The 108,662-nt window shown below is 36.5% G+C and overlaps 5 protein-coding genes across 6 annotated transcripts; 2 read left to right on the forward strand and 3 right to left on the reverse strand.

The window, feature by feature from the left end:
• Positions 1-6,831: 6,831 nt before the first annotated feature.
• Positions 6,832-30,905, forward strand: eva1ab (eva-1 homolog A, regulator of programmed cell death b). Of its 2 annotated transcripts, XM_079833149.1 has the most exons (4): positions 6,832-7,229; positions 21,858-21,902; positions 25,691-25,821; positions 28,907-30,905. In XM_079833149.1, exons 3-4 carry the CDS (start codon positions 25,731-25,733, stop codon positions 29,275-29,277), a joined length of 462 nt encoding a protein of 153 aa, XP_079689275.1. In that variant the 5' UTR covers positions 6,832-7,229; positions 21,858-21,902; positions 25,691-25,730; the 3' UTR covers positions 29,278-30,905. The 2 variants fall into 2 exon arrangements, with proteins under 2 accessions (XP_079689275.1, XP_079689276.1); XM_079833150.1 differs by lacking the exon at positions 6,832-7,229 and having other exon boundaries at positions 21,817-21,902; positions 28,907-30,751.
• A 1,314-nt stretch (positions 30,906-32,219) lies between these two features.
• Positions 32,220-40,229, reverse strand: xkr5b (XK related 5b). Its single transcript, XM_079833502.1, has 7 exons — positions 40,001-40,229; positions 39,496-39,679; positions 38,136-38,308; positions 35,866-36,078; positions 35,515-35,684; positions 34,717-34,828; positions 32,220-33,459 (listed from the first exon to the last, which is right to left on the reverse strand). Exons 1-7 carry the CDS (start codon positions 40,089-40,091, stop codon positions 32,711-32,713), a joined length of 1,692 nt encoding a protein of 563 aa, XP_079689628.1. The 5' UTR covers positions 40,092-40,229; the 3' UTR covers positions 32,220-32,710.
• A 1,101-nt stretch (positions 40,230-41,330) lies between these two features.
• Positions 41,331-45,708, forward strand: ctsba (cathepsin Ba). Its single transcript, XM_079833503.1, has 10 exons — positions 41,331-41,470; positions 42,742-42,865; positions 43,015-43,100; positions 43,292-43,406; positions 43,492-43,607; positions 44,102-44,187; positions 44,260-44,406; positions 44,771-44,887; positions 44,983-45,111; positions 45,234-45,708. Exons 2-10 carry the CDS (start codon positions 42,743-42,745, stop codon positions 45,305-45,307), a joined length of 993 nt encoding a protein of 330 aa, XP_079689629.1. The 5' UTR covers positions 41,331-41,470; position 42,742; the 3' UTR covers positions 45,308-45,708.
• On the reverse strand, positions 45,458-52,166 carry cgref1 (cell growth regulator with EF-hand domain 1). Its single transcript, XM_079833504.1, has 6 exons — positions 51,582-52,166; positions 51,163-51,274; positions 50,496-50,555; positions 50,008-50,081; positions 47,487-47,611; positions 45,458-47,406 (listed from the first exon to the last, which is right to left on the reverse strand). Exons 1-6 carry the CDS (start codon positions 51,610-51,612, stop codon positions 47,014-47,016), a joined length of 795 nt encoding a protein of 264 aa, XP_079689630.1. The 5' UTR covers positions 51,613-52,166; the 3' UTR covers positions 45,458-47,013.
• Positions 52,167-63,525: 11,359 nt separating this feature from the next.
• On the reverse strand, positions 63,526-95,865 carry kcnk2a (potassium channel, subfamily K, member 2a). Its single transcript, XM_079833362.1, has 7 exons — positions 95,514-95,865; positions 92,898-93,208; positions 88,820-88,937; positions 75,690-75,850; positions 73,269-73,455; positions 72,982-73,121; positions 63,526-65,714 (listed from the first exon to the last, which is right to left on the reverse strand). Coding segments are annotated over exons 1-7 (1,245 nt in total). The 5' UTR covers positions 95,515-95,865; the 3' UTR covers positions 63,526-65,387.
• Positions 95,866-108,662: the final 12,797 nt, after the last annotated feature.

A 108,662-nucleotide genomic window follows, 5' to 3' on the forward strand; every position in this document is an offset into this window, starting at 1 on the left:
CTGGGGCAAAGGCAAGGATTTGGCATGCATTCTCAAATTGATTTAGGTGTTCGGTTTAAGATCCAAGTACTTATATTCTGCTAGATGGATAAATAAACTCTCATAAAACTACAATATTCTTTTCCTTTTGTCTTCCTTCCTTCAGGCAGAGGCATTTGATCCTTGTTGTGCCTCTCTTGATTCATTCATGTCTTTTTGGTTACACACAATTCCTACAGAGGTTGTCCCAGGGGTAGAGTTTGATTGGGATTCAAATTTTCCGGTCTCGGTCAGGAGGGGGTGGTAATCCTTCCTAATGACTTAAACAGACACAGAGTTCAACTTCTGTGAAAACAAAGGCTGAACATTTGAATGGGAGTAGCTGAAACCTTGTATTTGCTTTCCTATCAGATTCCTCCATCTTCTGAGTCACAAGGTAGAATTATATCATCAGCCCTACTTCTACAGTTTCTACGCACACAGCGAAAGCCTTTTGCGTCAGTTCTCAAGATGACTCATAAGCAAATCACAGCAAACAGGACATTTACGAGTAAAACGAATCAACACAGATATTTAAGTACACACGTTAAGTACACATTTGCATTTTTATTAGGAGTAAAAAGCTGAATTAAAGCATTAACTGTTCCAAAGAGCATCATAACCCTTCTTTGTTTTCAATATTTCAAAACCCTAAAACGTTGTTTAGTTCCAGGTTTAAAATAGATTCTGAATCCCAGCTCTTCAATGTGAACTCCACTGTACTCTGAGGTAATATTTGTCTGCTATATAGCATCACAGAGTCCATATTTTTGTGTCGGGCACAAAAGGACGTGATTAATTGCGCGTCTCCTGGCGAGGCTGTTAGACACGAGAGAGTTAAGGGCACTCAGGTCTAATGTGCACTGACTGTACTGTCAACTCCATGCTAACACACACTATCTGGAGGCAACCACAGCAGGACTCAGAATGTCAAGCACTGTTAAAGTAACTCTAGACATAACCACTTCTAGTGCTGTGCTCTGAATTCTAATCCGTTTGTTTCGAGTAGCTATACAAATATTGTTTTGTTTCAAGTAAATTATGGTAATCCATCTCTTATTTTTATATATTCACAGATTTCAATAAAATATGAAAAGGAATGTTAATGTATGTTTCAATTAAATGTATAAACATTTGAATTCCTAATTAGGAATTTATTCTGTGGTATCAATGCCAATGTTGTTGTTTTTTTTCTTACGTATTTCTAAAAAGGAGAGTTTTTAAAGATGTTCAGCGACGTAATATCAATAAGAAAACCATTACCAAGACATTTCATGTGAAAGCAGACATAGCCAGAAGGGAAAGTAGGAACTAGGGCATATAAATGCTTGGGTGGGCATTGTTCAGACTGCCTGTCATGAGACCAGAATAGCATCATCTGTTGGCAGCATTTTTGTTTTTCGCATTTTGTAATTTATTATTATTATTATTATTTTGTTTATTATTGTTACTATTACTTTTAATCAGTATTGGTTCTGAATACTGACATTTTTTATTATTAATAATACATTTAGTATTATTATTACTTAATTAACATTGATACTGACATTTGTATTATTATTATTAATAAATACATTTTATTGATTAATAATAATAATAATAATAATTATTAATCAGGCTTGTTGCATAAAGCCATTTCAGTTGCTACCCAGGTAAGTTTGATATTAGTTTGCGCACTTTTTTTATTATTAAATTATTTTCTGATAATTATTTATTTATAATATATGAATTATATACATACACTCACCTAAATGATTATTAGGAAAACCTGTTCAATTTCTCATTAATGCAATTATCTAATCAACCAATCACATGGCAGTTGCTTCAATGCATTTAGGGGTGTGGTCCTGGTCAAGACAATCTCCTGAACTCCAAACTGAATGTCAGAATGGGAAAGAAAGGTGATTTAAGCAATTTTGAGCGTGGCATGGTTGTTGGTGCCAGACGGGCCGGTCTGAGTATTTCACAATCTGCTCAGTTACTGGGATTTTCACGCACAACCATTTCTAGGGTTTACAAAGAATGGTGTGAAAAGGGAAAAACATCCAGTATGCGGCAGTCCTGTGGGCGAAAATGCCTTGTTGATGCTAGAGGTCAGAGGAGAATGGGCCGACTGAATCAAGCTGATAGAAGAGCAGCTTTGACTGAAATAACCACTCGTTACAACCGAGGTATGCAGCAAAGCATTTTTGATGCCACAACACGCACAACCTTGAGGCGGATGGGCTACAACAGCAGAAGACCCCACCGGGTACCACTCATCTCCACTACAAATAGGGAAAAGAGTGTTGAATCCTCTGATGACTACTTCCAGCAGGATAATGCACCATGTCACAAAGCTCGAATCATTTCAAATTGGTTTCTTGAACATGACAATGAGTTCACTGTACTAAAATGGCCCCCACAGTCACCAGATCTCAACCCAATAGAGCATCTTTGGGATGTGGTGGAACGGGAGCTTCATGCCCTGGATGTGCATCCCACAAATCTCCATCAACTGCAAGATACTATCCTATCAATATGGGCCAACATTTCTAAAGAATGCTTTCAGCACCTTGTTGAATCAATGCCACGTAGAATTAAGGCAGTTCTGAAGGCGAAAGGGGGTCAAACACAGTATTAGTATGGTGTTACTAATAATCCTTTAGGTGAGTGTATATATATATATATATATACATACACAATTCATATAATATATTAATTTATTATATCAATCGATAATTAATATTAAACTTTGCATTTAAATTAACATAAATAAATACATATACACATTATTATATAAATGACTAAGCGTACGTGTTTTCTTTTGAGCTCTTTGTGAACCTAAATGATTCAATTTAGTTGATTAAAGTCGCTTGCATTGATATAGTCAGATATTTTCTCTCAGCTGCCTTCTCAAACTTTTACTGCAGCAGCAGTGTTTATTCTTGCCTTGTAAATGCATTTAAATTCACAATACTATTCATAACGTTCTGTTAATCTTCAACAGAGAAATGAATCAAACTGACTCTCCCCACGTTTCGTGTGATTGGCTGTTCGCAGTATGTCACACTTTCAGGTGCACTTTGTTTTTGTTTGTTTCTTTAAGAAATCTACAAAAAAAGCATACATATCATGGATACATAATTCTATATAATACATAAAATGTTTGTAAATACTGTCATCCTAACATTTTATTACTCTGCATTTTATTACAAAAATGGCTAAACACTTAGTTTTTAATTGTCTTAACTCTTAACCACAAATTATTGGTCAGGAAATTAGCACAATTTAAGCAAATGCACTACTTAAAAAAAAAAACATTACTGGCCTAGAAAAACATCAAAGATGGAATTAAGTTTTTGTCAGAATATGAGAAGTTTGTGTGAACCAAAATAAAGCATGATTTGCATGGCGATGCTCCAGAGCAGTGTCTTCGAAAATCTGGTAAGAAATATAAACGGATTTCTACCACAGTGAAGCATGGAGGAAAGGTGTCATTAGGGAGCCTTTTTAGCTGCTGGTATTGGTGAGATACTTCACTGTGAAAAGTCATTTAATGCTTTAAGAGAATACTGCAGAATGCCTTGCTTCCCACAAATGAAAAGTTGTTATCTAAAGAGAAATGATCAGATGTTATTTTTCAACAAGACGATGCTCCTGCCCAAATTGCCAAGACAACCAAGAAGTGGCTTAAGAACGAGTCCATCAGGTTCATGTTTTGGTGAGAGTCCAGATTTGAACCCAACAGTGAATATTTGTATGAACTGGGAGACATTTTTCAACTACTCATGAACTGTTTGAAGCCAATAACATTTGAGTAAAATGCTGTCTGCAAGTTTACCCACACGAGTTTACCTCCACTACTTTATCTACAGTATGTGTGCAATTCTTGCTAATATCCTGACCATTGATTTGTGATTAATGGTTGCATGGTTAAAGACGAGAAGAAATTGTTGAATAGAGTCATTATTTTTGCACGCTTCATAAAATTAAGGTTGAACCACTGGAGTCACATGTACTATTTTAATGACATCGTCTTTACTACCTTTCTGGGCCTTGAAAGTGTTAATTACATTGCTGTCTATGAAGGGGCCTGAGAGCTCTAGGATTTCAACAAAAATATCTTAATTTGTGTTTCGAAGATGAACGAAGGTCTTACAGCTTTGGGACGACATGAGGGTGAGTAATTAATGACAGAACTGTCATTTTTGGGTGAACTATCCCTTTAAGGCCATTAAAAGACCACAAAATATTTAGCCATTTTTGGCTTGGCCAAAATGTGTTTGGTTTGTGTCACATAGACAAAATCTTGGAAGAATTAAAGTACCACTCACTTGAAATGAATACTGTTGAATGTCTTAAAATGCAATGTATCATGTTTTTAATATAGCTTCATACTGTCATTTTTCCAGTACTGACCCATCAGGGGCTGTGTGTTAAATTTGTTGACTCTGGGCAGCAGGGCGGTAAAGGCCAGCACATGGGGCAGCTGAATGGCTGATGCTGAATTGTGCTTCTTCAGCAGACCCTTATGCCTGGTGTTTCAACCAACAGGAGCACGAATGAGGGACGGGGTGTTGTTAAGGATGTGGTTTATGTGGTTCCGGATCCAGATTATCAAAATTAAAGCAGTAACATTTTGAATCGCAAAGATGGTAAATCATACCTTTCGGTTTCACAAACAAGGCTAAGGCCTAGTCCCAGACTAAAATGCATGTTTGAGCTGTTTTAACTGGGACGCAACTTGCACTGACATATCTTCAAATATTTTGTCTCAATATGAACACCAGGCTTAATCCTGGCTTTAATGTTGTAATTACCTCAGTTTATACAAAGTCTAGTTAAATGCATTGATGTTTTTCACTCTGTGTGTATCATCAATATGGTTTTAGCTGTCGATATAATCTTTGGCCAGGAAAAAATTTACTCATTATTTTTTTTTCCCAGAGATGCTCTGATGTTACGTAAAGCTTTTGAACAATCACGCTAATCTAATCATCTCCATGAGTGAATTTGGACTTCAGTAGCCCTGCAATCTGCTACATAATGTGCCTTCAGAATCTGTGGATCTCATCTGGCAGAGCACGGCTCTGTCTCTCTGCTTTTATGCGTCCATGTGGTCCCGTGTGCTGTTGGTGAACTATTAACATGTCCATTAAATGCTTAATTGCCTTCCCTGGGAAAAGAGGTTTCTCAATCACGACGGCCCCATTGTGTTTATCTGGTTAGTGACAATAGAAGACAGGCAAGACAACAATGTGCAGAGCTCTTTGTTTTCCACTGTTTGTTTATAGCTGGCTGTCTCTGCGCGAACAGCTTTATTACCAGGCATTATCTAGTAAGTTTATCAATGGACAAGTCACATGGGATATGTCAACGCTCGCCTACTCTTTGATCATGCACTCACATGCAATATGGAAAAGGACTATTTGTGCAACTACTAATAAAAACAATGGAAGCTGCAGCAAATCTAACACTTTTTAGTCAGTTTCCTTATATTTACATTGATTTAGATCAGATTTCAGACATGAAGACACTGTTCATTAGTGATTTTCAAAGCATTTGCTTGATTTTAACCACTATTCCTTCCGGTCACATTTACAATTGTACAAACTAGCTTTGATCATTTCATGCATGGTGATGATGGAGTTAGAAGATCAGGCTGAGCGATCAAAAGCTCAGGGCTCAATGGTTCCTATCAGATTAGAGTAAGATGGCCACATTGGGTGGGCAGGTTGAAGACTATCTAAGGCTTTTATGGTCTATAAAAGCCACAGAAACTCAGCTTAATGAGTGTGCACAAAGGTCATGGGAATGCTCTTTGTTTATATGGACAAACTCAGGTTTAAATGCATTAAACCTGTTCTTTTTTGTGTATCTTTTGTCAAATAAAAAAAGCATTTAGAAACTCAAGCCACACTTAAAATCTGTGTAATTTCATTGCATTCCATAACAATATTTCAAGTGGAAGCCGCAAACAAATGATGCTAGAACTAACTTCACTCTTTGGTGCTATTTGTCTCTTATCCTCACCAATGCTGCATTTATTTGATCAACAAAATACAGTAAAAACAATAATATTGGGAAATATTATTACAATTTAAAATAACTGTTTTCTATTTTGATATATTATAAAATGTAATTTATTCCTCTGATGGCAAAGCTGAATTTTCAGCATCATTACTCCAGTCTCAGTGTCACAAGATCCTGCAGAAAACATTCTAATATACTGATTTCCTTCTCAAGAAACATTTATGATTATTATAAATGTTGAAAACGGTTCCTTTTCACACAGATGTCCTACAGGTAACCATATTATCAGCTAACATTTGACAACTAGAAAGTGTCTGAATACTTTTTGAACAGTATATCTCTGTTTTGTGAAATATTTTGCTTTAAAAGTGTGTGTCTGTGCTGTCCAACTTTAAAATAAATGCCACTTTGTATGAATTTTTTGTCATATATTGCAAAGAAACTCATTCATTATTAAGTGTGGCTTGTTTCCAAATATATTATCTGACCATGGTATATTTTTCATGGTTGTTTGATGATCATACATTTTAATGAACATGGATTTTGCATGCACACACATGTGCAATTTAATTTTTTTTTCCCCAGAGAGCCTCACAGCAGAATTCCCAGCAAAAGTTAACAGGCAAATTCCAAGTCCAGGCTGAATGAAATTCCCATGTCATGTCGTGTTCTCTACTAGTCGTCCAACCATCCCCCTCCTTCTCCTTCTTTTCCAGACCCCCCCCCCCTCTCTCTCTCTCTCTCTCACTCCACACACTCAGTCTTCCAGACCTCCCTCTTTCCCTTTCTTTCGTACTCACTGCTCTCCAGAGTTTCATTCTGACTCGTCTGTGTCCGTCAGTGTGGTGAATATTTCTGCCTCCTGCCTTCTCCGTGTCACATTCCAGCTTCTAGGGCTCAGCGTCCTCCTGACATGGGTTATAAAGAGAAACACAGCCCTAGTATGCATCTGCACTCGGCGCTATGAACACCTTTTGCCTCCAGTGAATTTTTCGAATTGTTTTGAATAGGCAAACAGACTTCTCTAGGAGAGTTTACCTTCCCACTTTTTGTTACCTTCTTTGAGATCTTTTGGACTTGTATGGATTCTCATTTATACATTTATACAGAAAGCTCACTCATGCACAGTGGAATACTCAAATGAAACAGTCTTTTAGGGCTTCAGCTCAGATGTGTGCATGGACGGAATACAATGGGTGAGTTTGAGTGAAACTGTATGATGATTAAAATTGTATTCAATATATTAACATTTAATATAAGTGTATTAAAACGACATTATATATATATATATATATATATATATATATATATATATATACACACACACACACACACAATTTAATTATACTAAATCAATGTTTTTTTATTGTGAGATAATATAATATGGGCTTCTTTATAGGTCACTTTAATGTTTTTATTTAATGTTTTACAAGTGAAATTTCAACTAGGTATTGACTATAACTTACAAGAATATATAAATAGATGACTGCATTTCTCCTGTCTACGGCCATATATACAGATATGATTATATATCCTTTTTTCTGCTGAATGAAGGCTTCCATAATGTGGTTCAGCGCTCACTATAGCATCATTTAAGGAAGATAACACGACACGCCAATGCAATTGAAATGACTGACTATCCAACTAGTTTATTCACACACAAAAAAAGGGAACACCTTTGCTCTCTGGGTTAAATAAAAGCTGTTGAATGACTCTCAGGGGTTCTGGACTGTGTTTGAACAACAGCACGCTCACAGGATTTCCTTTAACACTTCACATTAGATTGATGTCTTTCCCTGCTTAGGAGGGCCAAACAGGGTCAAAACATCATCCCTCAAACACAACCAGACACCCACTGAGCCCTGAAACTAAACCTAAATATTGATTATGGCTGGTTGACAATTTGTAGAATTACTTATGTAATTAAAGCAAGTTAACAATAAGGTTCAGTTTGTTACCATTAGTTAATGCATTAGGTATCATGCATTAACAATAAACGAAAAATGTTACATCACTTATTAATCTAGGTTAATGTACAAATAAAATATTGATCACTGTAATTCATGATTGTTCATAATATATTTACGAATGTTCATTTACACAACTTAAAATGTTAAAAATGTATTAGTATATTAAACACTGTAAAGGTATTGTAATTTCATGTAAGCTAATGCAGTAACTAAACTTAACATACTGAACCTAACTGTAAAATATTGACGCTTTTTGTTACTACGTTTGCTCAATGCTCAATATGCCTCAATCAGGTTGCTTGGCATTATATTCTTATCTAATGGCATCACTAACAGGCGTTTCACTGTGCTGGCTATCGGAGTCAGTGAGGAGGAAGTGTCCTCTAGTCATTCCTCTTATTTTATGCGTCAACCCTCAAATACACAAAGACCTCAATGTCTAGACCATAATTGAACTATCAGCTAATAGCTACCTAGCCAATTGTCAGAGTGTGATATCCTTGTGGCCATAGACCTCATGACTAGAAACAATACTTTCACTTACCTTTAGAGTCTGTCTCACTTTTAGAGTCTGTTGTCGCCTGCTCTGGTTCTTTAATAGAGGGACCAGATGTTGGCAGGACTTCCTGCATCTCTAGTGGTCTCAGACAGCTGCTTTGTGTCAGCTCCTGTCCCGGTTCCCGCTCCTAGAGCAGTAACGGTGGGGCCAGTGGCCCTGAACACACACTGGGCGGCATTGTTTAGTGAGACAGGCTGAACACACAGGATTCAAGCAGGTCTGAGTTGAAGTAAGTGTAGTGGCCAGAGACTTCAAACTGAATGGCCATGTTGTTTCAAACCTGTATGACTGTCTTTCTTCTGTAGAAACACAAAATAAGATATTTAGAAGAATGTTCTCGTTGCTCTTTTCCATTCATTGAAAGCATACACCAACTTGCGGTTGTCAAGATCCACGAAGGACAAAAATGACCATAAAATGACTATAAAATATATCATTCCCACACTTGAAAAGTAGTACGTCACAATGAATAACATTTTATCATCAGCACATGTATTTACATATTTCCTGAAATCTTTTAATGAGTCTGCTGTTGTTCATTATGCTCCCCTTTTCATGTTTTTTTCAACAGTTGTTCTCCGAACTTCTAATCTTTTCCCTGTTGGGTTGGCTGGTTGAAGTCACCATGCACCATTATAATGTAATTCCACAAAGTGGAAAAAAGCCTTCTGTCAGTATGAATCAGGCTCAAAAATACACAGGACCCTGGCAGGGAGCATGTGGTATTTTATGAGCCCCTGTGCCATTATACTCCGGGATCTGCCTACGTTTTGTATGAGATATGTGTTTTGTACAGCACTTTGGCCAGCCTATCATGATTCAGCATATATCAGTACTGCCAATGGGGTGCAGTTAAACAATTAAAAAGAGAACAAGTGGCTATGGTTAAATAGAAAAATGCAAGGAAACAGAATAAAAACAATGGGCCGTTGTGTTGTCTGTTTTGGGGTTTATGTCATTTTAAAACAAGCCTGCCACAAAACTGCAAAATTTACCATTTTCAAATTTAAAGTCGTACTCTATGTCTATGGCAATAAGGAGCCATATAAACAGAACACATTTTCCATTCTTTTTTGCATGGTGCAAAAGTCCACAGTCCTGCATCTTGTCTTTGCATTTTTAAATGTTACCGCCACAACCACCTCGCTTTTTTTCTTATCAGTGCGAAAGATTGAGTTGATTTTGGTCATAGAGATAAGTGTTATACATCATTCAAAACATTCATTCGACACGAAAGGACTAGAGTAACTAACTGGTACACCACAAAACAACAACACTGGACGCATTACAGCAAACATTCCAAATCCATTTGTCCTGTTGTCGGAATTGGTACAAGCACAGGGAGTACCTCACAAATAGAACAGAGCATCCGTTTACTGTTAGCTACTCGATGCATGACAAAGTGATGCATACAGATTGTGGACATCTTTTGACAATGCGATACCACGTGAGACTTGAGTTTGGAGTAAACATACGAGTCAGTGCACGTACCCTACACGTGTTCTGAAGCCATTTGACAGTTACATTGTTCAAAATGTCTCTGTATTCCATGGAAAAAAAGACATTTATACAAGTTTGGAATGACATAAGTGTAAATAATGAAAGAGTTTTCATTTTCGGATTAACTATGCCTTGAAACCTTAATATGCCTTTCATGAGCTTGTGTGGTAAACAAGTTCAGCATAATAAGACCCAAAATACTTTTAACAGTTCTGTGGCAGCCAGAAAGTCTAATCTGCATTAGAAGCAAAAATATGGTAATACTTAGCATCTGTCTACACAGACAGTTTCTGTCTTTCTCAAATAATCTATTATACTGCAGACCAGTTAATGTCTGATGTTAATAGAGCTGACTCTTTGGCCTATAATTATGGAGTAGCTAACCGTTTAATTCTGAGCCAGGTGTACGTCCCCTTTAGCGGATCAACTGAGCAGGCAGTGTTTCAGCTGTTGTAAGCATGTAACCATTGCCATTCCACAATGGCTTCCTTTTTTTCCTGAGTCCTGAGATTATTTTACGCCAGGTGTAGCAAGTGACTTCGGTCAGCTGTTTTGATTAGTTGGGATTCTCTTAAAGGTTTATCAATATTTTCTGGACGCAACTAACACAGCCCAACAATGTGTAGTGTATGATGGTTTGTGAGACAGAAATGAAAATGAAATAAATTATCAAGTGTTCTTCAAAATAGTCAAATGGGCCTCTCAGATACCTGATCAAAGAAGATACTGTGTACCATGTTAGTTACGAATGGCAAGATGCCTGGCTGAATGTTTGTTTGTTTATCCTGTGGGGTCTGCTCTGAATGTGTGTGCATGAGCTTCCATGCGCGTCAGTGTGATCTGTCAGTAAGAGCATAATCTGGCCTCTGGCTTGCTTACGTGGTAAAGCTAGGTCTTTGTTCTTAGAGACAGGACCTTTGTGAAGGACAGTGGGATAGCACAAACTTTACAAGGTATCCAATAATACTTCAGTGTGAGGATTCATCTTTTTTTAAGGCAATCATCACTGTTTTAAAATTGAGTACAGTATGGCTCAAGGATATGTGTTTCTGCCTGAACTACGGCTGTACAAATTTTATGCCCATATGGAGGTTGAGCATTCCAAGAATAATTACCCATGACCCCAAATTTAAAGAAATGTTCAGGATTCAACTGGGAATGCTGTGCCAATTACTTATTGGTTTTGATGGTTCCATCAAGAGCCTTTAACATCAATGGAACATTTCCATTGCACAAAAGGCTCTTAGTGTGAAGAACATTTTAATAATCCAAAGAACCTTTTCCCACTATTAACCCTCTGGGGTTCTTCGGTCATTTCTGACCTGAATTTTTTAAATGTTAAAAATCGTAGTTTCATCGGAATGGTCCGCAACTTGGTGACTTTATTGGTACTTGGTATATGAACACCCAAACAAATTGGGGACATGATTTGCAAAGTCTAAGTGGTGGTAAAAAAAATAGTCACACTCAGGACCAGTGTTAATTTAATAACCTTTTTTCACTGACGAAAACGAGACGATAACTAAATAAAAACTAGAGTTCGATGACTAAAACTATGACGAAAACTTTTCGTCAACAAATAAAAACGAGACGAAAATATTAGGGAGGGACGATTAGGGAAGAGATCCAGTCAGAACTGATGTCCTGTGTAACAGATGCGCAAATTTGATTTGAACTGAACACGGCGCTGTTGCGCGCACTACAGGCTCACCAGCGCTCCAGAGCGGCTCACAAACAATGAATAGCGCACATTTATGCCAGGCAATTGTTTATGAACTAATGCTGATGAAAAATGACAGTGTTTACTTTACGATGTTTATTTAGTCATATGTTTAAGACGGTTGTAACAACGCATATTTGATCTCCTCATCTGAACTTGAATGAGCTCCAGCAACTGCAACAGAGGTGTAGACATTTCAAAATAAGAGTACCGGTGTATTTCGAGCTTGTTTATCATTACAAGTCACGCATTATATATTCGTTTTTGGCTACACAATAAACTGTATTTAATTTAATTCCCATTTCATTCATATTCAGGAGGAAAGAACAGTATTTGACACATATTCAATAAAGTATCTGAGTTATAATAGTTAACTAAAACCATTAAAAAAATCTTCATTACTTGAAATTAAATAAATTAAATAAAAATAAATAAATAAACAAACCTGATATGGCCTACTAACTAAAACAGAAATACAAAGTTCTAAAAACTATATAGCTGTAAAAAACAAACAAAAAAGTGAATTGAGCTCTTTCGTGTATTTTTAATGTCAAAAACAAAATGATGTCAAAATGTCAGTTCAAGTGACAGTCGGTTATGTAAGGCTTAAATGCTTAATTTATTACTAAAACTAGACTAAAACTAAAAATAATTCAGGTGACTAAAATATGACTAAAACTAAATGGCATTTTAGTCAAAAGACTATTACTAAAACTAAATCAAAATTTTCTGTCAAAATTAACACTGCTCAGGACCTCCGGGTCAAAAATGACCCCCATAGGAAATTAATGGGAAATTGGCAAAAATAGTTTTTTTGTGCATACAATCTACAAATCAGCCAGGATGCAGAAAAAAAGGACTCAACAGTGAAGGGGTGATTCTCTAAAACATCAAGAGTGCAAAACAGACAATAAAACTCACATACACACACACACACAAAAACACAATTCGCTTTTGGAATGGCACGCGTTAATTTGTGTGTGCGTGTGTTTTGTGTGTATAAGTGTGTGTGTGTGTGTGTGTGTGTATTTGAGTTTTTTTTGTCTGTTTTGCACTCAGGATGTTTTAGAGATTCCCCCCTTCACTGTTGAGTACTTTTTTTCTGCATCCTGGCTGATTTGTAGACTTGTGTAGATTTGTGTACAAAAAAACTCTGTATTTTCATATTTTTGCCAATTTCCCATTAATTTCCTATGGGGGTCATTTTTGACCCGAAGGTCCTGAGAGTGTGACTATTTGAAGGTCCTGAGTGTGACTTTTTTTACGACCACTTAGAATATTTATTATATTCAATGGGAAAAAATGGGTCATAATTATTGCATAACTATTAATTATAAATCATAAAATTATCTCAAAACACCCAAAAAGAAAAAAAATATTATTGAACAAAAATATATTTCATTGATTTTACTCAAATCTTTTTTGTCTTAATCCCGCCCTCCGGGTCATTTTTGACCCGAAGGTCTTGAGTGTGACCCATAAATGAAGAACACCAGAGGGTTAAGATAAAAACTGATCTTTTAAGAACCGTTAGCAGGAAGGCTCTTTGGAGAACCCAAAATGGTTGTTCTTGGCATCGCTATGAAAACCCTATTTTGGCATCTTTATTTTTAATGTCCACAGAGCTGTACAAACACAGAGCACAAACACTGACATCCCTTGGGGCTGGTTTGAACGTAGTTCTCCACTAAAGTACTTAAAAAAAGGTAATTCTACTAAAAAAGTCTCTTTAGGCGAAAGCTTCATTCTGTTTCCAAGAAGCCAGCCCTAAATAATGTCATCACGTTTTCTTGCTGTTACAGCAAAAACCAGCAGCATGTTAAACATGGTTCTCCAAAGCATCCAAGACTGTCTCTTTTCTCTCATGGTGGTTAAGGGTCAAAGAAACTGGTGCTAAATCAGTACAAAAGGGCAACATCTTTCAACAGCCCTCTGTTTCTCATCTAAGTAAATCTCTCATCATGACAATAAACAGTAAAATGTGGCATTATAAAAATATTTCTGGAAAGAAAACGGCTATAGTGACGTTAAATAATAGTAGTCTCTCGTCTTGTTGAGGCAGCTGAGGTATGGAAAGCTTTAGTTTCCCATCTGTGTGGGGTTAAGTACATTTAGGTCCTCCAGCTCCACTGTTCTGCTTCACTGAGCTAACTCTCACTGAGTTGGAGAGAGCCGAGACTGGCTCTGCATTCTGAAACCTAATATTAGAGAAGAAAAAAGCAAGGGAGAAAGAAAAAAAGGCAGAGAGGAAGTGTAGCATTAAGGTTGGCAAATGAATCTGCCCAAAGTCATGTTTTGTGATTATAATTAGGGTGAAGCGGTGTGGTGCAGGCAAATGAGAGTGAAATAAATCACGGCTGTATTTAGGATCTCAGGCTCTAACATGAAATACTCAGTGATGCAGATTTAATTCTGTTTTGGGTTCTGGTATTTTTCAGTTCAGTTTTTCAAGATAATATCTGTAAGACCCTGTGAAATTTAAATTGAGTTACTTGTAGTCTGTGGGTTTTTACTTTGGATAAGCCGGTGTAGCCGACTCCTAAATGTTAACAAATGTATACACATTTAAAATGTAAAAGTCTTTAACGTAAATAAATATGTAAATAAGCCTCATTCCAAAAGGGACTAAAATACTGATGACTCACAGGCGTATCCACTTTTTCCTTCTAATTTATGCTCAAATGACCAGAGGCGGACAGTAGTGAAGTATTTTTAGTTTCTACTCAAGTGCATATTTCAAGTATCACAGTTTTTATTTGGAAAACTTTTACTTCACTACATTCCAAAGCATAATGTTGTACTTTTTACTGCGCTACATTTCATAAATTATTTTATTTTATCATATTAATTTTTTTACCTTTAATACTTAATTACATAAAAAAAATTATACTTTCTTATTTGTATAGTAAAACTTTGAAATAATTTTACTTGAATAAACGTAAGAAAGTACTAAATTTTTAATGAAATTAAGTATTAAATTATATTCAATATGAAACGTAGTGCAGCAAAAATTACAATATTATGTTTCGGAATGTTGTGAAATAAAAGTTTTTCAAAGAAGAACACTGATAAAGTATATATACTGGAAAAATAAAATTACTTGGAAAGTAAAAATACTTCAATACTGTCCGCATCTGCAGATGACAATGTCCCTCCCATAAGCCATAAAATATCACAGGGAATTCAATGATAAATGTACATTTAAAATTTGTATGCCAAAAATATGAAGTTTCTATTAATTAACTAGTTACTCCCTTGTAATATATTTATATATAATATATATATATATAAATATGCAATAATATATAAATATGCAATATATATTCATATATATATTCTCTCTCTCTCTAAAAGTTTGTGTTTACATAATATATGTGTGTTGTACTGTGTATAATTATTATATATATACCCTCACCTAAAGGATTATTAGGAACACCTGTTCAATTTCTCATTAATGCAATTATCTAATCAACCAAATACATGGCAGTTGCTTCACTGCATTTAGGGGTGTGGTCCTGGTCAAGACAATCTCCTGAACTCCAAACTGAATGTCAGAATGGGAAAGAAAGGTGATTTAAGCAATTTTGAGCGTGGCATGGTTGTTGGTGCCAGACGGGCCGGTCTGAGTATTTCACAATCTGCTCAGTTACTGGGATTTTCACGCACAACCATTTCTAGGGTTTACAAAGAATGGTGTGAAAAGGGAAAAACATCCAGTATGCGGCAGTCCTGTGGGCAAAAATGCCTTGTTGATGCTAGAGGTCAGAGGAGAATGGGCTGACTGATTCAAACTGATAGAAGAGCAACTTTGACTGAAATAACCACTCGTTACAACCGAGGTATGCAGCAAAGCATTTGTGAAGCCACAACACGCACAACCTTGAGGCGGATGGGCTACAACAGCAGAAGACCCCACCGGGTACCACTCATCTCCACTACAAATAGGAAAAAGAGGCTACAATTTGCACGAGCTCACCAAAATTGGACAGTTGAAGACTTGAAAAATGTTGCCTGGTCTGATGAGTCTCGATTTCTGTTGAGACATTCAGATGGTAGAGTCAGAATTTGGCGTAAACAGAATGAGAACATGGATCCATCATGCCTTGATACCACTGTGCAGGCTGGTGGTGGTGGTGTAATGGTGTGGGGGATGTTTTCTTGGCACACTTTAGGCCCCTTAGTGCCAATTGGGCCTCGTTTAAATGCCACGGCCTACCTGAGCATTGTTTCTGACCATGTCCATCCCTTTATGACCACCATGTGTACCCATCCTCTGATGGCTACTTCCAGCAGGATAATGCACCATGTCACAAAGCTCGAATCTTTTCAAATTGGTTTCTTGAACATGACAATGAGTTTCACTGTACTAAAATGGCCCCCACAGTCACCAGATCTCAACCCAATAGAGCATCTTTGGGATGTGGTGGAACGGGAGCTTCATGCCCTGGATGTGCATCCCACAAATCTCCATCAACTGCAAGATGTTATCCTATCAATATGGGCCAACATTTCTAAAGAATGCTTTCAGCACCACATAGAATTAAGGCAGTTCTGAAGGCGAAAGGGGGTCAAACAGAGTATTAGTATGGTGTTCCTAATAATCCTTTAGGTGAGTGTATATTATATATATATATATATATATATATATATATATATATAAAAATATAAATACACACACATATGTATATATTTAAGAAATATATGCATATATATACTGTATAAATAATTTCTTATATATACATATTTTTTTAAATAAAAATATAAACATTTTCTTGAATATATGCATGCATGTGTGTGTATTTATAGATACATTATAATTATACACAGTACACACACATATATTGTGTAAACACAAACTTTTACTTTGGATGCGATTAATCATGATTAATTCCCCCCCAGCACTAATAATATACATACATCATTAAAAACTATTTCAAATTTTACAGTTCAAAAATCTAGTATCTCCCATGTGATAGCGATAAATACTTTCTATGTATAATTAAGGTTATACCATTCATAATTTGCAATGTAGCTGAAAGTCAAAGTTTTCCTGTTAAACATTTACTACAAGTCAATACAACTCATAATAGAACATGAAGTTCTTTGTGTAGAAGATAGACTATAGCTCAGTTACTAATTTTTTTTAAAAACTTCTCATTCTGTTCTTTGTTAATGACAGTGTTTCTGTAAATGTGCACTCAGTTAAGTCTATAAACCATGCAGGCTCATGTTGGATTAAGTGAAATGAATTATTAGAAGTCGTCAAATATGCGTGTGGGATTATGTGATCAGACATAGACATCTTGAGCACTCATATATGCCATCTCTCCTAATCTTCCTTTATGAGGTGTAAGGAGATTGAGTGGTTTGTGGTTACAACCAACTCTGGATGGGATAAAGATTGCCTGATACAAAAAAAAAAAAAACAGTCATTAGTGGTGGGAATTCAGTTTGCTATGTCTGGTCAAATGCGCACACTCATTTAAATCTTTTTATATTTGAGGGGTTTGATTATATAACAAAGACACGACTAGTTGAGGGATTCCTTTGTTTTACACTCTCTCCATCTTATACTCTGTATTGTCATGCATCTTTCTTTATCTTTCTCTGAATATTATTATTTGACCAGTTCCATTTTGCCATTCCTTCTGATCAGAAACAGCTGCTGGAAAACTGTGTGTAGTCCTCTATTTTTAAACAAATCCTCTAAAAATAGAAATCTGAAACTCCCCAATGAATCTTTTTCTGTGATGACTAGTTTAATCTCTCTCCTATGAAAACAATGATGAAGTCTGAATAATTCCCTCTGCTCTTTTGTTTCTCCGCCCAAATCTCATGAGTTCACGATTAACAGACCCCTGTGAGAAGACATATTTTTATAAAGCCACTTACAGTATCAGGCTCCCTTTGAGATTTAGCGACTTAAATGGCTTTGCGTTTGTATCCCAATCTTCTGATGAAAAAGTTTATGTAAGGTTTTTTTTTTTTTTTTCACAAGATGTGGCCCGTTTAAGTTTATTTTGACGCTTACAAGAAATGTTTGTAGGAAAGGGAGGCAGCTCATTCCTTTTAGCAGTCAACATTTATCACAGGGCTAAGCAGGTTTTGTAAACAATGAATAATCTTATAGCAAAATTTATTTGTATTTTTTTTTCCAGACGTTTATTTTTTGAACATTTTGATGGGATCCAATGTCTTTTGGACCTATTGACTTGCATTGCATGGACAAAAACATAGTACACATTCTACAAAATATCTTCCGAGGAAGAAAAAGTTTTGCAATGACATGAAGGTGAATAAATGAGGGTGAACTGTCCCTTTAAGTGGAAATTATGGTCTTAACAAAAAAAAAAAACCTTGCAAAATGCACCTGTTTAACGTTCCACCTGTTTGTTTGTTCTCGAGGAACTTACATGGATGGCGCAGTAAAATGCCTGACCACTGACCAGCTACAAGTGACCTTCTTGGTCAACAATGCCAGGCAGCAGGCCGGTTGGGATGCTTGTGGGAGGTCTAGCTGACATTGACTCATTTTAACCCTGGCTGTGAATACTAATGACAGCTGATGTCCACCCATTATTGTTTCAACTTAAATATCATATTATAGTTGAGAAACAGGTGCTTGAATTCCTGTTAAAAAACATTAGATCCTGGAAACATTTGGTATTTGTGACTATGCACTTGAAACAGGAGAACAGCCATGCTGCTTAACTTATTCAATGAGGAACAACATAATTTTAGAGTTACTCGTTTGCTTTACTTCTATTTGTGAAGTCAAATGAAAGGGTATTGGTTCATGCCAGCTTTGAAGCTCAGATTTGGGCTTAGTTTGGCTCGGTGTCTGATTAAAGCCAGGCTCCGTTGGTCCGGGCCTTCAAATACTACAGGCTGCTGGCTTCAATAAAGTCCAGCCAAAAATGAGCTGCCGCTTTCCTCTCTTGATTGCGGTGCATAATGGTGGTTCTATTTGTAGGACAACGCTGAAAAGTCTCTCATAGTATTTGTAATAGACAATTCCAGGGAACATAGTAAGCATAATTCATTCAAGAATATGATGAGCCCAATGACAAAATGATGAATGTATTTAGGCATTACAACAACACATTTGACAATGTGTAGCCCCTGCATTTTGTCTTTGTAGGACAGACTAAATGCATGTCATTGTTATTATAGAATGATGGAATGACATCTGTCATTATTTAGTCTAATATTTTCATAAAATGAAATGCTGTTTAAACTTTTTGAAGGACTTCATGTAAATGTTTACACTTTGTTTTCTTTGAATTTGTCACAGGATAGACTAAGATAACAGATTTGAGTCATAACTTATTTATTTAAAGGATTAGTTCACCCAAAAATTCTGAAAATCATTTACTCACCCTCACGTTTTTCAGAACCCAAATGAAGATATTTTTATTCAAATCTGATCCACTTTTGTACTCTCCATTGACAGCTATGCAACTACCACTTTGACGAGACAAGAGATCGTAAAACGAATACATATGAATTGAGCAATTTAGTCCACATTTTCTGAAGAGACTAGATCACTTAACATGATGAACAGATTTCATTTAGTCTTTTATTCACATATAAACATTGATCAGCGAACATTAACAGAAGCTCAACCGAACCTGTTTGACACACGAGAACAAACCTCATTGGTTCTTGTGGACGCTCAAACGTGCTCTATAACACAGGAGAATGAACCTCATTGGCTCTTGAGGAAGCTCAAAAGTGCTGCGTAACCATAGACTGTAAAAAAATATGGACATAGTGTCCGTGACGTCACCCATAGGTTTCTGAAGCCTAAAGTGCGGCCGTTTCCATCTTAGCAGCACATCACCGTGTGTCACTCCCAGATAACTGAAAATGGGCAAAGATGAGCGAACAGGTGGAGTGGGTGGAGCTAACAGACAGCAGACAAACAGCTAGTGGTGATAGCAGCAGCAATCCACCTGTCACTCAAGTGACCACACCCTTAATTATGCAGAACTTTAAGGCTTAATATAATTTAAACTAATGAGTTCTAAAAAAATTCATCCCCCTCACAGTTGTCATGAAGGGCAAAATTAGCTGTATAGACCAAAACCACAATTTTTACCAGACTGTAAACATGTTTTTTTTTTCTGCTGTAAAGCTGGGCATTTTAACATGGGGCTCAATGAGATTCTGCTCCCTTCTGGAGCCTGTCCCTAGCGGCCAGTCGATGAATTGCAGTTTAAGTCACTTCCGTATTGGCTTCAAGAGAAACTGGGGGAGATTGCCGCTTGTGCGTAACACATGAGAATGAACCTCATTGGTTCTCGCACGTCAAGCAAGCTTGAGCCACTTGCCATTACGTGACATTTGGAGTTTATTTTCTACTCAAAATGACACATTCATACTCAAAAACGATACACCAAATGTTACCCTCACCGTGTATTGTGTACCAAGTACGAAGGTCACTGTGTTCAGGAGCTGCGTTACTTCTATTATGTAGATATGGTGTCTCCACAATATTTATTGTGTTATTTACTTAGATATTTCTAAGTAAAGCATAAACTTTAAAAGTGTGGTGTAATTCAATGTTATATTTTTTTGAGTAAAATGTATTGCAAAGGTAACTTCAACTAAGTAGGAATTACTCAACCTTTTACTGACATAAATATATTAAAAAAAATATGCGCGCAAAAACTTGCCAAAGAAAAATTAAGTAAACCTACTTGTTTTTTTTCAGTGCATAACTGATATGTGCATTGATGAATATTTATTTGAATAAAAGCCTAAATTTAATCTGTTCATCATATAAAGCATTTGTGTCTCTTCAGGAAATTTTGACTAAACTACTCAATTTATATGGATTAGTTTTATGATCTCTTTATGAACTTTTTGAAGCGTCAAAGTAATAGTTGAGTAGCTGTCAATTGGGGGACAGAAATCACTAAAATGTTATTAAAAATAACGTAATTTGTGTTCTGAAGATGAACAAAAGTCTTACGAGTTGTGAAATACATGAGGGTGAGTAATTAATGACAGAATTATAATTTTTGGGTATAATTAATATGTCTATGAATATATTTATTATTTATAAATGTAATACTTTCTGACAATGTGTAGTTTGTGTATTTTGCCTTGATGGATGATGGAATTACATTGTTTTTTGTGATCTCATTATTTTGTCTAATATTTTTTAATGAAATGTTGTGTACATAAAAATAAAAAAAACATTTTTATTATTGAATTAATTTAAATAAGCTGATGTATTCATCCTTAAACGTTAAGATAAAATTACAGGCCTCTTTTAACCTTGTATTGATATTGGAAGAAGCTAAGCAATTTAGATCTATTTTAATATGATGACCTGCTACGGCCCACGAGATTTCTGTGGGAAAGACTTGTCCTGCATGGGAAAAATCCAGTGAAGTTTCCAAAAACATGAAACGTTATATACCACAAGAACAACAATTTAGTCATATACTGTTTTCCAACCATAGAAATAGTTTGAAAATCATTATCTGTTGTCTTATCTGTTTGTCAGACTGTGCAAAATTAGGTATATGATCATAGACTAGTCATTCACCACCTACTGTATGTCATCTCTCTCTATATTGCTCTCAGACCAAATCCTGATATGAGCATTGTGACCAAGTTTCATTCTTAAAAGTTCATGTCATAAATTCAGTGAGCAGAATTTTTTTGTTTTACTCATTGTGGCTTTCAAATAGTAAGATAATTGGCCTGTCCCAAGCGAACCTCGAACAACTTCAACACACATTATTGTTTTTTGGTTTTTCTGTCTAGTTAGGGAGGGTTTTGGTCCTGACTAATCACTGTGGTAAAATGGAGGATGTGTGTACAGGAAAAGGACTCATAGTGATTCTGTGTGATGTATGAACTCTGACAAAAAGTTTTTCCACTGAAAGTCTTATCGTAGCACTGAGGGGGCTGCTCTGTTATATAGATCATTGTGACTCATACAGTAGCCCTTCATTTTTTTGCTTTTGCTTTGTCCATCAGTTTTTTAAGGGCTAAAGGGAGGACACTGAAGTTTCTTTCTCATTTTTTCTTGCTTTCTTATGTTCTCTTTTCTTTGCAGTGTGACCTTCACATAGATGGACCACTATGTATCGACACACTCAAGGTAAGACTCTCCAATGACTATCCTGTGTTATAGTGTTAATTTCGTCAGACGAGACGAGACTAAATATGTTCGTCAACGACCTTTTTTTCCATGACTAAGACGAGACGATGACGATACTGCACCAATGTCCAAAAACGCTGACTAGATTACCATGCATTATTGTTGACGAAAAAAGACGAGATTAAAATGTTTTGCATAAAATACGATAAAATCTCTCTTCATTTTCGTTTACAATCATCTCTACTTTTTCATCATGAGAGAATATTACGCTGTTCAAAATATTCCTAATGAGTTCGCGCTGTTGCTCAAGTAACTTACAGGTCTCATACTCCTGTTGCTGCCAGACTGTCATGTGGTTCATGGAGCGCTCAATACTTCTAGCGCTGTGTCAATACATTTGAATGGCTTAAGCGGATAGACAACAGCTTTACTATACAGGTGTTTGCAGCAATTTTTGTACAGCAGTGCATTGATTATTACGTCAACCACATTTACAATATCATTTTATTATGGGGAGTGGTGGAGATGCAACATTGTTAACATTAATGTTAATGTTTTTCTTGTATTTAGCCCTCAGGTATTCCTTACTAATTGGTCACACTCATACGTGGTCAAATGTGACCATACACCTTAACTATTTTTAAAATAAATAGCCTATATTTTAGTTCAATAATATTTATTGAATATTTTGAGGAGATCTTTTGGTACTAAATACTAATTGTGCAATAATTATGGTCCATTAATGACCACTTAAAACATTTTTCTTCTAATATTTTTATTACAATTAGTGTAATAATTAAGGTTAAAATAGAGAATTCCAATGCAAAGAGGCAAATTAGAGTCATTTTGTGGCTGGAAAAATAATAAGTTTCATTTGTAATCCCATTACCCACTAGGTGCCTGTATAGCTATTTAATCAATATGCATGTAGTAGTCTAGTTGCTCAAAAAGGTATTGCAGATCATAACTGCTTACTTATTTGTGAAATGTAATAGTGAATAGTAATGAATGCAAGCAAATATAATTTAACCCCCAACAAGTTTAAAATAGTGCAAAAAGGCAAACTTATTTTTCCTTATATGTACAGTAGGTTATACATACTGAATCAAGATCGAATTCGATATTTGTGCCCATCATCTCATAAGCTAATGCTGATTTTAGGCATCTACGCTGTAAATCAACCAGTTAGCTATGGTGTTATTGCACATACATTATGTAGGTTATATATATTTTATGTAACTTATTTTGCCACACAATATATTGAGTTGTCTTTTGACTAAAACGAATAAAATGACGAGACTTTTAGTCCACTAAAACTTGACTAACAAAAAAAGATATGTGAATGACTAAATATGACTAAAACTAACAAGGACATTTGGCACAAGACTAAGACTAAATTAAAAAATAGGGTACAAAATTAACGCTAAACAGGTAAAAAGAACCACAAACATGTGGCTGCAAAACAATAACATTATCAGCAGATCAAGTAAGACTGGAGCATCAGAGTATTAACAACAGTAATTCATTCGTGTTGCTGTAATTATTGCAAAAGAGTACAAGCATCACAGACGTAGCACTTTGTAAAAGGTTATGTGATTGTCTTGCATGGAGGCTTCACATAGTGTTTGACTATTTACGCCTGAAAATACTGTTTAAACATTCAAATTATGGTGCAGAGCCTGGGAGAGATTCATAATTATAAGATAGTAACGAGGAGCCTCATCAGACTGCACAGAAAGACAGATTAACAGCTAAATTTGCTTAGAAGAGCTGGGTACTTTTCATGTAAATGGTACAAAATAGGGTTACTAATTATACAAGCTGTTTTCTTGCGTAATAGTAGACAATATTACTGAATTCTGAATTGTGTGTCTAAAAACAGATTTGTGTTTTTGTAATTTTTTTACTAATCATCAACATTAAATTATAGACAACAAAAAAAAATACAGTTTAGAGTCAAGATTTTAGTTTTAAAAGAAATAATTTTATTCAGAAAGGACGCGCCAAAAGTGACAGTGAAGATATTTATATTTGAAATAAATGCTTTTCTTCTGAACATTCTATTTATCGAAGATTACGGTTTACATAAAAATATTAAGGAGCACAACGGTTTTCAACATTGATTATAATAAGAAATGTTTCTCAAATCAGCATATATAATGATTTCTGAAGGATCATGTGACACGGAAGACTGGAAATGCTGAAAATGTTTCTTTGCCATTACAGGAATACAATTACATAAAAAAAGAAATGTATTTTAAAATGTGATAATATTTCATAATATGACTGTTCATACTGTATTTTTGATTAAATAAATAAACCCTGGGTGAGTATAGAGAGACTTCTTTCAAAAACATAAACAAATCTTACTGACCCCCAACTTTTGAATATTACCATATTAAGTAAAATTGATGACACCGTTGTAATGTAAAGGCATGTTCATACAAAGAACGATAACTATAAAAGATACCTATAGTTTCCACAACAACAGTGAGCACCAATTGACATTTTAACATCAAAAACACGTTCTGTGTGATGTAATAACTAACTAAGTTTATGAGGATATTCACCAATATGGGCATTTTGAAAATATTGTGTGAAAATGTCTGTTCAGGGGCATGAATACATGAAAGAAGACTCAATTTGGTATTTATGGGCTGAGACGCGACTTTCTGGTCACGCTTCAGATCTGTTTTGTGCACAAAACTTCTCAAACAAAGAGTACTGAATTGAGTTCTCTGTAGCATCTTTTTGTGCTCAAATATTTAAATGTACAAGGCTTCAAAACGTGCAAATACTAAAAGTAATGGTTTAAAATGGATACAAGAAGGTCAATACCTCTGAGGTAGGACAGGGCAAAAATCACTATTGTAAGGATACAGACATTTGATGTTTTTAAAACTATTTTTTTATAAAATCATGCTAGATAAAAAATGTTTAAATGACACCACCAACGTGCACCTATATCTGTGTAAAGTGCTAACAGTCTAATTCCTCATTTGCGCTGAAAGAGCAGCCTGTCTTCCTCTAAGTGAGAGAGACAGAGACTCTACATTCCATTACACCCACGTGAATGACTGGCTCTGAGTGCCGTCTACCTTCAGCCCAGATTACTACTGAAAAACATTTGACTAACCCAGCTTTTTGTCCAATACTGATTCTGTGTTGGTTGTGCTCAACCACCTTTGTTTCATTACATTTTATTTCTTCTTTTCGGGATGAAAGACAAAAACCAGCCAATATGTCCTGGCAATTAGGCAATAATTTACGGGTAAAATTTCCCCGATGCCTAGAAGTGGTTTTACAAGAGGGAGAGAGAATAAGAGAATGTCAGTCAGGGATAGGATGGCATCTATATATAATTCTTTCTTTGTGAAAGGTTATAATTTCTATTATGATTGTCTCAACAGCAGTCATCAATCACTTTGTCAGTGAATAATAATGTATTTGTTGGAGCAAAATGTCTTTTTTGTCTGATCTTGTGTGACAGTTTGATGAGGAGAAATTACATTTTAGATTGTTACAATGTCTGTGGTTGCACTGTAAGATATAGAATGATTCTGCTGTTTGGAAATTTCCAGCCTGTCTGTAAAAATAGTTTTCTCTGCACATGAGGTTATGGTACAGCCTAAATGTAGGGAGAAATCCCAATGTAATTACACTCTTTAAAACAACATCATTTAAAGCTATGGTTCAGCGCTTCTCTTTATAGGGATTTTAAAAAAATTAAGGTGGTTTCAGACTGGTTTTAACTTGCGGTCTTCTCCCTCGCTTTTTCTCTCTTTCAGTACCACAAAATAAGTGATCCATAGAGAGACCGTGTATGAAATGGTGACAGCTTTCCTCAATGAAAGGCAAGCCACTACCGAGGAGATGGCTTTAGTAAGCAATGCACTGGCTGCTTACTCCTTCATAGCAGGTAAAACATATGTTTGGTACACTACTACTACCCTAACATCCCTACTATACCCTGTACTAAAACTGAGCAATTAATTGAATTTTATTTTCAAATTACAATTTTAGTTTCAAACAATTATAAACACAAGATAATTGTGTGCATAATTGCAAGATTGCACCTCCCAAAAAAAATAAATAATTATTGAATAAATGTTTAGTACTTTTCACTGAAAACTGCAAATAATTAATTCTATAAAAATGTATTATACCAAAATAAGTATAGATCAAGGACTAAGGAAGTGCAATATAACATAAATAATTTATAGTTCTCCAGTATTTAAATCTATTCTAATTTATAGTCATGACACATGTGTTATTTTTATTGTAAATAAAAAAAATATGTTTTTCAGTTATATTTAAAGTTCAACTGTTAATAAAATACAAGTTGAATTACTGCATGATGTTTCAAAAAGGAAGCGAGTAATGGTGTTAAATAATCGCTCAATATTGACCAAAATAGTTGTGATTTTTGCCATAATCAAGTTTAAGCACCATGACTGCTGACCAAAGTGCTGCACAACAGACATAAAATAACACATCACTTTACAATAGAAAGCATTAAGACTTATTATTTAGAATAATTTGAAATACAAATAAAAAAAGAGAGAAAACAAAACAAAACACCACCAGAATCAAGTTATGCATAAGCCAGAGAAAAAAAATATGTTTTAAAGGATTAGTTCAATTTAATATGAAAATTAGCCCATGATTTACTCACCCTCAAGCCATCCTGTATATGACTTTCTTCTTTCTGATCAATACAATCATATATATATATATATATATATATCATATCCTGATGCTTCCAAGCTTCATAATGGCAGTGGGCCTCATTTATGAAATATGAGCAGAACGAATTTGTGTGTAAATTGTTCGTAAAGCCGCTCTGACGTAAATGTTCGGATTCAAGAAAATGTATGTATTTTCAAAATGTTAGTTGGTACGAAAAAGTTAACACCTGCTCCCTACCACGTGTAAATTGTGCATAAAACATTTGAGCGTAATTTAGGCCAACTGATGACATTGCATTTTGAAGCACAATGTACCATAATAATATTTCAAGAGTTGATTTGCCCTGTTTTTTTACTGTTCAATGTTGGGTAATAGGCAGCGCTCGTCACTGTCACGTTTTACCAGGCCGTCCAATCACAGTGGAGGAGAGGCGGGACAAAAACTACACCGACTAATTGTCCCACTTGTACATGACTGAAGAACAATAATGGAGAAGTTAAAGGGATAGTTCACCCAAAAATGAAAATTCTTGGTTACAAACATTCTTCTAAATATCTTCTTTTGTGTTCAGCAGAACAAAGAAACGCATACAGGTTTTAAACAACTTGAGGGTGAGTAAATGATGACAGAATTTTCATTTTTGGGTGAACTATCCCTTTAATATTGCTTTATTACTGCATTTTTTATATTCAGTAATATTCTTCAAAATGAAATACTAGTAACACATTACTGCCATGGATATTCTGTATCATAGCAACCAAAGTATCTCAGCTGAAAAAAAAAAAATGCTGCCCTTGCAAAGCACCACTGTTTTCAAAAGAGCTGCACCAGGCGTTTTTCAGCTGGCAAAAAATGCTTTGTATAAATATTTATTGCTAGACATATGGTCAATTAGTCTCTTTAGCATTTATGCAAAATACTCGAGCCAAACCTGAGAAAGAATTCCAGAAGATTCCACAGCGTTCCTGGCCACATCATTTGCAGTTGTAACTCATGGGCGGGATTATGCTAATTATGAATGAGCGTGCACACGTTACCTATTTACAAATGTTTGGAATTCATTAATATACACACGTTAACTACCGAATCCGTGGTATACGAAGCGTTGTGAATCTGGAGGAGAGTTTTCGTAAAGGTCCATTTTACGCGCCAATTACTCAAAGAGACTAAGCAGCCATATCACCCTGTAGCCCAAGACTGGTTTCCCACTGAAGTTCTAAGCAGGGCTGTACCTGGATGGGAGACCTCATGAGAAAACCAGGTTGGTGCTGGTAGAGGTGTTAGTGAGGACAGCAGGGGGCGGTCACCCTGTGGTCTGTGTGGGTCCTAATGCCACCCAGTATGGCACACTATACTGTAACAAGCAACGTCCTTCGGTTGAGACGTTAAACCGAGGTCCTGACTCTCTGTGATCATTAAAAATCCCATGGCAATTCTCGTGGAAGAGAAGGGGTGGGTTTCCTGGCCAAATTCCCTCCATTGGCCCTTACCAATTATGGCCTCCTAACAATCACCATCCATTGAATTGGCTCTATCCCCCTCTCTCCCCTCCACCAATAGCTGGTGTGTGGAGAGCACACTGGCGCTGTTGTACTGTGGCTGCCATCGCATCATCAAAGTGGATGCTGCACACTGGTGGTGGTTGAGGAGAGACCCCTGACATAGTTGTAAAGCGTTTTGGGTGTACAGTAGTACATATGAAAGCGCTATATAAATGCCTCATTCATTCATATATTTACGAAAGTTTCAAGAACGAGGCCCAAAGAACGCATTTCAACAAAAAAGTTGAAATGCAGTCCAATGCATTTGTAATTACTGAAAAACTAAAAACAAACAACAAAAATACAAATCCATTACATATTACTTATTACTTTTGAGACAGTATATCAGATTGTATCCTTTATTGTCAAGTAAAAAGGTTAAATTACACACTTATTGATTTAAGAACAGTCATGAGGGTCTATTATATAATTTTCTGTTTTTTATGTTTGTTGCTCTGTGGGTTGCACCACATGATTTGATGGGGGAAAAAATGTTTTAAATGTTCATCATAATAGTTCAACAAAATAAATGTATGTAACATTACTAAAAATGTATGTAATGATAAAAGATTATGCAAACTCTTTTGAAGAGTTTAATCTTTTAAATGGCATTTATCTCTATTATCAGGACAGTTGAACCACAGTCAAAGTTTTGTACTTTATGCTTTAAAAAAATAATTTTCAAAATGAAAAAGATGCGTAAACTGCATTTTTTTAAAATGTATTTTTGACTTTAAATTACACTTAACGAATGCAACCTTGTCTTTCCTGCAGATCACCCGGAACGGGCGGCACTGTATTTTGTGTGTGGAGTGTGTTTGGGACTGGTTCTCACTCTCATCGCATTAGTGGTGCAGATCTCCTGTCGGACTGACTGCAAAAGGCAACAAGCACCTAGGAAAACAGGAAAGACTGTGGAGAGCACCAGTGACACGAGCGACAGCGATTCGGACTGGGACAATGCCTCCGACCTGTCAGCACGCCGCCACCGGCGTTTTGAACGGACGCTCGGTAACGTGTTTACCTCCGCCGAAGAGCTGGAGCGCGCACAACGATTGGAGGAACGCGAGCGGATTATACGTGAGATATGGATGAACGGACAGCCAGACATGCCAGGCACACGCAGCCTGAACCGCTACTATTGAAGTCTTTGCAGATTTAAGGAAATATTGAACAATACAATAGCTATAACACTTTTTTTTAGGATACAGTAAGGGACTGAGACATGAGCGAAGACGACACTTGTCTAGGAACATCTCTTCTGCACTGGCACTCGTGTTTTTAAAGGTGCACTCAGTGTAATTTTTGTTTATGTTGCGCCGTTAGTCATTTTATACTGACCATATAGGCTATATGATACTGACACCTAGTGGCGTGGATGAAAAAGCAATGTTTTTAGTTACTGACGACAATGTAGAAATTTCCACCACTTGGAGCAATGGGTAATAATTATCCATTTATGGTTTAACCTTTAACCTATATTAAAACTCTTAAAATATCAAACAGGCATTATCATTATTTAAACACAAATACAATAAATCCAAGCAGCATACACTGAATTAAGAGCTGCTTTGAGGATTGTAATAAAATATAAAAAAATATAAATATAAAGTTACTAATTTGACTGTTGACTTAATCCTATTCATTTGTTGAAGCATTTAATGAGGGACAATTACTGAGTGCACCTTTAATGAAAACTTGTTTTAATGAAGAATCCACCATGAATTATAAAACACGTGTAGGAAAAATAATATGCTTGAGCTTTGACTATGCTTGCCTTGGAATATTGTTATTGGAATATTTTTCATTGGAATGAATTTTGTCTGAAATTAGGTTTGGTCACCTGAACATTGGACAATTCAGACACTTCATTTGATTAAGATCTTAACCTTTAGATTGGTGTAATATGTTTTATTTAAGCAAAATGACTTTCTGTTACAAACACTTTTATTATACAAAAGCTTTGTCTTGGAGCTCAGGGTTTTCATGACCTCTGTGAAGGATTTCTTCTTGTTAGTGAGATATTTTGTCAACTGACAAAACGTGTGTGCCTTAATTTTCGACAAATTCGCTGTAAAAAAAAAAAGGTACTCGAGTTGGAGAACTTAGAGACATCTAACACAATCTTTTCCTTGTTACAGTGTTGGCCTTTTTCAACAAGTATTAATTATGCATGGAAGACAATCACTTCTATTTGTACTGTATTTTTTCACAGGAATCAGGATAGTATGGATATTCAACATGGTGCAATAGTTAAAATCCATCCGTGCATGAGCACAGTTGAGCATCTATGGTCCAGAAATGTAAGATATGTCATCAAATATGTCCCTATATCCTTATTTCACCCTTTGGTGTTCAACACATGCAGCATTTCAATACCAAGAGGCTCACATGCTTCCACCGTCTCATTCCACACTGTTTCAGTATAAGTGTTTCAAAACATATTTTAATTTCATATAAATATATGGATTTATTAGAAAATTAATTTGTGAGGAATTTGCATCTGCATCTTTTTAAAACACGGTTGTTTTGAATGCGTTTAAGGAGGAGTAATGTGCCAAAAGTTTGTCTGTGGATCCAGTCAGTACATCTTTCCATAAAATAAAAAGTGAAGCTTTTAAATCCTTTTGTTCATAATGCCAATACTTCTGTAACCACATTCTGAATGTCTCTTTGTGCAAAGCCTTACTGAATGTATTACTGCCCTCTGCTGTCTGATGAGAAGGCAGGCGTTATGACAGAATCCAATATAAAGTTGAAAGATTTTTATTCCTATTAGGACATGTGAATGAGTATATGGACAGAAAGAAAAGGTACATAAATAACCAGACCGCCTTCCGTTTTCAACTCACAAAAGAAGAAACGTAACTGACCCGACGTATGACGTCGGCGTAGCGTATAAACGTTTTGAACTGCGATAGGGGTTACACTTTCTTCGCATTTTACTTTATAATGTTTTACTTTTAAATATGGACTTTATTTTTATTTTTACACAAACCCATTGATTCGCTTCAAAAGGCCTTTATTAACCCCCTTGAGACATGTGGTGTATGGATGCCCTTTTTTGGGCTTTAAATTTTGGGCTCCCATTCACTGCCATTATAAAGCTTGGATTAGCCAGGGCATTTTTTTTAATACAACTCCAATTGTATTCGTCTGAAAGAAGAATGTCATACACATAGGGTGGCTTAAATCCTAATTTCATTTTTGGTTGAACTATCCCTTTAACTGTTTATGACTGAAAGGGAAAAAAATGGAAATCTATGAAGTAGCATTTAATGGTACAAATAAATCCATGCTTTTGTATTACTAAAATTAAAACAAAGGACATTCTGAAAAGCAAAAAGGCAGATTCTTAGTGTTTTTAAAATGTACACTATACTTCAAATTGCGGAAGAACATTGTTTTGGTTGTGTTTCGGCTCTGCCTGCGGATGAATATAATAATACTGCACATAAAACATTTGCTACTAGGATTAAGAGATAAACCACTAGGCCTACTATAGATTGAAAGGATCTCAGGCTGACTATTAGCTGAAGACTTTACTAGCTAACGTTATACCATTAAAAGACACGGTACTTCCTTGAAAATAAATTCCAGCACAGTGCTACAACAACCACAATGGAATGACCCTTCACAATAGATAATGCTTTACAATTAACTTAGAGAGCTACAAAGATAGGATATGGCAATTTATCTGTTCAATAAAATAGGCCTACCTTAACCTTACTCACCTGTTGACTCATGAAAACACCATCTTCGCCGTTCATCTAACATTTTAAATCCATCAGTTCTCACAAGCCAGTGCTAAATCTCTCGTTATTACGAGCTCAAATGGCGTTCTCTATTTGGCAGACGACTCTTCTCTGTTCTGCGGGTTTATTTATTTATTTATTTTTTTGACGGGGTGATTCTCGGAGGTTCGAGATTTAGCGGCTCAATGTCAACCGACATTGGGCCTAGGCCTACTCCCACACATAATCCACGCACTGTATGTAGGCAATTTCCCGCGAAAACCATCCCGCCACGTCAAATATATAAACACTTATAATAATAAGCTTAACATAGTGAAGACAAAACACGTTTTGGGAAAAGTATTGAGGATGTTAATTTTGAGAAGAAAAAAAAAAAGTTACATAGAGTACAAATTTGATAAATACACAGGACCAGACGTATTATTAACTATACAATTATATATATAAAAAACTTCTTTCACCACAGATTAACCAAAAATACAATTATTTTAAAATATAGTGTATTTCCTTTACACTTATGTGCCTGATAAAATATAGACAAAAACGAGACAAAATAAAATATACATGAAATATAAAATTAGATATAAAAAAAAAATCTAAATAGAAATGTATCAAACATTATGGTAAAACACAAAAAAGAGCAGCAAGTAAAATCTGTCAATGTAACTTAAATGTAAACTGATTTTAATTCCCTAAGCTTATCACTAATGGTAACAAACTGCAGATTAAGATGGCAGCTTAGTGGTTATAGTGCTAAAAATAGGTAATGTTTACTAGCTTTATCCCAAATAATTCACGTTTTTATGGTAAGCCTGTTTTAATATTAAAAATGTACCTGTCTTCGAGCCCCTGCTAATCGAGGACTTGTACTGTGCATTGTTTTGAGGTCTGGTATTGGAGTTGAGGTATAACATGGGTTTCTGTTTAACAGCTGTTTAGCAGTCAAAATCAGAGCAGCTCCATTCATAATGGGACTGATCACAACCATATTCTCTTTATCTAAGGTAGAATCGCCGACACTATAGGAGGAGTGTGGTTCGGCACTGAAGTAAACAGTACTACTGCAATCTGCAGGACAGGTGTTATACACCGCACCCTTCTCTGGAGACTGCTGTCCGATTTCAGCACCAGAAAATCCCTCTCCATTTTCAACCGGACAGCTTTCAGATCGTTCACCTGCTTCCACTGGTGGCTGGTTACAACGGTTCCCGTCAGAGTCTGTGTTGGGTGCATCATCATTCCCCAGGAAGACTGCAAGCCCTCTGTCTCCATACAGGCAGTTGATCTTGTCTGTGTTTCCAGTTTTGAGAGCCAGGTGTATTAACATATGATGATGGTGCCAGCCGCCCTCTAGAGCCTGAACGGAACAGCCTTCTGCATGCTTCAAAGGAGCAAAATCGGTCACTGAGAACGTGCCATGATTGTGTGTGGAGGATGCAAGTGTTGTGTTCTTGCAGTCTCCATTCGTTGTTCTGTCAATAGTTGTCAAGCTCATTTGGAGTCTCAGACTCTGGAGGATCTCAGTGGATTTTGGATGAAGAAATCGGTAGTAAAGAACAACAAAAATGACACCTAGAAAAATAGAGAACAGAGAACATTATGTTGTTGTTTTGGGGTTTTTTTATTAGAAAAAGTGATTTCTAGGAATGCCTAATATATCAATATAATATCTGATGACAGAATTTTTGTTAAAGGGGACCTATTATGCACTGTTTCAAAGTCTTTGTTTTTGGGGTCTACTAGAATATGTTTTCATGCTCGAATGTAAATTTTCACATCCCAGTCTGTCGGTGAAACCGTAGTAATATTTAGAATACTTCTACTTATTAATATATTCGAGATCTCCGAGATGCTACTGTAGTGAACATGTCACCTAATTACTACTTTTTTTTAATTTATATTCCCTGTTTGATTCATCGAGGGTTCCATCTACTTCATGCTCTGGAGATTAAAATGTATATAGATATTAAAAATATATTTAAATAGAATGAAAGATAAAGAATGTGTGTACTGAGTGTTATCTTGCTTATTGTGCCCAAGAGCATGATCTATTTAAGTCCACGTGTCATTTAACAAGAAACAATGCTTCTCTTCGCGATTTCAATACGTTACAGCTGTTTGAAAGCGGCTCCCTGAGGCATGCGAATATCTCCCAATATAAAAGCTATCCCGTTGTAACCATCTCTTTGCTCTGTATCATGCTTGAAGATAAATTTGGTCTCTATTTGCACTTTGAATATTGAGTACTTTGATTATGGTTATTGTTTGCACTTAATACCTATGATCAATTTGTAGGAAGGAGTTCAGTTAGGAGGTCAAAAGAAGCTCATGTGCTGTTCTAAGGTCTGAAGAGACAATCATACAGGAAAGAAGCCAGTCAGTTGAGTTTTTACCAAAACCTTTACAGTGCTTGAGTATTGTTGTCTTTTACTGCATATGATAATTCATACTCCGAAAGTAGAACTGAAATGACATTCATTACAAGATGATGAGTTCAAATCATTTCAAATGCACCTGCAACATTTTTTCTAGTCATGCATTTCACCATTGAGGATTTCTTAAAAATATTATGTAAAACTCTCGTCTCGTTCTCGTGAACCCAATCTCGTATCTCGTCTCGACTCGTGAGATAAGTGTCTCGTCACACCCGACTAAATTCGCTTGTAGCATTTTAAACAACTGATTTTAGATTTTAATGTCTTTTTAAAATTGATTTAGACAAAATAGGATAACATTTTAACAATGGCAATTTACAGGTTATTGGCCATAACATGAAAATATTAATCAATATCAGGCATTTTTTAATATCAGTGCATCCCTAATGTTTACCGATAAAGAAGCTGCATAAGACAGACGCAGGAATACTCATGCTGTTCCATGAAGGCCCACTGAGTGAGTCTGATGCCAGAAGCAGAAGGAACGTGTTCTCCAGCAACATTAACTACAAAACAGACAGAAGCGGTGTATCAATGATCTTTGAAATCCATAAACAATAAAAAAAGAGATGTTAACAAAGCTATTGTTCTTGAGAGAAGATTCACTATATATAAAGTGAAATCAGAATAAAAGTCAACACAACCTTGCAGCATTTCACACACTCTCCAGACAGTTTTCCAAATATTTTGCAAGATGTTACAATATTCTGCCAATTTCTCCATTCACACTTATTACTGACAGAGGAGCAGTGTTTTATTGTTAATAAAATTAAAGCTATAAACATAAAAAAAATATATTTTTATATATTTTTTTTAATTAAACAAAAATATGAATTAAATATATTATTATATATTTAGATAAAAAAACCTAAAAAGAAATTAGAAGGTAAAGTTGAAGTACTAAAACGACAAACTAAAAATAATTAGAAATATACAAAGACATTTTTAATAAATATGACAAAAGCACAACAAAAAAAACTAAAAGCTAAACGTCAAATCAAAACTGAATATATAACAACACAAAGCTAATTCAAACAATTCTAGCCACTTGGGGATCATATACAGGCTAGGGGAACTCATATTAATGTTAAAAACCTCATAAAAAGATTTTTTCATGCCATGGGACCTTTAATAAATTCTATAATAAGATATAAATAATAGTAAAATAACACTGCTGTGTAGAGAAACCTACCAAATAGAACCCCGTCATGCGGTACCGCGAGGGACCATCTTTAACGTTAAGGAACAGGAATACGTGCAGAGCCCCTAAGATGAAGTTGAAGAGACGCCAGGAACTCCGGTTAATGCAGATGTCTGTCTGCTGGGACACTTGCCAGAATGCCATAATGAGCCAGTGGAAACCTGAACAGGGATTTAAAAAAGACTATCACAAAGCAGCCATTTATTAACAAATCATCCTTTTCCAGGTAAGAGTTGGGCAATGACAAATTACCTTAAAGCCCTCGAGACTGTCACGCAAACTAACTGCGAAGGCTTTTGTGTGTAAGGATTTGTCTACATAAAAACACAAGGCTTGACTCACCCACGACTCCAGAGAACCACCAGTGAAATGTACTGCAGAAGAACATGAGGCTGGCCACCCTGGCACCCAGCATGCCCCCTCTCCATATGAGCTGGCACAGCATTGCAGCAGGAGTCATGTGCAGGTGACCAGGACGGAGCAGAAAGCATGAACGGCTGAACAGGACCAGAAACCAGGACACATTTAGCAGGCTCAGGCCGACACATAAGACCACTGTAAAAAGAGGTTCAGGGAATAAACAGTTATTAATACATTCTGTGACGAAGTGTATGTTCACACTTAGAAGGTTTGGCTTGATTAAAACAAACTCTGGTGCGAACTCTGTTCATTTGAATAAGTGCGCATGTAAATGGGTGGGTGGGTCAATTTCCCTCTCCACTTTTAGTGAAATGATGTATCGATTAGTCCCTTATTCCTGATTATGACATTCACAGTGCACTTTTAACTGCTCTGTCTCTCTCCCTCAGCTAAACTCATGTGCATGATACGCCATCTACAGGTGTTTCCTTGAACAGCTCATATTTTTTTTTGTTATTTATTTAATTTTAGTTTGTTTTTCAGTCACTTTTTTCATTTAGTTTGACACTTATCTTTTTCAGTTTAGTTTTTTTGTTTGTTGATAAATCGTTTCCGTTTGCGAAAATAACCTTGGTTCAACTGAAATATGAGTGCAACACGGACCGAAGTCCGAAGACATCTAAACAATCCAAAAACAGGATGTGATGCCAGAAGATGTGACCTTAAAAGAACAGAATGCTCAAGGATAACTGGTTCTTCTCATCATAGACGCTATGTTACCCATTACATTTTGTTACAGAACCACGTCTACTTGCAGCAGGTCTTTGCTTGTTTGCAATGGAGGAATTCTTGGCACTGTTTTGACTCTGTCTGTTCTCAGCTGGTAAAAAATACCACCATATGTACGCACACACAACAAGTCAACTTTATTTTATTTATATAGCGCTTTTTGCAATGCAGATTGTTTCAAAGCAGCTTCACAGTTTCAGTACAAGCCCAGCACACGGCATTGTTTTGGATGTTTGATAAGTTCCGTCTCAAATGTAGAAGTGAGCGGGACTAGTTGTAACACACATGGTTTAAATCTTTACACACATGCCAGAATGACGAAACTTAGCATATTTACGAGTTGCCATATCAACCCTATAGAGAGAACAAATTGTGCCAAAATTTTAAAATCTTTGGAAGATATCATTGAAATTTACTTCGTTACTGAAATACATTTTTCATCTCTGTTTTTGTGTTTATTTAAAACTAGACAAATCTGATATTATTTTAATCTAATATCTGTTATTTTACAGTTGAGATTGTTGACCTAACCAGCAGAAGACACAAGCCACGTTTAAATCCCAGTTGCGCAGGCGGGGCATGTTGTCACACTGCGTTACAATGTGCCCCTATCAGAACAATGCCATTCTATATTCTATACTTTTATGAATTCTATTGAGAAACCAGAAAAAGGTGAATAAAGACTGAGAGTCAAGGTTCAGAAATGACTCATTATAATATTTTGCGGTGTGTTTGTTGTCAAACTCAAAAATGTGTTTATTTTTAATTATTTAAAAATGCCATTATTTTATATGAAAAAGTTGATAGTTGTATTTTATTGACAAATTATTTTAGTTTGTCTTGTATATTATTTCTATTAGATCAGGTAACATTTTAAGCTGTCATATGGTCATGTTACAATGTGCCCTTCACATGTTTCAATGTACCCCACCTATGGGGCATGTTGTCACATTTCACTTCCATTCCTTCTGGATATATCAAGAAAAAAGTATACACTGTATTAATGAAACAAAACCACATAACTGTACTAGACCTTGTACATACTGTAGACAAACCGAGAAAGTCAAAAATTGGTTGTGGTTACTGGTTAGGTTGTGCCCTGCTCTCCTCTGTCATAAAAACTGTCCAATCAAGCTGTGCTTTTGTTTTTGTATGAATCTTTAAGTTCTGTGTTATAAATTACAGAACCTTTTCTTTTTTGGTCCGAAACAAGAGAACCAAACTAGAGTGAACACACCCTATGAAACGGATTTAGTGTGCACAGCAAGAATGATTCATACACAATTACATAGTATGTCTAAGAATTTTTTTTCCATAAAACAATTTAGATAAGCATACCAGATAGTGAACATAACTGTTTTATTTTTCATTGACTGATCGTAACCACCGACTTATTTTATGACCTCCACAGAAAACTGTTGACGTGAAGCTAGTTCTGTTCGTGCCAACGGGAAGTCACATACCTGGTGACAGAAAGCCGGGGTGAAGGGTGAACAAACTGTAGGTCTGCAGTAGACTTTGAGGCAGGCTGAGCGTCAGGGCCTCGATCAGACACAGAGCAGACACATCAGCCTGCTGCATTAATAATGCACCAAACTTCAGCTGCCCACCTTGAGACTTCATGCAGCTCCATAACCTGCAAATATAAATCATATACACATCTTAGAAATCAACAGTGGCCAATTGTATGATAGATAATATCATTGGGTGAATCCACCTATCACGAACATACAAAAGTCACCCACACATAGGAAATTACACTACTCCCCAAAAGTTTGAGATTGAACATTCAGTAAAAACAGTAATACTGTGAAATATTATTATAATTTAAAATAATTGTTTTCTGTTTGATTTTATTGTAAAAATGTATTGCTGTGTAAAGCTGAATTTTCAGCATCATAACTTCCTTCATAATGATCATAATGATCCTTTAGAAATCATTCTAATATGCTGATGTGATGCTCAAGAAATATTTCTTATAATTATCAATGTTGAAAACAGTTGTGCTGCTTTATATTTTAGTGGAAACCATATTTTTTCAGGATTCATTGATGAATGAAAGTTTGACAGAAATATTTTGAAACATTTAAATGTCTTTACCCTTTATTCTCACTTTTTAAGACTATTAAGATATTTTTACCTTGACATTTTAATATAGTAATCCCCCCCCCCATTTTTTCATTATCATTACTGTTGCATTATCATACAGAAAAATAACATTATTAAAATAAAGTTAACATTATTTAAATGCTATAGTATTTGTAGTAGTAGTTTTATTTGTGCTTAAATAACTTAAAACATCATTGTATTAATGTAATATAGTAAAAATACTGTATTATGGTAATTAAATCACATTTATTTGTATAGCGATATACTTTTCACAATACATATCGTCATGAATTTGTTATCAGTGGTGGCAGTGTCTAATGGATTTTAGAAATGCACATATACAAATAATGCGATGTAATAATCTAAGGCAGAAACAATGAGCTCGTTCAAATGATGAATACATGTTGTTAACAACATGATTAGGATATATAGCAAATTTGAGCATAAGTGCATGTTGATTCAGTAATGAAAATCAAAGTTGAGAAAAATGGCAAATATGGCAATATGTTTAAGTGTCACAAAGCATATGCAAATGAAATGCAATGGTCTTAAAATAGGCTTCATTTTATTTGCAAAATAGAACTTAGACCTAGACATTTTTTTTATGAATTCACCAGATTATACAGTATATTATTGTACAGTAATTTACTACAGTTTTCCACCTCACTCTTTATAACTGAATTAAAGCAGCTCTAAATGATCTCGTGTTTTGACCTGTGATAGACGCCCAGATGCAGGCAGTGCACAAGGATGAGTGAGGGCTTGGATCTTTCTGCATCAGTGATGTACCACTTCAGACTGAGCAGCTGCACAGCCGTAACCGGCAAGCACAGACCCAGCGTCAGCCAGGCCAGCAGCTCTTTTCCCTTCCAGAGGTAGTATGTGAAGCACAGTACAACTGATGATATGAACGACAAAACAAACAAAAAAAGTCAAACAACAATTTTGATTTGTTTAGTGCACTCTTTCTATGTTCTCGGGCTCTGTCTGTGATGTAAAGCAGCTGTGTGACAGAACACGCCCCCTGCTTTCCATTCATGAAAAAGGCGCCCAAATGCAGTAAAACCATAGCAGCATTGTGCAGTAACAAAACTGAACTCATAATAAAACAGGTCAGAACAGGCAAAACCCACATCCACATGCCAATGCAGTTGCCAAATATGTTTATTAAGCACAGATAGTGGTTTGGGAAGGGATGATTAAACGGAAAATAACTTACGTGCCGCTTTCTCCAATAAAGCAATGACTCCTGAAAAAGAGTAGAGACATACGTGACTCCATATGACCGCACTTCCCTTTCGATTCTGCATCGTTGCACAACACTGTCTTTCTTCAAAGTTTGTGGTATTCAATCCAAGGACTCTTCTGCTGGGGTGCGCTTTGTGTGAGTCGACAGTCTTTCTGGTCAGTTTTTGGGGGCTGCCGCTCAATTTGACGTCACACACCGAGCGACCCTGGACCACAAAACCAGTCATCATAAGTCTCAGGGGTATATTTGTGGCAATTATTAGCCAACAATACAGTGAATGGGTCAAAATGATCGATTTTTCTTTTATGCCAAAATCATAACAAGTAAAGATCATGTTCCATAAAGATATTTTGTACATTTACTACCGTATATATATATATATATATATATATATATATATATATATATATATATATATATATATATATATATATATATATATATATATATATATATATATATATATATATATATATATATATATATATATATATATATATATATATATATATATATATATATATATATATTTGTAGTAGTATGCTTATAAGGGCTTCATTTGGACAAATTTAAAGGCAATTTTCTCAATATTTAGACTTTTTTGCACCCTCAGATTCCAGATTTTCAAATGTTATCTCGGCCAACTATATCCTAACAAACCATCAATGGAAAGCTTTCATACATCAATTTATTCAGCTTTCAGATGATGTATAATTCATTTAATCTCAATTGGTTTTGTGGTCCAGTGTCACAGATTGTAGAATGTAGAAATTTCATGTCATTTCTTGCCATTCACACTTGCTAAATCTGATCGGATTTCAATCGGATATGCACAAAAATCAGATTTGGACTTACATAGCCTATCAAAATACATGGTCACGACTGGAGAAATATCAGACACACGCACACACACACACACACACACACACACACACACACACACACACACACACACACACACACACACACACACACACAACTCTGATAAATGTTGAAATGATAGCGTGCTTTTAGTCATAATTATGATATAATAAATCGAAATTATGACAGTGACAGAACATTTAAAATTATGACGTTAAAGTCATATTTGTCAGATAAAAAGTCGACATAAGAGAAAAAAAATCGAACCTTGATATCATGACTTTTTTTTATGTCATAATTATAACTTTTTATGTCATGATTAACCAAAGCATGATTTTCTTCTCATGTGGCTTTCATACTATTCATCACATTTACATATAAATAAATTAACAGACAGTACTGTAAACAGATTTGATCACGTCAGAGTCAGCAGACCCACGAGCACATGACTTCATCACGTGATATGTCGCTGCTTTAAATAGCCTTCAGCTACTTCTGTTGTTTATTTCCGCCCAAAGGACGTTTTGGGGAGCGAGACACACGTTTCTAAGAACATAACTGCCAGCAGACAAACGACAGGTAAGACTGGTATATCACTAAACTCTGCATTTAAATCATGAGACTGTATATTTATTTTCTTTTGACTTCCAAAGAGATATTCAATAAGGTCAAGGCGATATAGCATAACTTATCATATGAAAAGTAAGTTATCGTATCAGGGCATTACCGTTACATGACTTCATCTGTATTTGTCTGTTATCGAATGAAAGGTCAAAGGCTTATGCGGGCTTCTTCCTTTGACCTTTAAAATTTGGAGTTATTGTTGGTTTAAGTAAACCAGGCCTGCAGTTAAAAACGAAAGTATGAGAAATGGAAACCAGAGCTTGTCTTTGAACTCATGGGAATGCTTCAGTAGCTCTAGTTGACATTACACTGATAGTTTACTTGCAGATACACTATTATGTTTCAAACACAAACCGCATCAAACAGGTTGACTTTGCACTTTTTTTTAAAAATGGAAACTCAAATTCAAATGCCATGTTTATATGCGCCTTCATCGCACAGTTGGCTTCTGACGGTGTTCGTATATAATAAAGAATGTTTTTTTTTTTTTTTTTTTTTTACTGACTATAGTCATCCAGATACCTCTGGCTTTGGGGTCGGAGACCCGGAGTAGGCTTGCGTTCTGTTAATTCACGAGTTGTTCCTGTAAATTGCGCTGACTCACGCACACTTGATGTCAGTATAGTCATAGAGGAAGTGCAACCCAGCATGAGGATATTTGTGACGACAGTTGACGCTTATTGCATCTACAGGTTTTAAGGCCGTTAATAATTTAACGTTTTTAAATGGCATTAGTTCCCCAACCACTCATAAACCACTGAGTCTGAGGCCCCCTTTATAAATAAGATGCCTAAAACCTAAACCGCTTACCAGAGTAACTTAGTTGATCAAGTCTTGCTTGTCTTCTGTTCCATAACCAGTAAGCGGTTGAGCATGTGTGTCTTAAATGTCTAGAGCTTTCACTTCTGCATGACTGCAGCCTAAAGATGACACTACTGTAGGCAGTCAGGTGATCCGTTTCACCTGAAGATTGAAGAGGGCATGTGTCAGGATTAGGCCTTGGTTCAATTAGGCCCTTTAAGTAGCTTTTATAAATGTGCCAGTCAGAGAATAAACGAAACATTACTGGTGTGCATCTTGAGACCACACAATGGCACTGACATATTTTAAGATGTGTAAAACTACAAGTGTTACAATAGTTTTAGGAGCAGTTTGTATCCGAGTTATACGTGCGTGTAAAGCCTGTCTGTGTACAAGTGGGATTAATGGAGTCTTCTGGTTTTCAGAATGTGGCGGGCGGCTTTCTTGTGTGTGATCTCGGCCCTATCGGTTAGCTGGGCTCGACCTCAACTCGCTCCCCTGTCCCATGAGATGGTCAATTTCATCAATAAAGCGAACACTACTTGGCAGGTGAGATGTCCTCTGCTCTGTGATGCTCTAAATTGTGTTCTAGCGAGGATGACTGAGCAGGTTTTGGGAATAACTATTTGTAATGCACTTATACACTTGCAATTTAAAATTGACTTTTTTTTTTTTTTGTCTGGTGTTTTCACCTGTAGGCTGGACACAACTTCCGTGATGTTGATTACAGCTATGTGAAGAGGTTGTGTGGGACTTTTCTGAAAGGACCTAAACTCCCTGTCATGTGAGTGCAATGGAATTTGGTGTGGGACAGAATATAAATCTAAAAGGAGAAGTGCAACTTATTAACTTTGCAGTCATGGTGTACATATGATTGTCATGTGATTTGTGTTTTATGTTGGTTTCCCATATACATGCTTCCAGTTCTGCCTTCAAGTTCTAGTATATAACAGAGCTTGCTTTGTTTTTAACCAGGGTACAGTATGCTGTTAACCTGAAGCTCCCCACTAACTTTGATGCCAGAGAGCAGTGGCCCAACTGCCCCACTCTTAAAGAGATCCGAGACCAGGGTTCTTGTGGTTCATGCTGGGTGAGGTCTTCTCTCTGGTGCACACAGTATGACTTTGGATTGCAATTTGTCATGTTTTTACTCATGGTTTCATGGTTTTACACAGGCATTTGGGGCTGCTGAAGCCATCTCTGACAGAGTATGTATCCACAGCGACGCCAAAGTGAGTGTGGAGATATCTTCTCAGGACCTGCTTACCTGCTGCGACATGTGTGGCATGGGGTAAGAGTGTGCGCTAATGCAAGTTGGATGACATTTTTAAAGGCAGCTTGCTTAAATGGTTCTTCAAACGGTTGAATCTGTTTGACAAGAACAAGACTTTCACAATGCAGTGACTTTGATCTGTTCAGTTAACACAATTGCTTGAATAAAGGCTGGAATACATTACAGTTTAAATTTAAATGTAATTTGGCATCATGCACTAATTTGTTAATGATTACACAGGAACTGTGCATCATACACTTCGTAAGACACTGCCAGACATTCTGGTTGCTCCAAACAAGCTCATGACAGTGTTCGAAATTTTCAGAAATGTTTCATCCTCTTGGTTAACTTCAACTTTTTTTGCTTCAGCAACTAGCGTTGACTTTGCACAACTTTTTGCCACAATTTGCAGTCTGACCGAGGCTGTAGTGCATTCCAGCCTTGCTTTTTGATGCCCTTTTAGGTGCCATTTTTAATTGTTCTAATGTTCTAAAACCGTGTTTTAATCTCAGATGTAATGGTGGATACCCCTCCGCTGCTTGGGAGTTCTGGAGCACAGAGGGTCTGGTCACCGGTGGACTTTATAACTCCCATATTGGTTAGTGTTAAACTTGGGTGAGCATTTTAAGTGTGGAGCTTCAACAATGTTTTTAACAAGATTTATTTTTAGGCTGTCGTCCATACACCATTGAACCCTGTGAGCATCATGTGAATGGCAGTCGCCCTCCTTGTACCGGAGAAGGTGGTGACACTCCTAACTGCGAGAAGTCCTGTGATCCTGGCTACAGCCCTTCTTACAAGCAGGACAAACACTTTGGTAAGAACTCTGAAACAAATCAGTTCAAGTCACACTTCAACCACATTACTATAGACACTCGTAGTTAAGTTTAAGTAACAAAGAATTGCATTTTGTAATTCCAGAACTGTTCTTCAGTGTTCTCTCGCTTAACCAATGGGTTTTAGAATCATCGTGTTATTATACATCTTGTATAATAGCCGTTTTGTAAATTAAAAGGGAATCTTTTAGCATATTTAAATGGTTATACCATCTTGAAGGCCCCTTGGAAGTTTGCTGAGCCCCTCTAGACGGCCTTGGCCTCCTGGTTGAAAACTGCTAGTTTAGAGTTTTGAATGCTTCAAGATGTGAATTCATGAATTGAACGGTTCTTGTGTCATTCTAGGAAAGACATCCTATAGTGTCCCATCTAATCAGAATGACATTATGAAAGAACTCTTCAAGAACGGCCCAGTAGAGGCAGCCTTCACGGTGTATGAGGACTTCCTGCTGTATAAATCTGGTTGGTTTCAATATATTCATGTGTCTAGAGTGCTAATGCAGTGAGAATGGTTAAGGTTTTATATATAATTTTTTTTATTATTTTTTTTTAAATAGGTGTATATCAGCACGTGAGTGGATCTGCACTAGGTGGTCATGCCATTAAGATCCTGGGCTGGGGAGAGGAGAATGGTGTCCTCTACTGGCTTGCTGCTAACTCCTGGAACACTGACTGGGGTGATAATGGTGAGGGTCACTTATTTAGTATCAAGACATTGTTTCTTTTGTTTGCAGTTTGTTACCCAGCCCATTTTACACTGTGCAGGCGTTTGCTTCATCTGTACTATTTTCTTTTGTTGCCACTTCAGGGTTTTTCAAGATTCTCCGAGGTGAGGACCACTGTGGTATTGAATCTGAAATTGTTGCTGGAATCCCAATGTAAGCACAAAATGGCAAGAGCTGAAATGAGCGCACCGCTCAGAACGTGGACATTGAATGTCTTCAACTTTAAGCTGACTGCCATCCTCCGTGGCCATGATACAATAACCATTGCTAATCAGTGATTGAGTTTTATTAAGAGTCTTTTTAGATAAGGACCCCTGATCAGATATGTTTATTTTGAATTGAAGTGACTTTTTCATGCACCACGAAATGTGTAGTCCAGGTCATTGGTGTCAGTTTTAGACCACTGTCTATAAAGTTAGCACAACTTGATGCCTCAGCCACATTTTCAGTATGTTTGACTTTTTTAAAAATTTGCTTTTTAGGTTGAATGATTTTTACATGATTTGTTTTAATGCATTGTCTAAAGTGTAATATTAAAACCAATGTTTTGTCATTGTTTTCACTTGCATCTCTTTCCTTAAATGGTTTCTTTCCACCTAGGTAGACAATTTAAAGTTGTATCAGACATAAAAGCATGTGTGGCTTCTCACAACATATAGAAACCTACAATGCTTGATACTGGAAATTGGGTTTGAGTGAGCTTTTGTCTCTGGAAGTGCTGTAGCACTCAAAACCAGTCTTGAGACTTTTTCTTTGTCTCTGTCTTTTGTTTCAAGACCACAACGGCTGGGAGTTTACTAAATTGATTGATTTATTAACATGTAATGTGATTGGATGTAACTTGCTGCTTCAGATGCAATCAATTACTTATTTCTAATTGTATTGTCACTTCAGAAATTAATTAGGGATTGTCAATGTCACCCAAAATTAATACAAACGCTCACAAAATTCAAGAAATTGTTGCAAAAAGTTATTGTGAGATCTGGATTTATAATGTGATAAAATTACCCAATATCGCAAGCGCATGACTGCAAACATTAAATTGCTTTAACAAACTTTTTTTTTTTTCTTTTCCCAAACATCCTAAACTCAATACAATTGTAATTTACCAATTCAGATGTTTCACCTCTGTAGTGCAAAGAAGAATTGCCTTGCCTAAATTACTTAACTTATTTAAGTCATTGCTCAGGTGGTAATGTGGATCTCTATGAACTTAAGGAGTGCTGGTCTTGGTCTCAACACACATTGGTCTTGGTCTCAGATTAGGTTGTCTTGACTACCACACTACAATAAAGAGCTTCACTGTGTAACTTGAGCTTAAATTTATCTTTTGCATTGAGGCTCAAAAATCAGGTCTGGAAGCTCAAAATATACGCTTCACCTCTAATTGAACTGATTATTTTTAAAGGTGTATAACCAAAACAAAAGTTCAGTATAGAAATATGCCTAGAGTTGGGTACAAAATCCTAATAATGGTTATTTGATCTTGGCTGTGACTAGACTTTTGCATTAAATTGTCAGTAAATTAAAGCTTTACTTTCTAGGTTTGCATAGTTTGAACAGTGCAAAAAACAGTTACTAATTCAGATGGTTGTGTCTGGATTCCACAATGCAGTTGTAACTGTGTAATTTTTGTATAGTTCAGTGGTTTCACAAATTGTGTACAATGAAGCTAATATCATTAATGCATGCTTTTGGACTTTAAAAACAGTTTAGTATCCACAAATAAATTATCCATCAGTCACAGTACTGTATATGCAGCAGGTGAGTGGTTTCCAATGCATGGCAGATTTGAATATGTTTGAGAGACGTGGTGTATAATCAAACTGGTCTCTTAAATTGCACTTCATGCTTAATTTGGCATTACATTTCTGATTGCTCCTGATGGACTGGCATGTTCTTCTGTTCCTGATGATCATCTTGCAGCTCCTGTTCTTCTAAAGGCTGTAGCTGGTCATGCTGTTCTTCAAGCTTTTCAGCTATCTCGTTCAACTTCTCTGCCTGTGTGTGTTCTTTAGCTGGGTCTTGTGTCTCATTCTCATGTTCAGACTCTTGGTTGACCTCTGCATCTTGCTGGTGAGTTTCAGAATCTCCATTCTCTTGTTTTAAGTCCTTGTCAGCTGGTGGATCAGAGAGAACAATGCTATCATCTTGCTGATGTTCAATCGTGGAGGATGATAACAGCTCTGAAGGAGCCAGTAGTCCATCCTGGTTCATATCCTGAGCTTGTAGAAGGTAATCCACCAAAGATACAACCTAAAATGTACAGAAGTTCAAGTCGTAAAAGAACTCAAGAGATTACTTTGAATGTTACGGCACAACTTAACAGCACTCACAGAATCTGTTGACTTTGGCATGATTTCATGATATGTCAGGAAATCTGTCAGAAGTTGCATCAGTTCCAGGCCATCCATCTGCCCACTTCTATCATAGTCATACAAGGAGAAAAGGAAGAACACTTCTGCAACAAGAGAACAAATCATTAATAAGCTTATAAAAACCTAAGAGATATACTGTGTGTGTGCATTATATATATAACCTCCTGGGACCCAAGAATAGACTTTTGTCCACTGTAGTGGACATTATATTTTAGTGAATTTCTCTGACATCATACATGTCACATGTCACAGTCTGGATGTCCAGTAAAGAGCACATTCGGGGCTTTGCAGGGATACCAAATGTTTGGAGGTTTCACCAGGACAACAACTTCTTCTTGGTCTTTAAAAATGGCTGACATTAATGTTGAGCACTCTTATGGAAATATGATCATATTTTTTAATTATAATTTAAATCTGATTAATTTTCAAATTGTTTGTTATAAATCAACATCTCAGGAAAATGTTATGGGGTTTCTAATCAAAATATGACTTTCTGTTACAGAACAGGGCATTGATTTCATAAATGACCACTATAGTGGACACCAGGATTTAAATCATGTTTATCAGGCATTTTGGAGACATAACAAGTGAACAGGGAAAGAAATTACATATCAATATTCCTATGAAATATTAGATATTATTTTGAAAATGTTGCCAATTTTTCCTCCCATTATTACACTTCTTTTTTCATTACATGTTGCACCAAGAACACATTAATATGCAAATTAGATGCAGTGAATATATACATTGTATTGAATGGGAAAATCCAAGTATTGTCATTTTACCCACATATTTCATAAAGTAAAATGGTATATGAATGCCTTTCATTATATCTTTCATAACATAGTTAAGAATCATCTTTAAATAAAGTTTGTTTAAAAAAAACCCTGAAACCTAAAAATTGATTGATGAGTTAAAAATAAATCCCATTGTTTTTGCCTATACATGCAATTTCATGTCATTTAATTTTTTTAACAACTCAGTCCTGGTGTCAACTACAGAGGACATATCATAACATATGAATAAAATATCATTTTTCAAAAATGTTTTTTTCCATTTGTTTCTTATGCTCTAAACAATGCAATGGCATAAAAAAATACTAAATTCAAAAAACTTTTTTTTTCTGGGTCCCAGGAGGATATATATATATATATACATACACATACACTGATCAGGCATAACATTATGACCTAATATTGTGGTGTTCTCATCCCACAGATGCTCGATTGGATTGAGATCTAGGGAATTTGAAGGCCAAGTCAACACCTCAAACTTGTTGTGCTCTTCAAACCATTTCTGAAACATTTTGGCTTTGTGGCAGGGCGCATTATCCTTCTGAAAGAGGCCAAGGTGGTGCTTTCGGCGGTGGACAGGGGTCAGCATGGGCACCCTGACTGGTCTGCAGCTATGCAGCCCCATTCAAAACAAACTGCGATGCACTGTGTATTCTGACACCTTTCAATCAGAACCAGCATTAACTTCTTGAGCAATTTGAGCTACAGTAGCTTGTCTGTTTGATCGGACCACACGGGCCAGCCTTCACTCCCCACGTGCATCAATGAGCCTTGGCCACCGCCACCCTGTCGCCGGTTCACCACTGTTCCTTCCTTGGACCACTTTTGAATGATATTGACCACTGCAGACTGGGAACACCCACAAGAGCTGCAGTTTTGGAGATGCTCTGGCCCAGACGTCTAGCCATCACAATTTGGCCTTTGTCAAACTCGCTTAATTCCTTACACTTGCCCATTTTTCCTGCTTCTAACACATCAACTTTGAGAACAAATGTTCACTTGCTGCCTAATATATCCCACCCACTAACAGGTGCTGTGATGAAGAGATAATCAGTGTTATTTATGTCACTTGTCAGTGGTCATAATGTTATGCCTGATTGGTGTGTGTGTATATATATATATACATATATATATATATATATATATATATATATATATATATATACATACACACACACACACACACACACACACACACACACACACACACACACACACACACACACACACACACACACACACACACACACACACACACACACACACACACACACACACACACACACACACACACACACACACACACACACACACACACACACACACACACACACACACACACACACACACACACACACACACACACACACACACACACACACACACAATTACAAACAAAGTCCCTATTATTAATATTTCATATATACATTTACGCGTTTCACAGCAAGGCACAAAACACTATAATTTTGTCCCTTATTGTGTAATGTGCAAATGCAATAGAAATGTACTTTACTTAATTATTTTGAATGTCCTAAATGTTGAAATTCATCATCAGGAACTAGTGAACCAGGAACAAAAGGGAGTAAAATTTGCTTAATAGAAAATCAATGCAAAATTGAAAAGCACAAATGAGTAGTGGAAATAAAAGCAGTTCATTGAGAGCATGTTAATAATGAACTATTAACCTTGCTCCCTGGTGTTCAGCTCTGGACTGGTCTGGCCTTCCTTCAGGCTGCTCTTGATGTAGCTTTGCAGGAGCCTGTTATACAGAATCAAATATCAATGGCCACTTTAGTTCTGCCTTATATAATTACATTATTTATATAGGAAAAGGATCACAGATCTGAATTTATACTTGAGACACTTTAAAATTTACACTTTAACGGTAAATACTGGCACCATTGTGTTAAAAATGCACTATATAGAAAACTGCACAACTTTTCTCTAAAATATGTTATGACATTTTTAAAATAAGATGGAAAGCCCAAGAAACATTTTGTTTTTGTCACTTTTTTTTTAGCTAATGATTGTTCAGCATGTCAGTGTGTCAGCTGTGGAAATTTCAGCATTATCTCTGATGTGAAAATGGACTCTGAACCTTGGGGCAACTGTACTACCTTGTTTGATCAGTAAAAACAGTAAAGCACAGCGAGGTGTAATCAAAAGAGATAACCTGCGGTTTTCTTCGCTGGATCCAAAAGGATTAGGGAGGTCTGGTGCGAGGATGTCGTCGCTAGAAAAACGGAACAAAACATCAACATCAGAAGAAAAATGGCCCATGTTTGTTAAGAAAAAATATGTACAAATGTTTCACGCCATCATAATGCAAAGATTCTGATTCTTGTCATTTTACCATTGGCTCTATCTATCCTAATCAAAATGATGTATCCGCTATGGTAAATCTAATACATTAATTCATTTAGTTGAATTAATTAATATAATTATTAATCAAATATAATTAATATGAGGTCATTCAATAATTCAATAATAATCCATTTGATAGTCTATTTGATTTGTCTGGCATCATTTAATTATTGTTACATTTACATAAAATATTTGATTTAACATTTTACTTTGGCATTTTCCAATATATAATAACAATAACATGTTTAAATACAATTTAAAATCAATTAAAAATATATCAAATTTTCTTTGCTGTCTCTTTTATTACATCTAAATGAGCAAATGCTACCATTTATTGTGTTTCATAATAGGCTATATGTCGGATGATATATCACAATGCTGTACATGCTAGTGTAAAGCCTGGGGATACTGCAGTATAGTGTAGTACTGTATAGTACAGTCATTGTACAGTACACTAGCGCGTTATAGCGGCCTACCTGAGGGGTTTCTGGGCTTGTGGAGCACACAGGCTCAGTGAAGGGAGGATGAGGAAGAATAGAAGCCGTGTTGTGATCATATTTACTGCTCCAATGGATCGCTTTGGCACACCTGTCACCACAATCAGTCAAGACGGTCAAAGAAATGATCCATGAATCGCTAGAGAGGCAAAAACGCCCTTTACAGCAATCAATCACTCTAATGATACGGCAACTAAATGTAGTACTGTATTAATCAAACACAATGATTCTTTCGGATATGAAGAGTCTCACCAACACCTTACACTGCGACAATGAAGTCTGTTCTTCTTTTCTTTTTATTTGCATTGTACTAATGGATGCTAGTATAGTGAATTAATGACTACCAAGGCAAACAGTAAGGTTGTAACAGAAATGCTATGAGTGAAATAAGACTGTACCTCTCGCAGAAGCGGTTAGCGGTCGCTCCATGATGAAACCCACCCCGGCTGATTAGAGCAGCACAGCCCCGTATGTTTGCATCAGTGACGGGCTACACGTGTATTCCGTGGACGTGTCGTGGCCCGGATAAAATCAGCTCCTCCTCGAGCTCTCCACAATCCGCCTTCAGTTCCACCATCGCCACGTAGAGTCGCTGACACTGCATTTACAACGTGCAATTCCTCCGCATGCACCGCCTCTTATCTGCAGAATCTTATCCTTCACTTGGGAGATCCTGTTAGCAAATGTCCCGTGTAGGTAAGGTCTATTTCTTATCGTAGCTTTATGAGAATATATGAACTGAACATCAGCAGAAAGGGTGTGGTTTATTTCTTGCATTTAAAAGTGTGTAGGCTATTGCGCAAATGCCAGCTGCTGCTCACATGTCCAGCTACTGCTAAATAAATAAAAAAAAACATAAATAAATAAATGATTGTTTGTTATTTCGCATCCACTGACATATTCACACCGGCTTGAGCTGTAGATGCATAGGCCTACATGATACATGCAGAAGTCAGACCATCAGACAACACACATCCTTCAGTGAAAACAGCACGTCCCAAGTTTTGCATAATTTGGCCACAAGGTGGCACGCAACTACAATGGTCAGTGAAACTCATTCAACAATCTATCTATCTATCTATCTATCTATCTATCTATCTATCTATCTATCTATCTATCTATCTATCTATCTATCTATCTATCTATCTATCTATCTATCTATCTATCTATCTATCTATCTATCTATCTATCTATCTATCTATCTATCTATCTATCTATCTATCTATCTATCTATCTATCTATCTATCTATCCATCCTCTTAATGGTTCTAAACAGTACCAAAATAGGGTTCTTCGGCTTGTAACAATAGCAGAACCCTTTTTATAAGGTTCCATAAAGAACCATGCTTTAAAAGTCCTATATAGGCTAGAACTTATATAGCACTTGCTGTTATAGCCTAACCTTTTTAATAACAGATTAGTTTTATTAACATTAGTATAGTAATGTTATTAACATTAGTATTATTAATGTTTATTTTTAAATATTATTTATTAATATATATATTTTTTTTACCCCTCGATCTGCCAAAAAAGTGCTCTAATGATTAGCTGAATACAATGATACATAACAATTGATATTGAACATGATATAGATGTAATGAAGACCAAGTTCCAGTGAAATATCTTCGCAATCCTTTATGATTTCTTGACGTCCTTCATTATGTGTGTATTCTGAGTGGCAGTTTCTCTCTTCAGGTGATGAGGTTGTGAGATGTGACAGCATCTGAAATATACAATAGAGTTACAGTGTCTTTTCCATTTTTTTCCTGTAAAAACAATTGTTTATGAAGGCCAAGGATCATACATTTTATATCCCTGTTACTTGGTGGAGAAGAGAAGATAATTATCCTCACCTGAACAGAGCTGCTCACACTTACATGTTCTGTTAAATTAAAAAGAAAAAAAGACATGAATGGTAGGAAACCAATTACAATTTGAAAATTTTTAGACATTTTAAGTAAGAACCTTTAAAGAACTATCCATCTGTCTGTCTGTCTGTCTGTCTGTCTGTCTGTCTGTCTGTCTGTCTGCCTGTCTCTCCGTCCGTCCATCCGTCCGTCCCTCGAAATCAAACTGCTGCAGGTTGTGGATTTCCTCTCTACATCAATTGGACTGGGAGAGCCATGATGTGTCTGAGCCAGCAAACCAAACCACATCAACGGTTTCCTTCAAAGGATCACCTTGGCTTGTAGACACACACATTAATCGTAAAAGTCCACTTAGAGTTAGTGAAGTAATCGATTCACTTGTTGTGTATTAACTTAAAGTGCACGAAAGATAGTAAAACAAAATCAATACCTGCCTTCCCCGCAGTCAGTCATATACTGTAAGGTAAATCTAATGTTGTTAGAATATTTCCTCTCATTGTATATCATCTGCCTAGTACATCATTGATCTCTGCAGAGGACAGGGGTCATTGGGAGCGTGTGCTCTGTTGGAAGCACATGGAGGTAAAGCCATTATTTGTATTTTACCCAAGAGTACAAATGTTTCCATAGCGTCTTCATTGTAGCAAGTCTGTATGTAGCAATAATGCACAAATCTCAGCCGATCAATTTTTAGAATAAACGTTTGATAAGGTTGTTTTTCACTGGTTTGATAAGATAGTTAGTAACACATGCATGATAATAAATTGATCAGATGACCTCTTTGCCGTATATATATATGTATATTATGTGGACGGTGTTCGATTTCATAACAGCTGTGCCTGTTTCATGTATTTCTTTCGGTACCATCTGTTCTGTCCCACTGCCAGATCAGCCAAAAGGCTATTGTGTCTTTACAAACATTTTATGCTAATCCTGCTAATCCAGTGCTATAGCAACCAAAGGTCAAGCATCAGGTCAAGCAATGCCAATAACGCTGATGGAATGTCTAAGAAATGTATTTATGCTACATATATAAGCTGCATATCTCAAGAACATATTTTGTCAACAGCTGCAGTACTTTAAAAAATCATTTGAAAATGTTTGCAAATCTTATTGTTAAAATTAACCACAAAATACTTGATTTTTTTGGTAAATCCAAATACAGCAAAGTGATCTGACAAACAATGACAAATTAAACACCGCAGCAAGGAATGATTAAGGAATGTAGTTAGTAGGGTCAAACAAAGGAGAAAGGTATCCGTTAGCATTCTCATTCATCTCAATGACACTTGTGTGGCTGATGCAGGACCCCACAGAAGTGTGTGATGGGAAATCATCTATATTCATGGGGACTCAGGGCTGCCGCCAGGCTATTTTGAGTCACTCACCTGAGCTGTAAATGCCATGTGACCGATCAATCTATGTAAGAAATCTATATAAAAGACAGAGAAAACATGAGTCTATTTTACACCCTTTACGAAAAAGAAGTATACATCAAGTTCCTTTACTTAATTGTATTGTATTACTTTAAATGTATTCCTTACTTTACTTTACTGTTTTTTGTTTTGAAGTCCATAAAAGTGCATCTATCCATCATAAAAGTGTTCCACGTGGCTCCGGGAGGTTAATAAAGGGAGATATATATCCAGCTTAGGGTTGCCACCCGTCCCGTGAAATACGGAATCATCCCGTGATATAGGCTACAACTACACCGTTTTTATTTAAAAAAAATATTAATACATGTGTAACATGTTGTAGCCTAAAGTGTTTACCATTTGACTGAATAGATAGGCTACATGTTAGTATTAATTCCTTCACATTCATGTTGTTACAAATAATACGGACACAAATGGACACAAACACTGTAGTTTATTGTTACTTCAACTATACTACTATTTCTAAAAAATCTATTAATAAATGTGTAACATGTTGTAAAGTGTTTCCCATTTGACTGTATATTCAAATGTATTATTTCCTTCATGTTCATGTTGTTACAAATAATACTTAGACACAGAGAATGTGACATAAATTTTCAAATGTCAAATAAAAATTGCCATTTAAAACAAGGCCTTGAACAAGCGAAACATGTTTTTCTGAATGAAAACAAATAGGGTGAATTCAGGGTGATTGGGGCACTTTTTGCCATTGAGATGACTTGGAAAAAGTGTCCCAATCACCCTGAATTCACCCTAGGCCTAGGACATTTATAAAATATTTCTAAAATAATAGGTTTAAAACGTATTTAAACAACTCAACAAACATGCAAACAACACATAATAATCTTAAAACACAAAAACTTGTGACTTTTAAGCCCATATCATGGCATTTCTGCAGAAACACTTGAAAAGATGAAAGTCTTTTCATCCCTGAAAACGAAATGGATATGTCAATTTTATTAATTAATAATTATTTCATAAAAAGACAATAAATATCTTTTGATTAATGCAAAAAAAGCTTTAATGGTAAGACGTAAAAGATGTGAACAGATTCAATATTCGTTCACCACATCATGACAGAAATGTCACACACAACTCAACATATTCTCCTTCTGTTTTCGTCTCATTGGCTTAAATACATGTTTCACTTCTTCAGGGATATGAACAGAAAAGTGACTTTATTTAAAAGTATTACTGTTAAATATTTTAGACATCGATTCTGACTAAAATCCATGTGAAAACAGCTTATATTTAACAAAAGAGCGTCACTCACTTCTGAAACTGTGGTGTTGTGGGCCTGGGCCTACGGCTGCATAATATTGAATAAAGGCCTTCTGAAGAGAAGAGATGCGTTTGTGTAAGGAAAATATCCATATTTAAAACTTTACCTACTGTAATCTCTAACTTCAGCTAACTGTCGTATAAGCACGTTCACGAGAGACGTTTTAGCGTATGATGTAGGACGCAGGCGTAGCGTAAGTTCCGGTGACGAATATATATATATATATATATATATATATAATATATATACAGTGAGGAAAATAAGTATTTGAACACCCTGCTATTTTGCAAGTTCTCCCACTTAGAAATCATGGAGGGGTCTGAAATTGCCATCGTAGGTGCATGTCCACTGTGAGAGACATAATCTAAGAAAAAAAATCCAGAAATCACAATATATGATTTTTTAACTATTTATTTGTATGATACAGCTGCAAATAAGTATTTGAACACCTGTCTATCAGCTAGAATTCTGACCCTCAAAGACCTGTTAGTCTGCCTTTAAAATGTCCATCTCCACTCCATTTATTATCCTAAATTAGATGCACCTGTTTGAGGTCATTAGCTGCATAAAGACACCTGTCCACCCCATACAATCAGGAAGAATCCAACTACTAACATGGCCAAGACCAAAGAGCTGTCCAAAGACACTAGAGACGAAATTGTATACCTCCACAAGGCTGGAAAGGGCTACGGGGAAAATGCCAAGCAGCTTGGTGAAAAAAGGTCCACTGTTGGAGCAATCATTAGAAAATGGAAGAAGCTAAACATGACTGTCAATCTCCCTCGGACTGGGGCTCCATGCAAGATCTCACCTCGTGGGGTCTCAATGATCCTAAGAAAGGTGAGAAATCAGCCCAGAACTACACGGGAGGAACTGGTCAATGACCTGAAAAGAGCTGGGACCACCGTTTCCAAGGTTACTGTTGGTAATACACTAAGACGTCATGGTTTGAAATCATGCATGGCACGGAAGGTTCCCCTGCTTAAACCAGCACATGTCCAGGCCCGTCTTAAGTTTACCAATGACCATTTGGATGATCCAGAGGAGTCATGGGAGAAAGTCATGTGGTCAGATGAGACCATAATAGAACTTTTTGGCTGGGTCTTCCAACATGACAGTGACCCGAAGCACACAGTCAGGATAACCAAGGAGTGGCTCTGTAAGAAGCATATCAAGGTTATGGCGTGGCCTAGCCAGTCTCCAGACCTAAACCCAATAGAGAATCTTTAGAGGGAGCTCAAACTCTGTGTTTCTCAGCGACAGGCCATAAACCTGACTGATCTAGAGAAGATCTGTGTGGAGGAGTGGGCCAAAATCCCTCCTGCAGTGTGTGCAAACCTGGTGAAAAACTACAGGAAACGTTTGACCTCTGTAATTGCAAACAAAGGCTACTGTACCAAATATTAACATTGATTTTCTCAGGTGTTCAAATACTTATGTACTGTATCATACAAATAAATAGTTAAAAAATCATACATTGGGATTTCTGGAATTTTTTTTTAGATTATGTCTCTCACAGTGGACATGCACCTACGATGACAATTTCAGACCCCTCCATGATTTCTAAGTGGGAGAACTTGCAAAATAGCAGGGTGTTCAAATACTTATTTTCCTCACTGTATATATATATATATATATATATATATATATATATATATATATATATATATATATATATATATATATATATATATATATATATATATATATATATATATATATATATATATATATATATATACAAAATGACAAAAATGCTTATTTAAAAAAAATGTCAGACCGACTTAGAAGCTTTTGCAACTGAAGTCTTCGTATATATATATATGTATATACATCATCATGGAATATGATAGGCCTACTAAATTAATGACCACAATAAGCAGATGTTTTTAAAACCCTATACAGAGAGGACTAATGGAATTCTTGTTTAGCAAAAAGGAAATTAGTGCCAATAAGTAGAGCATGATAAAGGTGATGAGTATATTCTCACTGTTCTGACTGGTGTGAACAGCCCTTCTGTACACTATGCATGAGCTGCTCTTTTCTCTCTCCGATCCCACTGGGTTGAGCAGCACAAACAGAACCCGGTCAGAAAGTGCTGCTGGACTGGGACAGACATTTTTCTCCCAGTCAGTGTTATTTAAGGTCAACTGGGTTACATTCAGGGCACACAATTTACAAACACATTGAACACAAACTAAAACGCAATATTTAACAATAGTATAATCAATAATCAGGCACATTATTAGAAATGATTATTAGAGATGATTAGCTTAGCCTTTTAGCTTAGCTTAACCTCAAATGAAAGACAAGTACTTTGTCAACTAGCTTAACCAGCTAAGAATTTCATGGTTAACATGATGGCTATGTTGCTCAACCAGCACCTAGCCAACAATAGGCTACGCGATAAAGTGCGTATTATAGGCTATGCACACGAAAAACATATGCACGCCAAAACTCATTTTAGCGTATACATTCCACAACATTGCACATTCATATTATTTATACGCATTTTCCAGAAAACATACAAATAAAGATACTTTTAGATGTTTAATTTCTATTTGGAGCATTGGGATCGCTAGACGAGGGCTTAATTAACACATTTTTGAGAAAACCTCAAAATCGTCTTTTTGTCAATTGTTTTGCCTGTAGCTCGGAATTATCCAGTGCGCATTCCGGCTCATTTTGCCAGAACAGGTCACATATATTGTTTTTACAATAATAGCCTAATTTAAATATATATAAAAAAAAAAAAAAAAAATATTAATATTTTATAATAACAACAATTACAGTGTTTCTCGATTGCTTAAACAGATTTCTTGAAATTATGCCTAATTTTCTCAAAACTCTAAACACAAATACATAACTTCTCACCCAATTGCCCAAACTTTCTATTTTCAGGTCAAAATCAGGCTCTCCACTCCAAACCATTGCCCTCAGACATTACACACAATCCCTCAAAAACACACACACTACAAAATAGTCTTACACACTGGTGAGATAAATTCAAAACAATACCACAAAAACAGTAATAAGCTATGTTGCTTATGGTTTGGAAAACCTCAGGGTATTGGTAAACCAGTGCAAATAGAGGCTGAAGTTATCCCAAACAACAGCATAGCGAGGCTGCTCTGGTTGTTCTGGCTGGAAAACATGCTCTCTTAGACCATCAAGGAAACCAAAGAGGAGCAGTGTGTTATACTGTCCAAGAGTATATGGCGGTGGAATACATTCACAATAGCCCTATGGCCAATTATGTTCTTCCTCCTTTCTCCTTCCTTCTCTCCCTTCACATCTCTCTGGATCCATTGTTCCAAAACTGAATGAACTGACTCAGGCCCTTTTAATCTGTCAATTGAAGGTTCTGATTGGTGTGTGATTCATTTAGAGTGTTTCCACCTATACAATTGTGTGTTAACTGAGCTGAAGCTGTGCTGACGTGAGTAAACAATATTGAATGCTAGTGCTTTCGAAATGGCCACATGGTGTAGGCAATGAGAAATGAAGGGATTTGCGTTTCACAAGTTCACACTTACAAATAAGTCAGATAGAATAAATGGTATGCATATTTGACATGCTGTCCGAGGAGAGGGCTCCGAGCTCAGTATTTGGCCCGAACCCAGAGTACTCCCCCGTATCTCTGCTAGGAAAGTAACCAGGTGAGAGTGAGGAAGACGGGGTGGTGGAGGGATGCTGAAAACCTGTCAAGGTACATTGGTGAGTTGACTGGGTATTTATATGATCGTCCTCTTGTGCTGATTGGGTAGACATGTTGATTACTGATTGCTGACTGCTTGTTGGAATGACATAATGATTGGATAGATCATTTGAACGTGCTCCTCCCAAACTTTGTTAATGAAACATGACATGTGTCAAAACAGTGGAATAGTGTATCGTTTAGGGAAATGGGGTTGCTTTTTGATAAATGGCATTATGGTTTTGAAATTTTAGTTTAAAAGCCTGGTTATAGCTGGTTATATGTGTTTAAGCAATCGAGAAAAACTAATATAATAATACAACAAAGGTCTATTATCACAATGGCTTTCCTCTCTGTTTACATGAAGCAGTGTGTGAATGTTTTGCTTTCTCACCAGACATCACCTCAAGGGAAAGAGAGCTGTGTTTGTGTGAGGAAGTGTGTCACTTGGCTGTCACTCAGACTCTGGATTAACTGACAGCGGAGGTTTGCTGCATCATGGGAAGCTACTGTACAGGCTGTCTGCTTGAATGGGCCACTCAGCTCCCTTGAGAACCAAACGCCTAACCAACAGATCGACTAGTGGGAGCTGCTGAAAACTCAACATTCTCTGGGCTCTCATTAAGGGAACCGCTCATGAATAGAGGAAAAGGCAATATTGGATTTTTGTGTGTGTGTGTTTCATCGATCAACACTGTATGTGTAAAGGGTTTCTGGATTTGATTTGCTTATAATATTGCTGAAGTCAGATGATATGTGACTATTAATGACGTTTGTCGAGTTAAAATCTATTAAGTCTGAGATTAGCAGTTTCGGATGTAGTGCCGCATTGGTTGTTCTGCTGTAACATCAAAGACCTGGACACTAGAGAACCCCTCGGAGGCGTCCCACCGCTGCTGCGGAAATATCCACACTTCAAACTCAGGAGGCTTTTTGCAGTGTGCAGAGGTTTGGCGGGGAAAATCAATGCTCAACTGCAACAAAAAAAAATATATATAAATATATATATGCTGGTGCTGGTCATATAATTAGAATATCATCAAAAAGTTGATTTATTTCACTAATTCCATTCAAAAAGTGAAACTTGTATATTATATGCATTCATTACACACAGACTGATATATTTCAAATGTTTATTTCTTTTCATTTTGATGATTATAACTGACAACTAAGGAAAATCCCAAATTCAGTATCTCAGAAAATTACTTAAGACCAATACAAAGAAAGGATTTTTAGAAATCTTGGCCGACTGAAAAGTATTAACATGAAAAGTATGAGCATGTACAGCACTCAATACTTAGTTGGGGCTCCTTTTGCCTGAATTACTGCAGCAATGCGGCGTGGCATGGAGTCGATCTGTCTGTGGCACTCCTCAGGTGTTATGAGAGCCCAGGTTGCTCTGATAGTGGCCTTCAGCTCTTCTGCATTGTTGGGTCTGGCATATCGCATCTTCCTCTTCACAATACCCCATGGATTTTCTATGGGGTTAAGGTCAGGCGAGTTTGCTGGCCAATTAAGAACAGGGATACCATGGTCCTTAAACCAGGTACTGGTTGCTTTGGCACTGTGTGCAGGTGCCAGGTCCTGTTGGAAAATGAAATCTGCATCTCCATAAAGTTGGTCAGCAGCAGGAAGCATGAAGTGCTCTAAAACGTCCTGGTATACGGCTGCGTTGACCTTGCACCTAAAAAAACCAACACCAGCAGATGACATGGCACCCCAAACCATCACTGACTGTGGAAACTTCACACTGGACCTAAAGCAACGTGACTTGTGCACCTCTCCTCTCTTCCTCCAGACTCTGGGACCCTGATTTCCAAAGGAAATACAAAATTTACTTTCATCAGAGAACATAACTTTGGACCACTCAGCAGCAGTCCAGTCCTTTTTGTCTTTAGTCCAGGCGAGATGCTTCTGACGCTGTCTGTTGTTCAAGAGTGGCTTGACACAAGGAATGCGACAGCTGAAACCCATGTCTTGCATACGTCTGTAGTGGTTCTTGAAGCACTGACTCCAGCTGCAGTCCACTCTTTGTGAATCTCCCCCACATTTTTGAATGGCTTTTGTTTCACAATCCTCTCCAGGGTGCGAATATCCCTATTGCTTGTACACTTTTTTCTACCACATATTTTCCTTCCCTTCGCCTCCCTATTAATGTGCTTGGACACAGAGCTCTGTGAACAGCCAGCCTCTTTTGCAATTACCTTTTGTGTCTTGCCCTCCTTGTGCAAGGTGTCAATGGTCGTCTTTTGGACAACTGTCAAGTCAGCAGTCTTCCCCATGATTGTGTAGCCTACAGAACTAGACTGAGAGACCATTTAAAGGCCTTTGCAGGCGTTTTGAGTTAATGAGCTGATTAGAGTGTGGCACACAATATTCAACATTCAACTCTTCAATATTGAACCTTTTCACAATACTCAAATTTTCTGAGATACTGAATTTGGGATTTTCCTTAGTTGTCAGTTATAATCATCAAAATGAAAAGAAATAAACATTTGAAATATATCAGTCTGTGTGTAATGAATGCATATAATATAGAAGTTTCACTTTTTGAATGGAATTAGTGAAATAACTAAACTTTTTGATGATATTCTAATTATATGACCAGCACCTATATATATATATATATATATATATATATATATATATATATATATATATAGTTTTTTTGTTCAGTTTTTTGTTTTATTTTGTGGTGCTGTCTTCATCAATTCTGGTAAATATAAATAAAAGTTCTCCCAACCTCAAGACTGCTCCTTATTTTTCCCTAGCAAATGCACCATGGTAACAGTTAAAAACAGACCAGTTAACAAAAGGTAGAAGGTACAGAGAACAACGTTGTGTAGGAAGCCAGCAATTCAAATATAGTATGCTAACTTCCAAACCCCTTTGCTTCCAGAGCCAGAGCTACAAGCAACAATACATTTATCAACTGAAATAAAATAAAATAAAACACTTAATAAATAATATAAAAGTAGTGTGTGTGGGGGGGGTGGGATGTTATGAACATGGCCATCCAATTTTACTAGCTTTACGTAAGTGTGCAATGTGCATGTTAAAAATGAATCCTCTGGGAACAGCCAGTGTTTATTAAATAATATATTATGACATTTACTTCCCATGCTGAATTATAAATGAGAACAAACACATGTTCAGTTTGATATTTGCCAACAAATTTCTCTCAACAGTTAGTCTTCATCATAGATAGATAGATAGATAGATAGATAGATAGATAGATAGATAGATAGATAGATAACTAGATAGATAGATAGATAACTAGATAGATAGATAGATAGATAGATAGATAGATAGATAGATAGATAGATAGATAGATAGATAGATAGATAGATAGATAGATAGATAGATAGATAGATAGATAGATAGATAGATAGATAGATAGATAGATAGATAGATAGATAGATAGATAGATAGATAGATAGATAGATAGATAGATGAATGGATAGATGGATAGATAGATAGATAGATAGATAGATAGATAGATAGATAGATAGATAGATAGATAGATAGATAGATAGATAGATAGAAAGATAGATGGATGAATGGATAGATGGATAGATGTGGTCTGTTGAATTTGAGTTGTTGAAGTTCACACAGGTTGTGTTTACAGATATAAAGTCTGGTGTTGTTTTTGTTCGGGATGTCCTCTGCCGATTGACCCTGATGAGACTAGTGGCATAGCAGGAGGATTTAATGACTGGAAATGTTCTTTCACACTGTGGCTCTTGTTTTCTTTGGACGCTCAGACATGCTTACATAACATCTGCTCATGCTTGAAGTGCACAGTCCTGATTGGCTCTCGATGACGGCAAGATTTACCGTCAGCTCGGACTGTATCAGCGGCAGAGTTATGGGAGAAGACCAAGAGCGGGATCAATAAGTGTATATGAGTGGCGCATGTTTACGGTAGCATCGCTCTTTCCCACAAGGACTCAATCCAAGGGCCCAGTTTCCCACAAAGGCCTGATCTGAAGGTCTTCAATGCAGGAACAATAGGATTTTCTCAAATTCTGTTAGACATAAAAACACCCTCAATCTCCTGAAGAATAAGAATATTGGTTTGTTTATTTCGCTTATTTAAAAGCAAAGCACTGAGATGCAAAACGGTGTAGAAACATCACAAAGAATGCTCAGGAAATGCTCGTAAAAATGCTGTTGAAAATAAAATAAATACAAAGCTATAAGCATAACAAGAAAGATCCAAGCTTAAAAACCAAGACTTTTAGCAGTTATCGGTTTAAATGTTGAAGACAGAGCAAAGGCGAGACAAACATAATGTTATACAGTTAGTATGGCACTGCTCTTTTTGCTGACAATGTGTTAAAATCTAGGCAAGAAGATTGTGAAAAATATTTTAGTTTTTCCAGTTCTCAGTGTTCTTAAACAAGAAAATATCACACTCAAATGCATATATCTTCATTTTTACAGTGGAAAAGTGTAATAAATTGGATGTTTAGCTGGTGTCGAAAATCTTTCCATACATACCCATCACTGGTAACCTCACAATACACTATGAGGAAATACTACCGGCTAGGTTTCAGCTGATGCCAGTGCCAAAAATAAAGCTTTTCCAATTAAACAAAAAGTTGTTTTTCTCTCAGTCTGTCCACTGTAGGTTGTCTTATGCAGGCTAACTATCATTATGGTATATTATCCACTCGGCATTGACACAAAGCCTACAATCATTTGACAGAACATTCATTGTCATTCTCTACATTTAGACCTCAAAACGGCACATTATGGCAAATGTATGCTATTATTAAAAACATGAAAAAATAGTTGCTTATGACAAAATAAATTATAACTGAACAGTCTGAAAAGTCATAGCTTTTTTTTCTAAACAAAAACATTTCTCTTTGGCCATTCCTCTGGTTACTGGTTTCCACAAGATACATTAGGCTTATAAAGGGAAATTTCATGAGACATTCTATCAACATTTAATCACCCTTATGCAGTTCCAAACGATGACTTTTGGGATTGAATCTTAAACCGATTTCAGATCCAACTCGAATAATCAAATGAAGATTTCCAACATTCTTTAAAATTTCCCCTTTTGAGTTACACTGAAGAAAATCATACAGGTTGGGAACGACATGACAATTGTCGTTTTGGTGTGAACTATCACTTTAAATCATGTGCAGGCAAATAATGCCATGTTACATTTCTAGAAATATATTTATGCATTGCATTACCACACATCATTCTTTATTCAACAGGCAACGAATGATTAATGATTATGAGATGGTCGTATGTCCAATTACGACCAGTTCTATCAGAAAAATTGCATTTGCTCACAAAATCATGCTATTGGTGCACATCACATCCAAAATCATAATCAAACAAGGTGAGATGCTTAGACTGTGTCATGTATTCTCACAACTGCTCTTAAACAGAATGTGTATGCAGATTTTTTAAAAATCCATGTGCTAATGCAAAGATATAAACTCAACTGGAGAGCCACCAATCACAGCTGCATAAACGCTCAACCATTCTTGCCTGATACCCTGTAATAGTTCATGAACAGATGCTCACATATGCTGGGTTTGCGAAAAATGTTCAGTGTTTGGACAAGATTGGCGGTTTATCCTCTGAAATAACAATATATTTCAATTGCATGTATCAGAGTAGCAGCTTCTGGGAAGTCTATTCCTGGTGATTTTAAGGCACAAATATTATTAATTGGATAGTAAAAGCTGCTGTCCTGCTTTGTTCAGGAACACAGACTTCATCTTAATTCCTATAAAAATGTAGACAGAATCATTTCACTGGCACAAGGCATAAAGTCACCATCTCACTGATTCCAGTGCATTGAAAATGGTGATAAAAGCACATCCACATCCAGGAAAGATATAGCGCTGTGGTCAAACAGTTGTAGACACAAATGTATCTTCCTGTTCCAGTGTTTTAGCATTTGAGATGTTCAATGATGGAGATCTCGCCGTGATCGTGGCAGTCCGGGGTGAGGCCGTTCAGGTACAGGCTGCCATTTTTGGTCAGGGTCGGGAGACCTTCTTTCTCTAGTTCATCTGTGAAGTTTACGGACAGAGTCCTCTTGCATGGCATCATGTCCTGACCTGGATTTTGGCCCAGCTCTGACGACAGCTTGCGCTTGATGTACGCTGCCCGCTGAAACTTGTCGTAAATTTCCACGCTCAGGCGGCGCCGTGTCTCTTTGAATTCTGCTGACACATTAGCCGTCCATTCTGCAGCGTGAGCGCGGAACTCTCCCACCTGGAACAGAAGGAATTGTCAGTGGGACCAAACGCAGTCAAGTGTCATATGGGTTTAGAAGCATTTAAGAGGTGTAAATCAGAACTTCAAAAAACTGTTTTCTGTGAAAATGTTTCAGCTCGAGGGAAATGGGGATGATTGTGCAGCTGGGAGTGTTATAGAAAGTAATTTGGGCCTGCTGCTATAAGACCGTACAACTCATCCACCATGAGCAGATTTTAGGACCTCCTCATCCCAATCTATAGCAGTTATTGGGTTTATCATGTGCAACTTGAAAACATTTGAGCAATTTATGTGTCTGACCCCAATAACTGTCTCTTGATTTATGTTCACAAAGTGCATGTACAATAGATTGGCATGTTGTGCAAGCTATCATACAATTTTTACTTGTTTATGAATACTCTATGCAATATATTTGTGTGTTTATATTAATATTCTATACCGTGTATATTGTTGCAACATAAATGAATACTTTTATACAGCAAGGAAGCATCAGATTTAGCAAAAAGGCTGTTAAGACTAAATTCTATTTCCAATAATCGTTCTATTCATCAAATAATCCTGAAAATAATGTATCAAGGTTTCCACAAAAATACTCTTTTCAACATTTATAACAATACAATGTTACTGCTAATAATAATAATAATAATGTTTCTTGAGCACCAAATCAGCATATTAAGATGATTTCTGGTTTATCATGTGACGCTGAATACTGGAGTAATGATGCTGAAAATTCGGCTTTGTCATAACAGGAATAAAAAATATATTAAAGATATAAAACACTAAACATTATTTTTAATTCTAATAATATTTGAATACATTTTTGAATACATTTTCAGCAGAAAAATCTGTTATATAATCTATAAGAAATCATATACTGTGCTGATTTGGTACTTAACCCTTATTATTATTATTATTATTATTATTATTATTATTATTATTATTATCACAGTTGAAAATGATAGTGCTAAGTGTGGAAACAGTGTCTTTTTCAGTTGCTGAAGTATTGAGTACATTTGCATTTGCAAGTCGCCGTACGCTTTCAAGTCAAGTATTGGTTTTAAAAATGCAAAACACACATTTTGTAAGTGATGCACTATTGGAAACTGCTTGAATGCATAAGCTGCCAATTCTGCACATGAACAAAGGGTTTGAATAAACACAGCATTTTTTAAGAATAGTCACTTGTTACACAGTGGCAAGAAAAAGTATGTGAACCACTTGCAGAATCTGTGAAAATGTGAATAATTATGCGTCATGTTTCCTTCTGGAGCATCAGTGAATGTTTCAACCTTTTTTAATAGTTGTGTGTTTGAGTCCCAATTGTCAATTGTCCTCGGTGTGAAAAGATGGATCTTAAAATCATACAGTCCTTGCGGGAGAGGGTTAAAATATGCAAAAGATGCTGGAAAACTGAAGAATGTGCAGGACCTGGAGGATTTTTCTGAAGAACATTGGGCAGTTTAACTGCTCAGGACAAACAAGGGACTCATGAACAACTATCACAAAACAAATAAACAGCCGTGGATCATCCAGGGAACGACACACAGTATTGGGAATTAATGGTTCAAAAACATTTGAACAGGGTTATTTTAATAAATTCTATTAAATATATATTCTATCTACTATATATGTAAAAAAAAATGTATGTAAAATATCTTATTCAGGACAGTACTAAATAAAAAAATAACATGCATTTTGTATGATCTCCTTCATTTAGTTAAAATTATTCACATTATCAAAGATTCTGCAAGTGGTTCACATACCTTTTCTTGCCACTGTATATGTCTTTACAGGAATTTTGGACACATTTAAAACATCCTACAGTGTAACTGTCTGGCTGTTAATGCAAATTTAGGATCAATAAGTTCCTACCTACCTACCAAACCTCTAAAACATAGTACAGTCACATAAAACTATAGTCTCTAATGTTCTCAGCATAAGGTTTGAGATTCTCCTGATGCACCATTACCAGAAAGCCCCTTAAAACACATTATAACACTCTAAATTATTCAGGAACAAATTGTTCACTATGAGCCTAGACAATGTCAAGACAATTTGCATGGGTGAACAACAGTAGTTGTAGGAGGGGAAAAAAAACGAATAAAAGAGTAACAAGAAAATCTGAGAAAATGTAATAAGGAACCTTTGCTTTCTTCTCAAATGAGGTCATTAGATGGCAAGTTGGTTCTTTACAGGACTCTTGAAAAGTTCTAATTTGAGATGTTTATTCCTGATATAGAGGAAAATAAGCGTGTGCTACACAACACCTTTACAGCATTTAAGAAACCCTGAAAGGCAGGGCCGGCTCTAGCTCTTTGGTTGCCCTAGGCGAGATTGAGTTTTGCGCCCCCAGGTCTCTAGAATCATCCAAACAAAACAAATCTTACAACAAATCTATAGTTTTTAGTATACTTAGTCAAACATAATAAATTTGATTATGAATAAAGATTGATCTGTTGAAAGCAGTTATTTTGAGTTAGATGCTAAATGTTCTCCTCTTATTCATATTTGACATTGAAGGGGTGCATACAACATATTTGCCCACCGGCAACTATAGTTGCCACAGATTCAAATACAATTTTCAAGAAAAAATACAAAAACCTGGGGAAAATAAATGCAGAACATGCCATTCAAAAAAATTGGGCACAAATGGGTTAAGTATTTATAAAAACTATACAAACAAAAATGCTCCTATAGTTACTCCAAGACTTAAAAAGCTAATTATGACTTAAATTATGCACTCTAATAAATTGCACATACAAAAATGCTACAAAGAACGTTATATTTAACGTTTATTATATTTAACAGATTTTTTAACAAATTATGACTCAAACTATGGATGAACAAACAAAAATGCTTTTATAGTCACTCCAACACTTAATCAAGAAAATTAAGACTTGAAGGATCAACTGCAATAAATTGGTCATACACAAATGCTAGAAAGAATGTTCAAGGATATTTACCAAATATTAACTCCATAAACGGTGCAAAAACTCTCTTAAGCACCTGTAAAGACACTTAAGCAAATTATGACCCATAAACTGGATTAACTATACCCTCTACAAACAAAAGTGCTATTATTGATACACTGAACTTACCACTAAAAAATTAAAATATACAAGTTCTTGTAGCTCTATCCCTATCTTAAATAATAAAAGATGAACAGTTGTTTCTGGCATTTCTATTCACCTTCAAAATTGACGCAGCATTAAAATTTGGCTCGTCTGGATTTCCTTATTGTCAGTGAAATGCGTAGTAATATGTAGATAACTAGCTAGCTAGTGATAGCTTAGTGACAGCAATGAAACGTCCAATGCCGTCCAATATTAGTTGATAATATCGATAATAAGAAGTTAATTTATTTCGTTTGACACCTTTATGGCTGAGATAAGAAGACTTACCTCTATACTGGGCTTTCTTTTGATCGTCTGCCTTTCTCTTTTTCCGTCCCTGTGCACTCGAGGGTTTAGACCGCTTCATTTTTGAAGAACGCGCCAGTGCTGAGCACTTGCCTGACCTAACGCCTGTGCTCGACAATATTCACTTTCAATTCAATCTAATAATCAGGTTAAGTAATTAAACGTGTGGCTGAGGGGGCGCCCAATGATGATCTTGTTTAATAAACAGTATGTTTTATTTCGCTTGTTTTAATTCTATGCTTAATGGGAAGTAAGTTTAAGTGCGCCACTAGAGGGCGCCTGGCTGCGCCCCCAACAAATTTGTCGCCCTAGGCAACCGCCTAGCTCGCCTATAGCAAACGCTGGCCCTGCTGAAAGGTGATGTATTATGGATGAGAATCAAGTAGCAGAACAGGGTCATTCAGACCTTTCGTTCACATTAATCCTGCACTGCCTTTCCCTTCTCCTCTATTTCCGGTAAGACTTCAGTGTGAGACATTTTCAGGTTCAGATTTACAATATCCTGCTACTTCACACAGGGCTGAATAATACTGGGGCCTATGTTCTCCTTTTTGTGAAAGACTTTCCTTACATGACCTACGAGAAGGACAAATCCCATCTCCTAAACGTAAAACTAATTATGTATTTTGTAATTCTATAGAGTATAACGTCAAATTGCACATTTATGATCACATCAGAAAAGCACAAGAGGTCCAGAGAAAATGTCTCATTATGTGTTTCAGACAGAGCAAACCTCCTGTTCCAGCTAATCCAAGCACATAATTGGCCAGGCTGACGCTCATTCATTTCTAGAGTAAATGAAAGCTAAACACAGTGCTGATCTGTGATTGGCTCCTGACAAACTGGAACTTCATGCTGTGAACTATATAGCAAACAAAGCCACGATAACACATAATGAACTCCTCGACATGACCTGGAACATTTCATACAAGCCTCATAAAACAGATACTAAGCTGCTCCTAATCTTTACAGAAATGTAAAATAAGCAATAAAGTCAAATGCCTTTTTAATATTGTACAGCTCTGTAGACATTAAACCATTGTACAGTATTTTGCAGGGTACAGTTGTGATGGAAAACTTTGTGATGGAAAACATAAAAAGTACAGAAAAGGGTTGTATGTCATTCAGCGTTTATGTTTGAACTGGAAATGCCCTTAAATTCCACATTTCATTCCTGAATTGGAATTTAGGTTGCAAATAGAATGCATAACTGACAGAAGTTTCAGCAACACTGTCCTTACAGCCCTTATAATGCACCATAAAAGGTACTGTGTGTACGTTATCTTTTCATAAATAATAGTAACCAAAGTTAAAATGCATTATGATATTTGCAGATTCTGATATTGATTGTTTATCATGTGCTTTAATGCATTATACTTTCTAAAGGTGTGTTCAATGAATAGATAAGTATTATAATGTATTATAACTGTGGTTACAATTATTCATGAGACCTTACAATGCATAGAAGGTGTATTACAAAGCATAATTACTGCATTAAAAATACTTTTATAATGTATTATACATATGGGGCCCTGAGCGCATGGTATGAAGCGCATGCCGCAGGTGCACTTTTGATAGTTTAACGACAGAAAAAAAACGTGTCTGCACGGCAGGTGCAGGGTCCAAAGGGGTTGTACCTAGTCTCTTAATGAGTCATGGGTGCGTTTTGGGCATAACATGCAATAAACCAATCTCCCATTCCCTTTAAATGCCAGTTGCGCATGAACGATGGGGGATTCGCTATTTACATGGCGGAATTTGCAAAAGCAAGACTGAACGCTTCTTCGAAGAGGAATCCTTTATTTTTAATATTTAATAATGTTTGTGTGCTGCTGCACTGTGTGTGCAATAAGCAGAGTGTATGCACTTTTTGCACTCGCTAATAGGCGCATATTATTAACATGCCCTTTAAACAACACGAAAAACACTGCGCTATTGACTTTAAACCAGGTTTAGACCAGGGGTTTAGACACAAGTGCAATTGCTATTTAAACCACGTGGTGCTGGACGTGAAAATTATAACTGCGTTGAGCTGAAACTTGTACAAAAAAACCCCCACTTACGTTACTGAAGTTTCTTATGCTTACCAAAGCATTTATTTGATTCAAATATGCTGATCAATGCCTGAAAAAAAGAATGTTGAAAAAAGTTGTGCTGCTTAAAGGGTTAGTTCAACAAAAAATGAAAATAATGTAATTTATTATTACTCACCCTCATGCCGTTCCACACCCGTAAGACCTTCGTTCATCTTTGGAACGCAAATTAAGATATTTTTGTTGAACTGATTTAAATATGTTTATAATATATGTTTTTAGTACATTAAAGGGGCACTATGTAACATTTTTATGTATGATATTACATAACAATAATTTCCAAAAACCACTAGGCCAGTGTTATATATTTTGTTCAGTTGAGAACTTACAATATCCCAAATGTTCCCAACTATTTGTAAATCGTGAGAAAATTGCCATTTTAACCAAGGAACCGGGACGTGTGAGGGAGTCGCCTGTCGATGGCATCATATCTGCGTCACCCTCGGTTTCTGAAACGCTTTACTCTTACTACAGTGTGCAACAAGTGTCATAGCAACCGCCGAGCAAACGCACAGAGTAACGTCATAACATCATTTTCAACACACTCAGATGTATCTAATATGATAAACAGAGCTGCGTTAACTCATCCTCATATCCGGAAAAGCGGAAATGGCGCCGGCAACTGAGGCATAATAAAAGTCCCGCCAGCGACTATGCCATAATAAAGGTCCCGCTGCTTGCAAGGCTTGTATTGCGCTCTTCTTATTAACAATTTCTCCTGCTCTGCTTCATACTACAGTAACATTAATAGTCACATCCATGAACATGATTCCTGCCCGAGTCCTATCCCGATTATTTTCCACCGGCTGTGAGGGGAAGGGGGGGATTCTGCGCTCAAACTTGGCGTCATCAAACTACACCTTTGTTTTGAATAGGCGACCTCTAGTGGACGGAAAAGTTACATAGTGCAGCTTTAATGGATCTTGAGAGAGGAAATGTCAATGCTGGCTATTCAGGCCCCACTGAGCCTCAATTTGTGTTCTGAAGATGAACAAAGGTCTTACGGGTGTGGAACGGCATAAGGGTGAGAAATAAATTACATTATTTTCCTTTTTGGCTGAACTAACCCTTTAATATTTTTGGTGGAGACATTTTTCAGGATTCTTTGTTGAATAGTTGGTTCAAAAGAACAGCATTTATTTGAAATAAAAATAATTTGTAACATCTGACCCCCAAACACTTGAACAGTGGTTCATTAGTAAGCATGTTTTCATGCACTTAACATATGTATATCCAGAAAAAAGGTTATAATATAACAAAAGATTATTAATATCACTGAAATTGGTACCATACCTGAAAAATGATGATAAAATGGGTAAATATAGCCATTGTATTTAGAATCCATCAGTTTTAACACCAGTTTAGCCCTAAACTGCAGGTTATCAGATTTAGTTCCCAACAGAACCATTTCAGAATATTTAATAATATAATAGTAATAGTTAATAGTTATTTTATTCACACGATTGAATGACTGAAAATTAATTATTTTTATGTGACACTGATCGTCCCAATATACACCATCACTATCAAAAGTATTTATACGTATTTCCACTATATGTCCCTACTTAAAAGGCTTACATGGTAGACATTTTAAATACACCATCACCAACTCTTCTGTGTGCCTGTGTTGAAGTGCAAACTGGAACTGAGAGGGAGCCATTTCTGAAATTCAGATTTTTGCTTAACCGTGGAACAGAAGTGCTGTTCTCACTCTGGTATTGCCTAAAAGCATCTGATTCTGTAAGCACATACCTCCTCTTTTGTCTTCTTGGAGATGACCCGGAGCCAGTCTCCAATCATACTGAGAATTGCAGCGAAGTAGGCAAGACCCACCAGGATCCAGAACCACACGATGGGCTTATAATAGTCCATGTAATCAATCTCAGAGCCTCCTGAATGAGAAATGAACCCACATCAACCCACTGAACTCATGAATACACTCGATTACTGTACTTCAGTTTGACTTGTTTTTCTGGGTGTTTGTTTGCTGTCAGAAACTAACACAAGTGCTGAAGGAGCAAATTAGTGACTTCATTCACCTGCTACAAAGTCTCCAAATCCAATAGTGGTTAAAGTGATGACAACAAAGTAGATCGCCTCCAGAGCGCTCCAGCCTTCAATGTGTTGGAAGATGAGGGCGGGGAGGGCCACAAACAGCAGGCACCCAAACAGGATGAACAGGACAGTGGATGTCACACGGATTTTAGTTTGGCTCACGTTCCATTTCTGAGAGGAAAAACAGATGTGACAGGAGGTGAGAATGACGGGTGGAAAAGACATTATAATAAGCTCATTATAATCACTGACGACAATACTTGACCTGACACTGTCTAAAAACAGTAATTCTTAAGCAATGTCAGGCATACACTGTCACACATGAGACATAGAGAATTTCACTACCATTTAAAAGTCTGGGATAAGTAAGATTTTATAATGTTTTTGGTCTCCTATGCTCATTAAGGACGCATTTATATGATTAAAAACACAGTAAAGAAAGTAATATTGTGAAGAATTATAACAATTTAGAAATAACATCCCTTTTATTATATTTTAATGTAATTTATTCCTGTGCTGAATTTTCAGCAGTTATTACACCAGTCTTCAGTGTCACATGATTTGGTGCTTATTATCCATGGACAGTTGCTTAATATTTTTTAGGATTAATCCCCCAGATTAATAGAATATTCATCAGAACAGCATTTATTTGAAATATAAATCTTTTGTAAGAATATAAATTGAATGCATCCTTGTTAAATAAAAAAAGTTTTTTTTATTTTTAAATGTACTAAACCCAAACTTTTGAACCGTAGCGTACATACAAAGAAAATAAAGTAAATTAATAAATAAAAATCACAAACAAAGATATTTGAAATTTGGTTAAAAATGAATGAAAATAATAATCAATTTCCAATGAAATTTCACACTGTTATCTCTCATTTGATGCATCCCAGCTCATGGAAAAATCGGGCAATTTTTTTACATTTTTATAATTGTTCAGATGTAAAATACTTCATCAGGAAGATATTGATTGTGTGTAATGTAGTGGTGTCCATTTTCTGCTCAAAAATAGTGCAGTTGAAATTGAATCGAGATTCACACAAAATTGTTTAAAAATTAATTTAACATTTGTTTTACACATTATTTACCCAAAATTCACACACAAATATTTAGGAAACTATTAAGCAGTTATTAATACACATATCAGGCTTTATTAATAGACTTTATTAATATACATGAATTAGCCAAGCACATGCAGTTATTGCCCGATAATCTCAAACCAAATATACTGTAGGACGAATAATCAGGCTTAAATCACAAGTTTAAAGACCCCCTCAAAATGAGAGTTTTATGGCCTTTAGTCAATTTGTGTTAGCTTCATGTACACCTAGATGGTAGGGTACTTACAAAATGTTGATAATTTTAGCAGATATACACATTTAAAATGTGCAAAAATAGGAACAGGACCAAAATATAGATCATAGAGAATGGGCGATGGAAACTAATTACTCATGCGGCAATACGCAGATTTTTGTCCAATCAAATGCTGCAACCAATCAGCATAATGAATGATGATTCTTGACGTAACTCAAGGCCATAAAATGTGGAAATATGTCATCACAGGACAGAAAGCTGCAATCGACAAGCAAATTCATTGAGTTTACCGCAGTAGAGTTTGTGAAATAAAAAACTTGCCCTTAAAAAAAGATATATTTTCCTTTCAGCCTTTAAGAAATGGTGTTTAATATGTGGTACACAAAACAATGAGTGCACCAGCAATAAATAATTCACTATGCTGCATTGACTTCTGACAAAAAAAAATACTGTATTGTGCTCTTCATTGTACACGTCAATGTTCCAAATTGTTACTGCGCAAAAACACAACAGCTCAGCAGAAAATGAATGTGAATTTGCAACGACTGTTAACAAGATGGCCATCAGAGGCACTTAAATTATTACTGTGAATCATCAAAGTGACCGAATGTTCTGCAGCACCAAACAAGGCTAATAGTAGTAGGCAAGCATTTTTACAAAACAAAATCATTATTTTAGAGCTGCAGGGCATTTATTGAGGGAAGACAATATAGTACATTTCTGATTGAAGGGATTTGAGGTGCACAGACTTTTTTTTCCCTAAATGAATTATATAATGGTATTATTTAGAATATTTTAGATTATTTGGCATGGTGGTAATTACACATTATGTTTTAATAAAAATTTCACAGAATTTGTCTAATCAGTTGTTTTACTTTAAAAAGCAATTTACATTGTTCAGGTCAACATGTAAAAAATGTTTTTCAGTCATTTTTCCAAACATTTATGAGAGTGTTAGTATAGATGTATGACTCTAGAAACTGCTGCACAAGTAAAAGGATTATAATTAATTATATATTATACAGTGGATTAATGGTATAAATCCTGTGAGTATTTTGCTACACGATTTTAGCCAGTTTTAATCTCACCACAAACATCTTTTCCACTTTGGCGATTCCTTTGCCAAATATTGTTCCCAGCTGATCGCCCACTCCTGCCAAGAGGAACCCAAAGAGTGGGATCCCCAGCAGGGCGTAGATAATGCAAAAGATCCTGCCTCCTTCTGTGTGTGGAGAGACATTTCCAAACCCTGCAGAAAGAGAAATCATTCTGTTAGGAAGTATGATTTGCAAAACATACAGGTCCCAGCTAATAGGGAATGTTCTCAGAACTTAGGCTAAGGTTCTGGCAAGGTTCTCTCAATAGCCCCATTTCCACCAAAATTACCCGGAACAATTTGTCCCAGGAACTCTTTCCCCCCAGACCTGCTGCTGTCTGTGTTTCCATCAGGGTCTAAAGTACTGTGAAGATTAGTCCGGTGACGTAGGACTGCACGGGACTTTCCAGAGCCCACTGGATTTCGTCCTCTGCAAATAAACGTAATTAAGCCTGAACCTCATCGTCGGTCCATCGGACGTATTTTTTAAACTCCATTGTTGATTTGAATAGCAAACACCTCTAACTGCACACACCGCAACAGACTTTTAGGTTGAAATAAAATGCTGAAAGTTCCTGAACTTTGAAAAAGTACTACCTCGCAAGCAGGACAGTTTTGAGGGGGAAATCTTTACCCGGAACTTTATTTAGACCCCGGTTCCTGTGGTCGAAACAAACCGAGTACCACCCCAAAGTTCCTAGTTCCTGGGGAAAGTTCCCGCGGTGGAAACGTGGCTAATGTGATGAGCAAACATTCCAGTAATGTTAATACACTGAACTAAATTATAAACGCTTTTGTTTTTGCCCCATTTTTCATGAGCTGAACTCAAAGACATTTTCTTTGTACAAAAAAGGCCCATTTCTCTCAAATATTGTTCACAAATACGTCTAAATCTGTGTTAGTGAGCACTTCTCCTTTGCCGAGATAATCAATTAACCTCACAGGTGTGGCATATCAAGATGCGTATTAGACAGCATGATTATTGCACAGGTGTGCCTTAGTCTGGCCACAATAAAATGCCACTCTAAAATGTGCACTGTATTGGTCCAGAGCAATCCAGAGCATCCCAAACATGCTCAATGGGTGACATGTCCAGTGCTGGCCATGCAAGAACTGGGATGTTTTCAGCGTCCAGGAATTGTGTACAGATCCTTGCAACATGGGGCCGTGCATTATCATGCTGCAACACAACAATGGGCCTCAGGATCTCGTCACCTGTGTTCGTTGTCCATAACATACGCCTGCCCATACCATAACCCCACTGCCCCATGGGCCACTCTATCCACAACGTACATCAGTGCTCACCCACACAATGCCATAAAAGCTGTATGCCATCTGCCCTGTACAGTGAAAACCGGGATTCATCCGTGAAGAGAACACCTCTCCAAAGTGCCAGACGCCATCGAATGTGAGCAAGTCGGTTACAACGACGAACTGCAGTCAGGTCGAGACCCCGATGAGGACGACGAGCATGCAGATGAGCTTCCCTGAGATGGCTTCTCAGACAATCTTGGAGGTGAAGATGCTGGATGTGGAGGTCCTGGGCTGGTGTGGTAACTACTGGTCTGCGGTTGTTAGGCCGGTTGGATGTACTGCCAAATTCTCTGAAACACCTTTGGAGATGGCTTATGGTAGAGAAATGAACATTAAATTCATGGGCAACAGCTCTGGGGGACATTCCTGCAGTCAGCATGCCAAATGCAAGCTCCCTCAAAACTTGCATTATCTGTGGCATTGTGATTTGTGATAAAACTGCACATTTTAAAGTGGCCTTTTATTGTGGCCAGCCTAAGGCACACGTGCAATAATCAGGCTAATAAGCATCTTTATATGCCACACCTGTGAGGTGGATGGATTATCTCGGCAAAGGAGAAGTGCTCACTAACACAGATTTAGACAGATTTGTGAAAAATATTTGAGAGAAATAGGCCTTTCGTGTACATAGAAAAAGTCTTTGAGTTCAGCTCATAAAAAAATGGGTGCAAAAAAAAAAAGGTGTTGTGTTTATAATTTTGTTCAGTGTAGAACATTCGTTCAAAGTTTTCTGGTCTTTAATAATGTTCTCAAAACATTAGCACTAAAATGTTATTTATACATAATTATGGAACTTTTTTTATTAAATATTTCATTTGGATGTTAGTCTAATGTTTTTTAAACGTTACTACTCTTTTTCAGATGATTCAGAGAACAGTAATTCAAAAGTAACATTCCCATAATACTTGCAAAATGATAAAATAGAGAATGCATTACCTAAAAGATCACAAAGAATCACAAAGAATTTAAATGTCCGTTTTGAAAACATTCAGAAATAAAGCTTTCATAACAGGGAATGTTCGGAATGTTCTTAGAACATTTATATTAGCTGGGGTATTTCTGTGCTTCCTAAAACATTCTTATTTTATTTTTTTATAAAGCTTGTAAGATATTTTGTTGATAATTTCTTGAGTCAAACCGATAATTCATGTCAAAAAAAAAGAAAAAGTTTAAAATCGCACTCCCCTAGTGCACTCAAAAGTTTTGATTTAGTTTGCAGACAGCTTAATGAGAATTTAGATTAGGAAGCATTATTTATCTATCAGGGAACATTAGTGCTGAATTATCCAGACATGGAGAGTTTCACAGTTAAGACTGTTTCAACACCTAACATTAGTACAAGCGCAAAGCAGATACAAATCATTACATACATATAAATGCAATAAATGTGCCAAAAAGTGGGATTCATTTCAGCTGTGTAAATGTATTCATTTTGAAATGTATTCAATTCCAGGCCTCTCGACAGCATGGGGAATTACCAAATGGGTCACAGTGAGGTGAGGTGAATTATACATGCCATCAGATTCACACATGGAAAGGGATTTTTGATTCAAACTCATTAAGAATTTACAATAATCAGTTTAATGGCAAGGATACAAACTTTCAACAGCATTTGTAGCAATTTTACAACTATGTTGCCATAACAATGCAATGCAGCAAACCCTAAAACAACCATAAAAATGATGTGAACAACTTTACAGCTCTAACAATACACTACTTTTAACAAGAGAATGAATGTGTTTTAATAAAATTACAACCTGCATTAGTGTTGGGGAGTTACATGTAACTAGATTACGTAATTTAATTACAAAATAAATGTAACTGTAATCAGTTACTTAGAAAAAAATGTGTAATTAAATTACAGGGCGTTTCAGTGCTGGTAATTAGAAAAGTAATCAAAAAGTGATCAAATGTAATCAGTTACATTACATAATAAAAAAGTAATTGAAATAATTAAACTACTTATTACATTTTAATAATCTGTAACCCATTACATTTCCAAAGTAACCTTCCCCACACTGCTTCACATTTATGCTTTTAAATCCTTCAAAAATTGACTTCCATTGTAAGTTCCTCATTGTAACCTTGATTTTGACTTTATGCCACAACTTATGTATATTTACATTAAAGGCACGGTATGTAATTTAGCCGCTAGATGTTGCTTATTCAAAACAAATGCGTAGCTTGATGATGCCTTCAATGAGCGTGGATTCATGGGTGTTTTCGTCTTCACCTCCACAGCCGATAGAAAGGAATCCAACGGACTGTGGCAAAAGCCATGTTCATGGATGAGCTAATATATTAAATTTGAACAATGCCGCTGGTGCAAATGCTAATGAAAGAGTTTCACATAATGTTCACTGGTTTCAAGGCCAGCGGAGATTTTATTATGCACTGCAGTCGGCCAATTCTGCTTTTTTCATTGCGTATATGTGGGGCAACGCAACATTATTTAACACGGTTCAAATAAAAATAATCATTCTAAATCAATTTGAGTGTGTTTGAAGGTATGTTTTAATGTTACTCTTTGCGTTCGCTTGGTGGCTGCCTGGTATGAGAGACTTGTTGCACTCTGCATTAATCTAGATCGATATTAGAATATCATATTAATAAAAACTGGATGACTTAAATTACATGCAATTCATTTCAAAATATATTGTATGATGGAGAAAGCTCTCTCTGATTATGCTATGTTAGCCACTTTACAAAATTGGCATGGTAAAAACATGGTACTCGTGGTAAATCAAGAAAACAAGTGATTCAAACAATAAGACTAACTGCGTTGAGCTATATAACATTGATGGTTTTTCGGTTGATAAAAGTATCCAAACAGTTGCTCACCTGTCTAATAAAACACATAATATATTGAAGCGTCTTTGGTGATTCCATGGTTTCTACGAAATTAAAACTGGACATGGAAACATGTTTATGTTCAATGTTGGAAACGTTTGGTATAATGCAAGTACACAAAACATAGTTGACAAAACATATAACATTGTTCTAGTGATTTTTGGAAAAAAACAAATCTTTCACATTGTGCCTTTAATTTGTACTAAACCAGGAATATTATTTTAAAACCACAACAAACTGCTGATACTGGTTAAGAAACTTTTTAGGAAACTATGATTGGGACTTCAGGGGTGTAGTTTGCGGGGACATTGGGGTAGGCGGGGGAGATCATTCTCAGAAAAACACAATGTCTGGAACAGAAGCGACTTTTGCATCATTTCTGGCCACAGCAGTATGAATGTGTGTAACACTACCACAATAGGAATTTAAGCAATTACAAGAGCAAAAAGCAACAGCAGTGGGGGGCATTTCCGCAAGAGCCTCCATCCAATTACGTTTACTTTTTCCTTGAAACTCATTAAGTGGGCTCAATCACTCCTCATGAACTCGGTCCTCTTTGAAATCTAATTAAATCAAAAAACCTTGAAAGAGGCATAAAAATGGTTTCCTGTGAGACAACTTTAATTACACACGGCACAATGGAGATGAATAACTGTAATGTCTTTACAATGTCTTTTGGAAATATTATGCACATAATGTTCAAGGTTGGATAAAAATATCATACTTGTTCCAGCAGATTAACCATTAGGATTTAAGTTTATAACGTGTGTTAAAATTTATAACGTGTGTTAATGGCTTCAGCATTTCTATTTTCTACTGTGGCCAGACTCTTCATTGTTCAGATAACATCTAATTTCCTTAAATAGAAACAAACAAGATGTAATAATGAATAATTAATTTGCCAGAGATAAGAACCCAAACTGGCAACCGGTGGGGCAAATCCAGATTGACAATAATTCTTTTGCAGCCCCAATTGATTTTGATCAAATCTGCTCGGTCTGATAAAACCAAGTTTCCCAAAACTGCACTTTTAAAGATGCACATATTTAATTGGTGTCATATCTATAATTTTTTATGCAAATTACTTTGCAGACAAATCTTCAAAAGTAAAAAGACATGAGCCACAGGATTTGATGCAGTGGTATGTCAACACGTGTCTTGATCGATAAAAGAGAAATCGATGATGAAAACCGAACCTTCATAGAAAAATGGAATATGCTCTTAATCTCTCTGCTTAACCAATATATCTTATTTGCTCTGTCTGTGTGCTTGTGCTAACCACTGACACACCACATACATGCTAACATACATGTTCAACAAACTGCGAGTTAGTCGCCCACCCCTACTGTGAGTCAACTTTCACAATCCTGAACATCATTGACTGAAAGTAAGCCTGTATTCACAATCTGTTTTACATTTGTTGCTCACATGCACTACAGTTTAAAATGTGGGTGTCATCAACAGTTTTTATGTTTTTGAAAGAATTCAAATTGTGAAATATTATTACAATTTAAAAGAACTGTTTTCTATTTATATTTCACGTTATCCGTTTTCTTTTTGTGAAGGCATAGCTGAATTTTCAGTATTGTGATAATTGTATTATTATTATTATTTTCACCATGTGATTCTGTCATGTGACATGGTCATGTGTTTTTTTGTTTAATTTGAGTGTGTGTTTTATAGTGGCATTTTAGTCTGATGAAGAGCTGTGCTGTCACATTGTAGTGTTCTGGAGAGCTGCATTTGTTTTGTATATTGTTTTTGTAGATTTTTTGTCATGTACCTGTATTTCAGATGTTTTTGTATGTGCATGCTTTCTATTTTTTTCTTAGTATCATGATCCTTGTTACATGGTCCATTTTAACATGCTGATTTTGTGCTGATTTTTTTTAGCATTATGAATGTATTTAATGTGATTTTTGTTTAATTTAATGCATCCTTGCTGAATAAAAGTTCAAATTTCTCTTTTTTTTAAATCCCACACTTTGAAAAGTATGTGTTTATGTTTCGAAAAAATTTAAAATGAATGTGTATTTTCTTTTTTTTATTGCTAAAAATAAAAAGTATCATGTATTTGTGGTGGGGACAGAAAATATTAAAAGATGAAGTACAAATCTGACATACTGGACCTGAAAGAATTAGAAGGCAGAATTATAGATAAAGAGTAAGAAAACATATAGAAAATGTATAGAGCTATTTGGTCATTTTTCCTATGAGAGTTTATATTGTGAAAAATACAGGCTTTAGCAGATTCTCCAGTTCTTCCTCAGTTTCCTTAATTTGTAAACAATAGTTTTAAAAAATAAAATAAAAAAACTGATAATGTTTATCAAAACATATTTGTCATATTTGTTCTCCAGGCAGTCCTTGAAGGAAGGAATTTATGGACCGTACAATTTTTTATCTGGATGGATACCTATGACTATTTTAATAACTTTGGCCCTCCTCAAGTTTTCATCTGAATAATCATAAAGATAGCAATGAAAATAAAAGCACATACAAGTACAAATGTTCTGTACAAAATGTACAAAAAAAGTAGCTGTAGTCCCAGTATTGAAAAGCACCATGAACACATTCACGAGTTATAACAACTAAATGACTGAAATTATGTGTTATAAAAAGAAGGATAATATCTGTTCTCAGCGATGAACTGCCATGTCTCGGTCGATTCTGTTGGTGTTTGACACAGGGAACAAAAAATGTCATGCCACCCTCATTAGTGAAGAAGCACTACTTACTGAAAGACTGACGCAAAACAAGGTTAATGAGCACACAAGTGTGTCTTGTGAGGGCTTCAGCATTGGCAAATACTCTGCACACAGGTGCTGACGCCTATTAGTGAATGCAATGCCCTCACCAACAGATGAACGCATTAGGACACTCCAAAGTGAGTGTGCATCTTTGCTGATGGGGGTGGACAGGGGGAGTTGACAGGTTTTCATTCAAATGACAAAAGAGAAGAATTATTTGGTCGCCTATTGACAAACAAATTAGCAGTTGGGATAAAGGCCAAGCCTGTGATTGACTTTCTTGGGTGACACAAACACAAATAAGAGATTATGGATTATGTTGATTTACAAACATGCATTTGTCAACACGCACATATATGTGCACGCTCACTTACACACACACAAACTGGTTAGGTTTTCATGTTTTATAAGGACTTTCTATATAGCCATAATGATTTGTATACTGTACAAACTGTATATTCTATCCCCTAACCCTAAACCCCATCACAGAAAACTTTCAAACGATTTATAAGCAGTTTTTTTCATAATGACTAAAAAATGTCCCCACAAGGACAAGGATTTCGGATATTGCCATCTTTGTGGGCGTTGTTTTGTCCCCATAGGGACATAGGGCGCTTCATGCTGGATATGGAGTAAGAGAGAGGAAGGAAGCTGGAAGCCAGGAGCAGATGGGCATATAAACATATATATACATATACATATACATATACATTATACATATACATATACATGCTCATGAAGACTATTTATTTGATCATAAATACAGAAAAATAGTATATTTGATCAATTATTCCTGTGATGGCAAAGCTGAATTTTAAGCAGCCATTACTCCAGTCTTCAGAGTCACATGATCCTTCAGAAATCATTCTAATATGCTGATTTGGTACTCAAGAAACATTTCTTATTATTATCAATGTAGAAAACATTTGTGCTGCTTAATATTTTTGTGTACATGTGACACATTTTTTCAGGCTTCTTTGATGAATAGAAAGTTTAAAAGGACAGCATTCATTTAAAATATAAATCTTTTGTAACATTACATTTTGTCTTTACTGTCACTTTAACGCATCCTTGCTGAATAAAATGTTTTATTTTATCTTAGTGCCCCCAAACTTTTAAAAATGTACATAAAATATGGAGATCTGATTTGAAGCCCCAAGAACTTGGCCTCTTTCAACTCTGTATAAAAGGTCAAGCTATCAGACCTGTTCGGTTCATTAAATGCACTTTATACTTCACCACCTAAGTGGGGAGTGGACACTGGAGGATTGATGAAGGGGGGCTAGCTCTTTAATCCACTACTTGGCTCCGTTCCAGCAGGTTTCAAAGGTGCCATACACATGTATTCAAGAACGGTCAAAGCTGTTGAAAGGATTAGTTAAGGTTCATTAATCAAGATTATTAAATAACATTCATGCAATGTCCTACACATCCTTAGTGATGAAGTCAAAATGAAAAATGCAGCTGCTGATTATTTGCTGAGAAATGAATCCATAAATTCTTGAGTGTTCAGACCATATGTAGGCTAAACCTTGTGGTTAGGGGACAAAACTCATAAGTTGATTATGTCCCTTTTAATAATAGAATTTAACATTAAAATGTTCATTTTAGTTGTTAATGTTACGTTGAGGTTTAGTTTCCTTTTCCTTTTCATGGACTTGTTTCCATCTAGTTCATCTAGCCTTTTCAGGGGGTGGTAAAAACTGGTAAACTATATCCGTAAAACAACTCATAAACTATTATAAAGTGCATGCTCTCCCTTTCATTACTGGCGTGACCAGTATCGCTCCGGAGACTATAAAGTGGATTACGAGTTGGTACTGATCTATCAGTGAGCTTTAACTTTTTAGCAAAACCTGCCTTGAATTGTCCCTCGTTCAGGCAATGCACCTGCATTGCTTACATGACATTGTTGTCGCTACAGCTGCTCGAGCGCGGAGAAAATGGTGGACAGTGGATGAGGGCGGAAACTATGCTAATACGGAACAGTCTGTCAGCGCAGTGGGTGGAAACGTGCAGATTAAGGGGCGGTGATATTATAATAGATCCCCTTCCTACGTCAGAAGGGGAGAGAAATCTGAGCGGCTCGTTTTTTCACATGCTTGTAGAAAAAGGCTTACCAAAACAAAGTTACTGGGTTGTCCGTTCACGTTTTCTGGGTTGGTAGATGTACGGGGAACCCGATTATAGCACTTAAACACAGAAAAAGTCAGATTTTCATGACATGTCCCCTTTAATGAGATCTCTGGGTCATATATTGATAGCCAAGGATGCCCAAGACGATGGGATGAAATGGTGAGGAGATGACAAACAGGATAAGTTCCTCAGTATAAAAAAGTACAATTTGGAGTGGCGTTTATCCCTCTCCAATGGGTTTATTGTCAACTGCCATGATATGTATGGGGGGAGAGCATGGCACAGTAGGGAGTTGGAATTCATGAATCAGTAGCTGGCTCCAGAATCAACTAGGGCTGTAACACAACGGGCCTGATTAGCAGTGAGATTGGTAGTGAGAAATTGTGGGAACATGAGGTTAGGCTCGCCTTGGTTGTTCCAGCCCTTGTCTTTAATGGGCAAGAGACACACTGATGACCAGGGTGTCCACAGTAGAAACATACTGTAGAAAATTAAGTAATTGGTGCTGCCATTCTTCACCCAATTTTCATAGGTTCAGGTGACTCATGGGAAACATGACTGGATAGTTCAGTGATGGTGGGAACTTCACAGGATAAACTGGATCGTGGCTGGTTTCTAATTAAATTGTCAAGCTTGATTGCCAGGTTATTGTACTGTGAAAGACTTAAGGATTCGTCTTTACACACCAGTTCCGCTTGTACAATGGGATTTAAACCCTTGCGGAAAACTGTTTTCAAAGCCACATCGTTCCATCCGCTCTGTGCTGCCAATGTGCGGAATTTAGTCTGTATTCAGCTGCATGGATTTGCCCTGGCGTAGGTGTAATAACTGGAATTAAACATCCTTCCCGTCGGCTGGATATTCAAACACATCTTGTATATGTTACAAGAAATATGTGAATGAATGAACTATGGATGTAAATCATTGTACCAGACAGCAAACACCCAGTGACATGAAGAAAGCTCACTTGTTTGACTATGGTATGCATCAGGTTGAAGTGAAAAGGAGATTGAGCATTGATGTAAAAAATAAAATAAAAACGGCATTTATCTACAGACCCAAACTTATCAGGTAAAGCCAGCCTTACTGGTTTGGTTCTGGTTGACAGTAGAGCTTGATTATGGTATGGTATGCAGGGCTTGCAGTACTTTGCAAAAATGGCTACTGAGAGATGGTTTTAAATCAGAGATGGTTTTATTATTGGGAGATACGAGGGTCCATGTACCGCAGCATTAGCAGGCGTTACGCTAGTCTCACGTAGCCAGACCTTCAGACTGACGCCAGAAGGTCTGGACACCATTGCAGCTTTCGCAATGGACGTTTGACTGACATGTAACGCAACCAATCACAGTTCGCTTTGTTCCGTGTCATGTTTAGGGGCGTGAAAATGTAAAGTCGATGCCCCTGCAATAATAGACCGGTGTGCGTCTATAAATGATTCATTCAAGAACGGGTTAGGGTTAGGAACTCCTGAAGTGTTTTCAGATAAGTGTGTCATATGCATCAGACGGTCAGCCAACGGTCTGTGGGCGTGACGTCTGAGGCTGAGACTAGGGGTGCAACTCAATCAGCTCCCTAGCTCAGTAGTCAGGGCACTGATCAGGGAGTCAGCCCATTGACTTATGTCCTCATCAGTGCCCTGACTACTGATCTAGGGAGCTGATTGAGACGCCCCCTAGCATTATGCTTTTTCGGCAAAGGTTGCAGGCTTGCCTCCTTCTTTCTTGTTTTACAGCGGTTGGCATCCAGCTTATTGGTGCATTACTGCCACCTTCTGCTCCGGAGTGTGGATCAGATAATAGGGTTACAATCTACTTTCCTTACCCTCTTTCCCCACTAATACACTCATATTTACCCATTCTCTCATTTACACACACACACACACACACACACACACACACACACAAACTTTTTTCCTTAAACTATATTTCATTTTCCAAAATACCTAGCTCTGTTCTTCTATACTCTACTTATAGCCCATTCTAACACCTCCCTCACATTCTAATTATACTTTAAATCCTACTGAAAACCCCTGATTCTCTTAAAAAAAAGTCATCAGTACTCTGATCTGTGCCCTATCTTTCGTGTTCAGTAACCTTTTTAACTTGAATCACCTCTCTCTGTGTTTCATATCTTCTACAAATCATGATAATATGCTCTGCTGATTCCTCTTCTTGACATCCCTCACACAATCCGGTCTGACATTTTCCTATCATCTTAAGGGTTTTATTTAGTGTGCAATGTCCCAAACTTAACCACGAACACTATTTATTCTCTCCGGTTCCCACTTCCCACCCTATCTCCTTTGACATTTCTTTGAATTTGATATAACTTTTATCCCTTTCTCCTCTCTTTCCCACCTTTCTTGCCACCTTTGATTTATTTTCTCCCATATTATCCCTTTAACCTCTGCTTTGCTACTATTAATTTGCATTGCTATGTTATCTTTCAGCAATGCCCTCTTTGCTAGCTTATCTGCCGCATCATTTCCCCTAATCCCTACATGCGCTGGAACCCACATACATTTCACCTGACTACTTTTATTAACTTGTATTTAGCCGAAGTACTTCATTCAGAATATCTTGCCGGCTTTTTGAAAGAAATTACCTTAAACTAGCTAAAGCTGATGAAGAACCAACCAGCAAACATTTGTATATGGGGCCCATATGGGTATGAAATGGGCTGAGAAATGGACCCCATATAGGGTTGTCCACGGGTTCCATAATGGCCCCATGTTAATTGCCCAGATGGATTTCATATAGGATGGCACTTGCCACCAGATGGGAATCAAGTGGGCAACATGTGCAAGACCCATCTCGGACCCAGCTTTAACCCAGACAACATTTGTATGTGGGTATGAAATGGGCTGAAAAATGGGCTCAACATAGGATTGTCCGTGGGTTCCATAATGGCCGCATGTTAATTGCCCAGATGGATTTCATATAGGATGGCACTTGCCACAAGGTGGGACCCAAGTGGGCAACATGTGCAAGACCCATCTCGGTCTCAGCTGAGTCAGAGCATATCAATGTTTTGTCCTGTCCGTCTTTTCCATCCACCTTAATGCAGGTCATTTTGCCAACATTTCTACAGTATATACTCATAATTTATCCAAATTCCTTTTCCTGGTATTACCACCCCAAACCCTGTTGCCTCTGTGTCTGTTTTTATTAAATTTTTTTACCATGTCCATATAAATCTGGATCAATTCATTATATTCGTCTCCTACTCTTATTATTAAATGATAAAATTCCCTCCTTCTCTTACCTTTTTTCCTCTAGAACAAACCAGTCTACTTCAGGCCACACCATCTTCAACAGAGCTATCACTGGAAAAAACGTAGGACTTATCCTCAAATTAAAGACTCCTATATCTTTAGCTATTTTATTTCCAATACGCCCAAAATGATTCCTTTGATTTCTCCAGGCTAGTACTGCAGGCTTGCCTTCAAGTGGCATTGGTTTAAATATCTACAAACAGGAAATGAACTAGTTACACAGGAAGATGAACTAGAATTCTGGTGATGGCTCCCTCTGGTGGAGGGATGAATGATCCATAGACTGAGACGCTACATCCTCATGGTTTCAACGGCAACAAAGATGTTCTCAACATTGATAATTATAAGAAATATACATTTCTTGAGCACCAAATCAGCATATTAGAATGATTTCTGAAGGATCATGTGACACTGAAGACTGGAGTAATGGCTACTGAAAATGTAGATTTGCCATCACAGAAATAAATTACATAAGTTATTTTAAATTGTAATGATATTTATTAACAATATTACTGTTTTACTGTATTTTTTAATTTAGAAAAAACAAAATCATACAGACCCCAAACTTTTGAACAGTAGTGTAGGTACACATCCAATGGAATTTGTTTTCGTCAGTTGTGCAGCCCTACTTGTGGTCTATTTATTTGACTTTCAAGTCACCACAGTTAAACTTGTTTTACCAAGCACCTTTCCCCAAGTTGTTTTTGTCCCCTAAATGAAGTGATAATGAAGTTCTAAAAGTCAATAATCAATTTAAGAATCAATTAGGGGATTGATACTGAGTACAGCTGTTACCTATTGTGGTGATGACAGTCCCTGCAAAGAAGAAGGAGCTGCTGAGGTCCCACATGCTGCTCTCATTGGAAGGGTGACCCGAGGGATTGACCCCGGCCCGGATAGCAAACACCACTTGCTGCGAATGAGAGAACAGGTCTCAGGAATAATGTCCAAAAATGTAACAAATCACTTCAAGCTTAATCCAAAAACGAGAGCAATGAACACAGAGGAAACACTTAATAAAAAAAACCTTCGTTTTTCATTTTCAAAAAGAGCAATCACTTGCTCGCTTCTCATGTCATACTGTATTTTGTTTCTTTGGGAGATATTCTGCCAAAAGAAACAAAAGGAGATATTCTGCCTTCCACAAAAGAAAGATACAGGGTAAGAATGACATGAAGTTGAAAAAATTATGACAAATTGTCAGTAGGAAAAATACTACACGAATATACAGGACGTTTATTTAGAAACTGACAGCTATATTTCCAATTTACCCAGGCTGGATCATATTCAACCATGCTATTTCCAGTATAACCCCATCTGCTATTGTGCGGAGAGATGTAACACGTTTAAAGTCTGAAGCAGACTGTCTCTGAATGAGCAGGATGGCTGGCTCCAATTGCCTACATTCAGTGCCTCAAACAAAGACAGATCTGTTCTTTATCAGTGTTCCACAGCATCTCTGGATTTTACGTCACACATTACTGTATCAGCTGGGAGTTAAGACAGAATTTGGCCCGTAATTTCATTCACTGTCAAATCTGTTATAGTATGGCTGCCTTATCAAATGTGTGGCCCTTTGTTTGTGCAGCAGGAATGATATTATACTTCTTGTACTGTGATCGTTCTTCTTCTTCTAAAGAAGGGATCTTGGCATAATTGAGATCAATATTCCTGCTTCTCTGATCAGCGTGTTCCTTGAAGACCTAAAGTCACTTACTACAAGCCTGGATTGATTCCAAATTTAGGGAATGTGTAGCTCTTTAAAGAGCTTTTCTTATCCTTGTTACACTAGGTAAGTTAAACTGCACTTTACTCAATGAAAAATTACTCAAAAAGTGAGAGGAAGGTCAAAGCCTTGCTGAAGTTCTTCTGTTCTCATTTCATAAGTATGCATACTTCAGAAACTAAAGTAAGTAGAGGACAAATGGTGGAGCTGTCCATGGTCCTTAACACATATCCAACTCTCGCAACTACAACACATAAGATGGGGTTGAACATTACATGTACATGGGGCAAGAACATATGCCAATCTCTTATCACAACTGAGAGATATTATGTCCGAAAAACAGAAAATAATAATAATAATTATACACAAAAAAAAAAACTTACAAGATAGAAATAGAATTGAAACCCCCAGTTTCACAGACAAGGCTTAAACTAGTCCCAGACTAAAATACATACTTGAGCTGCTTTAACTGGAAGCAATAAGTAATGTAATGTTTTTTTCTAAATAATGTCCAAATAATAAACAATTGCATTGCATTTTTTTAAAAGTTGAGACTACAAGATGTTCAAATCTCATTAACGTTCAAATAATGGAAAATTGCATATGCAAAAAATAAATAAATAAAAAAATATACTGCAATTACGAAATGTAATTTTTTTAAAACATAAATTTAAAATATATATTTTTTTGTGGAAAATTTAATTTATATATTATATATATTTATATTTATGCATTTGGCAGACGCTTATGAAAGTGGCAGTTATGAACTGGATTGCAAATATGATTTATACAATGTAATGTTGACAAAACAAAAATGCATTGCATGAATTAAAAATAAAGTTGCATATAGTATAAAAATAAAAATAATTTTTTTGGCAAAATTTGAGTTGCAATTACAAGATGTAACATCCAAATAACAATATTCAATATAAATAAAATTGCATTACAAAAATTAATCAATAAAATGTAGGGTTAACACAACAACAAATTTGCAATAAGGTGTTTAAATAAGCACTGAGGGGCTGTTCACAATGAACGCATTTTTCAACTGTTCAACATGCTAGATGGATGTATTCAACTGAAGCAACTCGCATCTTGAGCAACATCTTGCACATGGCACAACATCTAAAAAATGCAGAGCTCAAGTTACAACAAGTTCAATTTAAAAATAAAAAAGGGTCTCTAGAGAGTGCGCTTTTTTGAAAGACACTGAAGACACTGGCCACAGTGGCCTGGTCCATATTCCAGCCTTGAGCTTAAAACTGGGCAAGTTTTCACTATAAGCAGTGAGTGAGCAATGCAGACACTGTCAAAAACATCTGCACATTGTACAAGTTCTCCTGGCCTACATAAAGCAGGATGAGCCCTCAGTGTAACCCAGCTGCTCATCAATGCCTCCTCCTCCTTCTCCCAGCTGGCTGCAGGAGAGCTCAGCCAAAAGTGAGAGGCCATTCTTTCCATGGGGAGGCTTTCCTGTTTGTGAACACCTCCCAAGTGCCGCTACAATCACTACTGGGTTTGGGCTGTTGGCAGCAAAGCAACTTGGCAGGAATGAACATTTGTTCAGAGGTGTGTGAATGTGAGTGCCGGAACAATAATCAAGAGATGGGAAGTAGGTGAATGCAGTGTGTTGGGAGGTCATTTATCGTAAAAGGTAAGGGGGAGGGGTACGAGTTGTCTCCTGGGGTTAGAAAATGTAGATTTATATAGGCTGTTAGAGAACTACAGGAATATTTATGGGTAGGATGTTACTTTAACGCATCACAGCGCACCACAACATACACTGTAACAAATTTTGCCTTGGTTTTACTCAAAAAAATTAAGGCAACTATTTGCATCAGACTTCTAAGTATTTTGAACTCATCTTATTTGTGTTTGACCAAATAGACTTTGACATGCACATCAACATGCAGCCTTAAGTAATTTCAACTCAATTTTCCTCGTAAACACAACTTAAATACTTTGTGTTGCAGAAACATAATTCAACTGAGTAAGCGCCAATACAATTAGACGTAAAAATAAGTGAATACACTTATATGACATGCATTAGTTCTATTTCACTATATGTAATAAGCAGTATGCAGTAGAGATGAACCACAATACTGCTATAAACAGTCATATGATACACTGCGCCTACCTGAAGTGCGATGTATAATTATACAAAATATGTTTTTGCTACAAGTCCAAATTATTTGAGCTACTCAAATTATCCAAGTAAAGTAACAAACAAAGATTTATTTGTAAAAAAAAAAATGATGTTACACTTAGTCTCATTGATTCATTTTTATCAGTGGAACCGCACTAAAAATATGAAAATCAGCTAAATAACTATTCCTCAAATTATTAAAATGATATTTACATATTGCAAAAACATATTGTGTAAAAGCAGCACTCCCATCAAATGGGTTCCCATTTTATGCACATTTACAGTTAGAAAAATTTACTTCGTTTTTGGTGTATTGTCCAGCATTTTTTAATGCAATATCCCACGATTTACATAATCCGTGGGTGAAAACCAGCTAATGACACACAAACATCCAAGACCTTTAAATTGCTGCTAGAATTTCTTTTGTAAATTTTGCATCTCTGCACTTATAAAATGTCACATTCTATTCAATCTACTTTTTGCACAAAGGTAAATACCACAGACTTCAGAAGGCGCAGCTAATTAGTGATGCAATATGTCAAGAGAAGATTTAATTTCCCAGCAGGTGAAATAACTTTAACTGAATTCACTAAAACCGATTTGAAAGAAAATTATGACAGACCTGACTGGCAGCGACCCTACTTTTAGGAGAGCAGATAAAGTGTATAAAGTTAGTACAGATCATATTGTTCAGAATGTTTATAATTACAGCCAAACAATCTTTTCCATCTCTCTTATTTCTAAGAAATATGGTTGTATCATGAAACAGACCAACATGTCTTTGGCTTATCAGTGTTTCCTGTCTCCAATTAATCAGATTGCAGACTCTTTCTGCCAACTTCAGAGCTGTCTGTATTGATTTTGGCAAAGATGAGTCTTTTCACCCAACGTCCCGCAGACAAAACCACTATGCTTGAATCAATATCAAAAAGGCTATTTTTACCCATACAAATAAATATTTTGAATTCTAATTTCAAGCACACAGGTAAATGATTCTGTACCTTGACCAGGTCCTCCAGCTCAGAGGTGTTGACACAGACATGTCTAGAGAGAAAGTTCATTTTCTCCTGCACGATGAGGTACTTCTGCGAGCTCTCCTGGGGCTGTTCCAGAGCTTTGAACACCGTGGCTCCGATGATCAGGTACAGAACCACCAGCAGGAAGATCGCCAATACCGTTTTCCACTTCATTACGGTGGTTATGGTATCACAATCATCACCCGAGTTACACACAATGGGCTTGGAGGAGAATGACAGCCGTGGTTTGGTGTTGTGTGTGGCTGATTTAGGATCTAAAAGATCAGGTGCAGCCACTGGGGGGAACAAAGGAAGAGAGAAGGTGAGAGAGAGCAAATGAGGAGAGAGAGGGGTGGGGGGAGTTGTAAAAGCAAGCAGTAATAAAGAAACAACTGCTGATGAGGCTTTAGTAATTTTGTATTCTTGTATAAAGAGTCCCGGGTTATTTATAGATGTCTGTATGTATTTTTCCATGTGTCTCTACATGAACGAAAACACATTAATATGGAGCCATCAATACATAATAGCAGCAGCAGCTATGAAAGGAACAGACAACGGCAGGGTTTTAAAACAGTGATGAATTCGATTTAGATTATGGACATACATTTTATGGTTCAGAACATGTCTTTTTGTATTCTGAATCAAAAGCATTTTAATAATAATTTAAATATTCCCTGGGATCAGTGTTTTCGATATCAGAGTTTTCATAACAGGGATGAAACATCTTACTGCATTATTTGTTAATACAAGCATTACTTTAGGTTATTTGAGAATTTCATCGTGGGGAAAAAAATATGGAAACAATTTTCACTCTTAGTAAATTTCACAATAAACTACAAAGAAATGGCAAGTAACAAACTGAATTAAACGTCAAGTCAGTATTTGCCTGTAAAACATACTCAAATAATCGTTGTTTTAGTTACAAAAAAATCAGTGTAGAAGTGAAACTGGCCCTTCATTGTGAGGATATTAAATTGGTTCTTTCTCAGCTGACTTCTGCGGTGTTCCAGCCAAGTGTGAAAACCCTCTCTAGCAAACCAGTGATAGTGGACGTAATGTTCTCCTCACTAGCATCCAGTATGCAGCGTGTGAAATACATAATGCAGGGCAACACAAGTTTCGGCACTAATTTAGAGCTGCAGATTTTCCCTCTGTGTATAATTCAGACCTCAACGCTAATTAATGATCTATTAGTTACTGAAGCCCCAGAGGGTTCCAGCAATGCATGTGTCCACTTTTTCATCAGAAACTTTAACCCATGCAGGTCCATTCAAATCCCTTTTCTTGGTTTCAAATGGTTTTTAATTTCGGTGCCACCCAAACTGCAAATCTTATATGATTTTAACAGAATTCTAACTAACTTAAAACGATATAATATTTGACTGTTTTACATTGAAGCTAAAGGTGTATTTTTAAATACATTTATGTCATACTAAGTACACTCTAAAAAAAAAGGTTCTATATGGCACCAAAAATGGTTTCTTGGCTCGTGATCATAGAGGAACCTTTTTCTTCAGCGGTTCTTTGACTAAGGTGCTAAATAGCACCTCTGAAGATAATATATAGCACTAAATAATAGATAGCAGTAAAAAAGGTTCCCCTATGATTACGAGCCAAGAACCATTTTTGGTGCTTTTTATTTTAGAGTGTATATAATACAAATCATTATTAACATACTGCATACTGACATATCGCTTGAGACATACTGACATAAATATTATAATTAAACTTTATTTGGAGTACTTCTTTATTGCACAATGCACATTTCTTAATGTTAAGTCTAGTATGTGTTTAAAATCACTAGTAAGGAAAGTATCTGTATAATATCAGTCTAAAGTGTACTTGCAATAGTTCCACTTTAGCACAATCAAATATACTTAAGTATATCTTTAGCAGTATTTCTGGATAACTAAAGTGCATTAAGTACAAAATTGGTTTAGTCCTTTAAGTATACCAATTTAGTATACTAAATGAGCAATTGCAGGGTATTTATATTAAGTACATAAATATGTTTTGTGGTATACTTAGCATACAATAAATGTATTCAATTTTATTTTCACCAGTCATTAGATCATATTAAAGAGTTTATTTTTATTTTTTGATGTTGTAATGAGCAGTGTAAGCAGAAGAGGCATGCTGTACTGCAAAATGTGATGATGTAAATAATCCTCTTACAAATCTGGAAAAAGTATGTCAAAGCTGTGGGTGGTGTGGCGCTGTGATGCATCATTTGAGCTGGTTACTGAAAGGTAACAGGTTCAAACCCTGCAGAAGGCAATCCAATAGCCATCACCATTGTAGCAAGTGTATTGCCGTGGTCTTACACGGTTTTGCAGGTATATTTTACCTTTATCTTTAATTTATTGATTTACCTTAATTTGGATTCTACTAGTGTTCAGAACCAAAACCAAACCACAATGAAGAAGAAAAAAAACTATTAAAATTAATTGATTCTTTATCTGATTAACATGTATGGTCGCAGAAAGCATATTTGAATGTCCCTTGAACATAATTCGGGTCTGAATGTGTTAAGTATCCTGCCAAATTTACTATGACACGCGCTTAACAATTCAATTAAGCAAAAAGACATCGCGCACTTACTACTTTGTCAAATCTCTTCTTCCTGCAGCTCTTCATCAGCTGTCTTTAGTGCTGACTCTCTTGACTTGCCGTTCTCAGGAGCTCACTAGCAAAAACTGGATGTTTATCATGGCACCAAACACACTCGCGTCCCACCGTTTTCTCTTCTGGACTATCATGCCTCTGCCCAGTTTTAAATCTCCATGCGAGCAGTATCTTGGAATCCAGCGGTGGATTTCGTGGTTGAGTAAGCACTGAAGTGAGCAGGGAGTGTCCAAAGGGGGCACACGGATAATTGGACGGGCTGTTCTCATCATGAGCGCGCACACTGTCCGTCTCCACGCTCTCAAGCGCTCGCGCTCTTCGTTTGTTCGCAAACTGTGGGCAGGTTTCACGATTTCATTCACGTCACTCCATTGCCGCAGGTCACATCGCATACCAGTCAATAATAGGGGAAGGAAATCATGAGGAATTGAACGATTCTCGTTCTCTGAACGTTTCCAGTTAAGTAGTTACTTTTGGGGAGTAGATATTTGAAAGACGCCTAGCTTGTTTCCAAGTAATGAAATAGCCTAGGCCCTAATTATTATTTCATTTTCAACCAAGCAGATGAAACAAACAACCAGGTTTAAGTCGCATGAGTATGACGCAGCAACAGTTGTTGGTTTTGAAACGGAAACTACAAACTAAATTTGTGATTATTAAATTAATCTTTCTGATTAATTTGGAAATTGGTCTCTTTGATTCTTGAAAGTGTTTCGATGAGAATCGTACATTGGTGGCGCTGTGTTGTTTGATTCATTAAAAAAAGAACCATCTCATTATTGGAGCATTTGTTCTGGAATCAACTGCATCTGGCTGGACTAATTAATTAAAACGAACCAGCTCATAAGAGTCATTTGTTCGAAAATCAGAGTGCATCAACCGGGCTGTTTTATTAATTAAAAAGTACCAGCTCATAACCAGACCACACTGGTCACGCAGCTGCATGTTTGATTCATTATGAACCAGCTCATCGTTCAAGAATCAGACAGCATTGGTCACAAAACGGCCTTATATTCTTGTTTCAGTAAATATGTCAACAAAGAAAAGTGCTCTCAGTCAGTCAGTCAGTCAGTCAGTCAGTCAGTCAGTCAATCAATCAATCAATCAATCAATCAATCAATCAATCAATCAATCAATCAATCAACCAATTAGGGCCTTTAAGTGTCTTATGAACACTGTTGGGGAAAGTTACTTTGAAAAGTAATGCATTACAATATTGCGTTACTCCCTTAAAAAGTAACTAATTGAGTTACTTAGTTACTTTTTAAGAAAAGTAATGCGTTACGTTACTTTTTTCTCACCTGGGCTGGGCTTGTTTTTGTTTTTTTTATAACAAAAAAGTTATATTTTGTGCAACGGTAAAGACCTCTTCATACCAAAATGTAAATAATAAGCCCCAGGCTGAGGTAAAAATGCAGATTCCTGCATGAACAGTAGAGGGTGCAGCTCTGGATAATGGGAGAATAGGACGCAGGAGAAAAAAGTTTTACCAATAAATAAAAAAATCTAGTAATTTTCATCATCAAAGGTCAGCAGCAAGACATTGGTAAATTAAATATAAAGGTAGATCATGCATAAAAATAGTTGTTTTATTTAACATTTAATTATTGGAGGTTTGCATAGTATTCTGATTTTGCATTTGACTGATTTTATTCATTTTCAGGAGAACTGAATCTTTATTGTGAAAGTGAGATAAATAAATGCTCACATTTAGTCTAGAACTACAATAACCATCATGTTCACACACACACCTCTGCACTTATTTTTCTCAACATGGGGACAGGAGAGCTGTCAGTCAAATTAATGTGAAAAGTAACTTGCGTTACTTTTTTGAAAAAGTAACTCAGATATTTTGTTGTAAATTTGAAAAGTAATGCGTTACTTTACTAGTTACTTGGAAAAAGTAATATTATTACGTAACTCAAGTTACTTGTAATGCGTTACCCCCAACACTGCTTATGAATAGTCACATCTTTCTGGTATGCTAAACTGTAAACATATAGGCCTACTCAAAATAATTAAGTGGTTTGAATAGGGTAAAAAAAACATAAACGTAACAAATTAGTTCAATTTAATTAACTTTCTCTTTTTTTAGTTCACCAAACTGACACATTTTAAGTAATCTGAATTGTTTCATTGTTTTGAGTTTTATGAACTTTAATTTAAACTAACACTCGAAAGGGATAGTAAATGCTAAAATTAAGTGTCTTATAATGTTTTGTGCAATATTAATTTTAAGTGGGAGATTTAGTAGTGATTAATGTTTTGCTGTGCTAATTTAGAAGAGTTTCTGTTATGTTGGTGTGTGTGGTTTCTTTTTTTTTTTGGGGGGGGGGGGGGGGGGGTGTACCATATAGTGACAAATGGAGCATGAGCTTGGTTTGAGAACAGATAGATATATGTTTAATATTTAATAATGCTGTACTCATTCAGCAATTACTCTGCTATGCTAATGCTATCAAAGCATAAGCTGCGTCCGAAATTGAATACTTCTCTACTATATAGTATGCGAAAAACAGTATGCCAACAGAGTAGTATGTCCGAATTCATAGCATTCGAAAAACAGTCGCCGAAAAGTACCCGGAAGACCAACTACTTCCGGCGAGATTCTGAAGTGTGCATATGATGGACACTTTACTATCCCATGAGGCCACGGGAGACGATTTATGAATGGAGGTGATGGGATGCAACTGACGCTGGAAGGTCACATGATCATGACAACATGGCGGTTGTAGTACGTCCGGATTACATTCATACTATATAGAACGTACTTTTTTAACGGTCGCGAAGTTCGTTCAAATTCAAATGTAATACCTACTCACATAGTACGCGATTTCCGACACAGCCATATTGTTACCAATTAGAAAGTTAGCATTTACTGAATTAGCTGTTAAAACTTGCCAAGTTTCCACTACTAAAAATATTTAAGTTGAGATTACATGATCATTTTAAGTTAAATGTATGAATAAGCCGACTCAAATATTTCAAGAGCAATTCAAATGTATGAGTACAAAATGATCTGCCAGTTCTTACTTAAAATTTGAAACTTTTGAAGTAACTTTTAATCAAAAATATTTTTACATATTGTTCTAACATATAGCATATTAAACAAGCATACCCCAAACTTGAATTTTAAAGCTGCAGTGAGCTTGTTACCAGTTATATTTTCCCAACAAAATAGTAGAACCTATAAAACAGTGTTCAAGGTTGCTTTTGGGCATATTTCAAATAGTTATACAGCTTGCATTGAATTCTCAATTGCATTGAGTTCAAACCATCTATCAGTACAACAAAATTTCCAAAATTGGTGTGTGCAATGTTCCAACTGTGAACGTATTAGTATCTTACATTCCTAATACATCTCCCATTGAGATGAAAGTGAAAAGGCTGAATGGATAAAATAGATTAAAGGAAGATACATCATATCTCATATATTTGTTTGAAGATGAACAGAGAGGGGGTTGTCAATAGCAAATGACAATAAGTGTAAACAGTGAGTTATACACATATACAGTCAATATATGTGCATGCACAAGTAATGTAGACATGTGATGTATTAGACAGTTTACTCTACAGTGCACAAACTGTAGAGATGATGTAGTGAATCATCATAGTTCCAGTTCATGTTGAGACATCATGGTTTGAAAATACAGCTGTTTTAAAAGACACCATCTTTTATTTTCCATAGACACTAGCTTCTGTTTCCCTTTCCTTTTTCCCATTGTCTTTTCACCTTGGCAATCGCTCTTTCTGTCACTGAGATGGCTAAAATTATGTGTCCTTTGGGCAATGACAGAAGAGCATCAAAGGCACATGTGCACTCACATTCCATGTTCCCAGTGTTCATAAGCTTCCTCCATGGACCGTCGTTATCTTCTGCCAGTTTGATTTTGGAATCGCAATACCAAACTTACCCATAATATTGGCAGGGATCTTATTTCAAGCAAGAACATATACGACATGGAAAAACTTGGCAGTGTTGTGAACATTGCATATCCAAAAAGAAAAAAAATATATAAATATCGCTTTTATAGCTCAGTTACAACACAGTTTAATTCCAATAACATGCAGAATAACAACTCGATAGGCCTGTAGCTTATGCAATATATCATGAATATATTTATCTCATATACTGATCTATATAAATGTCTGGATTGCTCATGGCATCATACAAAGTGAAGGAAGTGTTTAAGACATATGTCTGTGGTCAATTAAGTTTATTGAGCAGCACATGCACAAACTCTCATTAAACTAAAGGAAGTGCTGTGCCTCCTGCAGAGAAGCATTATGTTTACACTGTACCAGGCTTCTAATTAGATTTTTGACCAGAATTTGACCTATGACACATAAATCCGTTATAACAGCCAGCGACCGGAAAAATGCTAACTATGTGATTGCATTGAGACTGTATAGGCCTCCCACAGGACGACAATTAGCAAAGATTAGCACACCTATGGTCTTTTGCTACATCGTAATGTGTATTTCAGGGACATATTTTCTATTTATAGCACATCCTTCCTGTAGTGCACTGAAAAGGAGAATCCTGTAATGCTATAATCTCTCATTATCTTTTTTATTTTTTTATTTGCAGTAACAGAGTTCAGAGAGTTTCCATGCAAGAGACTCAGGTTGGTCGGCACAGTTTGCTTTCGTTGCATTGTAAAAAAAATATCATGACAATATATGTTTTTACATTACTCAACTATTTTTTGAGTCAGTTTATAATTTAAGTTGAAATGACTTATAAAGCCAAGTTGATTGTACTTAAAAATGTAAAGGTCCCATGGCGTGGATTTTTAAAATTATTTTATAATGTTTCCTGAGGTGTACTTATATTGTTAGTATGATTTTTACATCATAAATTGTCATAATTTAGAAATAAAAGGCATTTTTCTATTCTGATATTAGCCCTCTGGCTTGAATGCTCTGTTTCAAGGGGCGTGTCTGCTGTGAGACTTCAGTGAAAACGGCCACTGTTGTGATTGGCTGACATCTTTGCATTTGAAATGAGTACTAGATCTTGTGGCGAAGTCTGCAAGCGCTGCCAGAGAGAGAGAGAGACGGACTGGGCACTTGTAGACCAGAAAGATGAGAGCTGGAGGAAGATTGCTGAGAAAAGTTATATTGTGCTGAGTTGTTGAGAGCGCCGTGAGCTCGAGTTTATTTTGTTTGTATCTGAGAGTCCCAGTCACGCCGACCCTGTCGTCTTCCTCCTCATTCTACGAACTTTGTAATATGTGGAACCCCTCTCGAATACTTTTACTACGTTTTTTACCATTACAGCTGTCGAGCCAAATTCTCTGGGCGGGCAAAGCAGAGGAAAGGGAGGTAACCGTTCCCCGTATGACGAAATACAGGGAAGATTCCAGATCGGCTTGTCTGAGCTCTCATTTTCTCAAAGGCAGAGCAGGACAGCCAGAACTCGGTTTACACCTATCAAAATTTCTAGCCACTTGGGGACCATATTCAGGCTAGGGGAACTCATATTAAAGTTAAAAAACCTCATAAAATGACATTTTCATGCCATGGGACCTTTAAAGCAGCAACTTTTGTGGAATATCTCTGGTGGAACAAGTGGTAAGACAAGTATTGGTCGAAATGAATTAAGACAGAAACATTCATTGTCAAAAAATATTTAAAATTTTGTTCATTCAAACGCGCACGCCTATAGACTGAACATGTGAAACGCATGTACATGCCGTCAACGTTTTCACAGATTCACGTTTTTTAGTTTACACGATGATAACGGTATCGTTTTCAAAACTCGTTTTCAAAAACTATTTGACCTAATGGCCCAAATGCATTAAAAGTTTCCGTGAAAAATAAGTTAATAACTAATTACAACGGAAATGAATCAACAAAAACTTATTTAAGCTGAATTAGAGCCGCTGTACAGCCAAAACTATCATTGTTGCATTAATTTCCTATTATCACTGTAAAGCTGCTTTGAAACAATCTGTACTGTAAAAATGCTAAATGAAGGTTACTTGACTTGACAGTTATGAAATATATAGGAGGGAATCAAAATAAAAGATCTTTTTTTTATTTTAGACCAAACTTCAACACCCATTTGTCTTTTATATTTGTTTATAGGATTAAAAGGATTAATTTATGATATATGACTCAATGTGAATATTTTTTTACAATTGTTTATCATGCTTTTTAAATTCGATTAAATGTAATTATTTTAATTAAAATAACTAGTATAAATGTTTAATTAAACTGACTTTTATTAATTTTCAATCACATTATATAGTTATGTGTGTGTCTTTATAAATGTCGAGGTAAATATTCATATCTGCTATGAGTGATTAAATCTTCTTACATTAAACCCAGTGGGTCTCATTCATGAACTGAGCTAAAAAGAATGTCTCTAAATCATTTAGTAAGTGATTCTTATTTATTTTAATGTGCATGGCTTAAAGTGTTCACCCAAAAATTAAAATTCTGTAGCTAAAAATACTCAACCTTGTGTGTGTGTGTGTGTGTGTTGTGTGTGTGTGTGTGTGTGTGTGTGTGTGTGTGTGTGTGTGTGTGTGTGTGTGTGTGTGTGTGTGTGTGTGTGTGTGTGTGTGTGTGTGTGTGTGTGTGTGTGTGTGTGTGTGTGTGTGTGTGTGTGTGTGTGTGTGTGTGTGTGTGTGTGTGTGTGTGTGTGTGTGTGTGTTTTAATCTGGATGATTTCTGTAGAACACAAAAGAAGACCTTTTAAAAAAAACGATGGGAACCAAACAACCCTGGAGCCCATTCATTTACATTGTATGGACAAGAACACTAAGCAGAATTGGAGTGACTTGAAGATGAGTAAGTGAAGACAATTTTAATTTTCATAATTTTACTCATAATTGTCCTCATATATTTCATGAATGGGGCCTAAAGTGCCAACTAACCCCCAAACCAATGCACCAATCATCATCCTTTAACTTAGAAAACGTGTTAAACAAACAGTGTAAAGATTACAGGATGTGTCTGTCAGTATTGTTATACCTTTACTTCCTGCCGTCCCATCTTGCAAAATAAAACCCATAGCACATTTGGGTTTAAACACATGATTAGCATCTGTCCATTTATTGGCATTCAATCTTCACTTCAGTTGACAACTTGAAAAAACACTTGGGTCAAATGTCAAACTGCTGACTCAGTGTAAATCTCATGGAGAACATCCACTGGCATTTGAAAGTAAAACAGTGCCCATTCTTTTTTAGGGGCTCACAGTATATAAATAGAGGGCAGTTTTCTGATCTTAGCAAGATAACATTCTAATCCACATTACATAACATTTTTAGAAGCAACCCCTTGACCCATGCAGTGTGAAAATATTTAGCTTGTGTTTGCTATGCACGTGAATGAGCTTATGCTATGCCTTAGAAAAACACTGGCATTGCATGAAGTTTCAACATACAGTGTGGTCAGTGGGAAAGTTCTCATGAGCAAACATTTACTTGGAACATTTTATCAGTCCATCTCCATGTCAAAAGACAATATTAAAATAGCATCAGCGATAAAGGTGAAATTCTTAAATAATTTAGTATTTTTGATTTGTTAAGATATTTTTTGTCATTCATTTATAATGAATAGATTATCACTTTTAACCTTAAGGACTTGCTTTATTAAAACAATTTCACTCATTAGTTTAATTAATATACTTTAATTATACTTTATCATCTGATCTGATACATTTAATAAAGCTTTCTTTTTTCTTTTCATTCCTATGTGTTTGTTTCTTGTGCTTCAGTTCTGTTTAGCCTTGAGGCTGAATCCGAAATCGCCCCCTAAACCCTCATTCACTATTCCCTACATTAGTCCACTTATACAGTTCAACGAGTCAGTGAATTCGGGCAGCCATTGTTTGTACACAGGCTGTTCACCCGTTATTGCAGTGCAATGTGGGATTGAATGAGCTGCACTCAATAACGTCCACTATGGTTTCGGACACCACTACAAATGGCTGTCTCCTAAATAATTCCCTATTTGAGGGTATATGGGGCGATTTTGGATTGAGCCCTAGTTTGGCCCTGTCCCAAATGGCACACTTCATGTGCACTTTCGGTCTTGTGGACTTACAATGGCCGCTGCGTACGCGTGTCCGTTAAGCCCACGAGATCGCAGGGTGTCCCATTTGTCATTTTTGGTCTCAGAAGTGTGCTCGTGAGCGCCCCCCTTTGCGATTGATATGCGCCCTCTATGCGCACTTCTGCTGAGCCCGCACTGGTGCGGGTTACGCAGCGGACTTCTTCCCGGCAGTCAAAGCAGCATTACGTTGTGAAAGTGTGGACTAAGAGGAAGACTGTGAGGGTTTAGGGTGCCATTTGGGACAAGGCCATTGTCTCCTTGGTTGCTTATTACGTTCAGCTGTCGATCATTACTTTCCTTGTAACCTCTGTGTATAAGTACTCCCTGGCTGCATCCGAAAACCTATAGGCAGCTGACTTGTTGACTCGCTGCCTTATCAGTAATGACTTAAGGCAGCATAAGTGCATGAAGGCACCTCACAAAACTGATTTCAGACAGACTTCTGAGGCAGCGCAACCCTTTAAAGATCTACAGCAAAATAAAGCGAGCTTTGGTGAAAACTAAACAAATATTTAATTAATACAGTGGGAAAACATTGGTCAAAAACGTACATTTATACACAAACTGACCAGCAAATGCAACTTTAAGACACCATCTTATCTTTTTCCAGCTCAACTGTCACAGAATGGAACGCATAGGATTGTGGGATATCAAAGGCAGCAAAGGATACATCTATGCTGCCTTCAAAACTCGATCAGATGAAGGTCTCTCAGGAGGCAGGAAGTGATGCTAACATTGGGATCTGATGTGCTTTGACGCCTTCCTACCTTAAAATGAAGGCAGCATGTTCGGATGGAGCCCACGTTTTGTTCATTTCTTTGTCTGTGATTGTCAGTATTTAATGTGGTAAGCATTTGTTTTCTTGTGAGATTCTCCTGCGTAACTGTATTTTGTGGATTATAGTATTATTGTACTGAATTCCTGAGTTCTCATTTTGGATGGTATAACCACACGTGGAAATTCTATGTACACAAATGGATTTTTCCTTCTAAAGCAAATATCTAATGGGTGCATCCTTTGATTGACAACATCAGACAAAATTACACTTATAGAAGCAGGTCATGTCCATGAACACGAATCAATAGATTACATTTTGTGACAATGTCAAGAACTGCCGTGAGACTGGGTTGCATGGCCATGGCCATATGCTCCTACCAAATGCCTTGTGCCACTTTTGCAAAGCACTAGGGCTGTGGAATATAAGTGTGCTCACAGAACCATTTAGAAGGTTTCGGGTTAAGAGCCTCCTTCACTTTGCAAATACAAATTACACTGGCTTTAGAGCATCCTGCCGTAAATACAGGCCTGTTGGGCAAAACAAACCTCTGGAAAAGACCACTGATAGCCTTGAATGTGAAGAGGAAAACACGGTTAAAGAAAAATAGACTGGGTCTTAACTTTTAAAAAGGATTTTCTTTCTGTTTGTTTGCTGGTAAGGAATAGATGGGAAGAAATATCGCCGTTAACACAAATGTTGATTTGCTGTCACCTTTATCTATTTCTGCCTGAGCTTGAGGAAATGATACTTATCAGGAACTCAAAGTTCCATGTCACTTTCTGCTTATCTACAGCTCCACTGTGGAATTCTGAAGTCAGAGGTAAGGATGAGGATAAACATGATGTCACCTCTGGGATTGGAAAGAATCAGGAGTCAGCATGTGCTGTTTGACTGTAAGTCCCAAGTATAATCAAGGATATGTCTGCTATATCCTGAGAAAGCCTTCAGTGTCACACGTGACCTGCACCTGGTTCTTCACCTCCAGCGCAGTCCCATTCGCCTGAATACTAATGACGATCATCTGTCCCTCATCACCAATCAAGGACTGTATATATACACCCATTTTCTATTATATTGCCTTGTTTGAGTATGACCCACATGCTATCATCTTTTTCACTTAAGCCCAAGCAAGTATTGTTATTGTGGACTTTGCTATTATTATTGCTTTCTTCTGACCTTCTTCGTCTTCTGCCTCCTTTGTCCCTGATTGGAATAAAGAGCATTCACTGCAATCTCCTCTCCTGACATTCAGAAAGACCCATGCTGCATTATTTTTGATCCACTTTAGATCTCACTTGGATATAGGCTACTCTCTGTTTTGCTTCTTAAATTTCTCTGACATTCACATGATTTTTTATAATCTATTTTTGACGTTTTTTTTTGTGTATGTGTGTTGCTTTAGCCAGGTGACTGGCAGGAATCCCAGGTAGAAGCAAGAGGTTGCAAGTGTTTAGATTAATAGAATATTTCACTGACCCATTAGGGTGAGATGTGTTCTATTTATAGCCTGGATGGATGTGTTGGCTTAGCATCAATCGGTTTTCTCCCCCAGATCTTGCTGACTGAGAGTGAGGTGAAGGGGAGCATTTGAATTAGAGGCAGAAATAAAATATCAGTGAAAACTCAAAACAGAGACTGCAGCAAGGGAAAAGGGGAAGTTGTTTTCTTTCTTTCAATGATTTGAATACAAAAACAAGTAAATCTACTGTGGACCTTTTCATCGGTGAGGATACTAAAAGAAATGGAGTCTGTTTCACTAACAGCTATATCAGGGATATTCAATTTAAATTCTAAGAGGTCTATATTTTCATTCCCAGTGGAGGTTGGAACAACACTTTTAAAAAGAAGAAATCCTAAACACTCAAAATAGTCATTAAATATAAGAATCTAGGGCCCTGAGAGCAATGCAAAGCAGTAATGTCTAGGAATTTTTACCAATGTTTACCAGAAATAAAGTAAATATTTCTCCCAACTGGATATGAAAGGTTTTATCAGGCTATTATTATTATTTTTACATTTAGAAATCTAGATCAAAGAAGGTTGTTGCACTCTCAGTTGGAAAAATTATCTTTTCCTTCAGGTGCGTAGAACCAAAAAAGATAGACTTGAGCAAAACAGAAAAAATGGCTGGCTGCACACTGAATCCAAATAAGACCGAAGTCTAGGAAAATACAACATTTATTTTGTCAATTGCATGGTGCAATAAAGTGCAATTTAGTTAAAAACAGAGGAGCATGAGCGGACGTTTCAGCAGATCCTCAGTGCTCAAGAATTTAGATTTTATTAATTTTATTAACATTTAGAAACCTACCTGTATGAAAGGGCTTGAATGAAGTGTGTTGGCTCTAGATGAAAATATGTAACACCAAAGATCATTACCGTAAACGACCCTGAGCATGTATGGTGGGAACCGATCCCTTGTTTTGGGGCGTTGCTCACTTTAAACTGTAGAATTGGTCAAATGTGAAAAAATAGTGTTCCGGATAGAACCAAGCCGGGGTCCAGAACTGGACCGTGGTCCGCCATTTGAATACCACTGAGCTAGCTATATGAAAAGGTATCAAAATACAAAAACCTTTCCTAGTTTAAACTATTTAAAACCTTCTTAAATATGTAATTTTGAGGCCATCACACATGCAAGAGTGTTTGTGCCAACCAACAGCATGGCCTATGAGTGGCATTGCTTTTATAAATTACAAGAAAGAAAAAAACTGAAGTCCTGCACGCTATCTAAATACAAAGGTATCAAAAATAGCTTTATTATAGCAACATTGTATAAGGTTATTTAATGCCCGATAAAGGTCATTGGACCGAAACGTTGCTAATAAAGCTATTTTTGATACCTTTAAGTAGATAGTGTGCAGGATTTTCTTTTGTGAGAAACCATGAAACGCATTTCTATACATCACAGCCTGGTTTCCATTCCTGTCGAAACTTAAATAGCCTATGGCACTACCCTGATTAAGAGGAGATCTGATTATCTTCTCCTGTAATGTTACCATGTCAACACAGCGTGACATCTATCACCAAATTATAGCTTTTAATATTTCTGTTTATATAGTTCACGAGTTCACACTTACATATAATTTATGGAGAGTAGTTTAAATGCGTATTTGGCGTGCTGTCCGGGGGGAGGGCTTCGAGCTCGGAATTTTGGCCTGAACCCAAAGTACCCCCCGTATATGTAAGTGGCTGATAAAATAAAAGTGTAGAGAAGGGGTGGTGGAGGGATGCTAGAAAACTTTCAATGAATGGAGGTAAGACTGCTGCGTGTATATATACCTCTTACTGTTGATTAGCTGAGTGCTCTCCACCTGTGTCAATTATCTGAACGTGCTCCTCCCGAACTATGTTTATAAAACATCATTTGTTGCAAATTTTTAAAAAAGTAATATGTTTTAAATACATTCAAAATGAACCACAAGGACTTGCTGGGTCGCATTACCATTGTAAGACCGCATGAATTCGCTCCAAGGATCGGTAGCGAACCGCGGTGAAGGCCGCATGCGTTCAGTGTCTCAGCTGGAAGAATGGATTTGATTATAATATTCTTTATCTGACTCCATTTATCAAAGTTGTCGCATTTAGAAGAGAATCCCAACCGGTTGTTTGGTCATCTATATTTGATAGTTAATCATACATCTGATCGTTCCGTTTTAACCCTTTGTTGCAATTATACCGTTCCACATTGGAGATAGTTAATAATTACAGATTAATTCAGAAAGGATCAAAAATGTAAAAATGTATTAACAATCAAGTAAACGTAAAATGTCAATTACATCATAGACATAAATCTCTTCTAAAAGGAAACACAAATTCTAGTTATGGTTACACTCTAAATAGTTTCAAATAGATGTAAACATAAACCATTAATTATGCTCTGTAGGCCTCTGCCTAGAATGTTACCTGTGAGATAGAGAGAGAAAGAGAGAGAGAGAGAGAGAGAGAGAGAGAGAGAGAAAGAGAAAGAGGGAGAGAGCTAAAGAACAGCTCTCTCCAGAGAAAGCCAGAGAATGCAAAGAGCGCGAGCTACAGATGAAATTCTCTTTTATCCTCTTCCCTGAAGTCACCAAATTCAAATACTGTAAGGTGGAAAATAATCAAAGATATTTGAAATGGAACAAAATCATCTTCTTTGCTGTTGGCAGCCATCGTCGTGATCAGGATATTGAAATTGACTCAACCCCCTCCCCCTTAACGCCATCAGAAGGGCCAGGTGAAGTTAGAAGGACAAAGGAATGAGGTTTTCGCACCTTTGATACAATGGGGGAAGTTTT

The sequence above is a fragment of the Gobio gobio genome (genome assembly GCF_949357685.1).
Source record: "Gobio gobio genome assembly, chromosome: 13".
Classification (NCBI taxonomy): Eukaryota; Metazoa; Chordata; class Actinopteri; order Cypriniformes; family Gobionidae; genus Gobio; species Gobio gobio.

Excerpts from the sequence above, each read along its gene's own strand:
- eva1ab (XM_079833149.1), top strand. The coding sequence starts at position 25,731 with ATGGTGACAGCTTTCCTCAATGAAAGGCAAGCCACTACCGAGGAGATG. Across the intron at positions 25,822-28,906 it reads TGCTTACTCCTTCATAGCAG|ATCACCCGGAACGGGCGGCA; the intron begins GTAAAACATATG and ends TCTTTCCTGCAG.
- xkr5b (XM_079833502.1), bottom strand. The coding sequence starts at position 40,091 with ATGCAGAATCGAAAGGGAAGTGCGGTCATATGGAGTCACGTATGTCTC. Across the intron at positions 39,680-40,000 it reads TTTATTGGAGAAAGCGGCAC|TTGTACTGTGCTTCACATAC; the intron begins GTAAGTTATTTT and ends TCATATCATCAG. Across the intron at positions 36,079-38,135 it reads CCCCGGCTTTCTGTCACCAG|TGGTCTTATGTGTCGGCCTG; the intron begins GTATGTGACTTC and ends CTCTTTTTACAG.
- ctsba (XM_079833503.1), top strand. The coding sequence starts at position 42,743 with ATGTGGCGGGCGGCTTTCTTGTGTGTGATCTCGGCCCTATCGGTTAGC. Across the intron at positions 43,407-43,491 it reads GTTCTTGTGGTTCATGCTGG|GCATTTGGGGCTGCTGAAGC; the intron begins GTGAGGTCTTCT and ends GGTTTTACACAG. Across the intron at positions 45,112-45,233 it reads CACTGACTGGGGTGATAATG|GGTTTTTCAAGATTCTCCGA; the intron begins GTGAGGGTCACT and ends TTGCCACTTCAG.
- cgref1 (XM_079833504.1), bottom strand. The coding sequence starts at position 51,612 with ATGGAGCGACCGCTAACCGCTTCTGCGAGAG. Across the intron at positions 50,082-50,495 it reads TCCAGCGAAGAAAACCGCAG|GCTCCTGCAAAGCTACATCA; the intron begins GTTATCTCTTTT and ends TCTGTATAACAG. Across the intron at positions 47,407-47,486 it reads TGCCAAAGTCAACAGATTCT|GTTGTATCTTTGGTGGATTA; the intron begins GTGAGTGCTGTT and ends TGTACATTTTAG.
- kcnk2a (XM_079833362.1), bottom strand. Across the intron at positions 88,938-92,897 it reads AGCTGGAGGACCTGGTCAAG|CAAGTGGTGTTTGCTATCCG; the intron begins GTACAGAATCAT and ends TCTCATTCGCAG. Across the intron at positions 73,456-75,689 it reads AAGTGGAAAAGATGTTTGTG|AAATGGAACGTGAGCCAAAC; the intron begins GTGAGATTAAAA and ends TTTTCCTCTCAG.